This window comes from Diachasma alloeum, unplaced genomic scaffold, assembly GCF_001412515.2.
Source record: "Diachasma alloeum isolate Michigan unplaced genomic scaffold, Dall2.0 Dall_scaffold_00343, whole genome shotgun sequence".
NCBI lineage: Eukaryota > Metazoa > Arthropoda > Insecta > Hymenoptera > Braconidae > Diachasma > Diachasma alloeum.
In genome coordinates this window covers 952,814-1,086,568 of record NW_021680482.1, presented here as the reverse complement: position 1 = coordinate 1,086,568, position 133,755 = coordinate 952,814, and the positions used below count along the sequence as shown (strand labels likewise).

Genomic DNA, 133,755 nt, shown 5'->3' with positions numbered 1-133,755 from the left:
TTAATATAGGCCCATAGAATTACGGGGACCGGCAAGGATTTGGAAAGTCTGAATACAAGTCCTGCTTACACCTAACAAGTGCTGAAATGGGACATAACCAGAGGTAGAAAGGTCTCGGAAGCACTTGGGAAGACGCTTCCCAAGACCTATCCAGTTCTGAACGTAAAGACCTAAGTAGAACTTGTCAGGTCCAATTATTCGACTCGGGAAGGAAATGCTGAGTGGTGAAGTAAGGACGAAGCAACAAGGTCCTGGAACGCTCCAGTAAGTCATTTGATTTTCTAAATTCGGAGGTCGATTTCCCTTTTGATTATTTTCAATAACATGATTAGTGTTTTTTGCAATTAAAATTGCCGTGGTATCCTGTTCTATTTTTGTACGATTTATATGAATATGGGTGTATTAATGCGATAAACATTTTTCCGATCAAATAAATATCAGTAGGAACTTATCAGGTAATGCGTAATAAAGGCTGTGAGTTGAATTATGAGGGGAGTTATTAGATAGAATGGACGTTTAATTCTTTATTTCCTTTTTTTTTCATATAAGTTGGCTTCTGATGGGTTTACAGGCGGCCTTTCTATTATATACGAGTGAAATCCACTCGTTCCTCTCAGATGACTCCGGTTATTTGTTGGGGAGCTAATCGATCATAATACACGTCGGGAAATTTCACTTCAATTGAAGCATGTCTATGGTGCACATCGCATCGGAATCATTAATCAGCAGTCGTGGTGGATGTTTTGGATCACTGCTGGAGGCTGGTATTTCCGGTTTTCGGGGGGCCTTCCGACAGTGGCGACCTCGAGAATCGGGTTATGACGCTCGGTCAAATGTCAGTGCACTTATAGAGTTTTCATGTATTTTATTTTTATGGCCAGAAAATAAATCAAGGAAATGGTAGGTTTAATGTCAAATAAATCTCGCGCTCATTCAATATTTTAGTTTAACAGTTCTCGTCAAAATTTAGTGGTCGGTCGGGAGAGAATATTTTTATTTTTTACGTGTAATTTTTAACTAAAATATGCATCTCTTGTCTCAAGTTCACACATTATCTCAACTTCAAATTCTTATAAAATTATAATTAGCTGATTTTTAATTAGTGAAGCGGTAAAACGGTTTCAGAATAAATTTAGTAGAGAATTTTTCTCATCCCAATTTCAGCCAATAGAATTGCTATTTGACTGCTATTTTATATTGTCAACACGCCATTCAACTGATAATTTTTGAAGCTCTCGTGGTATAACATACGAAAATTCTAGCAAATTCGCCAGACAATTCTATCGGATTTCTATTGAACTTTCTGTTATTTTCTGGCCGATTCTATTGGAACATTCAATAGAAAATATTTTATAGAAAAAGTCAATAGAATTCGATTTTTCTATGTAGCGTATTCTATTGAGATATTTTCTGTAGAATTTACTCCGCTCAAATTTTCAGTTTCTTTCATTCTATTTTTCTTCTCTCTTCATCAAAAAAATCGATAAAGCGATGATTGAAGTGGTGAACGGGATTCGAAAATTTGGAGTTGAGGCCAAGGGCTTTGGAGAGGATCAAGGGAATGATGCGGCGGGATTGAGCGATGATATTGCGCTGTCCTAGAACCAAAATGCCGGGTACACCGAGGATAAGTGGTGTTTTGAAGGTGAAGACGTTCATACAGATAAGGAAATTCTGAGTCATTTTGGATCCAATCGCTTTTTCGGAGAGTTCGAAGGCGGAGGTCGGGCTTCATAGAGGGGAAATAGCTGCTAAATAAATATTAGTATGAATTCATCAATTCTTTAGAGGAACGAAATTGTCTCAAAAATTGTCTGAAACCCAAAAGCTTTGACTTGAATTTTTGGTGTCCTTTATTAAATGAATTCATATACAAATTTCAATATCATGTCTGACGAAATTCATAGTCGTAATATATCAAAAACCACTGGAGCATAACAGATTCCTGTCTTTCCAATGACATAACTCACAACCTTCAATCACGTCAAGTTCTCATATGCATATGGAATGAAAATCTCAATTCGTCAATGGAAAACGATATTCTAAATCTCAGATGATCAATTTGAAGCGTCGGAATGGAGCTCTGCCAAGGTCACTAAGTCACTTGATCCGCGATCGAGGTATTCTATTGAATGAAAACAACAAAGCCCATTCAAACGAATCCAATGAGATACTTTTAATAAATATCACGAGACATGATCAATTATATGATGTCAGCTTTTAGACTGCATTACAAAACATCGAATGTAATCAGATAATCGGCTGGAATTAGTCTTCTTATGCAAGAGTCATTATTTGCCCTGAAAGGGCCAGAGGTACGAGTGTAGAATTAGAAATAAATAATGAACATGAGGTTTTGAATTTCTAGCAGACAATCACGTGCGGGAAATTCAGTAGAAAAACCAGGCGCATTCACGAGAAAAATGTATTGCAGTTTCTGTCTGTTTAAATATTTTTGTTGTATTTCACTGATTTTATTCAGAGATTCGACAATTTAGTCACCCAATTTTTTTTAATACACTATTAAAAATTTTTTGTCTCAAATTTTAATTACCACTGAAATTTCAAGGAATTTCGTCATTGAAAATTCAGGATTCCGTGGACAAATTAACGAGAACTGTAAATTTCAGTTTCATTTTTCCCTGAAAATTAATATAAAATAATAAAATTGCGGTAAATATATTTTTGAATTTTCGCCGTTGTGCTGCTTAAAATTCTGGAATTTGACTGAATTTTTAGTGAAACCTAAAATTTCATGATTTTTTCCCCTAAATCGCATTCAGTGTCACTGTCCTAAAAATTAGTAGACAAGTGTCCATGAAATTTCATTTTTTTTTCTAACAGTGTAAGAAATATTTAATAAAATAAAATGAATATATTTTAATTTTTTTAATACAATTTATTCCATTGAAATGGTGAACAGCAATTCCTCGGCTTGAATTTCATAATTTTTTTGCTGGACCTCTTTACTGAGAGAAAAATAATGGGAAAAAAGAAAGAACTTAGAAAATACATCAATAGATTAAATCTACATAAAACTCCAAATTTATTCATTCATAAGTATTAAATTTTTTTGGTAATTCCGTTGACAACATTTGTCAACGGAATTAACAAAAGGAATAGATAAAATTTCTTAGCGAATGCATTGGGTTTCGCTACTAATTGTTTTCTGTGAACAGCAGGAACGATATACTCATTTGTGGCTCGCAGGTTTATGAATTCACGGTATTTACGTGCATTTCCCAATGATGATAGGAATGCATCGAGCAAATTTCCAATGGTGTGAATGATTATTTTCATACCAGTTGGAAAAAACTGGTATGAAAATTAAATACAGAAAAATTCGATTTTGGCGAAAGTCGACTTTCCCCCCGAAAAAAGCCTAAATATGGCACTTTGGCTGCGGGTGAAAAAAAAATTTTTTTCATTTCTGCATTTCTGGGGTAAGTGAGGGGCGCAGTGACACTAGGCGGGCCAGAAAATACAGAATGTAGGAAATTTTACGGAAGTGTCGCGGAATTTTTCCGGAGCGTTCCGTAATTTTTATCTGAATCTCCTGTAAAAAATGACGATACCTTCACCCGAATTTTCTAAGTCGATTCCGTAATCGGTGAGTGAATTGTGAGTTCCGTAATTTTTACTGAACATTTATCTCCGTGTCCTGGAGATTATTTTCCTTCGATTTGTAAAAATTGCGATGGCTTTCGGCAGAAAATTTGTGCAAAAATTTAAAAAATTAGCAGTATTCTGTTACCCCTCAGAAAAAATTATATATTCTTCCCAGTATACAGTAGACTGTCCCACTCCAAAGCCTTCATTCTTTCGCAATTACCGGAAGACTAAATATGAATTAATAACTCCCTCGAAAAATATGACCATCAAATACTTATTATTTTTCACTTGTTGTGGGCACTTTGTCAATGGAAGCCAAGGCGAGCGTTTAATTGGTATATAAAACGCAAACTCAATAGGTATAACCTAGTTTTTTTCCTATTCCATCCTCACTCCCTGTCTAGTAATACAGATTAAATGACCTTGAATTATAAAAATCGGAAATGTCACATTAATTGCGTGGAAGGTGAAATATATTTATTTTTATAATGAAATACAATTTATTATCGCATATCGCATGAGTCGAGTACTTATTACAATTCCTAATGTCATATTCAATGTACGTTTTCTCGTCGAGCTTCACTCGGACATTCGACGTTATCCTACGCGGATGCCAGACGTGCTGTTCTGCACGCAGAACAGGCGGGCGCTCAATGTAATACACGAAATACACATATATCATTGCGAGCATTAACTGTCAACAAATATAGTAAATTTTTTTTTTGTTTCAAGGAGAGATATTTTTTTTATGTATTCAAACGCATTGTCGGAAGTGGATTTTTGTACACTGATAGAACGGATTAGTTATTAACGAATGGATTTTGGTTGGAGGTTAGGGTCTATTCGGTCTCACCAAATGTTCATTCGTTAATAGTTAACGAATGTATATTTGAGGAGCCTTGTTTGACTTGACTTTCGCCATTCAAGTGGACCATTCGTTAACTACTAACGAATATTCATTTGGTCATATTCAACTCTACCATTCGTTAATAGTTAACGAATCTCGTTTGGAATAAATGAATCATTCTATCAGTGTACAAAGAGAAATGTAGGGTGAAGATTGCTCTGAAGATGTGGGTCAAAATTACTGGACAGAGTGCAATCGCGCGGCAGAATGGAAATACAATGAGAATCGACCGTTTTTGTCGTGAACACAGATTTTTACGATGAGTTTTAAAAGTCGCGGGCGATCGGACTGAGATTTCTCACTCATTGAAGATCGATTATATGTATCTAAAAACGAATGATTAGTGCAAAAAAATCAATTGTTTATTAGTCGTTTGCCCCGCTCACGTTTAAAATATTAAAAATAGTCCAGGGCCTTTAATTTTTGAGCTACAGAGATGTTTTTCTCAAAATTGTTGAAAAAATGTGTGCAATAACAATTACCAATTAGTTTTTTGAAATTCGACTCCTGCACAGCTACTTTCGTTTTTTTTTTTATTTGAAATTTGTGCCATTAGTGTAAAATAGGCAAATAATATCTTTGTAGTATTTAAAATATATTTTTAATTCTTTCAGAAACATTTTTTGGGCTATCACCAAATTTCAGTGACAAAAATCATTAATGATCAGAGTTATTCTAGCTAGTGTTCAGTATCACCAATAACTTGTGATAGATTTTAAATAAATGCATGCCATATCCCCGGAAATCAGTGACATGTTTCCGAAAATTAGTGACATGTTCCTAAAAAATTTTTTTCTCTTCATGAAATTAGAAAAATATTAAACTTTAGCCTCTCCGTTATAGGGAAAAATCACAAGTGTTTGTATTGTAACTTTAAATGTCACTTATTTATACCGAATGGACTGACAAGGAGAGACTACAAATGCTTCATTTGGGCCAAATGAATGGTTTAATTTACACTTAAACTTGATTTTTCTTTGCGTTTTTATTCACATCAATTGAAAAGTTTTTTTTATAAAAATATTAACGAATGTTTATAGTTCCAAATGCAGACTTTATTAGCGAAAAATCGAATCATTATTGAGATGCCGAAGAGACCAAACTTATTAATATGGAATAATTTTTTATTTGGAATATAGATGAATGTTGTTCGCCGTGTTGAATGGAAAAATGCAAGAGAAGTGTTTCATTTCATTCAAATGCATAATTTCTCTGAGTGCAGGCAATTTTTATGCGGTTTTTTCTATATCTCACGAAGAGGAAAATTATAAAGAAGAAGTTTCCTCTTTTTTTTACTCCTTTCTAGATTAAAAACAGCCCAAAAACGTGTTTCGCTACACGTTTACCATTCGCTTCAGAATAATTTTTATTACATTTTCCTGTGAGTGTGTAGACTTCCGTTTTTAGAGGATGCATTGAGTCCACGGCCGCGCCCCATATTTTTATGACGCATCGGAGGACTAAATTAATTTGATTTTCATTGAGGAAATTGATGACAAATCGTCCAAACAACCAATTAAGAGTGCAAGTGCTTTTGATCCTTCGCGCGAGGCTGAAGTTTACTGCATTTTTTCATATTCACCTTCGTCAGAAGATTTTTCCCATTGATGTTAATTTTCTGTTCTTGCGCTAAAGGTTGAAAATAAAAAATACTGGAGGGGAGACATTAATGGAGCTGGCGTTGAATGGATTCTCGGATTTTTTTTACTACCGTGTGAGGGACGAAAATTAAATGTTATGACAGCTGCTTATTTAATGTATGAAAATGTGGAAATTCCGAGCGCATTCTTATTGAATATTTTATTGAATTTGCGCCGATTTTGATTGTCCGTATATTTATTTCAAAAGAGATATCTTCAACAGAACGGAAATCAATAGATTTTTTGGTTCTTCTGCGCGATAAATTATTAGAGTGAATCATCTCACTCCATTGATCCTGGATTTATTTTTACAACAAGAAAGAAAAAGATGTTGTTGCAGCAGTTTTTTGTTCAAGTGACATCAAGTCACACGAAGATGAGTTAACGATAAATCATCTGTCAGCAAGTCAGTAGTACAAGTGCATTTGATCCGCGGTTGGAGGTTGAGGTTTATTCCACTTCTAAATATTCATCCACATTTCAATATTTCTGTGATGAAAAATAATAAACTGCATTTATGTCACGCGACGATAAACGCATTATCTGACGAATGTGACTTTACAATTTGAGCCGAAGGCGAAGAATTCGAACATGAATTTTTAAAATTTGAAACTTTTCAAAAATGATTCAATATAGCATTAAATTTTTTCATTATTTTTCTTTTATTCTATTTTTCTGTTCTTTTCAGATATTACTTTAATCGCCTGATGACATAATGTACTATTATTAATAAATTCCAGTACTAAAATTAAGCGCTTCAAACACGTTATTTCTTTTTTTGCACGATTATATCTGAGGATTGAATTATTGATGGAATTGATGGTACATAATGCGTGAAATCAATTGGATGTAATTTATAATTCATTAGATCACTTAATATTCTATTCAATTTTATTTCAACACCAATACAATTAATTTTTATTTTTCTCGTGCTTATGACGTTGGAGCGAAGCTATGTGAGACGGCAAAAAAAAATTCATTCGTTTATTGTAAAATAATTTTCATAACATTAGAATTAAAAAAATACTGGATGTTGTAAACATTCTTTCACCCGGGAGGAATTGGCCGATTTCAGCGATAGTGTTATATTTTTTTATACCACATTACGTGTGAGGAGTGAATCATGAAATTTTATTGACGAAATCCATGGCAAATCATCTCTGGAGCTACTTACGATTGCCAGTGCATTTAATTCTCGGTGTGAAGTTGAAGTTTATTGCAGGTTTCAGTTCGCCTTTCCATTTCGACACTTCCCTGATGCACTTTTAATTCAGTACGCCGAGAAAAAAATTAATTCAACCAGTCGTGGTTTGGAAAATCACTTTCTTGTCATAAACAACTTCTCAGATTTAGGAAAAGGGCAAAATCTCTTGACGAAAGTTTTGGTTTCTCAGGGTGACACATATTTCACTCTTGAAAAGTTTCGAGGAATGAGTTTCTTGATACAAGTAAAAATGTACTTCACAAAAATATTTTTTTTTCTCAGTGTTGCAAAGTATTTAAGGATATTCAAGCTTCTTTTACAGTTTGGTACAGATCACGCTATAGATTCCGCCATTTTTAATCACCAAATCGGGAAGTTATTGGATCGATCCGTAATGGGCCTAGATGATCTCAGATTTTCTAGAAAATTAGAGAAAATTCTGGGATTTCTTAGAAAATTAGAGAAAATTCAAAGGAATTCTCGGGTTCTCTGAAAAAAATTTTTGGTTCCAATTGAGCAATTCAATTTCAAAGTCTGATTGACTAGCTGTATGGCTCGGCTCCAGCCGGGCAGAGTAAGACAAAATTGAATGCTAAAATTTTTGAGAATTTTTGGAATTAAAAATTCTGCAATTCAATTTTTTCTAATGCTGTCCGTGCGAAGCCGGGCTATACAGCTAGTCAAAATTACGACTCATCATGTGTCTAGAAATAAACGAAAGAACTCTTTTCATTTATAACTTTATAACCCAAAAAACAATCTTATGACATTTCCACCTCAAGCGAGTTCCTCCCAAGATAATTACACAATTAAAAAAAAATCAATTATGAACTCATAACGCTCCAAATACCACTCCACCTCTGGCTTTCCTCCTCGATCCATTTTACCCACAAAAACCCGTAATTGAGTGAATAAAAATGGACACTTTCCTAGCGACTAAATTCCTTTATTATCTCATTTTTTTCCTCCGACAAAAAAGCGGAATTGTTGCCGTAATTTCTGCCCCCTCTGTGAAATCAATCCGTCGAAATATTAATCCTATATTTTTTGAGATAATTGCGACAGTATATAAGAGAGTCTCACGAATAATTTCGACATTTCGCTGGGCGAATGTTCGGCGTCGACCCCGTGGCACACGTTTTATCCAGTTCCGACACGTTCGATCGAGCATACGTATTGGTTTGAATATAAAAAAAATCGGAATACCGCAGTGGTACACGCGAGCGTACACCGAGAGCACTTATACGCCCACAGCCGCACTTTTCACCCCGATGATAATGATTTTTCTCCGGTGATTATTTTTTTACCTTTGCTATTGAGACTGAGAGAGAGAGGGTGAATACGGCCGTTTATGGCATGAGCGAAACGGATCTCTATGGCTATCGGGCGCCGGTATCGCTCACTGAATGACGCTAATGAATTATGGGGGTCTGAAGGTCCCCAACGAAAACATTGATCTCAATAAAGCCATGACAATAGCGCTATAAAAATTCTTGTGTTTTATTGGATAACGTGTGATAAAATTGCACTTCTGCATTTCTGACCCTTGTGACGCATGGGAGTCATCATTAAGAAGGAGATGAGCGATCATCGGAGCTCATATACGGTTAACAATTTTAGTCTGAATTTTCCGTGTCAAACTTCGAAAATTTTTATCGTGTTTCATTTCTACTGAAATTCCAGAAAATCTTGTCATTGAGAAATGAAATATTCCGTTGATTTTCTGGTCGAATCATCTGAAAATCAATAAAATATTTGTTTTTTCGGTGCAATAATTCCGTGAAAATTCGGAAAAGAGGAAAATTCAGGGAAAAATTGAAAATTCGTATCAGTTTGTTTCTGAATATTCATATTCATTATTATGTGCGGAAGATATTTTTTCCAAAAAGATGAAGGATCACAAGATTTCAGTGATTAATTTTTCAATCTGAATTGGCATTTATTAAAATATTCACTTCTTATGGCTTCATTCTTCAAAAAAATCAGTAAAAACCTGAAAGTGAAATAAAAATGAAAATAAGATGATTAAAAACGAAAAAACATTAATGAAGAAAACCTGAAGACCTGATGAGGTCTTCCCTGAAAAACAAAATGCTGGATTCATCGCAAAGGAATTTTTTTTCAATCCATCTATCCATTTTCTTAAATGGCTGACCACTGCGGAGGACAATCTACTGTCGTCTGAAATCAAGGAAAATAGATATTTTCGCATAGAAATTTTACAATTAATTATTGAAATTTTCATGGTGATTTTTCCTGACAAATTAGAATTCATTATGAATGTTGATTGAGACGTCATTTCAAAGATAATTCTATAATTTTGTTTCAATTATTTTTATGATCCATAAATGTCTCCTATGAATTCTTAACGATTTCATTATTCAGATAGGATAGGAATTCCATTTGCACGTTGTTTTTAGTTCTCAACTTACGAATAATGTTTATTTCAGTGGGTTTTTTATTGGAATATTAATTTTTTAATTAATTCTAGGATTGTTATTCTCGTTATTGTGCTACAGATATTTAATCACAAATGAGCAACTGTTGTTGATATTAATTGAAACGTCATTCCAGAAGTTATTCCGCAATGGTTTTTCAATTAGTTTTATGATTCATAAATTTTCCCAGCACTTGAATTTATAATTTTGAGATTGTTTATCTAAAGGAATAATTTTCTGATTTCGATGGAGTGTTCGTTGCTGGTAAAAATGGAGAGATCTCGTGTAGCTATTCTACTCTTGAACAGGGATGGCCAGAGAAAACTACTTCCGTAATATTGGTCGAAATTATCAGAAAGTATTGAAGCAATAAAAATTATTACGAGAATATTATTTATTAAGACTAGGGGGCTACACCCCCTGCTCGCTGCGCTAGCCAATCCCCATATGACGGTCATGATCCTTTTTCTGACCCTCGTGACCCTCATATTGACCCTCATTATACCCCTCGCGACCCTTATTTTACTATGGCGACCCTTAATTTGATCCTTGTGACCCTTATTTGGATCCTCAATCTGACCCTCATTATAACTCTCATGACTCTTGTTTAGACCCTCGTGGCCCTTGTCATCCTAAATTTTGGAGTCTTAATTTTGAGTACCAAATTTTTTTCCCGTGTGCACCAGAAGTCGATTTGGATTTTTATAATGTAGAGAGAAATTAATGAAAAGTGATTTGAAGACGATACGCACATTTATAAAATATTAGAAGATCAAAGAGTTTTCATTTCTGCCAACATTTCTGTTGATATTATTTCTATAGAAATCATGGACTTGAATCTTTCGATTTTTTTCGCTTCAATTTTCGAATGACGGAATGAAAAAAAATAGGTGAAAAGACCTTTTATGCCGAAGGATTTCTAACGCTAATATTTCAGAAGAATAAGTCTGAAGATATATCGCCATATGAAACTCGACTATTTTTTTCAATTAAATGCTTTTACTTAAAAAAATTAATGAAACACCTGGAATTTTTCGATAAAATTGGTGAAAATCAATAGAATTCTATAAGAATTCCTTGGCCAATCGTCTGTGGAATGCTTTAACGATTTCGTTTCTGCCATTTCCATGCAAAAATAAATGGCTTCAATGAGTATTTTTTGCTCGTCCGATTATTCAATCACCATTTCCATAAATAAATCGCGCATTTCCCTCATTGAATGAGCATATGTGAGAAAGTGTATGAATCTGCCCCAGAAGTCCCCACTGGAATGAAATAAATTACATTCACGTGAAATAGAAATGAGTAATATTTTGTTTTTGTTGCACCCAGTGATGAGGTCTATTATGAAATACTGTGTCTAATTCCAATTTCTCCGTGATGCTGATTTACTCGGTTAATCTGTTTCCTTCCTTCTTCTATTTTCTCTTCTGTTTTCGCTCCATTTCAATTATTGTCTCGAAAAAATTTGTATTTTTCAATTTTTTTTTACGTAAGCACTCCAAACGAATAGATTTTTTCTACTAAAGAATAATAATCATAGTACAAAAGTGAGCGAACAGATCATTTACATGAGTGACTCAGTCATTTGCTTTAATTTAAACAAATTTGTTTGACAGGAAAAAATTTGCCTCTCAATGTAGCAACCGAATACCAAAAATAGTCGACTAATCGATCTTTATTGTATCAAACCACAATTACAAAAATCATAACTATAAAAATGTATGAATTGAAAATCTAAAGGATTCTAATTTTTATTTCAAGAATGAGTTTAATACCATCATCGCACCACAGATGGCAACAATTCCTAGAGAATAATTTTGTATAAGTTTTAAACAATTGAAACGTCTTATCTCCGATGGTAGTTTATCATGTGCTGCTTCGGTCTCGGTCTTTCCAGGTAAAACGGATTTCTGTAATCCATCGAGAACAATCCCGCAATTTTCACACAGATGGCGAACAAAAATGTAGAAATCCGAACTGTCCGACTACGAACGCGATTTTCCACTGACCTAGAACCCAAATAACTGGAAAATTATGGGAAAGGTCAAGGAAATTAGCTAGAGGCTGAGACCCAACTTTAGAAATCCAGGGGACTCGTATATTCTAGTCTTTCCTCCTTGGGGAATACGTAGGATCAGAGTAAATCTTCGTAAACCCAACGATGTATTCTGCATGCAATTTTCCGGAATTCGTAAGTATCTTCTTGGCATGCTGCCCAAATTGCGGTTCACGTTTACTCGCAAAAATTAGTTGTCTGCTCGCATAAAAATTGATTCACAAATTAACCACGATATTCTTAAAATTCAGAATATATTCCTCAATGCAACATTATCGATGATTTTTTTTATCGAGTTGGTCTCGGTCTTGCCCCTCAGTTGGTCTCTATACTGCCCCAGTCGACTGTCCAGGCATTGAAGTCTCCGGTTATTACCACGCGAAAGTGCATTCGCATCCTCAGTTAATCTATACAGACAATCGGTGAACTCATCAATAGAGAGGCTGGGTAGCATTGCACTTCATTGCATTTCAAGTGAACCATTCGTTAACTATTAACGAATCTCATTTGAAATAAATGAATTAGTCTATCAGTGTGTAACGCCAAAATTTCTAACACATTAATTCAACGCCAATTTTTACTTTAAACCCACTTTCCCCCGACATTTTCCATTTTTAGTTTCACAAATTCATTTCTCCGCCATTTGCCTGTGAGTCTGCGGTCTATATTGATAATAAATGTTTGCAGTCTGATAAACTTTCCATTTTATCGGCTGTCACCGCAGGAATCGCAAATTGATGTAAATCGTCTCTTGTAGTTCTTTTTTTCTCAGCGAAGAGAATCAGAATTCAGTAAACGTGTTTCTACATCGCTTCTCCCTCACTCACAATCACGTATCTGCGTTGTTTACAGCGACACAACTGGAGCGATAAAGATCGGTGAGATAAATGTCAAATAAGCCGATCGCTCCAGAAGAAAACGTACGCCTCCGACTTGCGGTATTTTTTAGAACTCAACCTTCTGGCTTGAAGATCGCGGGTAGCCTGTTACCGATTATACTTGCAACGAGGGAAATGTTCAGGAAAAATTACGGAATCTCAATTCACAATTCGCTCACCGATTACGGAATCGACTCAGAAAATTTAAGTGACGGTATCGTCATTTTTCACAGGAGATACAGATCAAAATTACGGAACGCTCTGGAAAAATTCCGTGATAGTTCCGTAAAATTTTCTACAACCACATAGTGATGTTGCGAGACACTTTACGAGACAAAACTTCGGAGAGATGATCTCGGTCTCAGTGAACATGAAAATCTTTGCTCTCATCTGGATCTGCAAATAGACAGTATCGACTCCTCTCGTGATGACACCGAGTCTATTTATCTCATCTCGGTCTCAAGTTTTTCGTGTTTTTTAATGTAAAGTCTCGGTTTATTTCCCTCAAGTAAATCCATTCCACTCCATCAAATATTCTCACGTGAAACATATTTTTTCGGAAGAGCTAATTTTTCCTCTCAGTGTAACAGATTAATTATCAGACTGATTAGTCAATAATTAATTTGAATATAATGCTTCTGATTACGAGCGAAAATGTATTCTAACTTTTTGAGAACCATTGATTCAACGGAGAAGACCGAAATTAAATTCATTCTCTTGTCCCATGAAAATGAGACTTATGTTCGAGAAATACGTTCAGTGGTAAGCATAAAGGCTGGAATTGCGCATGCATTAGCTCATTACTGCTCTCTGTACAGCTTTATGCGACAAACGAATGCACGACAGTCCTGGGTAAAGTAGATGTTTCGAAACACACCGACTAGTTTTTGTTCCCGAAAACGGGAAATTCGCTTCGTCGTAGAAAACCTCGCGTGCCATGCATATCCAAACAGACGTTCCTTTCATAAAAATCCTAGTCACCATAAAGTCGTAAAATATTGGATTATGAATTTCGCGGAAAAATGACGGTGATTCCTAGCCTGCTCGCGGCCAGTGATTGCAGTATCTCTGCTCATAAATTTGAATACGTGATTAGAATTCGGAATTTTTGAATTTATGAGTTGCGAGTGAATGACGTCTTTCTTCATTCCGAGGCCCTTCCATGTGTTTTGGGATTAAGTGAAAAGAGTTGTAATGAAGTAAAAAAATTTGGGTCACACACCTTCGACCATCTGCGACGGTGGAACGGTGAAATCGAGTGTCTAAATGTCCTTCTCGGGGATTACCACAAGGACATCGTCCAAGGGCAGAAACTAATAGCAACGTTATAGTTTTTAATTTATACGAATGGTTAATGAAAGCGTGCTATGATGAAATGAATGAAGTTGATGACAATATGGAAATATCATGCATTCTCTTTGCAAACGAATTATTTTTGTTTTACTTCCGGACAAATGACGCATTTGAGACAAATGAAACTCTTCTTTTGAAATTTTTCTATTTTAATAATATTTTTGGTCTCAACTAAGAAACTCGTATATTTATCTTCATGAAAATGTTTTAAGACCTAGCTATTTTCAATAATCAAATTCGTCAATTAAATTGCGAGAGAAAAATTTGAAAAAAATCTTGAATATTCAGCGTAATTCAAATTATATTTTGCACAGAATTATTATTTTTTAAACCTTCGTTGTTTATAAATAAATAATTGAAATTATTTAAACTTTCGGAAAATTATTTTTTTTACGCATGAAATTGATTCCTAGTAAAATTCTGAATACGAATAAATTGGTTACGATTCCAAACAAATGATTTTCATGATGGAAAATTGATTGTTTTTTAATTATTTATAGAAACCGATCACGCGTCATTTTCAAAAATTGCAATTTTTAAATTATTTCATCAATCTTTCCCCAAAAGTAAACCTCCTCATTTTAAATTCAGACTTGCAACATTTAAGGACTAAAGTCATCAAATGGGGCTCAAAGGAAAGCTCTGATGCTTGATCACAGAAGTAGAAATGCATTTCACTGGTGAAAAAATAGCCAAACAACTTGAATATCCTGAATGATGTGAAATGAATAATTAATTCAGTTCGAGAAAATCCTCTACTAGAATAAAAAAAATTTGCTTGTATTCGAAAAATTATTTATTTAATGTGTAAATTCATTTAATTAAATTGAACATTAATGTTCAGCAGCAAAATGTCGTAAATTTTCCGAATTTTTCTGAATTTTGACGAAATAATTGAATTGAAATTCACAGTTTTCATGGCTTCCCTCATTCAAATCATGAATAATCATTTTCATGAAAATTCATAACCGTGCGATTACAAATGTAAATTTACATAAATGAACACAAAGAGACATGAGTTGCCATCAATTATTAAATTATTACAAATCATTAATCTTCATTTCATCTTTATTCTCGATTTTATATGTAGTTGGAAGTAGTTCTTGCAATTTCCACATTATCTGTAATCCACTGGAGATAACCGGAGACTCTCGTGTAGACATCGGGCCAATCGAGACTGCAAGGGATAGCGTACGAGGCGATACCAAGCTGCGCGCCTTCGAAGATCAAGGGCCCGCCAATGTCCTCGAAGCACAGACCCACGGTGCTGTTGAAATAAGTGCAAATGTGTTTTTCCGTAATGTACCCTCGGCGATCCTTTCTGCATTCTTCATTGGAGATTATTGGGAGATTGATCTCATGGAGTTTGTCGCTCAGCATAAGATTGTCCTGGAATTCGAGGAGACAATAAAAGGCCCATTTTGCATTTGTGGTAATAGAATAGACAATACATCTCCTCATTTACTTGTGGGAGCGTCCTTTTCTCCCTTCAGATTTCTAACGTTTTAATTTTCGTATCGACACTCATAAGCGCATGATAAAAATGGATGATGCATTGAGAAAAAACTCAATCAATGGTAATGATAGATGATAAGTGAAAAATTAATGAATAATTTTGAATCTCTGATCAGTTCCTTTGACTTTTCAAAGTGACTGTTTACCGTTGAATCAAATTCAAGATTTTTCCCGGAGAATTCACCCTAATTTTTTTAACAGTGTAACAAATAAAATTATTTCACTTGTATTGTACACGGAGAGAAATTTTTGATAAAAATTGTTCTACCGTTCTATACAAGTGTATCATGAGTCATCGTTTCCACATTTCTATCCCGAAATTTAGTAAAAATTAATATATGATGATCAAATTTTATTCGACGTTAGAAAAATTTTATCCTGACGCATAATGAATTTTACCCTTCCAGTCCAATAATTTTTATGTAATTTTTATTTTTATCAGGATAAAATTTCTCTAACGTAGAATAAAATTTGGTCATCATATATTAATTTTTACTAAATTTCGGGATAGAAATGGGGAAACGATGACTCATGATACACTTTTATAAAACGGTAGGGTAATTTTTATCGTAAATTTCTCTCCGTGTAGCTATATTCGGCGTCGCCATCACGCGATGTCAAAGAAGTTGATAACTAAAAATATTGAGCACAAAGCCAACATTCCGATATGCACATCCCCATCAGGCCTATTCTAATGCAAATGTGCTTCTTGGAACTCTTGGTTGTAAAAATATAAAAACACTCGAGTTACTTTACGTGAAGATGCGAGCGACACAATTCGCCGATTTTCTTTCTTTATTTTTTTTGTCGTTATTTTACATCGCTTCGATCCGGTTAGGGTATGCTGGGATGATCATCAAGACTTTAGATGGTTAGATCTCACCATTCTACCCGGCTGGGTTCTGAACTCGGAACCTTTCGCCGATTTTCTTTCAAAATACACGGAGAGAAATTTTTGATAAAAATTATCCTACCGTTCTATAAAAGTGTATCATGAGTCATCGTTTCCTCATTTTTTATCCCGACATTTAGTAAAAATTATTATATGATGATCAAATTTTATCCTGACGCATAATAAATTTTACCCTTCCAGTCCAATAATTTTTATGTAGATAACAACGAAAATTCTAGAACGGTTGGTAAGTAGTACCCTACCGGTACAGTAATTTTTACTCTGCCGGCATTTTTATTTTTATCAAAATAAAATTTCTCTATCGTAGAATAAAATATAATCATCATATATTAATTTTTACTAAATTCTGGGATAGAAGTGAGGAAAGGATGACTCATGATACACTTTTACAGAACGATAGGATAATTTTTATCAAAAATTTTTCTCCGTGTATGATTCTGTTTCTCCTTATAAGGAAGAAAATCATAACTCTCACCTTGACAGACCAGCCGGCAACTGTGCCCATCGCGCCATATCGCGTGAACTCATTAGTGTACAGTGTCACTGGTTGTACATTGTCATTGAACTGGATTTCCTCAGCAACACGGACAACTGCAATATTGTCGCGATAACGTTTATCGTAATTTTCATGGAAAACTATCCTGTCGATTGTGTATTTATCTCCACCCTTGAAGAAGTCATTTGTACCAACGACGGCCCACGTGACTTTAGGATTTCGTCTGTGGAGAATGATCAACACTGAGGTATTGGCCGGTGAAGGTGCATGCTGAGACTGATTGGAAGTTTCTACAGTTTTTTTTGTAATTACGTTTTGTAATTACGTGTTTGTGAACACGTCGTATTTCAGACGCTAACATAATTATCTCTTCGTTATCGTTTACGAACCAAACACCTCAATTTAGTGGTCACGTGATTGTCCTTCTCTACCCGTGAAAGGATAGAATACACAACTTCGTAAATACCTGAATTGATTAATGAAGTGCCAAACGGAGGTGACTTCAAATTGGCAAACGACATCGCAAACGTATTGCAAATTAATTGATCTAGGGGAAAATATTAGACGACCTCTTTGTGGCGAATTCCATCAACTACGAAGCGATTTTTTATATTTTATTCTCAACTTCCAGTCAGAATGTTCGCGTAATGAACATTTTCTTAAAATTCGTCGCGATGTTTTAAATGTGATTCTTGATCTCTATTATTTATTTATTAAGTGCTTTCTTACTCGCGAATCGCGGGGAGGGGGTGACAATGACATAGGTTCGCACTATTTTCTGCCAACATCTGTTTGTTTTATGTATTCTGTATGTTGGCTGCATTTAGGTTAATACCTAAAGCAATTTTTTGCATGCATTTTTTGTTATTGTTGGGCTAAGCAGGAGAGGCTTGTGTAGATGTAAAACAGTTATTGTAGCACCAATGAAATAAATTCTATTCTATTCTACCCGTAATTTTTAAAAAAGCATTTTTTAAATTATTTAATAAATTTGCCTGAGAAAGTAAACTTTTTAATTTTGTTTCTGATTTGTTTAATGTTTTCTAACGCTTCAATATCGACATTCAAATTCAGACCTGCAAACTTTACATAATAAAATCATTGTATAATAAAATGTCCGGAAACTCATGGTCAAATGGGGCTCAAATGAAAGCTCTGATGTTCAATTACAAAAGTAGAAATGCATTCCACTGCTGAACAAACAGCCAAAATCCGTGGATATCCTTAAATCCCTCTCGACTAGCTTGTCAAAATTTTCATTGCTACGGGTTGAATAAATCATGGAAAATAAGGAATTAATTACAAATATATACTTAGCGAAGCACGAAGCAGAAGTCAAAATCCACTGTTTATTTAGGATAGATCCACTGCAGAAATGATAGTACTCCTCCGTTCGATTGGGGTCCTCACTCTGCCGGAAGGACACGAGGTACGGGTACTTGTGGTCTGGTGCCTCTGTCCCACCGGTCATCCGTCTGACGCGCCCCCCTGCACAGGGAATTGATCAATTGATCGACGATTAATATCAGAGCAGTTGATTCACATTATCTTCGAGATAATACCATGAGCCGGGAGAAGAAGACTCAAGAGCAACGCCAACGGAATCATTCGCGCCATGATTAATGCTGGCTGCTTCGCAGACGCTCCAAGTTTTATACTTCTTTCCTAATCAGTGTTTGTCATTTCGATTGATCAACTACAAGTGGAAGGGGGAACGGGACGAGGCTCGCGTGTTGTCATGCCAGTGATTCTCATCTTTGAGAATAGAAAAAAGAAGTTTCTCAGAGGATCAATGTCACTGGGTTGTGCGGCATGCACGGACAGAAATATTCAGTAAAAATTACGGAATAATTCACGTAATCCGCAATGGGGAAGCGTTTTCCGCACAAAGTACGAAATTGTCACGTAATTTTTCCCGAAGAAGTAAATTTTGAAGGAACTTGCCGACTTATTGTGCCTCCAAAATCAAAAATTCTTGAACGTTCAACAATTTTTAGGAAGCTGGTGAGTTATTTCTACGTTCCGTTCCGTAAAATTTCTCACTCGTTGGGGAAACATTACGGAACGACTTGTTGTCCCCACAGCTGTGAGGCATCAGACGGGTGGTTAATTTTTGCGGAACAAATCGTAGAATTTACGTGGCGATTCGTACAATTTCGGTTCCGACTCACACTTTTTATTGAATTTTACTTCACTCGCAGATTACGTTTCGAAACGTAATTTCTACGTTTCTGTTCTGGTAATTTTTATTAAATTTTTATCACCGTGTGGGGGATTAGTGCGGTGTCATGAACAAATAATGAATTCGCCGAAGAATTCGTCTTGAATGGGATGAAATTTTGAGAGGGGTTCGTGACACATATCGGGGGGATGACCTGCCAGTTTTTTCTTTTTTGGATTGTATAGAGTTTTTTGAAGGCTCCTGGATCCTTTTATGCAAACACACGTGTGAATTCGGGGAGAATAGGACCTCGATGGGCTCAATGGACGTATTGAACTGTGAGGAGAGTGGCAGGGTTCAAAGTAAGCTCTGAGGGAAGTCCTAGTCGCTACCATCCAGGGGTAACAGATAATATTTCCCAAGTTTTTGAACAATTTCCCTGCTAAGGATGTTTATCCAAAATCGCAAGTGCTTAAAAAAATTGATTTGTTTTTTAACTGAGAGATGAAGATATTCCCTCCACTTTGATACAAATTTCAATCCACAAAAATCGTAAATATATATTGCTGTACACTGTTGGAAAATATTGGAATTTCAGGGACAGTTGGATAGTAAATAATGAAATTTTAATTAACAAATTATTTTGCATAATTAAGGATAATGCCCAAGCATTCTTCACGAGCGGGGGGGGGGGGGGGGAATTTGGCTGCACATTGCAGTCGTTCGTTTTTTCTTTTCCCCAAATTGAGGAATACGTAAATAATGGTTGATAAAGCCTAATTTGATTATGTCTTTATGAGAAAAAATCTTTAAAAAAGCACTAATATTTTGATACTAATTAGGTATTAATTTTTTCAAATTCTTCAACACTCAATTTATTTAGGAAATTCAAAAAATGAAAATATTCAAATGTGTAGCGAAAATATCTAAATTCTACTTTAACTATTCATGAAAGTTTTTTTTTAAATATTGTATCCAAGATTACACATAAAATTCAGTTAAATATCCCGTAAAACTCGGAATTTCATTTTTTTCTCTCTAAATTGAATTCAATTCCGTTGTCCTCTAGAATTACTACTGAATATATTAGTCAGACATCACGTCGATGAATCCCAATCGATATAATATCATCAGCCTAAAAATTATCGACTGAAGATTAAACCCAACGGATGACTCAATCATTGATATTTCGAGAAATGTTAAACACGATTTCTATTTGAATTATTGCCAAGTCTTACAAATGCAGTGAGAATGAAGTGGACACGAGTGAAAATAGTGGAGGACCCGCATAACGCGTTATGCAAGCGTTAGAAGGGGTTCCAACAATATTGACAATCAGAAGCGCGGTATGGTTGTCAATGTCGATAGAATCGCACGTTTTACTATCAGCGAAAATATCGGGGAGTAGCGTCGTGTGAATAGAAATAGCAGTTTGTTGACAATGCTTGCTCGTTCGCGTTCAAATGAACTTTCTAGCTGGGAATATCGAGATCATTAATGCAAATACTCCCGGGTTACGAGGAAAGAAAATATTGAAAAAGTTCCGGAAAAATTCCAGCATTATAAAAATTATTTGTTGGTGAGGCAATTATTGTATAGACTGTCAGAAATTTCTTGAAATTTCAATCACAATGTCATCTGATTTTTCAATGTGTGAGTTTGAATTCAATTTCAAGTGAAAACGTTCACTAAATTTCTCATTTTTCTTGAAAATTCAACAAAATTGGGTTTTTCATGTTAAACACTCATTGATTTTTCCATGAAAACTTGATTTCCAAACTCATCGTGAAAATTGAACATCACATACAATCCAATTTTTAATAGATGGGAAATTCAGAGAAGTTATTTTCTGAATTTTCAAAATTTTCAAGGTTTTTCAGTGCCGTATGGATCTGAAAACCGAGAATTACTAGAATATTTAAGAAATTAACTGATTCGTCGATAAAGAATTCTACAGAAATTTCATGTAACTTTATCGTTGTTGAAAATTCCAAGCTTTTTCACTTGAAATTTCAAGAGTAATTTTCTAATGGTGTATGGAATATTTTATATCATCAGGTATAAAAGGTGATGTTTTTTTTATAAAATGATGAGAAATTATAGAAATTATAGTGCAAATGGTCAGACTAGCGTGGAATCTGCCAGAAAATTCGGTGAAACTCTTCAGTTTTTTGTCGAACTACCAAGAGGACTTGCGTTGATACATGCTATCTCAATCGAAATAATTCTGTACAAATTAACGATATCCAAGTATTTTTCAGTTTGGTACAGAGAGCACTACATATTCAGCCAATTTCAGTCATAAAATTTGTCAATTAAATTGCGTGAGGAAAATTTGAAAAAAATTTGAAATTTTTAAACTCTCGGAAACCTTTTTTTTCTATTCGAACTTCTTAATAACGTTATCAATCCACTGTTTATAATTATAAACACGAGTGAAAACATCGGGTAATCCTCCAGCACAAGGTGCTACATAAGACTCTACACCAACAAGAACATTATCAACAATTAATGGAGCCCCGATATCTTCGTGGCAGAAGTCGCCAAGATCCTCGTCATGAACGCAGATGTGTTTTTCCGTAATGTCACGAGACTTGACGCACTCCTCATTCCGGATGATTGGCAGAGAGACGCTCTGAAGATGGCTGTTGATGGACAAATCCGCTTTCTGAAAGCGATCAAAAAAGCAAATTCGAGAGGTTGACAAATAAATCAGATCTCGTCACTACACTGTTAGAAAATTATTCTTGAAATTTCAAGTAAAAAATCTTGAAATTGAAAATGGAACAATTTACATGGAATTTCCATTGATTTTCTTATTGATAAATCAGTGAATGTTCTTGAATATTTAATGAAGTTTGTGATAATCAGGCAACTTTTCCTTTGAATTTTCGAATCTGTTGCTTAATTTTCGCGATAGGTTTGAAGATCCAAATTGTCATTGAAAATTCGATAATCATTCATAACGAAAAATTCAATTTTATTGAATTTCCAAGATGAATCGGGAATTCCATGAGTCATTTAGTCTGAAATTGAATTCAAGTCCAGAATATTGAAAATTCAAATGCATCTGTTACTTAAATTGCAAAAAAAATTTAACAGTGTACTGAAGACGAGGGGGAAATCTCACCACAGTGAACCATCCGACGATTTCTCCTAATCTGTCATAATCGTCGTGTCCATCAGTAGGAAGAGCAACGGAACGAACTTTGTCGTTGAACTCGATATCCCCAGCGACGCGAACTAGTGCGATGTTGTCGTTGTAGGGCTTGTCGTAATCGTCGTGGAACACTGCGAAGACAACGTCGAAAGTTTGACCCTTGTTGGTCACCTCGTCGGTGCCGACAGCTGCGAAGACATAGCCGAGGTCACGACTGCAACGAGGAGACTAAGGATTTAGTGAAATAGAACGGCTTGTGTTTCGGCTTAACATTTAACAATTAACAATTAATAATTGACAATTTTTGTCCGAAATTTCCGGTACACTTGGAAATTTTTATCGAAAAAAAACCCTTTTCCTCCCTTTTTTTTCCTTCTTTTAAATTTATTTTCTAATCACCACTGAAATTTCAAGGAATTTTGTCATTAAAAATTCAGAATTTCGCGGATCAATCAATCTTTTTTTCGCATAAATCACATTTAGTGTCGCTGTCCTGAAACATAATAGTCAACTGTCCATGAAATTTCATTTTTTTTCTAACAATGTGAGGACTTTTTCACTTGAAGTATCTTTTCTAAAAAAAAGGATGGGCAATGTCTTGAATCGAAAATGAAGGTAAGGCGGTTTTCATGAGTATAATCGACTTGCGAAACAAAAGAGAATTGAATACTATTCTACGAAACATAAATAACCGAATTATAATTGTCCAAATCTTTTTTTTTATTTAAAGCATTCAAACTAATGGGTTTACTCTGCTGTATTTATACAAAAATAAGTCGATAATTTTTCATACTTGAATGTATATTGCACTGAGGAAGGCTCTGACATCATATGGAGGGAACATACGTTCCCCCATAAGATCGCGGAGGGGAGGAGGTTCTGTAATTCCTGACGAGTCGAGTTTCATTATTTTTATCGTGTTTACTCACCCTTCGAAACACGATGCAGCCGAGAGAATCCAGTTTTTATGGATAATTGCACCACTGCAGATGTGAACGTACTCGTTTTGCGGGTCCGGACGGACCCATTCTCGGAAAGAGACCTGATAGGGGTGGGTGTTCTTCACAGCATTATTTGTGGGGAGACTTGCGCCTGAAAGAATTGGGAAAAGATCAACGGGATGATATTCAAGGGACAAAATTTTTAATTCTCAGATGATACCCTGAAAATCAATGAACTTAGTGAAACTTAACTGGTGTTCCTGAAACTTAGTGATGCTTTCACCAAAAATCAGTGACAAAATCACTAAATTCTAGAATTTCGCACTCGTTGAATTTTACAGTTGCGAATTTTACTCTATATAATTTGAAATGTTTGTTTCTTCAGAAATTCATGGAAAATTCTAGAAAGTTTAAGAAAGGTCTAGAACGGTACAGAATCCTCCAGACAATTCGCCAATCGTCTCAAAAACTCTCCAATTTTCCGATCCAAACGGCAAAAACGTATTTCGCTGCACGTTTACTGGGAGATTCTTACTGCATTCTTCTCTCCATGTAGAAATTTAGAGCTTTCACGGAAGATTTTTGTATATGCAGACAATTCAGTAGCGAAGTGGTAAAAGGAGATAAGTCAATTTTGACTATTGACCAGTTTTCAATCAATATCTCTGAATCTAAAGGAGATAACAAAATTTTTGTTATAACCTTTTTTGTGGAGCCGATTGAGTGCTACAATAAATGTAAACATGAAAGTTTCGCTATCTCCCTTAGATTCGGAAATATTCCTCAAAAACTCAACTGGGAAATGAGTCGACTTATCTCCGTTTACCACTTCACTACTGAGGTAAAAGCGAGAGACTCTGAGCATACTAACCACTGGCGAAAAGGGCAAGTCCGCTCAAAAGTATCCCAAAGGCAATCATGACTCTTGACATTATAATACTTCTCGCAAAAAATGTATCCTTTTATAGTACAGTGAACCGGATTAGATAACAAGTCAACAACGCTTGTAGCTTGGGACTGATAACGGAGCGGAGGCACAAGATAATTTTTCAATTTTGTAAGGTAATTTTTCGCAACGATTACTCAACGATTACTCGGAGTAATCGTTCATTGATCACGCGTACTTATCATATAATGACGGATATTCGTCGTTACTACTCGTTATTGATTTAGATAATTCTGGTGGACTGAAGTGAACTATTGTTCATGTATTCGAGATCATTCCATGTGCTTATGTGAAGTTCTTGAATGATATGGAGTAATAGTAAATGGAATTTCAAAATTGCAATTTTATTTTTCTGACCTGTCAATAGAGGATACGCCGAGAGGAAAATCGATGAAACATTACCAGGAAAAATGATTGAACAGTGTCGAGTCAAAATTGACTGAACATAAGGTAGAATTTATCTGTCTTATTTTGGATACTTTTTCAGCAGCAGATCAAAAATTACTGTTCGTTTGAGAAAAATTATTTACAAAATGGAAAATTTATCCTTTGCCTCACATTTTGTCATTGATTATCTGAATTATTTGGTCATTTTTTACTAAACTCTTTCGCCGTGTATAAAATGGTTTCACTGAAATATGAATGATTTTTACATGTCTGTAAGTATTATTAATAAAATACTAATTTTAAAATACTAATAAAATACTAATTTGTTTTTTATTAATTACAAATTGCATATTCAGACTGTGACAACATGCAGTTACTCTGACCCAAAAAATTGGAAACATGGATTTGAACGAATACAAAGCTTCCAGTCGGAAGCAGAAAGCAAAACATGAAGCCTGACCCATCGTCCCAACGGCCGTACGCGTGACTCTTCCCTCTAGAAATTTACCGGCAGAAGACTCAACGACAATGACACGATTTCCATACTTTCTTTGAATTAAGATAACGCTGATGACGTCAAAAAATTTAGGTCGCACGTAATCGACGCTGTGTCCACAGAAAGTGGAAATAAATGTCTCCAGCAACTTCGGGATTCCGTCAAGGTTGCGTCGTTCAAGGTCATTAGGTCAGATCCGAAGAGTCCTTACAGTCAATATATTCAACACGTGAAAGTGCAAACAAAAGATCTTCCAGTAGGGGATTATAGCGGAATAAAACACAGTGGATTCTCATATTTTTGTGGTATCAGTATTTATTGAGGGCGGGTCAATGACAGTTCTGCCTGAGGCACTTGAGACGATCATGCTTATGTCAATGACTGAAGAAATTATTGATTGATGAAAGCAGTTCCATCAAATCCTCAACCGACGAAAATAGAGATTCGAAGTTCTCACTCTTCTCTTCACATTTATCTGCGTTACTATGGGCCATTTTGCTCTTATCAGCCGCACCCCATTCAGGCTAATACTACTTGAGAAACCATGGAAAACCCCAGCCGTACAGCTGGCCGATATTTCAGAATCTTGTGAACACGGAGAGAAATTTTTGATAAAAATTATCCTACCGATCTATAAAAGTGTATCATGAGTCATCGTTTCCTCATTTCTATCCCGAAATTTAGTAATAATTGATACACGGAGAGAAATATCCAATGACAATTACGTATCTTTTCCGTAATTCCGGAGCGAAATGTGGTTGTAGGAAATTTTACGGAACTGTCACGGAATTTTTCCAGAGCGTTCCGTAATCGGTGAGCGAATTGTGAGTTCCGTAATTCTTACTGAACATTTCTCTCGGTGTATATGATGATCAAATTTTATTCTACGTTAGAGATATTTTATCCTGACGCATAATAAAGTTTACCTTTCCAGTCCAATAATTTTTATAGATAACAACGAAAATTCTAGAACGGTTGGAAAATTTTACCCTAGCGGTACAGTAATTTTTACTCTACCGGCACGGTAATTTTTATTTTTATCAGGATAAAATTTCTCTAACGTAGAATAAAATTTGATCATCATATATTAATTTTTACTAAATTTCGGGATAGAAATGAGGAAACGATGACTCATGATACACTTTTATTGAACGGTATGATAATTTTTACAAAAAAATTCTCTCCGTGTAGGCGAGGGGTTAAAGGAGAAATATTCATTAATCAAACGCAAAATTCCAGACAAAGTCATTTATTTGGTGATAAAAGGTCTTTTCGGTGTGGTCACTCCAGAAAAAAGATTCTACATTTTTTTCTACGAGTGTTTTGTTTACAGTTTTCTTTCCAGAACAACGTTATTTCCTCCCCTAGACAGAAGATGTAAAATTTCTTTCCTAAAAAATTCAACATCTCAGCCATTCACGGCCACTAAGGCAAGTTCAATTAGTCATTACATTAAAAGTATAAAAAGTAAAAAAAAAACACGGTTGGAGGATTTTCGGTGGTAGAATACACTAAGTAAGGGTTTATTTCCCCTTGCCCTTGTCGATGGGCTCCTGGAATATTTTTGCACAGAGAATAGGATATTTACAAGTCCAGATCGGATTAAATCAGTACAGACATGCAAATCAAATCAATCAGGGAGTACAAGTGCATATTTCTCTTGAACTTCTTCAATCCAGTCGACGTAGTTTGACACTCTGGTGAAGACATCGGGGTAACCAACGGCGCAAGGCGTCACGAAGGAAGCGATACCTACTTGCACGCCATCGGCAACCAGAGGACCGCCAGAGTCACCCTGAAAACAAAATTCAATTAATTCCGGCGTAATTTAATAAAGCAGTATTGATACTGTCACCATTTCTGCATATTCATAAATTATTTGATGAAGGAAATGACTCACGAAACACATTCCTTCGTTCTCCTTATTGAACGTGCAAAGATGTCCTTCAGTAATCTCTCCGTGAATGCTGTTACATAAATCATTGGAAATGATTGTCAATGATATTTCCTGGAGTGCATTGGGTGAGGATGGTCCTGCAGTCTGCAAATAGGAAACAATTCCCGACTTTAACGTCGATTGAAGAGGATGAAATCATAGAAATATCGATTGCGTACACTGTTGTAAATTTTTTGAAATTTTAGGGAAGATATTATTAATCTTATGAAAGTGACATTGAATCGAATTTAGGGAAAAAATGGTTATGAAATTTCAAGTTTTAAGTAGAATTCACGGAAATTCATGAGTTTTCAGTGGAACATGAATATTCAGAAACAAAATAATATGAATTTTCAATTTTTCCCAGTTTTCCAGATTTTTTTGAATTTTCACAGAATAATTGAACTGAAAAATTAAGTATTTTATTGATTTCCAGATCATTTAAACAGAAAATCAATGGAATATGTGATTTTTCAATGACAAGATTTCCTGAAATTTCAGTGGAACTTGAACACGATAAAAATTTCCGGAATTTGGCACGAAAAATTCAGACGAAAAATTTTGACAGTGTACTGGCAGCCCACGAAAAAATAATGTCTTGAAAAATGAATAACAAGTATTTGAATTTAAAACATCAGTTTTCTTCTGTGAAAACTTTCCTTTTCGTCACCCCAAGAATATGGTCTTGAGTAATTGAGCGCAGGGAAAATATTGTTACTAAGTAATTTTTGAAAAAGTTTATCATAAATTAATCAAAGTTCACTACTTCGTGATTCAAATTTGAAAATAATTTTCACTTCTCAATAATAATTAAACAATTAATCCTAAATATCTGATTTTGCAGTTAATCTGATAATCATCATTCTTGCGAAGTTGATTACTAATTTATAAAATATTTGAAAAATTGAAAATCTTGATTGATCTTCAACATAATAGAAATTAAAAAACTGTATAATACCATTACCTGGTTAAGTAAGTAATAAAATAAGATACAATAATTTAATAATTTAGTCTGCAATTGAATTCAAGTTTAGAATATTCAAAATTCAAATGCATCTGTTACTTAAATTTCAAAAAATCTGTAACAGAGATTTGTGTATACATGAAGGAAAAAAAATTCTAGTTTCAAGAATCAAGTTAATAATTTTCAGAAGCTCATGGTTCTGGACATTGTAATGTTCCGTACACCCTTTTTAAAAATTATTGTCAACGAACCGTTGTGTATCCCCATCCAGCGAAAGCAGCTGAGGAACCGACCCTCTCATTGCTCCCCGACGGTAATCCAACAGGTTGCACATGCTCGTTGAACTCAATGGTCCCCTTGATGCGTACCAGCGCAATGTCGTCATGATGGAAATTTTGATACTCCGGGTGGGTAACGGCAAACCAAGCTTTGTAGCTCTCACCAGCGTCGGTCAGATAATTAGTTCCAGTAACGACATATGCCCTTTCCAAATCTCTGAAATGAGGAAGGAAATGCGAGAACTGATTCATCCAATTCCGTAGCGAAGTGGTAAAACGGTTCAAGTCGACTTATCTCTTGGTTGAGTTTTTGGAGAATATCTCCGAATTTAAAGGAGATAATGAAATTTTCATAGTAACCTTTTTTCTAGAGCAAATTGAGTGCTACAAAAAAGGTTTTAACAAAAATTTAGCTATCTCCCTTCGATTCCGTGATATTCACTAAAAATTGGTCAATAGTCAAAATCGACTTAAACCGGTTTACCACTTCGCTACTGAATTACATCAGGCACTCTGTGTACTTACGGCTCCACGCAGTGGGCAGCAGTGAGGATCCAATGTTTATTGAGAATCGCACCACCGCAGAAGTGAAAATCTGGCTGTCCTGATGAGTATCGCCGGCGCAAGGATACAAGATACGGATACTTGTAATCGGGCGCTTCGGAGCCACCAACCACTCGTCCTGATAAGCTGGCGCCTGAATGGAATTTCGGATTTCGATAAAAATTCAATGAAATTCAAAAATTTCAAGCAGCGTTAAGACGAGAATTCCTCCACGTATTTGAGATTTCAATGAAAACATGAATAATTGGTGTCAAATTATACTAAATTTTCAATTAATTGAAAATTCAAGAATATATTTACCGAAATTTTACTGGAATTTTATTGATTTTTCATCATTCAATCATTGATTTTTATTCATTTTCAGTGGATCATTTAATTTTCCACGAAATTCTGAATGTTCAATGAGGAAATTCCGTAAAATTCCAGTGGAACTTGAATATGATGAGAATTTCCAAAAAATTTTTTGTCAATGTTCATACGGACAGAGTATAAAATAGTATTTTTCGTCACTAGGCCGAAGGAAAATTTTCTCGCGAATATGAACTGCAATTATATGAGCTAGCAATTTTTTTTCGGACTTTGTGGATTGAAATGCGTCGATATAACACAAAAAATTGAAAACTTAAATTTACGCAATTCCAAAACTTCCTTTGAGAGGCAAATATTGTTGAATTTCAAATATATATATGCTGCACATACCATTAGCTACCGCGAAACAACCCACCAGAAGACCCAAGACAATCATGGCTGGAGCTGGCAGTCAACCCGAATTATGGTGTAATGATTAGAGAATCAAATCAATACACAATAACGGGTTCTTATACCAACGATCATATCAAATCTAGGTATTCGTGGAGAGATAAATAGACACAATTCTGTAAACATGATTGGAATATGATGTGCTCGGCCCACAATCAAAACATTTAATCACTCATCTTCCAATTGAAGATGAAAATCAGCAGCGGCGTTATCATATCGTGCTGATCGTTAGTGCGTGGCAATATTCGTCTCTATTTTTGTATCATGCATCATAGGTTTTTCCATCCTCGATAACCTCAATATTGGGATATCATCCGTTCGATCGTCTCCAGGCTTGTTCAAACGTGTACGAAAATTTTATTAAGAAAAAATACCGGAAAAATTACTGTGTTAATACATTAGTTAATACATTGTTTAATATATTGTTTGAAAATCATTTCATTGAAATTTATGGTCAGAGTCTTGAAATTTTCTAACAAGTATTATTTTCTCTGCAAAATTCAAGGAATTTTGCCATTGAAAAATGATAATTTCATGAAAAAAATCCATGGAAACTGTACATTAGAGTTCAATTATTTCGAAAAAAATAATGAATACACAGGAAACTTTAGAGAAATTTCTCCTGAATTTCAAGATTTTCTGAATTTTCCTAATTGATCGAATCTCAATGAGGATAGAAATTTAAAGTAGTGGAGACTGATATAATTAGGAAAAACTCAAACAGACAGGATTTTCTGTGCTGTTAGTTGCTGCATTGAATCAATCAATTCTTATAATTCAGAAATTCATTAGCGAAGCGGTAAACCGGGTTAAGTCGATTTGGACTATTGGCCAGTTTTTGACAAATATCTGGGAATCTAAAAGAGACAGAAAATTTTTTGTCATGACCTTTTTTGTAGAGCCAACTGAGAGTTATAAAAAAGGTAATGAGCAAAATTTTGCTATCTCTCTTAGATTCCGAGATATTTGTCAAAAAATGGCCAAAAGTCAAAATCCACTTAACCCGGTTTACCGCTTCGCTACTGAATTCAATCAACGGACATTGACAGAGTACTCAAAACTCACACGTTCTCAACCTTAGGTTTTCTGTCTCTGCGCCGTTTTAATCTACAACATCTATCTCATCTCCAAGTTCGACGTTTCCATCCATCCTGGTCTTACCACGCACGACTTTATCTACTGCTTCGACTCCCCAAACGCATGTGAATAAGGAACAAGATTTTGAATGGAAAAAAAATCAAATCGAGAAATGATAACGGAGAAGTCTGTCGTCGTGTTCTAAATTACACTTAATTTTTCTGATTTCCATTAATTTTCTGTAAATTATTAAACTGAAATGCACAGAAGAGCTACGTGTTCTGTTTCCATCCATCCTGGTCTTACCGCGCACGACTTTATCTACTGCTTCGACTCCCCAAACGCATGTGAATAAAGAACAAGAAGTTGAATGAAAAAAAATCAAATCGAGAAACGACAACGGAGAAGTCTGTTCTCGTGTTCTAAACTACACTAAATTTTTCTGATTTCCATTAATTTTGTGTCAATAATTGAACTGAAATGCACAGGAGAGCTACGTGTTCTGTTATTGCAACTCTCGAATAACCAATTCAGTAGCGAAGTGGTAAACCGGTTTAAGTGGACTTATCTTCCAGATGAGTTTTTGGGGAATATTTCCGAATCTAACGGAGATAGCGGGATTTCCATAATTACATTTGTTACAGCTCTCAATCGGCTCTACAAAAAATGATATAACAAAAATTTTGCCATCTCCCTTAGATTCCGAGATATTTAGCAAAAACTCGTTAATAGTCAAAATTGTCTTATACCGTTTTACCACTTCGCTACTGAATTAAATTGATACGATGTCATTCTCAGATCTCAACCCATCCATTCCATTGTTGTTCCCCTGAGGGACCTTGAGACGTAGGTGGGATCCGTCAGAATCGTGTCCATGATAACACTACGTGCTGAAACAATTGTGGAACAAGTGTATCGACGCGTGAATATTTTTTTAGCAAAAACAAGTATAGACTCACTTAAACACAATTGATCTAAACCATAATACTTTTTTCCACATTTTTTTTCCCGTGAATTTTCTCCCATCCCAGATGCTGTGATTCATGAGCCAGGAAGGACGTGAGTCGTCGAGAATCGCGCACCGCAGGTTTTTTCCGAGATAACTCCAACGCGTTTTCATTAATAACTTCTCTTATTACCCACTTAGGAAAGAGTATTTATTTAATCCTTTATCTTGATTGGTTTAAGATGTTATCGTTCAGTTTATGCATGACTCTGGGATGATATAATATTCGTTTTTATGTAAGAAGAAATCAACCGGATGAGAATCATTACGGAATTCATCTCAATTTTTCTGTTTTTACATAGATTAATTGAACGAAATTGACTCAATTAGAGATTTTTTAAAGAATTAAATAATAAAATGTACATCATTCGTGATGGACGACATACATGATTAATTCGATATATTAATGGAGACAAATGAAACTGACTGATGGATGTTAATCAATTGATTTAGTAGTGGATTGTCTATCTTCGGAAATATGTATTATCTCGGAAATTAGTTAGTGTAAGGAAAAATATCAACGAACATTTTTTTATAACGATTAAAAAAAGTCAATCCACAATTTAAAAAAAAAGAGTCTATAACTTTTTTTCTGTTTGATTTCGAATTGTTGAGAATCATTTTGAAAATTTGAAATAATTAGATTTTAGTTTTTGAGAAAAATTCATAAAATTATTGACAAATTTCAATTTTTGAAGATTGTGCCTCCTTTTAAATAATTTATAATAAATTAACTTTTTAAAAAAAATCACATTGTAAAAAAATTTAACAAATTGCTATTAATTCAGAATTTGATTGAAATTAATTGAATCGAGAACAAAAATTGTGCCCGATTATCCTTTAACTAGGATGATAATTATATAAATTTTTTTAAATTTTGCTCACTGCTTTTAATTAAAATATTTGCGTATTGAAAATCTCTGAATATGTTTGTAAGAAATATTTGTTCTTACAGAGGTTTGTTTTTTCAAAATTAATCTAGAAGAGCGAGGAAAATGTTTCCAAAAGAATCAAGAATATATTTTAAATATTTTGTAGTCATTAAGTCAGAACGAATTAATATTCTCAACTAATACGCTCCCCCGCTATCGGCTAATTTTCAAGAAACAAATTAGCTGTTCATTCTCAATGATTCCTAAGAACACTTACAGTCACCACCATACAAGTGTTACAGCCCATTTCGCATACTTAATTATGAATATTCCACGTTTGAGGTCGGCGCTTTATTTTCCCACGGTGTGAACAACGTCTGTACCTAGGAGGCGGCCACAAATGTTCTACTACTTCATGTTCATAATGTCCAAGTGGTCATGCTATTCGAACAACGTTATCTCATTCAACAGCGCGTACCACTGGTATCATCAACAATGCAGTAATGCATTGGAGCAGACAGTCGTTTGTGCGGGGAATTATGCGACTAATACGCGATTACTTTGGTTGCGTATCAACTGCAACAGTGAGGCTAGCAAATGGATAAAATTACCCAACAGTCAATCGAAAGATCAATCCATTGAATTTCTTTCTATTAATTAACTGTTTAAAAAATCAGTACCGAAGCGATAGACCGGGTTAAGTCGACTTTAACCAGTGGCCAGTTTTTGACGAATATCTCGGAATCTAAAAGAGATAGAAAATTTTTCGTCATAACCTTTTTTATAGAGCCAATTAAGGGTTATAAAAAAGGTCATAAGAAAAATTTGGCTATCTCTCTTAGATTCCAAGATATTCATTAAAAAGTGGCCAAAAGTAAAAAAAACACTCAACCCGGTTTACCGCTTTGCTACTGAAATGACGCGAAAAGAAACAAATATGATGTTATATCGACGTTTCATAATGAAACAACGGTACCTCAATTTTATTTTTAAAACAAGGGTATCGCAAAATTCATTAATTCGTTAAGACTAGAGCATCTCATGGCCCTCGTACCAATCAACAAGCTTTTAACTTGATTGTTTGCAATTATCTGTCAGCGCCTAAAAATACTGTTGGTCTATTCTATAAGCTCTGAAGAGTATTTCCCCCGTAACAAATTGCCTGAACTACTTGGATGAACAAATGGCATAAACCTGACAAAACACTTAGAACACTGAGAGAAAAATATGATTCTTCTGACTATATTCCATCACCATCGAACTATAGTCAAAAAGTCCTCAACAATTTTGCATGGGTTATGGTAACTATGGCCGAATAAGTGATTACTACAATGGAATATAGTCAGTGCAACTATTTTATAGTTCTACTCACGATAGATTTGTCATGGTTACTTTTGAACTTCGGTTAACTGCATTTTGATTTGCAAAAATTACGCTTGTGAAGGTACTATCCACGGAGAGAAATTTTTGATAAAAATTATCCTACCGTTCTATAAAAGTGTATCATCAGTCATCGCTTCCTCATTTCTATCCTGAAATTTAGTAAAAATTAATATATGATGATCAAATTTTATTCTACGTTAGAGAAATTTTATCCTGACGCATAATAAATTTTACCCTTCCAGTCCAATAATTTTTATGTAGATAACAACGAATATTCTAGAACGGTTGGTAAATTTTATCCTACCGGTACAGTAATTTTTACTCTACCGGCACAGTAATTTTTATTTTTATCAGGATAAAATTTCTCTAACGTAGAATAAAATTTGATCATCATATATTAATTTTTACTAAATTTTAGAATAGAAATGAGGAAACGATGACTCATGATGCACTTTTATAGAACGGTAGGATAATTTTTATCAAAAATTTCTCTTCGTGTAATGTTATGTGCCGCATACAAAAAAAATCGTATCGTCCACCAAAACTGCCTCAACTATTTTCTTATTGTAAATCGAACTTCAGATTTTTCTCTCAGTGAACCAATAGTCCCAAATGCATGAAAGTAAAATAGTTCAAAAAATTGATTTTTCATCAAACTCAAGTTCCCTCACGGCACCAGAAGCCCCTAATTACCTCCCCATGACCATTGTTCCACTCCACCTCGACGATTGTCTTCCATATTAGCTGAAAAATCTCTATTTAAGTTTTCATCATCAGTGGTCTTGAACTCAGCTGGGAATTTGATGGAACACGATGTGTTGCAACTCGTGGGACCGTCACTCGTTATCTACCGCCGTTATTAGCATTGTCTCCATTCCCTCTACATCGGGACAATTCCCTGCGTCACCTGTCGTCACCGGCGACGAGTGCTGCAAGCCCCAAGGGATCGATAATTTCCGGTATCGCTGAATCATCGTCCCCAATGGCCAGAATAAACAACTGGAATGGCACGAAAAAATGGGGGAAATGCAGTGAGTTTGCATGTAAGAACTGGCCGCTGGAGTTACGCAAACTCGTGTCAGTTTGCGCCATTACACACGTAAGAAATATACGCAAATCGTTGAGCTGAGGACGCCAAGGTCTTCGGATACTACCGGCCGGTGCAGTCACGTACATAACCCACTGCGGCGTTCCAGATCATCGTGAGAGCCAGCCCGTCCTCAAGGTGGGCGCGCCTTGTTTTGTTCTTTTTTCCAGCGCACAAGACTTTGTCGCTCAGATCCCTCCCCACCTCCACTTTTTAACTGCAGCCACCTCCCGAGGATTGTCAATGTTTGTTGATTTGTTAATGAGGGGATCGGCTGCATTACGATTTCTCACATCATACAGTCGCGAATGCAGCGGTCTTATGAATCATGTGAGAACGGTCAAGGGCAGCTGCAGCTGGGGGCAATTTAATTGATTGAGTTTGCTGGAGATTTACCGAGAAGTCAGTCTTTTGGGGGATTCGGGAGTAATGTTTGCCGGAAATTTTTGTACAATTCTAGGAATTTTTTGTCAAATGACAATTCGACTGGGTTTTCAAGTATTTTTGGGATTAAAAATTCACAATTTGATGGAAGAATTAGTGGAAACTGGAAATTTGTGTTCGATTATTTCACGAAAATTTGATAGAAATAAGAGAAATTCAGAGAATTATTTTTCGTATACTTGGCTTCACGCGAGGAGCTGAAAAAATGGAAGATTGTGAATCCGACAACCGAGATTTTTCTATCATAATCAAAAGTGAAGATTAATTCAAGTACAATGTGCGTTAGTTTGAGCAAAATCTACTGATAATTAGGAATGAGTTCATCTCATTTGCAGGATTTTTCGTTCGCTGAATTCAATCACAACAAAAATTTCACTGGAACTTCTTGTCTGAAACTAATTTCATTGGCAGGATTATATTTTTTCTCTGCATAAAACTATAAGAATTTGTTTTGCCTGTGAAAAAAAATACCTATCCATAATTTTTTTTTAATTCATGGAACGTTTTTTGTCACCGATTTATTTGGTTATAATTTAGCCCTATTCATAGGTTTTACTATAGGCATCCCTATAGTTATAAGTAGTTATACACAACTATAACTATTTCCACAGCTCTAAATATAACTATATCAACACCTTACGCTTGTCTGTTATTAAGGTGTCGATATATGTATGATTATATTTATAAATATCGATAAATGAAAATAATTTCCACTCCAACATTTCTCCAATTTGAAATTGTCCAATGAATTTTGATAATTTCAATAACTGACCCATTACAACCCACACGAAAAAATTTATATCTTGAAAAATATATGAAAAAAATATGTTAAATTGGCCCAATTTATATAAAAAAATTTATAAAATATATGTGTCACATTTTTTTACACATTCTTTATAAATTTGCCAAATATATGGAATTGGCCCATATCATATATTTTTTATATATTTTTTGATGGGGGAACACAAGGCATTTCATGCATTTCTCATGCACTCATGAACAATGAAGCGCATTTCTCCAAACCAGTTAGTCCCAGGTGGTTCAAGTCCATCTCCAAATATTACAATTATGCTGAATTATGGGACGATTATGCTGTATAGGATCTTGAATGAACTCCATTGACAACTAGTAACATTTAGAATTATTACAAAATATTTTACGTAAGAAAATCTCAAATTTGAAAAAATCGAAATATAATGAAGGGTGTTCATTCATGATCATATGTAGCATACTCATCTCATAATTGAACATAATTGTAACATTTGGAGATGGACATGGACCACCTAGGCATGACTCACTTGGAGAAATACGCTCTTAAAAAATCATTCTTCTCCCAAGAAAATGATTCCTTGGCAGAAGTAATTTTTTTTCTCAGTGTACGCAAGATACCCCAGCATAACAAAAAACGTTCTATCCCTCATCGTCCCTCCCCACAAGTCGCTACACTTGATCTCATCGAAACCCACAGAATACAAATTACCCAGTGATTCATCCGATGACTGCGAGATTGAATGAAAGACCTTATAATGCATCACTTCCGGCATAATTAAATCCACGTAATCCTCCGAGTCTCTCACCACCCGAGCGGCGAAAAAAAAAATTGTTGTAAATATGATTCCCCCATGATTCTCTAATTCTCCAACTCCCCGCCGCTCTTTACCTCAAACCTCCGAGCCTCTGAACAATGGTTCCTCTGAGGTATCGTCGACGGGTGGGATGACTCGTGCGACACAGAAGACGTGAGAAAAACTAGCCACGGTGTTGCAAGTGACCTCCTCCCTACTTCTGTCATATTCTCCCTCTTTTCATTTTCACTTATTCTATTCTCTTTTCCTATTATTTTGTTTCGTTTTTTCTCCTGTGTCGTGCACGCCCGATCCACCTCCACTCGTTAACCACTTTTTATGTACTCCTCCTCCCCTTCGTTTTTGTTCCTTCGCGGGCAATAGTAATACTTTAGTAGTCATAGTTTTGCCTCCCCCTCTTTGGCCACCGTGGATGACCTCTTGTGTCGCTCGAACTACCTCGCACGCAGATAAATGTATACGTGCGAGCCCATGTCACTCTTAGTAACGTTACCAACTCAAGAGCTGTCCAGTACTCCAGCAATTGTCCAAGGATATTTTTCGGTGGTCATTTGGGATATTTTGTGGTCTTGTTATTCAGTTTTCGACGATAAAATTCGGGTGTATGGAAGTGTGAGATCGGTTGGAGGTTTTCGTCGATTTATCGGGGCGATATGGAGGTGATACATCGACCGGTACGCGTCGTCGTCGTGGGACAGAGTGCTTGGACATGCGTAAGTCTCGTGGGGTAATTAAACGCGCACTTAATTATTGGGAAGATGGGAAATGCCTTCCTTCGATGATTCTTCGTTCTTTTGATTATTCGACGATTGGCTCAAGCACGAGTCGTCAGGGGTGACAAGGTTGCAGAATATTTTTTGTAGCTGATGAAATTTGCGACGAGAAATGTCTTTCGGCACTTTCTCCTCAGATCAATCATTCCTGGGATAATCATCAACGCATCAACGCTTCCCCAGTTTTTATACAAAAACCTGTTTTTCAGTTTTTAATTTAGGAAAACGTCATATACGTTTTTTTGTAGCTGACCAAATTCTTAATGAATTTAAAAAAATATTCTTCTTTTGACCTCTCATCATCGAGATAATTTGATACTTGAAAGAATTATTTTTTGATGAGGAATCGATCCGGAATTATTTTGGCAGTTCTCGCGCAATAATTAACCGCGCACTTAATTATTGTGAAGATGGGAAATGCATTCCTACAATTTTCTTTTGATCATTTGACGATTATCTCAAGTACGAGTCGTCAGTGGAGGAAATGTCACTAAATATTTTTTGTAGCTGATGAAATTTTCGATGAGAAATGTCTTTTGGCACTTTCTTCTCAGATCAATCATTTCTGGGATAATAAAAAATTCCAACACAACGCTGCCCCAATTTTTATACAAAAACCTGTTTTTCAGTTTTTAATTTCGGAATACGTCATATACCTTTTTTGTAGCTGATCAAATTCTTGATGAATTAAAAAAATTGTTCTTCTTCTGCCCTCTCATCATCGAGATAATTTGATAATTGAAAGAATTATTTTTTGATGAGGAATCGATCCGGAATTATTTTGGCAGTTCTCGCGCAATAATTAACCGCGCATTTAATTATTGTGAAGATGGGAAATGCATTCCGACAATTTTCTTTTGATTATTTGACGATTATCTCAAGCACGAGTCGTTAGGGGAGGAAATGTCAAAAGAAATTTTTTGTAGCTGATTAAATTTTTATAGTAGATTAGAGTGCAAGAGCACCAATTTCGTTTTCGACTCACATTCATTGAAAACGAAGTTTATGCCCGAGTGATCTATAATATTTTATGTTACGCCGGGCGATAAACTCGACTTATTGCTCGGCGTGACATGAATGAATTTTTTAAGAATATTAATTTCTCTGACCACTCATCATTGAAATAATTTAATAATTGAAAAGATTATTCTTCGCATGGGAACGGATTCGCAATTGTTTCGGCATTTCTCAGTGATTTCATCCTGTGAATATTTTCCGTTAATGAGTTCATTTATTTTTTAAATAAAGTATTGTACAATACTTTTATAACATTTTGTTCCGTTCATACAATCAATTTGATGCAAAATGACAGAATAAGTAGATATTTTATACTTGAACCATGAAAGGTATTCTTAATCAAAATTGGATTGAAATTAGTTAATCATTTCTGACAAATAGAGGGGATATTTTTTATAGATCAGTTAATTCCTGTGTTCACCGCAATATTTTGCCTCATTTTATTTCAGATTCGTGGATTTATTTTCTTATTCTCACTGCTGAATCTAGTCTCCTGCCAACTGGATCTCCCTCCCCTCGGGAATGATCGTTTTAATGATAATTACAATAGGAATCAACAGGATTACGACAGAAACCAACAGGATTTCAATAGGAATCCACAGGATTATGATAGGAATCAACAGAATTTCAACAGAAATCCACAGGATTACGATAGAAACCAAGGAGATTTCGGTAGGAGACCTATCGACGCTGACTGGAGACAAATTCTAGCTAAACTGGACTTTCAGGGAGCTGAGAGATGCAGCGCTAATGTCGCTGCCCAGTGGGCATACGAGACCAATGTCAACGAGTACACGCAACTCCAAGCGGTGAGTCCATCATCTTTATGCTGTTTGTCTATCCCTCCCAGAGAGATCAAATTCTATAAAAAATATTTATTGCATTCACGTACCTGTTGGAGACATTTTTTTTGGTGCTGCCCTTGGATGTGTCCGAAATAAACAAAAAAAATCGGAAAGACTCAGCTCTTAACTCAATTTCAAAGCGTTCGAGTTTTTTTTTCATATGAATAACACTGGTTTTGTCTAAAATTATGATTTAATTTTTCTCTTCCTGCTAAAATATATTTTTGAAACATTCTGTAAAAATGAAAAGTGTAAAATGTAAAGTCTTTTGGAAATATTGTAGTTTTAAATATGGGATAAAAACCCACATGAATATCACTGGTTTTCGCTAAAATTATGATTTAATTTTTCTCTTGCTGCTAGAATATATGTTTGAAAAATTCTGTAAAAATGTGAAAATGTAAAGTCTTCTGGAAATATTGTAGTTTTTCAAGAAAAAAAATTTCATCTAACACGTTTTTTAGTGTAGTAATTATTATATGGAAATTGAGGTTTTCATTATTGGAACTTGTTAGTGATCAGCAAAACGTATTATATTTTATCGGAACTGGAATGAAGTGTTATAAACAAATAACTTTAAACGATCAAACTCACCCCAAAACGCACTCGTGTCACCTTGAACACCACGTGACAGTAATTTCCATGGATTTTTACTTACCAAACTCGCCCACATAATGACACACTGATCGTTCCACGTTGATCCTGATAGCACTACCAGTATACCCTATTTTCACAATATTTTGTTCGCCGACTTGTACGTTTATCAGTGAAACATCGGAATAAAAGTTTCGGGGAATGTTTTGGGAGTTTCTTCATGCTGGCACCCATTTCCCCCTGATTATTTCCGGTCTTTTGGTGGCTAAGGCGAACAAGTCTCCGGAATGAAGTGATTTTTTGGTTGAACTAAATGGAAATTATTCAAAAAAATATCTCAAAGCAAAAATTTCACTGAAATTCACCTAAAAATCGTTTATGAATAGCATTTCATGAGCTAAAAAAAATATTCCAAAATTTTTCTTCAAACTCACTAGTTTCGAAAACATTCACAAAACAGTCTATCTAAATTTCTTCAACTCATTCCCTCTTCCAATTAACCAGAAATAATTCTTCAAATTCCCCATTCAATTCAAGCCACTTTTTCATAAAAATGAAAGAGTCCTCGACCCGATCTCAGCATTCACGTTCCCAATTCCCTCATGCTCACCCTCACAATTTTTCCCCATCATCATCATCATCAAACGCTTAACGTGCACCTCAATACGGGAAATGTTCCCAGGTGTTGCCATTGTCTCAAACCCACAAGTCACAACAGTTTAGTATTAAGCCATTGCCCAACAGACGAGCCCAAAGAGCTTTATCTACTCAGCACGAACATTCGTACACACCATCGAATCGCTCACAATGCCCCATCCATGTCCCGGCTTTCCAGAAACTCGCGTGATTGTGATTGTAACAATTATCACCATTACCTCATCAAAAACCCCATCATCGAATCTTTATTCATTCACGAATAAAGAATTCCGGAAATGCCATTATTCCATTCTATTCTGTTCTATTCTCTTTTCTTCTCTTCTCTTCTCTTCTCGTTTGTTCCAAAAGATAAATGAAAAATTCAAAAGAAAGTGAAGCTGAAAGACTGAAAAACCTTCGATGATTGACGCAGAAACCGAACCTCACCCACATTCTCTTATCAGCAGATACCGGGGCATTGTGTAACGTTCACGCTCTTCCTGTTTTGCCTTGATAAAGTTCAATAACTGCACTTTCTCACGATGCAATACCCGAGATAAATACTAAAATTATCCTAATAACCATTTTCCGATCAATCATTAAATAGAAATGAACTTGAAACACTGCTCACTCTAATTACCATAACAAATTGCCCATTCACTCGTTACAAAGGTATTAAATCGCGAGAATGAACTGTTGGAGATAAAAAAGATGTTACTGTACCTCTGGGAAAATGCTCATTGTGGCTCTAATTAATGAGTTAATGGGAAGTTATCATCGTCTGGATTGTATTGATCAAATTTTGTAATTTTTGATTTTTTGATTATTTTGTTTTTCTAAATTTGCAATTTACACAGTTAAAAATTTTCCATTGAATTTTATACGTAATGTCATGGAGAAATCCGTGGGAATTGTGAATTTCAGTGTAATTATTTCGGGAAAGTTGATTAAAAATGAAAAAATTCAAAGGAATTTCTCTTTGAATTCGAGATTCCTCTGAATTTTTAGGGAATTTCTCCAAAAACTCCTGGAATTCCAAGAATTTTAAAGAAATTCCCTGAAAAGTCAAGGAAACGCCGAGTGAAAAAAAATTAAAAAATCCTTGCGTAAATATTCTTATAGAAAAAATTCCAAGAGAATTCTCATATAGAAAAATCGAAATCTATTGACTTTTTCCTATCAAATATCTCCTAGAATCATCAAAAAAAAATAGAATTCCAACGAGAATTCCCCAGAATTTTAACAGAATCCCTACATATGAATAATAATAATAGTAATAACAATAAAATGCAATAATTATAAAACTGAAAAATCAATTATTTGAAATGATAGTAATTCTTTTCAGTAAAATAAACTAATAGTTTTTTTAATAATATAGTTATAATCGTATTTCTAGAGAATTCCAGTAGAATTTTCTAGCGAATTCGCCAAATTTTTCTATTGTATTTTTTCGTACGTGCAGTCGCGACTTTTCAGGTCAAGATATTCGCGTCAGGAAGTCACGCTTGTGTAAGTTTACCGAATGAATATGTTGATTGCAGTTGGAGTCGCAGAGACAGTACGCAGAGTTCCAGAATCATGCGTGGCATCTGCTGTCTAAGTTGGACGCATCGAGCCAGCGGGACCCCTTCCTCAGGAGACGCCTGAGGTACCTGTCGGTGGTGGGTCCGGCAGCCCTTCCTCCTGATCAGTTGGACAGAGTGAGTAATCAACCGCAACACTGCTCCATGTTATTGTTTTCATGGAGGCTTTATCAAGGTCGCAGGTAAATCAGGTCACTGGCTGGAGAATGAATAACGTAACTGAGAAATTCCCGGCAGCCGCAGGAGTCAAGTGTTTTTGTACGGCTGTCTTTGGTGTGCATAGAGAGAAATAGTTGTGCAGCGGAGTGGAACGCATAGGGGACTGATTTACGAAGTTTGAATTGATGGTTGGGGGATTAGTGGTTTAACTTGCAGGTTTAGGAAAAAACGGGTAGAGGCAATTCTTTGGAGAAATTAATTCTAATACACGGAGAGAATATAAAATGAAACGAGTTGTCCGTGGTTAAGTGAAGATATTGTAACTTGATTTGATAGATATTATTATATTATATATTATTATTATTTTGATGTAAAAAAAATTCAATTCAGTCGCGTATTTTTTTAGATACACGGTTAAAAATTTTCGCCTGCATTTTGCGCCAAATCCTGGAAATTTTTATCCTGTTTAATTTTTCACTGAAATTTCAGGAAATATTGGCATTGAAAAATCAAATATTCCAATGATTTTCTGTTCGAATGATCTGAAAATCAATAAAATCCTTGAATTGTCAGTGGAATAATTCCGTGAAAATTCAGAAAAATGAGGAAAATTCAGGGAAAAATGTCATTTTATTTCTGAATATTCATATTCCATTGATAATTCAATGGAGTTGTGAAATTTCCATCTCACTCCCACTGAAAACTCATAAATTTCTTTGATTTCTACCTAAAACTGGAAATTTCATAACCATTTTTTCCCTAAATCCGATTCAATGTTACTCTCATGAGAATTACGATCATATTTTCTATGAAATTTCAAAAAATTTCTAACAGTGTATCGAGGAAATTTTTTTTTCGAGGAATTGCTGTATCTTAAAAACGGCTTTAGCGATTGAGCAGAAATTTTGCTCAGGCCCACTCCCAAGCAACGCCAATTATTCCACAAAATTTCAGATTTTCAGCTCGTTCTTTACTTCTTTCTTTGTGAAGATTTATAAAAAATCCCATTTTCTAAAAACATCATATCTTCACGTTTCACAACGTTCTACATCATTTCCAAGTGAAATTAGAAGATCTTCAAAATGAACGATTACAAAGTTTCCATTCGGAAGCAAAATTACAGTGTGAATTTGATACTCGAGGACCATAACGAAACCCCATCACAATTTGACTTTTCTGTACCGAATTTTTATTCGTGTCTAAATTAAATGTTATGTCGCACATTGTTAGGGACGAATTAAAATTTCACCGAGCGACATTGAAACCAATTTAGAGAGGAAAAAATAATGGAATTTGCAATTTCACTTCAAATTCTCTGAACTTCCTAATTTTTCCACACATTTTCAAATTATTTACAATATAACCAACGCACTCGTTTCTTTTCCACTTATCTTCTCTCCCCACGACTTATCTCACTCACTATTTTCGTTCCTTCATCTCTCTCCTCGCACCTTGATTAGGTCAGACTATCTCGAGACGTGTGAGAATTGAACGTAATAAACAGCAAAGTGTAAACAATAAAATAAAAAAATAAAAAAACAGCAAAGTGCTACCCATATATTTTTTTTAGTACGTGGAGGAAACAAAACCTCCAGTCTGTATTAAGTGCAAAATAAAAGAGTTACGTAATTTATTGCGAGGATCGTTGGGAGTTACTCGAGAGTATGAAATGGGACAGAAGTGGCAGGTGAATAAGGCTTCTCCCCTTCGCGTCCTTGAGGGTTGATTGCAAATGTTAAATATAAACAGAGTTGGCATCTTTTGATGTTTTTCAGTGTTTTCAGATCTTGTTATTTATGAGTATGTTTATGAATACGAGTGATGCACAAAGGTGGGGTTCTGTTGTTAAGTGGTACACGTCCATTCGTTGAAATGAATATGGACGGGTGATTCAATGGGCAAAGGATTCTAGGGATCTCGCTGCGTGTCGCCGTTGCATAATTTTCTGAGAATTATTTTGAGTAATTTATACGTTATATTCAGTTTTAATGGGGTTTTGCCTGTTTTCTTATTGCAGTACAATCGGGTCATTAACGACATGCTGGCGATTTATAACTCAGCTACGATATGCGCTTATAATGATCCGTTCAAGTGTGGACTCAGACTGTATCCAGGTATTTTTAATTTTTTATGAATTTGGGTTAATTATGTGTATAAAGGAAAAAAATAGGAAAAATTATCCTAATTGGGGACCGAAGATGAGTTTTTTTCTTCTATTATTCTAAAAAAGTTATCACTCTGTTAGGGTAAGCTCTAAACAAAAATTGGAGTTGTTTGCAAATATCCCGAGAGTTTTTTGAAAGAAACTTGGAGAGCTTTTTTCGAAAATCATGAAATTGGTTACACAAATGCTGAGAAAAAAGTTTTTATTTTCAGAAACTGAAATTTGCTGACAAATTCCTAATCATTAGAAATGGTTCCTTTAACGTCATTTACATAGGCTTGAAAATGAGGAATTAGTGACCAAATCACTGAATTCCAATTTAAAATAAAATCAATTCATCTTTAATTGTTGGAAGTGATCAAAATAATTGCAATAATTTACTTCAACAAATTGCACGACGTTTCGAACGCTCAAGACGCTCCTCAGGTGCATGTTTCATTTCCTATCAAGAAAACAGAAATTTCATGTGAATTCTAGTATTTCTCATTCGTTGAATTTCACAATCGCAAATCCCTAAAAAATCGGGATAACTTCCTAATTATTAGGAATGGATCCCTGAAAATCAAAACTTTTTTTTCTCCATAAATAGTCTTATGACAATTTCCGCCGAACCCAGTAGTTCCCAACAATTTCACAAATTAATCTCCACCTTCATTTGACCCCCCAAAAAATTGAAGCTGATAATTTTTCAAATTAAACTTAAAAAAAAAAGCAATCGCAAGCGAATATGCAGAGCAGTTTTCTCCAGTAATTTCAACAAATAAATCAATTCAGCTTGTGCCCACCAAAAAGTTGCTCATTAAACTCCCTCTAATTACCTCATCGTCCATAATTAAATTGATTCACATGCGAGCACTGGAGAGCTCCAATGAAATCATCCACTTAAAATTCATTGAACTAGTCGAACGTATCAATTACAAGCGTAATAAACCGATCAATTTATTTATCTCATTTCTGAAAGTTATTTCTATGCATCATGTGCGTATCGTGAAAGCTGCAGGCCCTTTCGATACGCGCATATCCGCGCAATATGCATGAAGTGAAAATTACTCGAGAGTATAATGCTACAATGAGAGAAAAACATCATCAATGGTTGAAATATAATGGAATTTTTTATTCTAAAATGACTGCATGCACGAAAAAATTTAATAAAAAAACCTATCGAATTCGTTGGAAAATTCTATTGAATTTCCATTAAACTTTCTATTAGTTTTTGGCTGATTCTATTGACATGTTCAATAGAAACCATTCAATAGAAGTCAACAGAATTCGATTTTTCTAAGTAACTTATTCTTTTCATATATTTTCTATAGAATTTGCTCGACTCAAATTGTCCAATTTTTTTCCATTCTATTTTTTTTCTTCTCATCAAAAAAATTAAACGAAGAAACTTAGAAAATTTGAGCCCAGGAAATTCTATAGAAAATATCTCAATGGAATAAGTTATATAGAAAAATTGAATTCTATTGACTTTTTCTACTGAATATTTTCTATTGAACAGTCCAATAGAAATTCAATAGAATTTTCTAATGAATTCGATAGGTTTTTCTATTATATTTTTTCGTCCGTGTGACCTTATTTCTACTTTTATAGAAATCTCGAAAATAATGGCGAAGAGCAGGGACTGGGACGAGCTGCAGTGGGTGTGGATGGAGTGGAGGAGGCGAAGTGGAAGACCAATGCGTGATTTATACCAACAGCTGGTTAAATTGAATAACGACGCAGCCAGGTTCAATAGTGAGTCGTCTCATCGATTAATGAATTATTCTGATGAATTTATGGAGAAATGAGAGACACGTAATTTGCAATTAGATTTCACTGACGCCGCTGAGTACTGGATGTTCCCGTACGAGACGATAAACTTTCAGGCGGAAGTTGATGAAGTGTGGAATAGTATAAGACCGCTCTATGAGGAGCTTCATGCATACATTAGGAAGAGGCTGAGGGATTTGTATGGGCCGGAGAAGATTGGGAGACATACCCCACTTCCTGCGCATATCCTTGGTGAGTCGGCGGACTATTTTTTACGGGCTTTCTCGTAGTTGAAACGAATAGTTGGGATTTTCCCTGAGGGAGATACATTTGTCAAATGGTTTTATAACTAGGGAAGACGACCTTGGTTTGGCAAAAGAAAGTTCTCGCGAAAAACTATCGCCTGGATTGGCAGAGGGTCGATCGTTACCTCTCAGATTGTTAATAATTTTTTGTCTGAAATTTCCGGCACTTTTTTTGGAAATTGTTATTGAATTTAATCACAGGAATTTCGATGAATTTCGTCATTGAAAATTCGGAATTTCGGGGAAAATAGAAGAGAACTGTAAATTTCAGTTTCATTTTTCGCTGGAAATGAATGGAAAATCAGAGAATTCCGGTAAATAAATTCTGGAATTTTCAGGATAGTGATACTGAATGCGATTTAGGGAGAAAAAATCATGAAAATATCTCTGATTTAAGAGAAAAAAAATTAAATTGCAGATTCCACTGAAAATTCAATAGAATTTCATATTTTTTAGCAGTCGGAAGACAGGAGTACCTCAACTCACTCGAATTTTCTATCAAAATATAAATATCTAGTACCAAATTACGCTAAGTTGACAATTGACTGAAAATTGAAGAATACATTCACCTGAATTTTCCTGATTTTTATTCATTTTTATGGAATAATTGCAATAAAATTGACAGGTTCCCTTTATTTTTGCATAAAATTTTGAATTTTCAATTATAAAATTACTCGACATTTGGTGATTATGAAAAACATGTGAAAAGATTTTTTCATTGAAAAATACATTAATCGAATAATTAGAAAGAACACCTCATTTGCTTGACTGTACTTCATGATTTTTATATAACAAACATATGCTTAAAAGATGTCATTGATCATTAAATGAAAAAGTTGAATACATAATACTTCTCGGAGAAAATCGATTGGTCAATGTAGATATTTCTAGATTTTTTCCATAACAAATCCTCAGCATACATTTCCCAAGATTGTTGGCTTGAATTTTAAATGCAAGCAGAATAAAACGTAAGTAGAATAACTTACGAAACTGATGCCGAGGAATTTCTGCGGAAACGGTTTCCATAGAATCCATTGTACAGATAAATAAATTCTATTCTAAAAAACATGCAGTAAAATTGCAAAATTGTTCAATAGAATTGCAATAGAAATTCCATAGAATTCCCAACAAATCGAGGAGAATTTTATATTAATTTTTATTTTTTCTTCTCAACGTTGAAAAATTAGTCCGTAAAATTTTTTTAAACTAGAAATGTCAGATCACCACACACAATTTCTTTCGGAACAAGACGTCAATTGTTAATTATAATCTTTCGCAGGAAACGTTTGGGGTCAATCGTGGACAAACCTCCTCGACATAACCACTCCCTACCCCGGCAAATATTACATGGACGTTTCCGAGGAGATGTTGGCGCAGGTAAAAGCCATTCTCTCCAAAGTAAAAACAATAAAACCAATAGCACGATTTTATTATCAATCGCATGATTTCCATACACTCAATTTTATCTGCAGGGCTATACACCCATAGACATGTTCCGGGTTGCCGAAGAATTTTACCTCTCACTCAATCTTAGCGCATTGCCACCAGAGTTCTGGGCCGGAAGTATTATCGCTGATCCAGGGGATCGACCATTAATCTGTCAGGCTTCCGCATGGGATTTCTGTAACCGGATTGATTACAGGTAGACCTTTAACACCTAGACGAACTAATTATCGTTCGGATCACTAAATCAGAGCGGAGAAGGAAAAAGGCTATTTCTCTATGGCAGTCCATTTTAGCGTTCGCAAATTGAAATTGCCCCTGTAAAAGTACGAATATGAATAATTTAATGCAAACAAGGTACGCCTCGGAATGAGCGCCAATTTTTCAACACAGATTTTTGTATTTCCCTCTGATTCACCAACAAATATTGAAACTTTTATCACAATTTTCCAAGAAGTTTCTAAATTTTTTTGTAAATGAATTTCCCAAAGAGTGAAATTTTTGCTGATTTTTTTTTAGTATCAAATCTTTGTAATCTATAACTATTACAGCAAATAGTAAATGCTCCGCTGAAGGCCTTCGGGCGATGGCCTCTTCGTGCGGGAATTTATAACGAATTCCGTTGAATATAAAATAAAATATTGTTGGACACTTTACGCTGAACCCGCTACCATGACACATATTTGCAAAATAATAACGAAAAACAGTCTAATAAATTTTCACTTCATTTCAAAATATCTCTGGAATTATTAAATTTACATTGTTAGAAAAAAAAATAATTTCACGGAATTTCAGATATCACTGAAAATTCAGAGAAAATTCAAATTTTCGAGCAGCAGAATATGAGAATTTCCCAACTTGTTTTAATCTCCAATGAAAACACGAATATTCAGCATAAAATTACGCTGAATTTTCAATTGATTTAAAATTCAAGAATATATCTACCTTAATTTCCCTGATATCTGTTAATGTTCGTGGAATAATTAACTAAAATTTACAGTTTCCTTCGATTTGTCGATAAAATTCGCAGTTTTCAATTACGAAATTCCTTGAAATTGGGCCAGCGCGTGACGCAATACGGCTCAATAAATAAAATAAAAGCAAAATAAACTAAAAAATTCCTTGCAATTGCATTGGAATTACAACGTAACAAAAATTTTCAAGACTACCGTAGATATAACAAACTCTTTGCGACGATCTTCGTAACCAATTCCATACCCCCTAAAGAAGCTCCTCCGACGATTTTCACTTCATTACAGCCTGCCTTTTCCCTCTTTCCAGAATAAAAATGTGCACGAAGGTAACAATGAAGGACTTAATAACAGTTCACCACGAAATGGCGCACATTCAGTACTTCCTCAGATACAGCCACTTGCCCCGTGAATTCCGAGACGGTGCAAATCCAGGTGAGAGTCCAAAAGCCGAATCGAAATAAAAATAGAAACTCTCATTGCATCTTACGTGAGCGACTTGTATTTTTCTCTTACGTGTATGAGTGATTTACCGATCTACAAGAGTTACAACAGTCCGAGCTGGTGGGGCTAGATGCGTCGTAAAGTAGGAAGATAGCCGTTTCTGGATTCAAACAGGAAGATAGCACTAGCTTTTACCAAGTAATAGCGTTGAAAGCAAAACCCAACCAACCAACAACACTCACAATTCCAGTTATACAATATCACTCCTGTTATACCTTCAATTCTCGTGACATCAATTTCTGTCACCGAGATATTTGATTAGTTCAAGTCACTGCGCCATCAAGCTCATGACTTTAATAGACAACAATCTGCCGTAAAACACGAGCACAACGTTTAGAGACACGATAGCCACTGAAATATGTTTATAACATTCGAGTTTATAATTATAGCACTTTCACCGTAGCCACTGGTGATTTTCACAACCGGAAAACTCGGTTGACTCGATGCACACACGTGCAGGGAAGGCTTCCGGCATTTAATAATTTTTTACTCACATTAATTGCGAGAATATAAATGCTCGATGCAAATTTCAATTTGTAATTTATCGAACACGATCTATAACACTCGGTTTTCATTACCTTCCCTCAATTTTCTCGGCTATTTAAATGAATTCTGTTATCATTTGGTTGTTTAGGTTTTCACGAGGCTGTTGGAGAAGCCGTTGCCCTCAGTGTGGGCACACCCAAGCATTTACAGACCCTGGGGTTAGCTATTAAATACATAGACGAGCCAGAGCCAGATATCAATTATCTGTTCTCCTTGGCAATGGAGAAATTACCACTACTGCCGTTCAGCATAGCTGTGGACAGATGGAGGTGGGATGTCTTCAGGGGAACCGTCAGTCGAGAGGAGTACAATTGTCACTGGCACAGACTAATGGAGCTTTACGCTGGGGTTAAACCCCCAGTTCTACGGACAGAAGATGATTTCGATCCTGGAGCGAAGTACCACGTTCCCGCCAATGTCCCCTACATTCGGTGAGTAATCAATGAAATCAATTCTCAAAGTAAACTCCAGGAACAAGAAACACAACGAAACCACAAATTCCTTCTTTGGTTTTTATTAATAAAAATCTCGTAAAAATATACAAAAACATGATAATCACGGTTTGCAGCAAATACCATTGTCTGCAAGATAAATTTCCATTGATTTACCTCAATTATACAAAGAGTAACATCTAATAAGGTACGGCATGATCACAATTGTGATCCTTGAATCGTCTGATTCATCAGAATTAATGAACTCCACCTTGGATTACTCACGTTGAAAATAGAGAAGAACAATTCAGTAATTGAAGTGGTAAAACGGTCACGTGGACTCATCTCTCAGTTGAGTTTTTGAAGAATATCTCCGAATCTAAGGGAGATAACGAAATTTTCCTAATGACCTTTTTTCTAGAGCAAATTAAGCGCTACAAAAGAAGTTTTAACAAAAATTCAGCTATCTCCCTTAGAGTCCGAGATATTCACTGACAAATGGCCAATAGTGAAAATTGACTTGAACCGTTTTACCAATTCGCTACTGAATTATCATAATCTTCATTAGTATCTACCTAAAAATAGCTCAAAAACTTTGCGACGAGCCCCCCTCAGTACCCGTGAGACTCGATTTCTCCTCCGTGCTCGCCTCCGGAGTAGTCGCCGCCGGAGAAGTCGTGGTGCTCAGGCTCGTGCTGTTCTTGATGTTCATGATGATGAACAGGGTAGGGGATGGGTACTTTGACGGGGTAAGGAACAGGTTTGGGGACGTGATAGGGCACGTGTTTGGTGACATGTACGGGGACTGGTCTTTCGACCGGGACCTTGACGGCGTAGGGTACGGGCTTTTCGACGGGTACAGGCACAGCTTTCTCGACGGGGTAGGGCGCAGGTACAGGAACTTTGACGGGGTAGGGAACGGGTTTCTCGACGTGGTAGGGAACAGGCCTGTCAACGTGTACCTTGACGGGGTAGGGAACGGGTTTGTCGACGGGATAGGGCACGTGTTTCTCAACGGGCACGGGATAAGGCTTGACTACGTGAACGGGGTAAGGCCTATCGACATGTACCTTGACTGGATAAGGCACTGGTTTCTCCACTGGATAAGGCTGGGGTACGTGAACAGGTACTTTGACGGCGTACGGCACCTTTTTCTCCACCGGGAATGGCTGGGGCACAGGCACTTTAACTGGATAATGAACTTTTTTCTCTACTGGATAAGGCGCCGGAATGTAAACCTTGTGGGGTACAGGCCTGTCCACTGGCACGTGCACCGGATAAAGCACTTTCTTCTCAACAGGATAAGGCGCTGGTATGTGAACAGGTACCTTGACGTAAACCTTCACCGGTACTGGAATCTTTTTCTCCACTGGATAGGGCTGCGGTACATGCACCTTAACTGGATACGGCACTTCTTTTTCCACGGGATAGTGAACCTTCTTCTCGACTGGGTACGGTACTTTGACGTTCTTCACTATTGTTATTTCCTTGATCTTGGCCTCGTGATGATGATGCTCGAGGCCACCGGAGTGTCCTCCGAAGCTTGACTCACCGCCGTAGCTTGAGTGACCTCCCAAGTCCGAGGAGTCGTGGCTGACAAAGAGGCCCTCGTAGCCACCACCGTAGTCGCCTTCTGAGTGGTAGAGTCCGCGTTTCTCCTGCTTCTTCTCGATCTTGCTGTCGTCCACTGCAGCTTCCGCTGAGGGTGAGGGCTCTGCCTCTTTTTTCGCTTCCTCCTTGCTGGCGGCCAGACCCACCAGCATGGACAACGCCAGGAGCACTTGTATCTGAATAGAATAATTGATGAGTGAATTGTAATGTTAAGGAATTTTGGGAGTTTTGGGACTTTGATTTTAATTTGGAATCTCAACACTCACCGAAATCCTCATTGTCCGCAACTCTGTAATCCGGCGTTCGTCCAGAGATTAACTGGATTGATCCCCCCTTGCTGGAAACCACTTTATATATGCTCCAAACGAACTGCTTTCCCCGCCAACAAATCCTAGCTACACTGTGCCTACTCCCCGTCGAAAGTGAAAGACTATTCTCTCCGTGTGTGCAACAAGGTGTGCTTTACATTACGCCAAAATATCTCAACCACAACGTTACACAGATGAAGATATTCACCCCCACCTTCGTCTGGGGTAGGAATTTATTTCTACCAAATGGTTCCGTTTTGATCAGCTGCGTGGGAGTACCAGAAGACTCCGGAGGATTTCCTACCTGGATTTTGTGAATGTTTCATGGAATCGTTGGATATGCTAAGTATCCGGCGAGATCCGCTGACTCTGTCAAATAAATTGATCGGATTGAAGAGATCGCAGGCAAATTGACAAGACAATTCAGTAGCGAAGTGGTAAAAAAGGTTTAAGTCAACTCATCTCCCAGTTGAGTTTTTGAGGAATATTTCGGAATCTAAGGGAAATAGCGAAATTTTTGTAATTACATTTGTTGTAGCTCTCAATCGGCTCTACAAAAAAGGTTATAATAAAAAGTTTGCTATCTCCCTTAGATTCCGAGATATTCATTGAAAACTGGTCAATAGTCAAAATTGACCTGCACCGTTTTACCACTTCGCTACTGAATTAATGATGAAGGAATTGAAAGGAAGCTTTTTTGTGGCACTAAAATTCTACCCGAGTGAATCACAATAGTGGTGTATATAACGAAACCCAGCGATGCATGGGAGCGAGCAAATACCGGAAGGAGGATGTATACCGATGCCAGCAAAAGGGCAATGATATAAACCACAAGAGGCCGTTACTCCTCGGCAATGGAAGAGTCATAAAAGACTCGAAAATGAATTCGCCGCTAATTTCTCGAGTTCAGGTGAATCTCAGGGGCATTATAAGAGCATTATGCGATTTTTTCTTCCTTTTTTCGAGCCATCGCACAAGATGGACTTCAGTGAAAGTTTAATTTGCAACGAACAGATGACGTGATATATTCCCTTGGCGCTTCATACATCAACTTTCGACTAAATATAATGATATAGCACTTGTGGTGTCACACTTCCGCCTTATCCATTGAGTAACAATGCACCTGGATTACAGGGGATAATGAGAAATATGAGAAAACTTGGTAATGATTGTGTGTCAATATTGTTTGTTAATAATTGTGCATTATTCAGTGGTCAAACTATTCGTGAACGCAGGGGCGTTCTACGCACTGAGCATTTTTTCCTTGACTAGTCAGCAGAAGTTATGACTTCTATTATTTTTAACACCTGAATGTTTTTTAATCGCCTGCGTTCGAGTGAAAGGGAGAGTGCCGGTTACAGTCGTATACTTTTGCTGCATTGCAAGTAATAAACGAGATTTTCCGGCGGATCATTTCTCATCTGTCAAGGTGAATTGGAAAAGAAGGCAGAAAAAAATTGTGAAGAACGCATCATTAAATAAATGAGAGAGAATTCTTTGATAAAAAGTTGTTTAATTGGCAGAAGTCTTTGGACATTTACAAACTTATATTCTTGGAATTTTAATACATAAATTCATAATGAAGCAGTGTTGTTAAAAGGGTCCGCGACGCTGGCGTTTCTCCGCCGCTTGATCAGCTTGAGCCTCTGCTCCGTGATTAACAATCTTGACATGTGGCTGTTGATAGACGAAAGGGGCTGCGTAGTGGTTGGTTGGAGGGGCGTAATAGAACACAGGTTTCGTCTCGACCTGGTAGACCTTCACGGGAGGGATGAGGGGTTTGATGACAGGAATCACTTGGGGCTGTTGCTTCTTCTTGGGATCGGCAGGTTTCTCCGCTTCTTTGGAAGCTCTCGCCTCCGGGTGGACCGGCACGAACTGATAGTAGCTGTGCTGGTAGGGATTCCCGTAGGGATACTGCCGGACGAACCTGGTTGACGTGAAGTCTCCGGATGATCCCAGTCCTGATGAGAACCCTAAGCTGGAAGGTCCTCTTCCGAAACTCGGTCCCAAGCTCCCGAAAGGCAATTTCCCGAGACCTCCGAACCCTGAACCAACGTCATCCTCATCTTTTCCACTGTTGATACTGCTACCACCGCCGAATCCTATGTCGTCATCGGCGCTCTCGCTGCCGCCTTCGAATCCCGGGCTAACGTCATCGAAGTCATCACTCCCTTCGGGACCGTAACTAGGATCGAAATCGTCGGCCTGACGTCTGAACAAGCTGTGCTTTATCTGCTGTACCGCCAATTCGGCGGCCTCTTTTTCCTTCTCAATCCTCAGCATTTCATCCCTCTCCTCAGGCGTTAGGATTGTGTAACTAGGAAGTTGCTGGGTAAAGTCGTACTTCCGAACACTAGAATGAGACGCGCGTATCGTCTCGGTCTCGGTCGATGAATTACCAGTCTCCAGTGCCTTCTCAACAGCCTTCTCAGCTACTCTCTCCGCTGCACGCTCAACCGCCAGCTCTGCTGCTCGTTCAAGTTCCTCCCTCCGGCTAGCGGAACTAGTCAGAGCTACGGTGAGACAGAGAAAGGTAACACCTGCCACCTGCACCACCTAAGTCAATCACGCAGAAGATTTGAGCAGAATTAATTATGCTAACCAGCTACATTGAGGCTGTTTATTTGCTAATAACTCGCTAATCTTGGTAAAGAAGGTGAATTAATCGGGGAGGTGGACGTGGGGGACTTTACTTTTTCGGGCAAAAGTTGAAATTTCACACTTTCCATTTCTAGGGGGATTAATTGATTCGTTCGTAATAATCAGTTGCACAAATTTTTGGAGTTCGCGGAGAAAAGAGATTTCGGGAGCGGACGGATTTCAGTGGTTTTATGTCACAATATTTAAATACATGGTTGGGTTACATAAAAGGATGAGCTGGGACACGGGGTTTGGGGTAATGCAGGGATTTGACATGTATGACAAAATTATGTGGACTTAATCTTACTCTACGGACTTTTCTATTGCAATTCAGGCGTTTTTTATGTGAGATTTTTTAAATTAGCTGTGAATTTTAGTCACTGCATAGTCGGGATTTTTTGGCTTTTCGGGATTTTTTATCAGAACCCTTGTAAAAAATTCAATATCTTTCAGAAACACTCAAATATTTTAGGCGTCGATTTCATTAAAAATTGTTATTTTTCCAAACGAGCATACACAGTAAAAAAATCGGTGTTAATCAACTCTGTATGAGAGTTCAATTCCCCCTCAGCCCAGCCTCAAATTTTTGGGCACGGAGTGGATTTACATTTTTCACACCTACACTGAGAAAAAAAATTGCTTTTGCCAAGTATATTTACTTGCCACAAGTAAATGTATATAAATATTTGCATAAGACATGTCAAAATGAATATACTCAGTGCATTCACGCCGAAAGACGCTGTGGATTTATTTTCACTCCTTTTGGTGTGGACTCAGAGTCGAAATTCACTCCGAATTTTTAACTGTGTAATATATACCAGGGCTGTTGCAGTTTCTGATAGAATGCGAAGAATTGAGTTCTGCACAGTAAAAAACTCGGTGTGTAATGTCTCCAGTGTGAGGGGTCAGCACTTTTTGGGAGTTCAGTTCACCCTCTGTTGTTAGTTAAATTTTGATACGGAGTGGATTTCGATCATTCGCACCGAACTGTGACGATTACTATGTTCATGTTGATAATATAGTCGTCTCAATTTTCACCCCATTCATTATACTTAACTCCGGAATTAATATGCTCCGTACAGTGTGGCCTTTTGACTCCTTCTGTCGCGGACGCAGAGTCGAGATTCACTCAGAATTTTTTACTGTGGTAGGAACGCTCTAGAAATCCACAGAATATTGACTGAATGTTTATAGAAATTTCTAGTCTCCACTGGAAATTATTCTACGAATGTTCACATAGGAATTGATCATGAAGCTGAATCAGTCAAACCAGTAGCGAAGTGGTAAAGTGGTGCAAGTCAATTTTAACTATTGACTGGTTTTCAATGAATATCTCGGAACCTAAGGCAGATAGCTAAATTTTTGTTACAGCCTTTTTCGTAGAGCCAGTTGAGAGCTACGATAAATGTGATTACGACAATTTCGCTATCTCCCTTAGATTCCGAAATATTCCTCAAAAACTCAACTGGGAGATGAGTCGACTTAGACCGTTTTACCATTTCGCTACTGAAATGTTTTTAAGGAATGTACAAACTCTTTCGCACTCAAAAAAAATTTGTACATATGATTATTTGATTCTCCTACACTTAAATATCCCCAAATTGAATTTTCCGCTGACGAATATTCTGTTAGTTTCAGCTTTATGAATTGATTCTTAATCTTCATCAATCTCTCTATCTCACAGGCACTAAAGATTCCTATAAACATCATCCTTCTGCTTACAATTCGATGTCTTGCGAAGTCTTAATTTCTACCAATACTATTTCTACATTAGTCTCTCTAGAAACTATCCAAATTCCATTAGGCTAAGCCGATGGAATTTCCCAAAAGACATGTCTACGAAATTTTTCCATACGTGTTCACTCAACAATAAATACTAAACGAGATGTGCGAATAAATCTAACAGAGTACGAACCATATTTCGGTTTCTCATATTGACGGACAATCTACCCAGTGTCAAAGTGTGTCCTAATCTCACAAGTTCCAACAATAAACTAATGGCTCGACGATCGGGTCCAAGCAATATTTATACCACTTGTACTTTCCCCAAATGCAGTTTTGTAAAATCATATTCGATTCCTTCTATTGTCTCCCTGTCTGCCATTTACCTCTTACCAAGAGGATCGAGCATTGTTTTCACGGGTACCATTATACCCCATTATCGACTTTATAGTTTCAGTAATTTGTCCCAATGCTCTGCCTCCGCGAGTCCACAACATTGAAATTGCATTTATTTCTATTATTCCTTATGCCAGTTTTTCCCTCGATTGATCTTTCCTACACTCTTAAAATCAATTTCTCTCCTTCCCAGAAGTGCACGAATGTTTCATTTCCAATACAATAAACCAAAACTTTCTTCAAATTAGAGAAAATCACTCCAATATGAGAACAATTGCGAAATCCTTAAAGTTAGAAAAATCATCATCTTTAACATTTGGGATATTTTGTTCTCTTGACTAGAGTAAATCGTGCAACCTGATGTAGTGGAAACAAGTGCCACTGGTTGACATAATACCTCGTCATTACCCCGAACGGACCCAGTGAATTGCAGTAAATCACAGTGCCCTAATGATACAACGAAAATAGAGAAAAAAATAATCAACGGGAGGAGGCTCTCTGTCTCGCCCTAGTTGCTATCTGTGATATCTGCACCTCCCTCTTTCACCTCATCACTGTTATCAGCTTTTTCACCAGCCCCCGGATCGTCAGCCATAGCTTCGAAGTAATTTCTCGACATTGCTTTTCCCTTTCCTATGATCGCTTGAGTGACGCCACCAGTTGGACTAGTCTTCTTATCAGCAGTTTGTGCTTTTTTCTTTTGGACTGGAATGGGAACGGGTTTTTCGATTGGTACATGGACCGGCCGTTCCTCTGGAATCTCAACGGGATACGGTATCTTCTTGAATACGGGATAAGGGACTTCCTTTTCCACGGGGTAAGGCTGGGGAACAGGCACCTTAACGGGATACGGTACATGCTTGATCACTTGTACTGGAACTGGTCTGTCAACCTTGACCTCGTACGGTACATATCTTGTTTTGTAAACTGGATAAGGCACGGGTTTGGCCACTGGTACAGCGTAGGGCTTTGATATTGGCACAGCCACGGGCCGATCGACCTTGACCTCCACCGGGTAATGGACCAATTTGTCAACTGGAAATGGTTGAGGCACTGCGATTGGTATCTTCACAGCAACTGGTATGTTACGTTCGACTGGAAATGGCTCCGGTACAGGTACTTTCACTTCGTAATGAATCTTCCGCTCGACTGGAAATGGCTCCGGGATGTAGACTTTGTAGGGGACTCGTCGCTCGATCGGGACTTGAACTGCGTAGGGGATCTCTTTGTAAACCGGAATCGGCTTTGGGATCTTCACGGGGACTTTGATCATGACCTTGACCGGGTGCGGAATCGGCTTCTCGATGGGGTACGGCTCCGGCACCGGGATTTGGACAGGGTAGGGGATCTTTTTCACCACTGGGTAGTGCACTATTTTCTCCACTGGGTAAGGATCCGCTACGTTCCTCACTATTGTTATCGTTTTTTCGTCGTGGGGTGCGGCGGGGATGTGGGGATCTTGCACGTGGGATTCGGCGCTGGTTTCCACGCCTGTGCTGTCTGCCGCGTTGTCCGGGTCTAGGTGAGGCTGGAGGACTGTCAGGTCCATTGTGGCGACCCCTGATTGGTAGCCGGCGTAGTCTTCTTGACGAAGGACACCTGAAGTTCGAGAAGTTTTTAACTCAGATGTTTCGGAGATTTTTTGAGGAATAATTCAGTAGCGAAATGGTCAAACGGTTTAAGTCGATTTTGACTAGTCGTTCATTTTCATTGAATATCTCGCAATCTAAGGCAGATAGCAGAATTTTTGTTATAACCTTTTCGATGGAGGATATTAAGAGCTTCAAAAAAGATGTAGACGAAAATTTCGCTATCTTCCTTAGATTTGGAGATATTCCGCGAAAACTCAGCTATGAGCTAAATCGACTTCGCTACTGAATTTATGAATTTATGAATTCTACGACCGATTTAATCCCGAAATGAATTCAAATTGATGTTTTCAGTGGGAGTGAGATGGCAATTTCACAACTTGATTAAATTTTCAGTGGAACATGAATATTCAGAAACAAAATGACATGAACTGTCAATTTTTCCCTCAATTTTCTGAATTTTCACAGAAAAATTCAACCTAAAAATCAAGTATTTTATTGATTTCCAGATCATTTGAACAAAAAATCAATGGAATATGTAATTGTTCAATGACAAGATTTCCTGAAATTTCAGTGGAACTTGAACGCGATAAAAATTTCCGGAACTTGGCTCGTACAATTCAGACAAAATTTTTTAACAGTGTGGAAGAAGTCCCGCGAGATTTTTTATGTTCAATGTTACCCTTAATTATCCATTCAAGCTCAAAGTTGCCATGTTTTTTTGAAAATTCGCCTTGTACACGGTCCAGGGCCCGGAGTATTCAACTATTTATAATATTTTTGCCGGATATTTTTATTGATTGGGCCTCTAGACACGTCAAAATAAGATGTCAAATTTTTTCTAATTGTCCTGAGGCTTTACCACAATGCAATTTAAAAAATTGTAAAAAATGCCGCGCGACTAACGGAGTATTGTTAAAACAAACTTGAAAAAAAGTTTTCCCATACCAGCATTGGGATCTTCAATATCGTGCGGATCTATCGTCCGATAGCTCTCTAAATACGGTTTCTCCCACGAATATCTGTCCTGAGCTGGCAGTTGATGGCGACAATCGAACTTTACTCTCGGATAGTTGAATTGTCTCGCCATTATCATCGGCAGAAGTGCCCACAATACCCAGGCCACGTGTCTCTGTTGAAAAAAACATACACCGAGTAAACTTTTTTGAGTTTTGATGCAAACTCGTTGGATTTAAATGCACTATTTGTACTATTTATTCTGTCACTAGTGAGGCTCACCACGTGTCCCATGACGATATTGTTAATAAACAAGAGGCTCTTGATTGCTCTTTGTTGGATTGGATGAGACTGACGTTTAATCCATGCGAGTTTTCCTCCTATATAATACGCTTGCTCGTGCAAGTGTGCCATTTCTTTCACATTTAATACGGTTTTAGTGCACACAGGTGCTTAGTAATGGCCATGTGTGCTGAATACTCTTTTTTTCATGGACAACAATAATATCGGGCGGGGAGGGGATTCCACTTTCTTAATTTCGCTCGGGTCCACGACCCCAATCAGTAGAGTTATCATAGCAGAGCGTTGAAAGTGAAGAGATCGCTTTGATGGCTTGGTTTGATTAAAACACGATAGAACATCACGATACTCATAGATATTCATTTATGGTGTTGATTACATTGAAGGTAGAGTTGTGGGAGGCGTGTCGGGTGATTTAATGGAGCGGCCGCGATGATTACAAAGGGATGGAGATTATTTTACTCTCATTGAATAATTATTCGGGTTCAGAGCGACGAAATGGAGACAGTGGGGAATTGTTTTACTCACACGGAGAGAAATTTTTGATAAAAATTGACCTACCGTTCTATAAAAGTGTATCATGAGTCATCGTTTCCCCATTTCTATCCCGAAATTTAGTAAAAATTAATATGTGATGATCGAATTTTATTCTGCGTTAGAGAAATTTTATCCTGACGCATTATAAATTTTACCCTTTCAGACCAATAATTTTTATGTAGATAACAAAGAAAATTCTAGAACGGTTGGGAAATTTTACCACCGTTACAGTAATTTTTACTCTACCGGCACGGTAATTTTTATTTTTATCAGGATAAAATTTCATGTATTAATTTTTGATAAATTTTGGGATAGCAATGAGGAAACGATGACTCATGATACATTTTTATGAAACGGTAGGATAATTTTTATCAAAAATTTCGCTCCGTGCAGAAAATTTAAGTGACGGTATCGTAATTTTTCACAGGAGATTCAAGTAGAAATTACGGAATGCTGTGGAAAAATCACCTGATTGTAGGTAAAAATTCCGGAGAAGATACGTAATTTTTATTTAATATTTCTTTCCGTGTGGAATTCTAGTCGAATTCCAATAGAATCAATCGAATTTCACATCATAAACTACTTCAGTAATCTCAAAAGAAAAATTATCAGAAGGGTCCGTGTACAGAAGACCCATTGGAATTCAATTTCTGAAAGCCGAAAGGAACACAAGAATAGGAAACAAAATCACATGAATAACAAAAATAATAATAATGAAATAATAATAAAAATAATAAAATAATAACAAATAAACCTAATAATAATTAAAAAAATTAAATTACGATGAATGAAAGTACAATGAAAATACATCCCCATTANCCCCCCCCCCCCGAAATTTTCAACAAATTTTGTTAACGATCACAAATTTGACAGTTCCTCTGTAAACGATCCCAATCAAGTATTCCCCAGCACCTCAACATTATCCGAAATTTTTATCAATCGTTGGGAATTCGTGTGAAGACAGTTTCACTTTCAATCCAATTCAATAAAAGTGGTTTCGTTTTATCGAGATTGGGAGATGAGTAGAGAACAAAATTGTTTTGTGGTAATGAAAGAATTTTTCCCAAGCCGTCACGCAATTGTATTTAATGTACGAGTGATTTTTTACGCTGAAAACGCTGGGAGATCCAGGGTATAACAATGGTTTCTGTCACGCCAAGTGTTTGGAGTTGGGGCAGACGCACAATTTTCCGCTGGAGATGGTGGGAGTTTAGAGACATTGACAATCGTGGAATTGGTTTTTGCGTGGAGTTTGTGACGGCGGGTAAAATAGGCGAGGACGGTCGATAAAAACCGATGCAACAGCACTTGATATTCAGAGGAAATAAGAACTACTTGCGAGGGGGGTGGGAGGGAGGGGGGGAGGGAGAGCAGGGAGTTCATTCGTCTTGGAAGGGAGTAGAAATTGTCTAGCTTGACAGACTTCCTTCAATTATGCGGGGTATTGTTGCGTGCGGTTATAAATCAACCTGAAAATACGTCTTTTTGTTATGGGTTTTTTCCTTCGGACGCCTTTTGTAGATCGACGATTGAAATTCAATGGTGGGAGTCTAGTACTTTTGATGAGGAGCTGGCGGATCTTAGGTAATGAAGAGGGAGGGCGATTGATTTATGCCTAATTTCTAATGGCGAAAATTACGTTTACAAAAAAATTTAATGCGAAAACTTTCGCGGAATTTCTATTCGAACTCTATTGGGAATTTTTCACATCGAAATTTCAGCTAATAGAATTGAACTTGTGGATTGTTATTTTATGTGCTCAACACGGTATTTAAGTGATTATTTTTCCCAATCAGAGCACTGTATTTGAGGCTGCACGACAGTTTTATTTCGGATATTTCCTCGTAGTTTTTGAATATTTCGCAGTACCTCTTCATTTTTTCGGGTCATTTCAGATCGAATCTTGTATTTAACAGTCGACGGAAATCGGGTTATTCTATTAACATAATTTGTTTAAATGTACAAACTATTGGGAAAAGGAAATCCTATGAAAATTCCGCCACAAAAATTTTACAAGTTTTTCTGTCTGCATTTTCTGTCTCCGCTAATGAGATCTTGTTCAATCAAAAAAAAATTCAACGATTTCAAAATGGGGACGGTGAACCTGAGGAATTTATATAGAAACAATTCCAATAGTTTAAGTGTTGCAGAAAGAGAAAAATCTATTGATTCACTCAGTGAAATATTTTTTATTGAACGTGATTCTGCATTTTTTAGTCGAATTTGAATATAAATCCCAAATAATTTCGTTGCAAATGCGCTAGGCTTCTCCATTATTTATTTTTAGTGTGTTGGTGAACAAAAAGTGAAGTGTTTCTCGCAATACTTGAGATGAAGTTTCCTTATTTGGGAGGAGATATTGAAGTCGGATTTGATAAAAAAAATATGAAGTGAAATCTGAGAAAATCAGCAGTAATTGAGGAAAGTTGAGTAAATTATGCGAAGTGGGCTTTTCCTCGTCAATTTATTTTATACATTTTTATATAAAATAAAAGAGAAATTGCGCGAAGAATAGTTTTTTTTTCTTTTTTCAATCTCCAAATTAATTTTACACATTTGCATTGACATTGGATCATCTCTTGTGCGAAGTTAAAGGATTAGTTACTGAAAAATATGGATGAAATTAGTGATAAAGTGGTAAAACTTGACATTAATTTCGGACGTGCGAAAATGTCTCGTCAATTTTAGGGGGAAATGAACGATTAAAAAATTACTCGTGGAATTTCTACTGTAAAATCTTAAAATTTTCAATAACTTATTCAATGATATTTCGATTTCGCATTCTAGACTACCATCAAAATGTTTCAAAATTCAAAAAATTCTGGAGGCAATTGTTCCGCACCCCCAGTCTATAGAAAATTCAATTAAACGTAGAGTTCAATTTTCACAATGAATTGAAAAATTCCAACTATCACTGAAATATCCACGATCGCTCATTACAAAAAATTCAATTTTGTTGAGTCCAATAAAAGGACTTGCATAAACAATTTAATCTTAAATTAAATTTGAATTCACACATGGAGAAAATTGAAAAAACTTCAGGAAAAATTACATTACAAAACGTAAAAGTGACGTAAAATGTTGTTTTGGTAACAGTGATTTCTGCGAATCAGTAGCAATGCACCACAATCACGTCAAATCACGTAATTTTTACGTGAAATCTATAAAATTCAGATGTAAACTTTAATGTTCGACCCATTAAATTCTCCCATTCCATTAAATAAATTTCAATTTAATAAATAATTTGACTTGAAATTGAGTAGAAATTCACAGCATTAAAAATTCGAATCCAACTTTTTCCCCAAATTTTGAAAAATGTTAAAATTTGATGTGTCACCCTTTAAATTACCCCCATCACTGAATAACATACCGACTGCGGTACTACCCAGGAGTTCCCCGACTTCCCGCCGTCCTGTCGGACGTCTCTGCCTCCCGGAGGGACTTTCGATTTCAATTCTCGATCCTCCACTCTCTCCCGAACCCACCGCGCCTCATAAGACATTGAAACCTCATTAAAAAATTTCCATATCAACTCCCGACCCTCCCTTCCCAAAAAAACTCAAAAACTGCGACGCAAATTCGCGTCTATTCAGGTCGTGTGAAAGTTATTCGTCCTATTTCACCTCCCCCGGACGCACCGAAATTCCCAACTACTCCGTAATAATCCCTAATAGCGTCGCATTGTTGAAGCCCGCAATGACAAAATATTTTCGTCCCTAGCGCGATGCACAGCGATGCACGGCGGCACAATTTTGCACGCTGCGCTGCCTCGGTCTGTCGAAACCTCCGTTTTCTCGAGTTGTCATAATTCCCCATCAGCCTGAACCCCCCATTCTCCCTCCTTGTTCTCCTCACACGGAAGACATTGATGCGTAAGGATGCGATCCAATCGTCCTGTTGCAACTGAAAAACTCTTACTTTCATATGCCTCCACACACTTTATCGCTCCGCGCGAATGACCGATTGCGCAATTCCAGTCTCTTTTCCGCTGGTCGGCGTGTGTCCGTGCGTAGTTTCACTGAGATACCCACTCATGTGTACCAAATGTAAATATCGATGATCTCCATGAATTAACACGCTCTCTCACTCATTAATTTCATAATTCATGGAAAAATCCAACGGAATGTATCGACTCTTTCTCATTACCGAATAGTGAGAGTGTCTCTTACATTTAATTTATCAATTCTACTTATAATTAATGCAAATTGGACGGATTCATCCACTGGAAGAAGCAATTATACCCACCAAAACTATCCAAGACCTTAATTCAAACGAAGATGTGGAAAATAATTGAACCAATCATTAATTTAAACTTGTTTAATATTTATAGTACAAAAATACATAAATTCTGAATCTAGCGATATAAAATAGAAAGGGTAGAGCGTCTAACGTCATTATTATTAACATTAATAACCGAGCGAAGTCCGGAGACAAGGGTCACCATAACATAAAAAACTTATGATCTAGAGATCAGTGAGTCAACTGATCTCTCGTAACGCCGTTGAGACACCCATCCGACCTGAAAACTTGGCGAGAGCAGAGTAATCCGGGAGACCCCAGAGGCAGAGAGCAATTTTTTCCATTTATACAATTCCAGTCGTCAAATTTTCGATTGGAACACGTCAAATTCTGACGCGTGAAAATTTCATGACGATCTTAAAGCGCCCCGGTCTCCACCTGCACGATGAATATCGTAGTATTCATCGCACCGTATTCGGCGCATTCCAAGCTTCCAGTACTTCTTCTTAAAAAGAATAATACAGTAATTAAATTACAAAATCATCAGGTAATCGTTGTGTGAATGCGCGTTATTCGGACGAATTAGCCACTCGGTTTTGTTGAGACGCACTAGACGGGCTGTTCGCCAGTCCCTAGTGGTGATAGTCGTACGACTCGTAGCTGCCGTGCGCTGGTTCAGCGTATTCGTAGCCACCGTGTCCCTGCTGATCGATGTGATGATGCTCCTGGTGATGCTCAACGTGAACTGGAACGGCCACAGGTACCTTGACAGGATAAGGAACGGGTTTTTCCACAGGATAGGGAACATGTTTCTCCACATGAACGGGGTATGGTCTGTCAACTGGAACCTTGACAGCGTAAGGTACAGGTTTCTCAACGGGATATGGAATGTGTTTTTCAACGGGGTAGGGTGCAGGGACGGGGACCTTGACTGGATACGGTACGTGTTTCTCAACGGGATAGGGAACTGGTCGGTCAACAGGTACTTTGACTGGATATGGTACTGGCCTGTCAACGGGATAAGGCACCTTCTTCTCAACGTGTACTGGATATGGCTTGGGCACCTCAACCGGGTAGGGTCTGTCGACATGCACTTTAACTGGATAAGGCACGAGCTTCTCGACTGGATAGGGCTGGGGCACGTGGACTGGTACTTTAACTGGATACGGCACCTTTTTCTCGACGGGATAGGGCTGTGGCACTGGTACTTTGACAGGATAAGGCACGTGCTTCTCGACTGGGTAGGGCTGTGGCACCAAAACCTTGACAGGGTAGGGACGGTCAACTGGTACGTGAACTGGATAAGGCACCTTCTTCTCCACTGGGTAGGGCTGAGGCACGTGTACTGGCACCTTTACGTAAACCTTAACTGGGTATGGTACGTGCTTCTCCACGGGGTAGGGCTGTGGCACTGGTACTTTGACTGGGTAAGGCACGTGCTTCTCCACGGGATATGGGATGTGCTTCTCCACTGGATACGGTACTGGTACATTCTTCACAACTGTCAAGGTTTTAACGTGATGATCACCGTGATAACCACCTCCGTAACCACCGAAACTTCCCAGGTCGTAGTCGGACGAGTGGAGGCTCTGGCCGTGTCCACCGCCGATGTCGTAGCCACCGATGTCATAACCGTATCCGTAACCGAGACCGAGGATACCGCGTTTTTCTGTCTTCTTGGCTGGCTCCGTCTCCTCGGCTTTAGTTTCCGTCGCTGACTCCTTCTTCTCCGCCTCTTCCGCCAATGCCACTGCTGCCAGCAGGGCAAACACAAACTGAAACACGAATTTTTGGGGTTTAATGGGATTATTTGGGAGAATACACTGAACTTTACTAGTGATGCCGTGGAGACTAGACGAGAATTATTTTTGAAAGATCATCGCGGTCTAAAAAAACATCAAAAGTTTAGGAATCGTTGTGATCTCTGAGTTTCAGTATTTTTTATTTTTCGAAGGTTTGTCTCGATATCTGTCTCGTCTCGTGAACTTAAAAAACCGAAAATCTCATGATCCAGGCAAGATAAATCCTCCCGGAATTGTGACGGGATGCACCGATCCAGTGTCTTTCGAGATTGCGACGATTCCAAAACTTTCGATGTTTTTCCAGACGGTGATGATCTCTTCAAAATAATTCTCGACCAGTCTCGACGGCATCACTAAACTTTACGGGTTTAGGTGTATCACACAACGTGGGACTTTACCAGAATCTTCATTTTTGCTATTCACAATGGTTCCGGGTGCGTCCAGGAGTGAACTGGATGCTGATTGCCAGTCGTTCAGGGCCTTATATACGCGGCACACTTTCGCCTTCCTCCGCGAGGGACCCATGCGCCTTGCCCGGCCCATTGCCTGTGTACCCCCCACGTTTGTTCTTTGTTCACCCGACGATATATGCCTACCAAGTTTGTAAATCCGATACACACGAAACCACTGGTTATTTTTTTTTATTTCCACCAATCCGAGCTATTCGCGTATGTGTAATCCTCCATTCCCAGTGGGTATCCACCACCATCATCGAGCATTCACCTCCCCCTGTGATGTGGACCAAGTGCTCGTCACGATTTTGCAGTTTGGAGGATTATTTCTGCCACTTGGAGGAAATTAAGCTTTGGCCACTAATGGCATCGACAAAATTGTCGTGTATGGGTTTGCGGGATTCAACTTCCGAGGAAACTGAAAGTTCCGCTAGGGGGTGAGGATAATTCGTGGTAACAGGATGGGAAAACTACGGGTTTTTAACGCTGTCGTTGGCGGATTACGTAAAGGACGTTTCTTGAGATCGAGTGAAACTCACCCACTTGTTACCTACTTTGAGCTCGTTATTATTATTGTCACTTTGATTACACGAGGTATGGTTTACGACGTTGTCGCATGTGTTTTTGATGGGAATTCATAGACCATTGGGCGAGTTAATGGGTAATCAAGTGGTTTAGAGGGTTTTCAATGCGAAATGTTGAGGTTTGCTGGAATCCGGAAGTCTAAAGGGGGCTCGGATCTTGATGAGCGTGCACGAAAAAATTCTATGAAAGAATGTAGTGAATTAGGTAGAAAATTGGATTGGGTTTCTATTGAACTTTATGTTAGTTCTTGGCGGATTCTGTTTCAAAATTCCGCAAGTCATCTGCGCGGTTTTTAGTACAAGTGTTCAATGAAGAATATTTTATACAGAAAATTTATGGAATTCGAGTTTTCTATTTCTATAAAGCTTATTGTATTGAGATATTTTCGAATAGAAACATCCAATTCGATTGACTTTTTCTATAAAATATTTTCTATTAAATATTTCACTAGAATCGGCCAAAAATTGATAGAAAGTTTAGTGGAAATTTAATAGAATTACTTAGCGAATTCTCTAGGTTTTTCATCGAATTTTTTCAATGCAGGTGAGAGGAAATGCCACTCGTCAAAAAAATCAATCATGAAAAACTAAAACAGAAATGATTGAACGATATTACTTATTCAGATTCGTTTTCACCGGTTGTAATCAATCCAATTTCACTTTTAGTAATTTCGTCGCCGGCGTTCTTCAGTTCCAACTGTATCGAGGTCTCTGTCAAGCTGGACAACGATTTGTCAACGATCCCCGCAGGCCCCTGCACAAGTGCGACTTCTACAGGAGTCCCGAGGCTGGTGCTGTACTCAGGTAAACACAGAATGAAAAAAATGAATATATTTCATCTGACATTAACCAATTGCCTTGCATTAAACTCATTTCTTCGAGATCTAAATACGCACGATATAAAGGTGGACTCGGTAATGTCCTAGAATGCAGGTGAGAGGAAATTAGAGCTGTTCTAACTAGTTCTGTGTATAATTGTGTCTTGCGTATTTTCTGAAATATGATTTGCGGGGTTCATCACTCGAGAGACTAGTCGAGGTCCCTCGAGACTCGTAAATCTCGGGTATTTGGAGATTCGAAATTTCACACGTTCGGGTTATTCAACATTCATTTCGACTGAAAAATCTACAGCAGGATGCTCTCGGTGCTTGACATTTTAGTATGCGTAAAAATTCACGACTCAAGGGTGTCCACTTTGCTAAATTGACTTTCCCTATGTGACTGGATTTATTTCTACTTGTTTATTATACACCGTGTCGCGGATTTTGTTAATCACTGTGGATTTTTGGAACCACTTAATTGAATAATGATCGACTGCATTCTTTTGATGGTATTAATCCAGTTATGTAATTTATAGGTAATGCCTGATGAATTATTCATCCGTTGCGACGATTTTTTAAATGTATTTTTTTTATTAACGATTGTTCTTAAATTGAGAATATTGTCCCTGAACTTGGTGGGACTGAAGGTTGCCAGTGATGTCGTTGAAAAGAAAGGGAAATTTCAGGCTGAAGTGAAACAAAAGACTAGCTGGGGTGACCCAGCTGTCAAGGAGAAAAAAGGACAGGTCAGGTCAGAGGACAGGTCGCAGAAACATTGCAATTGACTTGCTTCTGTCAAATTTCTGGTGAAAATCGTGTGTCAAGGCTCTGGAATTGTCCATTAATGGAAATTGGAAAAAAGGGAATGGAAATTTCAATGCAATTTTAAGAGAATTGTAATTTTACCTCAATGGAAATACTGCAAAAATTGATGTGATCGAATAAAAAGTTTTCCATCTGGGTATGAGAATATTTGATAGAAAAATGCTTGAAAATCATGAGGACTAAGAAATTTGCTTGAATTTCTATTGAAACTCTGTAATAGTTGGGCTAGAGTTCTATAAAAATTTTGTCACAATTCTATTCGGTTTTTTGCCGATTTCTACTGAAAATTATGCAACTGTCCCTTGCGATTTTTTAATAGATATTGCTAGAGAAAAAATTTACTAGACTTCGATTTGTCTACGTGAATCATTCCCTTGCGATTTACTCTATAGGAATCCCCTGACATTTGTCAGAATTTTTTTCCGCGGAATTTTTTTATTTTTTATCACAAACATCAAGAAAAATTTCAGGAAATTCGTACCCAACAATTCTTATAAACAAAATCGCAATAGAATGAGTAACATAGGAAGAAACAAACATTATTGAGTAGCATTTTCTTCAAAAAATCGTTAGTTTTTGACCAATGAAAATATTCGATAAAAAAATGCAACGATGAAATTTTTTTTGCCGATTTCTACTAAAAATTACGCAACTTTTCCTCTTAATATTTTAATAGATATTCCTAGAAAAAAAATTAGCAGATTTTGATTTTTCTACGTGAACCATTTCCTTGCGATTTATTCTGTAGTAATCCGCTGACATTTATCTGAATTTTTTTTCGCGGAATTTTGTTTTTTTTTCATCACAAAAATCAAGAAAATTCGTGCTCACCAATTCTTATAAACAAAATCTGAATAGAATAAGTAACATCATCAGGAAAATTGACATCCATTATTCTGTAGATTTTTTTTCAAACGATCGTTAGATTTGGGGGGCATTCAAGTATTTCATAAGCGAATTTTTAGATAATTTTGCCCCCCCNTTTTTAAAAAATTTTCCCCCCCCCCCCCCCCCGCGACTTTTAGCACCGTCCGATATCTTCGACGCTTAGATTACTTGAATGACTCATTTCCTATCAAATTTGTCCTCCCCTTCTGCACTTTAGAAATATCTGGAGCACAACAGATGGTTTTTCTCAGATCTCGTCAACTTTTTGCAAAAGGAAAATCGTTAAAATCACATTTCCTCCTCCGCCGTCCTATTGTACTTTCCCAACTTCGAAATATTACAATCATCATTCCACAATTGAGAGTAATTACACATAATTTTTTATTCCTCACTTTCCATCATGCCAAACGTACGAGTTTTTTCTTCCATATACTATGTAACACGTGTAATCTAGCCTCTTATGCAAATTAGTTTCCCATCGGCGAAGGCAATCCGACGTCCTCATAATTTTTTCTCCCTCTCATTATTTTTACTCATTTTTCTCAATTCATGAGTCAACGAAAAAAAAATTGGCAATACTAGACCCCATTCTCCCACGTATATTTTCCCAATTGGTGTATTGCGATAATTTTATACTGTTGTGCTGACTAATTTAATTACCATTGGTTCAATTGCAGGGGCAAACAAACGAGTCTAGGTGAATGATGAATGATTTTTCCCAGTTCATACATTGAACCAGTTGTTTATTACATTCGCGGGTAAAAGAATAGGGTACAAAATAGGGAGGACATGGAGTACTGTCTCATTGCTCAAATGTTGTACTCCACTTCTCAGAGTGTTCTTCTTATAAAAGCAAACACACGAGGCATTAGTCTCCTGGAGCAGATTGCCAGATTGTGATGCAACAATACATGCACAGGCGGCATAAACCGTGGCACTTAGAACGGATCGTTCAGCGTAACCGAGGCTGTGAGGCTTCAAGCCCATAAAACTCGCTCGGGGTGAGGGAATCCACTGTGCTCCAAACTTTATAAATAAAATATGGGGGGATATACCATTCAAATGTTTTGATACATCTGGCTTCACTGGACGTTATGTCAGGTTCCTTCTCTCGTAGTGGGAAAACTACTCTTGATTCATTTTCTCTTTACACTGAGAGAAAAATATAATTGTGACTATATTCCATCACCATCGAATTATAGTCAAAATGTCCTCAACAATTTTTCATGGGTTGCAATTATTTTATAGTTCTACCCACGATAGATTTGTCGTGGTTACTTTTGAACTTTCGTTCGTTTAACTGCATTTTGATTTGCAAAAATTACGCTTGTGAAGTTACTATAATGCCGCATACAAAAAAAAATCGTATCGTTCACCAAAATGCCAAAACTATTTTCTTATTGTAAATCGAACTTCAGATTTTTCTCTCAATGTAATTGGAGAACTAGATGATATTGGAGTTTGCCAGCGGTTTTTTGGACGGATCGGGAAATTTATTCCAGAATGAGACAAAAACTCGGTTTGATTGTGATAGTTCATTTTAAGGAAGTAATTGTTGAAGGATTCTTATGGGAACTGCTGAGCAAAACGGATCGTCTTTTTTATTTAACAGAAGATTTCTCGGGGTTTCGGATAAAACTACTTACGGTCCACTACGTTTTGAAGAATAAGACATTAAATAGATTTTTTGCTTTGTAATTTTTTTATTCACACAAAATGTATTTTCTAGGGAAAAATTGGAGGGACAGGGTAATGAAGGGAAATTATTTTCTGCCAAGTAGATTTACTTGCCACAAGAAAATGTATACAAATATTTGTATTTGAAATGTGTGGATTTTCTTGTAGTTAGTGAATTTACTTGGCAAAAGTATTTTTTTTCCCCAGTGCACCCGAGCCGAAAGGGAGTTCAAGAAATGTTAAAGAAAATGAAAGCTGCATTTGTCTAATTGTCTTTTTGTACATTTTTAACATCAAAGATATAAAAAAAATAGAGAAGTATTATTCTCGCTAGAAGAAAAAATTATAAAAAAAGTTTCCTTAATTAAAAAAAAAATTTAATATGTAATAAAATATTAAAAATGGTAAGCACGTGGGTCCTTTATGTTACCTCTCGTGGTTAGACGTGTATTTTCCGCCTAAATGTAGGTGCAACATTAGATTTTCCTCCCGCGAACCGGAAGGGAAAATTGCGCCACAGGGGGGAAATTGTATATTTTAATACGCGTGCGTAAAACTGTTTTTTGACCAGTGGGAGGGATGCGGCGCTCGCCGAAACCAGTGCTACCCTCCCAAGGGCCAAAGAACCCTTTCTCCATAAGTATCACATCCTATTTTCTATGATAATGAATGGAAAGTGGGATTAAAATTTCGCTGTACACACAAGTGATAAAAACATTTTAACAGAACCAAAAAAGTTCAAGGAATTTTGGAGAAAATGAATACAACATCCGCGTAATCGTCGTGTTGTCCATCTTCAGCATCAAAGAAATGAAAAAAAATCAAAGAAATATTATTTTCTTTAGGAAAAAAATTCTAAAAAATATTATCTCAATTTGTAATACTGCAATAAAAATCTATAAAGAATCAAATCTCAATCATTTAGAGGATGTGAACCTAATTGTTGACATTAACCAGACGTAATGTCTCATGTTTCTAAAGAGGGAAAGGAAGTGGGGAACGGGGTGAAGTGATCAAAGTAAACATAACGCGTTGGCATAACTATCCAATTACCCAGTTGGCACGAAAATTGGCTGTTCTTTTAAATACCAGTGTACGGAGGCCCCTCTTCCTGTAATGGAAGAGGTTGACTCGTAAACTCTCGCCTGGAATTGCAATACTAGATAATAGTTGTGTGTGCTGTACGTGCGATTGGGGTTACGAAAGCATTGTGGAGTGTATTGGTGCATGAAAAACCAGTGTATCAATGTCTCGGACTAACGGTCGTGGTAAACAGTCAGAGCTGGATAAATTGAAAATCCAGTGGTTGGCGCCTGATAAAACATGGAAATGGGTGTATTAGTGCATCACAGAGAGAAAAAAAGTTTATAATTTGCAGGAAAAATGCCTGACTATCGGTACTGTTGATATAAATCAAATTTCTCCTCATTTTGAGGGGATTTTTTTTTATGATCAGACAAAAGAGGAAGGCCACCTTGAATTGAATAAAATAATCTCTTTTTCCTCAGGTTTTAGACTGAAGACATTCACAATCAGTAGAAAACCGAACGCATTCACTAGAAAACTCTATTGGGATTCTAGCGGAATGCTATTTGCTTCTTATTGAAATTTCAGTTAAGTCGTTTTGTGGATTCTATGCGATGTTTTCGGATTTCTAGAGGAAATAACTCAATTTAGCAGTGCAATTTTTCCACAGGTCTTTCATTAAGAAGGATTAAGATAGATTTTTTTTCTTCTGTGAGGCCACATTTTCGATTGTTAAAGAAAGAAGATTTTAAATCACTGAAATTTATAATCTTGTTTCAATATAATTCACAACTCTCATCCTCTCCACCCAATTAATGTTCAATTAATGTTCAATTTATCGTAAAATTGATCCCTTTCGAATGCTCTACATTTACGGTATCTTCCGTGTTTATAAACAGATCTTTCTTACGATTGTCCCCATATTTTTGTTTATAATATTCTCTAGCTATTGAAAAAAGTTTTAACTAGCTGTACTACACAATTTAAGACATAATAAATAACGAAATGCGTCCTTCTAGCACGCGCGGCGCAGGCCAAACGGGGGTTACGGGTCCCCCCGAACTCGACTTTTCGAGTTCTCGAAAAACGAATCCGTAGTAGATTGATCAATTCCGAATGCGAATTTTTTGTAAAATTTTATAGTGCATAGTTTCTGCGACATTGAACTCTAAAAAACGGAATTTTCGTGAAATCATTTCCTATTTGATTCAAACAATTAATTAACAAATAATTTCTCATTTGATTCAAAACTTTATTGTTGACTTCATATTCCTCAACAACATATGAGGATAGAACAACTCAATAACTGATGAGAATGCAATAAATTAAGTCATTTGGAATTTTTTCCTTAATGAAAAATCCTTTAACTTAGGGATATCCAAGTACTTTGACTATTTTTTCTCCAGTGCAATGCTTCTTTTGCAGTCGCCCATCAGAGCTTTCATTTGAGCCTCATTTAACCCTAAGTTTGCGGACATTTTAAAATGACATTATTATTTACACTTTGCAGGTCTCAATTTGAATCTCGATATTGAACCGTTAGAAAACATTTTAAAAACCTGAAAAAAAATTAGAAAGTTTACTTTTGGAGGAGGATTGATCAAATAATTAAAGAATTGCCACTTCTGAAAATTACCAATATTTTCTATAAATAATTTATAAACAATCATTTTGTCACCGTAAAAATCATTTATTCGGAATCGTAACAAATTTATTCATATTCAGAATTTCACCAGAAATCGATTTCATGCCTAATTCCAATTTCAATTATTTATCATTTCAAGCATTATTATTTATTTATGAGCAACTAGTGTTAAAAACAATGATAATTCTGTGCGAAATGTAATTTGAATACCGCTGAATATTCATGATTCGATTTAATTGAATCAAATTTGGCGGTTGAAAATGGCTAAGTCTACAGTGTGGTCTGTACCAAGCTGTAAAATCTACTCGGATATCCTTAAGCGATGCAATGATGAGTGAGTAGACCTCTTGCTCTTACTTCGAAACCATTCATCTTCTAAAGCCAAGTAAAAAAATTCTTATCCCAGTGACAATGCATACAGAAACCATAAGTTCTGAAAACTAGAAACTTTTTTCTCCGTAATTTTGTGTCCTTCAATCTGTACGTCACAGCATTAAACCGTCGATAAAATCTATTGATCAATATTTTTATGAATTGCTGCGGGTTTTCCATTGATATTTACGATTGCGCAATGCGAAGTTGAGTAATTTTTTTCAAATGGGAGCGATACACTTCTTCGTTTGACGAAAAAGATTTTCGATGTTCTTTAGTTGCAAGTCATTTAGGGGCGTGTATAGACGTAAAACACTGGGTCTGTTTACTAACGCAATCCACATGTCTCGACTATTAATGTTATGAAATATCTCGACGCGGACAGGAAAGTCCCGATTTCGCCGTGCAACCCTTCCCCCCTTCGTCGACCGGAAATTATAAGATCGATGAATTACGACAACTCGTGAGTTGTAGGGAGGTATCAACTGCAAGTGTTATACAGCCATTCCAAAATCACTCATGTCCATTCACTGGTTCTCACGGACTTTTGCGATTCACTGGGGTATATGTTGATGGGTTAGTGGTTATGGATTCTCTATGTCTTCCCACATGGGAGAGGACGCCGCGGTTAAGTAATTATCGTGATTCATAACTCATGAGTTATTGATGCTCGGTGAATATGGAGTCGATTTGCTCATTCGAGAGATTTTCTTTTCGATGAATTAGTTGCAGAAAAATTTTGTCGGGATTATGAATTTCGAGATATTAAAATGGTTCATTGATAATTGGTGGCAATTATCTATTGATTCTGCTAAGAACTTTTCACCGTTTTTAATCGAAAAATTATTAATTCATTTGACTTTATTTTCAAATTGAAACATTTTATCTAGAAGACAGCTTTTTTCAATGGAGTGATTAAAAATTATAAATTGAGCTACTGGACCATATTTTTAGTAATTAATAATCAATTATAGTTTGCCAAAAAATTTTATATCGAATTAAGTTAATCAACCTTTATTAGTTTGTAATTGATTATCCTTTGCAATTCAAACATCAAGTTAAATTCATGATGTAGTGCTTAAAATTGATTTTTAAAAACGAATTATTCTACTTTCATATTTTGCCCATGATTCTCGTGCAGCAAATAATTCTTCTTGAATTCCAATGTAGTACAGTTGATCAAAATGATTAAAATTGAGTGATTGGGATATTTCATAGGATCAATAGCTGATAATTCACCAATATTTCCAAAAAAACTACTATAAATCAGTAATTTTCAATTAATAAAAAGCAATTTTTTAATTATTTCATCAATCATCCTCCAAAAGTAAACTTTTCAATTTTTTGTTCGCATTCTTAAAATGTTTTCAAACGGTTCAACTTGTAATCTTTAAATAATAAAATCATTGTAAAGTGTCCAGAAACTTGGGGTCAAATCGGACTCCAATGAAAGCTCTCATATTAGGCCACAAAAGCAGAAACGCATTTCACTGGAGAAAAAATAGCCAAAATACTTGGATAGCCTTAAGGATGTCCAAGTACTTTAGGCATTTTTTCTCCAGTGCTTTTCTACTTTTGTAGTTGACCATTAGAGCTTTCATTTGAGCCCCATTTGACCCTAAGTTTCCGGACATTTTACAACAATTTTATTATTTAAACTTTGCAGGTCTGAAATTGAATCTCGATACTGAACAGTTAAAAAAAATTCTAAATCTAAAAAAAATTAGAAAATTTACTTTTGGAGAAAGATTGATGAAATAATAAAAAAAATGGGCATTTTCCATGCCTTAAACATCAGGTTTTTGAAAAGTTAGACAATTTCAATTATTTATTTATAAATAACGAATGTTTAAAGAGATTAATGATTATGTGAAAAATGTTATTCGAATGTCTCTGAATATTCACAATATAGTTTTTCAAATTTTTCTCACGCCACTTTATTGACAAATTCGATGATTGAAAATGGGTGAATCTACAGTCTGGTCTGTACCAAACTGTAAAAGATACTTGGATATCCTTAAATGCGTCCGGTTCTGCAAGTCCCTATCTACCTATAAAATGACGTAATCGAATGCACTAGACATTTTCATACAAGTGAAATGAGTGCTACAAAGTTGAGCACCTGAGTCGTGAGATCATTCCAGATACCATTTATTCTTGGCGTGTAAAATTACTCTCACCAAGCGATAAAAAGGCGCAAATCCGGTGGATTGAAAAAAAGTCACTTTCAATGGCTGCGGGGAATGATTGAGGCGTTGAAAAGTTGAAGAGGTTCGATTGCATTTGCTACAGGTATCACAGGCTGTAGTGGCACCTGACAGTAGTGGCTCCATAATAAACAACCGTTGGAGGTCTTCTGGCAAAAGGTCAAGTGTACGCCGGGTCATGACGGCAGGGAATGAACGCCCGGGGGCTCCATGCGGTATTCCACGTTACACATGACTCCATACACCATTACTCTTTACGATCATCAGTTAATCGAGCCATATAATCTTCCATCATCTTTTTCATTCAAGTGTGCAAATACTCGTGAAAATGCCAAAGAGACCGGTCAATTTTATACACTGACTGGGGGGCTCCATTTGATAACGTATTTCGTCATAAGAATAATTTTAGTTTTGGGGAAACCAAATAATTTCTGGAGACAGCAAACTTTTGGTTAGAAAAAAAACAAGTATTCTCATTATTGCAACAAATAAAAGGAACTTACATTCTAGGGAAGTTCTATTTCTCCCAATCAAATGTATCTCAAGAAGAGATTAGTATATTTCTAACCTAGGGAGGGAAAATAAAGGATCCTCAGCCGCCAGTGCAATTACCAGCCGAACCGAAGGCGAGGTTGGTAAGCACGCGGCTGAGGGTCCTTTATTTTACTTCCCGTGGTTAGAACGCGATTTTCCGTCTCGGCGTAGGCGCAAAGTCAGAGTTCCGTCCCGCGAAGCGGGAGGGAAATGTACCTTTGCGCCCGCCGGGACGGAAAAGTCATATTCACTATAAAATCATATTTTTTTAAATAACAACCAAGTGATAGTTGATTGAAATAAAAATTTCTTGGTAAAACTATTTTGTCTGTCGGAATAATCTCGGAAATTTCATAATTACAGGAAAATGGCAGAAGACCCTTTTTGGTGAGGAATCACATTTTCTCGGTGGAATAAATTCCACTTGAAGAAGTGAAGAATTTACGCGAAATTCATCACAAATCCTTTGTCATAGGGAATTAAATTCCCCGCAAATCCAGCCCCTCAAAATTTCCCTCCAAATCCCCTAGTTCCCGAGAAAATGACGCTTTAAATTTCAAGTAAAAAATCGTTAAATTTTCAACAACGAATAATTTACATGGAATTTCCATTGATCTTGTTTTTCATAAATCAATCAATTCGCTGGAATATTCAATGAAATTTGATTTCTCAGGTTCATACGACAATGAAAATTACTGAAGATCGTAAAAGTTCCGGCAATTTTTCCTCTGAATGTTCAATCTGTTACTCAATTTTCACGATAGATTTGAAAATTCAAATTGTCCTTAAAAATTCAATGATCACTCCTCATGAAAACCTTAATGTTATTGAATTTCCAAGATGAACCAGGAATTCCATGAGCAATTTAGTTTGAAATTGAGTTCAAGTTCAGAATATTGAGAATTCAATTACGTCTGTTTTCCAAATTTCAAAAAAATTCTAACAGTGCACACAAAATTCTCGCAATCGTTTCCTCCGACCAGTTCCCCCACAATTTTCAATCAACCTTTAGAAAGCCCACCAACTGAACCACCCTCCCTTTCATTTACAGAAGATTGATGGAGAAAGGATCCTCGCGACCGTGGCAGGATATACTCCAGGAGTCTACCGGTGAGGTCCGACTGGACGGAAATGCGGTGCGCGAGTATTTCAGGCCCCTCGAGGAATGGCTGAGAACGGAAAACCTGAGATCCGGTGAAATAGTCGGCTGGTCATACGGTAAGTATTACAAAAAAAATCCCAGTAGCCCACCTAGCATCCACTGTTCCGGTGACTAATCAATTTCCGTCGAAATCCCTTTACTTGCGGGCTGCTCCATAGCCCGAGGGATTTCCCGGAAACGCATGGAAAAATGAGCAGGGGTTCGAGTCTAGGCGATAGGAGACATGTGACCGTTACCTTTCGCGCACGGAGAGAAATATTCAATAAAAATTACGCACCTTTTCCGTAATTCCGGAGCGAAATGTGGTGCGAGGAAATTTTACGGAACTGTCACGGAATTTTTCCAGAGCGTTCTGTAATTTTTACGTGAATCTTCTGTGAAAAATTACGATACCGTCACTTAAATTTTCTGTCATTTGCTGAACATTTCTCTCTGTGCGCCATTAGCACAGATCAGCATCAATCATTAATTTAGTAACATTAGGAGACATTGCACCTTACAATAATTAAGATTTACTCATCTTCACTGAAATTTGAAAAATAATATAATAATTGGTAATTTCATTTTTTTCAATTGACTATTAACTATCAACTAAATAATTGACGATGTGGAATTGTCATCTCACTATTGAGTAAATATTTCTAAATGTAATAAAAGTATTTTTATGTTAGCCAAATAATCAGTTTGGAATACCAAAATCCATTCGTTAACCATAACTAATCCGTTCTATCAGTGTACTTCTGAGTGATAAGAGACAATTACGACCTACAAAATCAGATCCTCGACGAAAAATCGCGCGGAAAATACAGTTTAAAAATTTTTTTTCTCAAAAAACGAAAAAGTTCTTTTCCCAGGGTGAGCCTTCCCTTAAAAATTCCCAAGGAGGCAGTTTAATCCAAACATATTAGCAATCAATCGCCATAGCTGTCACCTAAGGCCTAGCTTCTTATCCGCGAAAACTGCCTCTATTCCATTTGATTCTGGAGACTGTTCTCCGTGGGACTGGGATGCGATTACGAAATTGGTGGAACGAGAGCGAAAGGGGGCCGGAGGTAGCACACCAGCCCAGTATTTTCAAATGAACCAAACGGCTCTCGGAGGAGGAGGAGGAGGAGGAGGAATTAGCGAAAAAAAAGTGCATGAAAAAAGTTGGGAGAAGGCCTGGAGGAGATCCGGAGAAATAGAGGCAGAGAACAGCCTAGAACAGATCAGAAGTCTGAGAATCGTGACACACGTTCGACGTCTGTTCGCTCTCATTTCCATGCCTCGTTGCTCTTTGTTTTGGTCTCACGACACACTTAACTTGCTCTGACTTACACCCACCCCCTTTTGTTGCAGGACACCCACACCGAGATTACGCCGATCCTTTTATTTTCATTATTGATTTTAATTTTTTTTTCGGTATTACGTTGGCTGTTGCTACAATGAGAGCAGGCATGAGTAATCGAGGACTAATTTTCCGTATACACGGTCGTGGGTAATGAGGCAAATGAGTTGGGTGTAGTTTAGCGGTTGAATATTCGTTTTTATCGGTGGGAATTTATCGATGAGGCTCGGGTGGCGAATTTCGGGGGAAGAGATAAAACGCATGGGCGAAGTTTAGTGGAAGACCTGGCGAATTCGATAGAAATTTCGCCAAGAATCGGCCTGGAATTGGATTTTGTATTGAACTACACGGAGAGAATTTTTTGATAAAAACTATCCTACCGTTCTATAAAAGTGTATCATGAGTCATCGTTTCTTCATTTCTATTTCTATTTCAGTTTCTCGTTCGAAATTTACGACGTAATCGTCGAATTCATGAAAAAAAAAGTTATTCAGAGAAAAATTGAAAGTAAAAAATTGATCTCGATAAATTTTTCTCATTTTCTTCTCTCACTTTTTCCAAATATCTCTGAAATCAATAGATTTGTAGGAAAATGTTTGAAGACCTCCTCCAGAAAGCTCGAAATTTTCCATAAAGGGGCTCTCCATAAATTGCCCCAAACCACAGCCTTCCAAAAATACCCACAGCCATAAGTAATCGAAGACTAATTCTCCACGTACATAGCGTTGAATAAGGCAAATAACCCGAGTATAATTTATCGTTCGAGTGTTGCATCACGTAAGTACAGCTACTAATTGAAGGTATTGATTTTACAGACGGTGACTACTGCAAGCGAAGCATTGAGACGGCCGGACTCCAGGTGTATGGAAGTGGTTTCTACTACAATTCAGCCAACTCCTGGGGCACATCGGGCCTCACTGCCATTTTCCCCCTCGTCTCGATTGTATTTCTATTCTGAAACTCGCGTGTCGTGTTTTGAAAGAAACGAGAAAAATTAGGCACTCATTCTTTTCGATGGTTTCTATTCACCCTGTCCTCGATAGCTGTCATTAATTCATGGTCGAGTGATACTACCCATACGAAATAAAATTCCATTTAAGGAATTGAACGATTAATGGGACGTGGGCACGTGCCGCTGTCCCGCTGATCCTGTGTCGTGTTAATGCCTTTGATATCTCCAGTTTCTTTTTTCGAAAAACATCTTTTTCAAACTTTCCCGAAACCTCATATCCGCGAGTGTCTCGACAAAGCAAAGTATGTAGCGATACGCAACGTTTCACATAAAAAACTGGCTCGTCCAGGAGGAGTTACGCAATTGAGGAAGACCGGTAACGTCCTCACTGGGACTCTCGGTTCACTTTTATTTTTTTTTTACGGAACACTTTCCGCGAAACCTCACGACGCGAAACAATGAAGAGGCTATATCCCCCGAGAGTCCGTCTCTCTTTGGATTTTTTACATTTTTTTCAGCTTTCTCCGTTTAATGTTCTCCATTTAAGTCGTGAAAATTTAACGGGGAAATGTGTTAATGGGAGAAAGGTGGTCGAAGCTTTTTGGAAAATTGGCGAGGGGCGAAGTGGCGAGGGGGATGAGTCAGGAAATTGGATGTGGATTGTTTTCGCGTGTCTTTGGGCGAAGAGGGTTTAGAGGAGAATGTTGGGGAGATTTTTCGCAGGAGCTGGAAGCCTTTGGAAAAGGGGATTTGAGTGAATCTGTCTGGAGGTGTTCATGTGGTAGATATTTGGAATGTGAAATTGATTTTCAGGCAATTTTTTTGAGAGTTGAAAAATTGCCCGCGTACTCGTTGACAGATAAATGACGGGGAAGTATTGTGTGGAGCTTGAACAACCTTACGAGTTACACTTTTTAATTAATTTAATTGAACTTTTATATTTTGAAAATATTAGCAAAATAAATTGGAGAAAGTGAATTCTATTTTTAAAAATAAAGATCCCGTTTGCAGATCATATAATTCCCGACGAAGAGTGTCTTCCCATCAATTTATCTTCACTTCGAAAGCATTTGCAAAATAAATTGGAAATAATCAGTTGAATTTTCACTCAAATTGAAAAATTTCAGTCGAATTATTTTTCAAAGGTCTTAAAAACGAATGAGTTTAAGGAAAAAATAAAGACCTCTTTTGTAGCTTCCAATCAATTTGTCTTCACGTCAAAAAGATTTTGAAAATACATAGCTTCAGATAAATAAAATGATCTCTATGAGAAAGGAGTCTTGCTTTTATTTCTCTAAACCTATTCATTTCCAAGATATAATGGACCTATTTCTCTTCATCACGTCATCACCTATTTGATGGTGCACTCACCACAGCTATAATCACTCCCACATTAGGAACATAAAAAAACTCCCGTTTCGTGAGTTTAATTAATTTTCAAGAACATTTGAACGTTCAACACCCAGTGGTATTCCTTTAACATATCAATTTTTTACGAAATTTATATTTTCTAATTCACAAGAAGTAGTAATTCAATTACTTTTATTACCCTGAAATTATCCCACGTAGACCGTTGATAATTAATGTGTAAATTGAAATGTTCAGCGGCGTATCAGACCCAGCTCCTCTCTAAATTGCAGTTTTAAAAGTTTCATAACGTTTTACACGAAATCATTATGTCACTAGAGTACTACCAACTGTCTCTTACGATCACACACAAATGGATCTGTAACATGTAATTTTGCGGATGAGAGGAGAGGCATTGTAATCGTATATTAAAGAAATTTGAATTGTATTGAATTGTACATAGGAAAGAAATGTCAGTAGTGGACGAATACACAGGGAAACTTTTTCAAATATTTATGCAATGGATAAACCATCGGAATTTGAAGGAACAATATTATCATTTCAAAGTATTAAATTACTTGATGTTCTCAATAGTCTTTCACTGAATATAAAACAGCAAAAAATCCAATAATATACGAGGAATGTATATAATTGAGGGTTACTATTCCCTGTGTATTTTTTGTAACACATAAGATTAATATTAAGACTGTTTACTCACTCAATCTCTCCATCTAGTTAATGGAAACAACAGAAATATTGACCTTGTCATTCCTTTCTATTGTCCATACTCACGTATTCCCGAGCAAAACGGATTCTCATGGTGTTTTTTATTGTAATTATTGTACGTTAATAAATTATGTAACAAAAAAACTACCTGCGTTGTCAGAGCTTTTGTTTTTAGTCGTCAATCATTTTTTATTTGAAATAAAACGAAAAAAAATTGTAACGGGACACGGACATGTGGCATGATTCGTTACATATTTTTCCCATTTTATGTAGTTTTTATTATTGAAATGGGAGAGCTGGGATTTAGAGGCACTTGCGCGCCTCCATCATGGGGGTTTCAGTTGTTCATTTTTTCATCTCGCTTCGCTTTTGAACGGATAATATATTTCTTTGCTGATCGATATTTCAGCAAATCTTGGAAGACGAATCGTTTCCAGGCGAACGGCTCAGTGCGTTTCCACCGGTGGAAATCGCATAATTTTTCAATTTTAATTTGCATTTAGTTGAAAATTTAAGTGGAAAATATATAGATTTTCGGGAGATTGACAAACGCGGGTTAATAAAGAAATAATAGAAAACAGGGGAATGGGAGTAGATTATCTGAGGTACGGACAATCCTCGAGGGCAATGGGTGTTCACTGGATTATTTCATGATGAGGGAAAAACTTTTTGCTGAAATATTCGAGATGCTTTTTCTTGCTGGGAATTTATCTGGGTCGCGAATCAGTAAGCAGAGATCAAGCAATAGATGATTAGATTGAATGAATTACGTCTCAATATCGGATGAAAAGCTTTGGGAATAAATCTTCGCGTGAAAAGCTCGGGGCGAGGAGATATATCAGCTTGTATAGTGGGAAATGTTCGCACACTGTTGAGCTTTTTAGATGGAATTTCCTGTACACTTCTTGAAAACTCGTACCACAGTTTTCTTTCTTTATCTCTTAATTGATAATTTAGATTTTCAATTGACTATGAATTAAATAATTGACGGAAATCTCGTCTTACTATTGAGTAAATAATTCGGAATTTGAGTATGTCATTAATGATTAATTTAATAATTGGAAAATTGTTGAGTTAAAAATTGTTACCAATTACAATTGGCTTATTCAAAATTTAACTTCATTTAAAATTTATAATTATGCCGATGTCTGACGCAAACTGATACTTCCTCCTGCGATGAGAATTAACCCCAAATATCAATTACAATAGAGACACAATTCATTTCAATCTTCCCCGACCTGTCCCAAATGATTCTCGAACCGAATAAATCCGCAACAAAAAAGTTTCTCCGTATATCTCTCCCGGAAGTCAAATCAGCCCGGATCGGCATTGGAATAAACAAGTGGGGAAAAAAGAACAAAGGTCGAGTGATGTACGGTCAGTGCGCATCGATTGAAATTCCGGTCTGGATCAAACGAGTAGTAGACGACAGAGAGTAAAGAGGAAGAAAAAAATGGAGGAGGGGAAAGTGGATAAGAGGAATCGTTAAAACTGTTAGCCTTCGACACTGGAATGGGGGGCCTCCCCCAAGAGGAACCAGTGAATCGTGGGAGATCAGTCTCACAGCTGGCCGACGCTCTTAATTATCCCAGCATCACTGAACACGTCATGTGGACCCGAGAAAAGAAAACAAAAGTGTTTAACTATTTTTTTTCATCAATTGAGGAAATGAGGCTATTTTGCATTCAGTGAGAAATTGTTTGAATCTTTCGGTCAGAAAAAGAGTTGCGAAAATATATGTATATTTATTTATTGTTCATTAACAATTCCAAGATTTCTCACAATATTTTTTTCTCGTTATTTTCACAGCGATGTGATGTATGAAGAAAATGAAATTCTATCCGAGTTCTATTAAAGTTGAATTGAAAATGATGCAATAAATATTTATTAGTTTTCAATCGATACTTGGTGGGAAAAAAATCAGTCGATGTTGATTTCTCTAGACATTGTTAGGAAAAAAATGAATTTTCATGAACAATTTATATTTAAATTATCATTTTACTATTTCCATTTTCAGAAGAGCGAGATGGAAGTTGAATTGGAAGGAGAACAATCATGAAATTTAAAATTTTAGTGAAAATTCTATGAAATTCCCAAATTTTTAGCTGACGATAGGGGAGACTTCTCCATTTTACTTGATTGTTAAATCAAAACATGAACATTCAGGACCAAATTACTCTAATTTTTCGTAAATTCTATCCATTTCCGTGAAATAATGAAATAATGAACCATCTCCATATTCGTAAATCCAAATGAAGGAATCACGGTATTTTGAGAAATAACAACAACGTTGATTAAATTGTCAAACGAAGCGACGTTTCGCTGAATTATTTTGGCTTCCTCAAGCTCTGGAAGAGACCAAAAAAACAGAATATGTAGACAAATGTCATCTGAATGTAAATAGTGAAATCCCATAGAAAATTGAAACCACAACAATGAAACAACCTCCATATGTCGAACGCGGATTACGTCAAGGTACATTTCGATTTAGGTTTATGTTATCAGTGCGACGTGATCCCCATCGGACACATAGGGGTGATGTTTTTTTTTTTCACACGGAAAAATATATATTCTGAAAATTGAATATTTTAAACATGGAATTGGCCTGATCTATATATAAAAGTTGAATAAAATATAAATTTATATACGCTTCACATATATTTTATATAAATCCTATATATATTCGAAGAATATATTAAATTGGCCTGTATTTATACATCTTTTATACATTTTCCCATGAGGGTATATATTCTGTTTATTCTTGTCTCCTCCAGAGCCTGAGGAAGCTAAAATTATTTAGCGAAACGTCGCTTTTTTCGATAATTTAATCAACGTTGTTGTTATTTCTCCAAAGACCCTGATCCCTTCAATAGTTTCCACTGTTTTTGTTATCAACTTGCCAATTTATAATTACAAATTTTCTTGAAATTCCGGTGGAACTATACCATCATAAAAATTTCCAAAAAGTGCACATTTCAGCCAAAAATGCTACTGGTTTTTGGCTGATTCGGTTAGAATTTTATCTATAAGAATTTTTACCATGAATGTTCCACGTTTTCTCTCTCCGATTTTATGATAAAAACTAAAAAACGAATTAAAAAAAAACTAGGAAAAGTTGTTTAATTTTTTACTAATACTTGAAGGATTAAGTATTAGTGAAAAATTATACAACTAGAAACAAATCGAATTTCACAGAGAAAGCGCTATGGTTTCCTGTCCATCTACTTCCCGCGTGTCATAATTTGAAATAGAAATGGTTATCAACTACACCTCTCCAAATTGAATCCCACAAAAAAACAAATTAATAAGACCAATCTCCTCCAACACCTTGCAAAAAAAAGATGAATGTACAGATAGGGCAGTCCATCCACCCATTACATAAAGTGAAAGTCGCTCCACATCTCTCAAAAAATCTTGAAAAAACCGAAAAAATGTGAATTATGCAACGAATCCCCTATTTTTGAGACAGGCGTGATGAATTACAAAGACTGTTTATTCCCATAAAATCACGATTTTACGTCACCACCCGGGGAAAGCATCTCGCGTTAATGGGTGAAGGTTGCGAGATAATGGACGAAAGCGAGAGTATGTATGACGCATGATAGATTTCGATTTCAATCTCCGAAGGAAATCAATATCGGCCCCATGGGAATGAGAAAAAAGGATCGATACCGGCGAGGCAAATTACACTAGTTAATAATGATAAAACCAGGATAATCGGTAAGTATGTGCATAGCGAGCGGTTGAAATTATTACCCATTATATTTTGCCTATGGAACAACAGATACCGTGATTCAGCGTCACGCGACTCGGCATTAAACCAGGCGGTAATGGCGTCAAAAAGCATTACGAAATTGTGATACATATTCCACGTAAAAACTTGACATTCGCGTCAGCTTTTTCCCAGCTAGAGAAGTGGCTGAAACAGATATCATCTGTGTGATATCGTCAGTGTAGGAGTTGAAGAGCGTAGAAGAAGTGTCCTTGAGACTCTTGAGATAGCTAAATGAAATTTAATTCATAAAATTAATGAGGGCTTGATGTTTATGGGATTAGTTCCCAAATGTCAACACCTAGAGTTATTTTAAATATTAAGTATCACTATAGGTTATTTCTTATTTCTGTACGCAGATAGAAGACAAAATTATTTTTTACTGGGGGAATATAGTAATTGTTAATATGAGAAATGGAATGCAGGAATGTACCACAATCGAAAATTTAGTATTAGACATAGTAGTTTTAAGAATAAATGGAAAATTCCGGGGTGCTGCACGTATAAAAAAATCGTATAGAATTTCTATGGGATTTTCGTACATGATATTCGGATATTTCTATACGGATATTTTTTATACAAATTATTTCTATACGATTTCCATAGGCTTGATCCTATACGACCCACTGCCACATGTATAGAAACATTTCGTATGGAGTTGCGACATTTCTCTACGTTTTTCTCTGGAGCGTTTAGACATCTTTCGTATGAAAACAAAAATTTATGTAAAAATTTATGTGTAGAAATAATTCGTATAGAAAATTTCTATACGATTTTTTCATACGTGTGATCGAAAAAATACGGCTGACAAAATACCAATATGATGGAGTCAATTGGAAAAATTACTGTCGAACATATTAAAAATTGAGAGTCGGAATAGTAGAAAATGGTAGCATAAAAGTGAAAACCGGAAATTTGGCTAGAGGAAAATTTTTTGTTTGACTTTCTTGATGAAAAGAAAAGAACAATAGAATTTAAAACGCTTGGAAAATTTGAGCCCAAGAAATTCTATAGAAAATATCTCAATGGAATAAATTGTACAGAAAAATCGAATATTGAACATTTCAACAGAATGGGCCAAAAACTAATAGATAAGTTCAATAGAAATCCAACAGAATTGTCTTGCGAATTCGCTGTTTTACTATCAATTTGTTCGTGCGTGTTTGCGTTGAAGTTATTGTTTACACCAAATTTTTAGTGTAGATGTAATGAAATGAGCAAAAACCCAGCAAAGAGTATGTCGACAATTTGTCGACAAATCGCCGATGTCCTGTTAAATTTTAAATGGCACTGGCAAAAATTGTTTTCTGGGAAGATAAGGCCCGATGTGTGCATGACACTCCAGTAGTAGGAAATGGACGACAGGCAAATTACGTATCGGTATTAGATTATTAATATTTCCGAATGAGTATCCACGTTGAATAACCACCGCAGAAGGAAGTATCGGCTTATAGGAAGTGGTTGTAATTTCAATCCTAAAAAATAAAAATAATTATTTTGGTAAAAAGCACGGTGCCGAGGGAATTTTTTCTCTGGTTTTTCGTGGAAATGAGGAAGATAACTTTCCGGAAAAATACTCAGGACTCAATAAAAAATAAGTGAACATAGAACCAACGTCCTTGGCACCCCGCGTTTTAATAATATAGCGGCATAATATCATAGAACATGTTAATTTTGCATTAGTTAATTCATATCCCCCAACAATTCTTAAATTAATAAATTAATCATCAATTAAATACTCAAATTCCGCATTATTTTATCGATCAATAACCGAGTTCGGAAGATTGAGGATTAATTGGCTCACCGAAAAATCCTTCTACGAAATTTACACGTATTCACTGAATAGTCAATTGATAATTCCATTTCTCAATTACTTAGTTCATAGTCAATTGAAAATTTTAATTATCAATTCAGTAGCGAAGTGGTAAAACGGTTCAAGTCGATTTTAACTATTGGCCAGTTTTTAGTGAATATCTCGGAATCTAAGGGAGATAGCTAATTTTTTGTCAAAATCTTTTTTGTAGCACTCAATTTCCTCTAGAAAAAAAGGTTATTACGAAAATTTCATCATCTCCTTTAGATTCGGGGACATTCTTCAAAAACTCAACTGAGAGATAAGTCGACTTAAACCGTTTTACCACTTGGCTACTGAATTATTTTATCATTTTTCGAATTCAGTGAAGATAAGTAGACCTTAATTATTGCATTTATTGCAATTTCAATAGCCATTCTATCGAGTTGTATTGAATTTGTTTATGCAATGGGCCCAAACAGACGTCTCTCAAAATCGTCTTTCTCCCTATACCCCCAGTTAATATCTGCAAACCCAACAGCTCCTCCATTTACCCATAAACCCACACCCTCGGCATTTGAAGCCATTTGGACCTCTTAATTCCCCAGCGAATGAGATGAATGAACGTCACGATCCACGAGTGGGGACAAACACCAGAGTCAGAAAGGGTCGGAGTTCATTGTGCCACAAGTGCATACTAGTGTCCAATCGTGCCCTGGAGGCACGTTTCAAAACCGCATGCGGTTGAAAAACTCAGTGCTGCCCCAAAAGCTCGCAAGCCCACCCAATAAATCTCCAAAACATTAGCCCCAACCCATCACTGACCTAATCCAAGTGCGCGCTAATCCCCCCAACCCCCCATAAAGCGCTCCAGACCCCGTGATAACACGATCAACCTCGGCAGGAATGCAGTCGTCATTATATGGAATAAAAAAGGGCAAAAATGCCTTTCATCACCAATAAAACTGTCACATCCATCAGTCCCACTGTGGCCAAGACACACGTGACGAGATTATCGCAATCACTATAAAAAATACCGTCCGATTCTCTTCCATTTGTGCAGAAATGTCGTCACCAAATTCTTCGTAGAGCCCCAAAAAAAGTCAAACCGGAAAACTCCACCCAATCGCTCCAAATTTCGCTCCTAATTTCTAAACACTCTCTGAATAAAGTGAAGAGTGATCAGTGCAATGGCCTTTTGGGAGTTCGGTGAAATCCTAGTGTGTCAATGCCGGTCTGCATCAATCAAATGAAAATAATTCGTTAAAAAAACGAGTCCCAGTATTTTTTAAATGACTCTGTACTTGGAAATTTGCTTGGATCGCATTGGGCTGAAGATAAACAGGATTCCAGCGGCAATCGCTGGAACGTAGATGTGTTTATTTGACTCGAGATAGACGATACATTCGCCAGCGATGGTTTGTAATACCATAGGCCTTTGTTTCAGGTCGGGGCGTTGAATGCATTCGGTATTATTTAGCGCGGGCTTTGGATCAGATCCTCTCGGATTATTGAGCTGTGAAGTTCACTGGTGATGGTTTAATTGAAAGTGCATTTAACATCAAATTAAAATCCCGGAGAATTGCGGGGAAGGATTGGAGTTTGAGGAGTTGAGGATTATTGTGCGGTTTTCAGTGCCATCGATTGTCTAGGGGGCGATAGAGACTTCCGGTGAGATGGGGCTATCCTGGACGCTTCAGCAGCGCGACCTCGTCCTCGTCCTTGTCCTGGTAATGACGGTGGCTGGCGAGCCATTGACCGGAGCCGTATGCCATCGTGTGGAAAAGTGAGGATTTTTCAGTTTGGGAGCATTACGGATAACAGAATTAGAGATCAGTGATCGGCATCAATCATTATTCCAGAAATATCAAGAGAATTATTTCCCCAAAATAACTGAATTCGTTCGTTTATCATTGGAACTCAGAAAATAATAAATAATTGAGAATTTAAATTTTTTCAGTAACTATTAGGTAAATAATTGGAAATTTTCTAAAAAATATTGGAGATTATCAAATAATCGTCATTCTTCCGAACTCGATTAGTAATTGGTAAAATCATTCGGAATTTAGATATTTAATTGATGATTAATTTAATAATTGAAAATTGTTAAGTTCTATTACTTGATTGAGTATTTATGAAATTAATGGTAATGATAATTTATGATTATGCCTATCTCTGTTAGAGATTAATGTGAAAAATTATGGTTTAGAAATTTTTTGAACATTAGGCAATAGTTGCACTTGGATTCTCAATGTTGAGAGTTTGAATTCAACTGAAGATCTCTCACTCCGGCCGGAAAGTCGGGGTAATTAGGTTTTCTATGTGACATTGTCACTGGCATTTCAATGACATCGAGAATTCTGAAATTTATTGGGGACATTTAACATCACATCCAACTGAATTATCAGTGGATTGAAAATTCAGGAAAATTGTTGCTTGAATTTTCAAATTTGTCAATAATTTTCATTATCGTGTGTCATCGAGTTTCCGGGTAATTGTTTGTAGTTCTCGAAAATCTTTTAATTGGAGACTAATCTGCTAAGGGTAGAGCTCGTTTTAAGGGCTCTTAGGAAGATTGAACAGTTTTGTCTATTGTTGCTAAATTAAATCCGAGTTTCTTCACCCCGGATGCACTCCAGCTGGGTAATTGCTGAGTTTAAACGTGCGTTTGTCTAGACGAGGTGGAGGACAATGGAGGGATCCATTAGAAGATGAATTAGACGGTTGGGATTTCAATTTGTTGAGCTGTTCCACGGATTCAGGATTTATTCAGGGGATTACAGTGCGTCCATTTCACTTTACACACAAGTAAAGTTGTGACAAAGTTGTTTCGGTCGTGTGACAAACAATATTTTCTGTCACAACGGTCGAGCAGCGAGTTTCTTGTCTCGCGCCCGGAATGACAAAAATTAAATTGTACCGTACGGTATTTGGTAAAAGAATATTCCCCCCCTCCCACATAAAAATGATTACGCAATCCTGAGCAGTTGTTCATATTCATACAATCATTTTTGCGAACCTAAATGGTAAATTTGACAATTTCAACATAAATCACTCTTACGTTGAATAAATGTTCCCGAGTCAGCGAAGAAAAATTCACTATTCGTCTCGGAATTTTTTAAATGGATTCTACTCCACAATTACTTGAATTGTTTGGTCATCTTTCTCCTACTTTCTCCGTGAATAAATTTCCTTCACTGCATTTTTCTTCTTCTCCCATAAAAAAAATCAAAACAACAACTTGGAGAAACGAAACAATTTACACTGTTCAAAATTTTCGTCTGAAATTTCCGGTACGCTTTTTGGAAATTTCTGTCGAAGATAATTACCATTAAAATTTTAATTTCGTCATTTAAAATTCCGAATTTTGTGGAAAAAGCGATGAGAACCATCAATTTCCGTTACTTTTTTCCCTGAAAATGAATAGAAAACCAGAAAATTTCTGGTAAATATATTCTTGAGTTTTCAGAACAGTGACACTGAATGCGATTTAGGGGGAAAAAAATCATGGAATTTCAGATTTCACTGAAAATTCAAAGTAATTACGCACTGAATATTCATATTAGATTGTAAATTCACATAAATTAAGTTAGTCTCGTCTTTATGCAGCTTAAAATCCTGAAATTTTACTGAATTTTCAGTGAAACCAGAAATTTCATGTTTTTTATCCCCTAAATAACATTCAGTATCGCTGTCATTTTTTTCTAACAGTATAAGCGGAGGAATTTTAATAGAAACCATCTAAAAAATTAATTCGTACAAGAATATGAAGAATACAGTTAAAATTGCAACGTAACATTCCCCGGATTTTTCAAACCGTGAATGCAAAAAAAACTTTCAAAACGCAGGAAGCATTTGCGACACATCCACGTATTAAAAACAAGGTAGAAAAAAAAACTCGAGACTTTCAAACGCCAAAGAGCGTCGAATTGAAAAGAGGCTCAAGGGTACTCCAGTGTCTTTCAACCTCACGCGCCAACTGGCACTCGGATATTTGATCTATCACGATTAAACTGCAATATGCCAGAGGCATCATTGAATCTCAACTCCAGGGGAGCAAAAAGTCACAGGAGTCAAATGAACTCACTCGAAAAACTTCAAATGTATTTTACAAACGTGTTATCGTGCCGCGATCTTGAATTGCGCAATGTTATTCAAAGAATATTACCAGTCCAATTAATGACACTTGTGGACTTTCTAAAGTCTTATTCAACTTCTTCAGTTCAACAAGTGCACGTGAATCATTCAAACAACTAAATGGAAATACTATTCAAATCAAACGTGACGTCACTGTTGCCCTCTGTTTTTATCTCGAATCAGTGGTTTCGGGGGCTAATCAACTATTTTTTTTGTAATTGATGGAAGTTTAAAAATAAGTATCTTTTAATATCTTTATCTAAAATTATTGAATAGACGGGATAATTTCACGAGAAAGTTCGAGTTATGAAACATATTTGCGATTTCATATGAAATTAAGAAGAATTTTACGAGAAGACGTTTTTTGTTGAGAACTTTACGATTAGAGTCAGAATTAGGAGCAATTTATCATTTCCGTCTTCTTTCCGTCCTTATATCATATCTGAGATAAGAAAATCCCCTAAGGGAAATTCCAAATATAATTTAACTATTACAAATAAATCTTGTGAATTATTTACATTATTATAACTTTGTTTTTGTTTAATTTTCCATTGCAGATTAGTTCTCATTCGTTATTTAGTTCACGTATTTGTTTCATTTAATTTTTTTTTAAATTTAATTATTTACTTTTTTTTTCAGTATATTATTTGTATAAACAAAGAAGCAGGGTAATTTGCAAAAATAGTCTGAAAAATATTTGCATATTATTTCATGAATACTTTTGGATTGAAGATATTTACAAAAATTCATCACAAAACCTTTTTGTCAATACAATGGTCTTCAAGCAAGCTTTTTTTAAATTCTTCTCTATTCAATAGTTTTAGAATATTTTGTAGAATACAAAAAAATTCGGTAGAATCTATTTACATCCATAAGTTTTCACAAAATCATTCATGAATTTCAGTTGTATAATCCAGCAAAAATGTGCGTTGTTAGCTAGGAATTTTGTCCTGCTTATTAGAATAAAAAAATCGTCCTTGTAATTTATATTATGTAAAAAAAAGTAAGTTGTTATGGGTATGTCCCCATTCGATGCAGCTCATTATTAGTTATTATAATTGTTTCTTCTCTGCACTATTATTTTTTGTGTTTACACTTTCTCCTCTCCGTACGGGCAGTAACTCACGGTGTGGTTAATAAATTTATTCTTATTTATTCTTCATCTTATCTGCATTTATAGACGATTTTCTAAATATCTCTGAGAAGAAAGCGTGCAGATAAATTATTTTATAAACATTTTGCAGGATATTTTATGCTTTACGAAAAGTGGCTGCAATTTTTTTCTTCAATTTGAATATATTATTTTTCATTGGAGTATATAATAAACTTGATTCAAGTATATTATATACTGAATTTATATCACCTTCATGAATTTGATTTTCAGCTACACAACGACAGTGAGGGAGTCGTACCAAGAGCCGGTGCAGGTCCAGATAACCTCCTGGTGCTTCTCAGTGCCCCCGAGGTGCTCGAGAACCCGGACCGAATGGAGAACCCGTTACACAACAAAAGCAAGTATTGTTACGTGTCCCCCTTCGAATTCTATTTCAATTATCTATCATAGCCAGCCCCCTCGGTATTAACTATATCCGCCTCAGGAGGCGGATAATTCATACCAGTCGGTGCCTTTTCAGAATGAAAATACCTCATATAGAGGAAAATTTATCAACGTATATTTTACCCCTAAATTACAAGATTGCTATCACATCATTATTATTGTTTCATTTGAGGGTTCATTTGTTGTCTGTGATTATTAGACAGCCGAAACGAAAAACTACTATCCCTTCTTTCGCGTAAAACAAAGATTTTTCGGGAGCAAAATACGTATGGGAGTATCGAATAACGAAGGAGTAGTGCTAGAAATTACATTTCTTGCGTGTGTACAGAGAATTAAATTTTTTTTGAACTACCAAATCTATTTTTGCGACAAAAAATTTTCGTTCCCCCGCACTCTCTCCATGTTTGGCACAAAAAAATCTTTGTCTGATAATTTTCAAAAAACTATTTTCTTGGCACAAGTAAGATTACCCCTAAATTACAAGATTGCTATCACATCATTATTATTGTTTCATTTGAGGGTTCATTTGTTGTCTGTGATTATTAGACAGCCGAAACGAAAAACTACTATCCCTTCTTTCGCGTAAAACAAAGATTTTTCGGGAGCAAAATACGTATGGGAGTATCGAATAACGAAGGAGTAGTGCTAGAAATTACATTTCTTGCGTGTGTACAGAGAATGAAATTTTTTTTGAACTACCAAATCTATTTTTGCGACAAAAAATTTTCGTTCCCCCGCACTCTCTCCATGTTTGGCACAAAAAAATCCTTGTTTGATAATTTTCAAAAAACTATTTTCTTGGCACAAGTAAGATATGTTTGAGAACTTTGTCGTTTTTCTCTCAGTGTACTCATTAAATCGCAGCGCCACTCTGGCATGAAATAATTCCGAAATTATTAATGAGTTGGCCTAGGCGGTTATCAGTACTGTTATTGGAGGTGATGAAGTTAAAAGTCAAATAGAGAATTTTGTTTGATGAGCCCAACTATTCGTCTTCCCGGGAAAATATTCGTCATTCCCGTTGGAGATCTAATCGAAGGCATCTCCCTGAACTTCCCTGCAACTCTAATTAATAAACCGCCTCAACCATTTTGATAATCGTGTCGTGTGCCAGCAATATTTACCTGAGTAGTTGCTTTCTTCATCCGAGCATTTACAGAGCCCAAAACAATAAGAATAAATGAAAAGCCGTAAAATTACACTGATTATCCTTTGTGACGCTCATTACAGTGAAAGTGAGGGTTCGAACGTTTGCCTATTCCCCTGCTAATTAAATAATCCCGAGATGATGGCATGAGATTAGCACACATTCATAGTTACGTTGGTCTTATATTCCCAATTGAATCGTTAGCCGCGAGCAAATTTTTTCCCCCATTACCTACCCTAAACGTCAATAATTAAGCAAAATGGGCAGTCAATTATCAGCGGATAGGGACTTTTTGCATCTCAGGTGCTCTTAATTTACATACCGCGGTGATTTCATTGATTAAAACACATATGTAACATGTTGACTGAAAGAGAAATGGAGAGTAAGGCGAAAGGCAGTACTGGACACCACTTTCGGTGGGGAACTTCTTCTTTTATGCGATCGAAGTGACTGATTACGAATAATGTTACGTCTTGTGTCTCCAATGTGGCAAAAAATGGGGTTCATTAGCTGCTCGATGCAGAAGATAGAATTACGTATGAACGGCTGGGGTTTTTGTTACGGTTGAGCTGGGATCATTAGCTTTTCATTTGTTTTTGCTATTAGGAGGAGGTGAGACAGAGAGATGTGTCGGAGTGCTGCGAGGGATATGCGCGGCAGAAACTGGTGGTCAATGGGTCTCATGTCGAAAAGTGCGTGGCCACTTTGGATTGCAAACCGGGGTTTATTGGGAAGCATTGTGACATTGGTGAGTTGAAAATAAGGGTTCAGTGGAGGAGGTCAGAACATGGCGGCACGGCTTTTCAACTAGGCGACATTTCAACTACGACATTTGAACTGAAATTTTAAACCATAACATAACAACTAGTTTTTGTGAAATTACAGTATTTTCAGGAATTAGCCGAAATTTTTTTAATTTTCATTTTTTTATTCTTTGCTTTTCAGCAGACAACGTAATGCAGCGCAATTTAATCACTTAACTAATACATTCATGATTAATATCGTACAAAGATTCAATTTGCAATAAATTATTATTAATAGTTGATTCGATAATTTTTTTTTGCTGTTTTCCGAGTGACTGAATTGATTAAATTGTATTTCGTGTGGATTATCCCTTTTGAAATTCTTCGAGGATTGATACAATATCATTTTGTGAAGACTATCCCCCCTCAAATTTCTCACCGGATAATGTAGATATGTGTATGAAGTCGTAAACAAGCTAATATTTTGTTTGAATTGCTGACATTTTAGAGATTTAGAGAATCCAGTCTTTTCAACTAGGCGACATTGCAAACGATGAACGAATTTTCAACGACGAAATTTTCTTTGCAATTTTTAGAATCATTAAAAAAAATGAAATTCCCAATACGAATCCGATGAAATTTCCCGGCAAATGCAATAACAAATTCTATTAATTGTTTCTGTTCTTTTTTAGTTTAAAAATGCTCCGCTAGGCGAATATTTAACGAATCTCCCCGAAAAATATGGAAAGTAGCCCGGAAATCATGCAATCGAGGGATAAAAATTTCGCAATTACTTTCTCAAATTCCTCGACTTCATTGAGTAATAAACTCGACGGAAAACAATCCCGTCCTCGCCGTAAACATCATCACCTTAAGGATCCCAGTGATGACACCATAGGCCCCACCCCTCGACTCAATGATAATTAATGAGAATGATCGAGGCGTGAAAGTGCATTCACGCATGAAATCGTTCGGCGCGTTCCGAGCGCACGATGCGACGCACGAACACTGCTCTGTATCAAAGTTCCATACATGTGACCTCGGTGAAATTGCCAATTCACTTGTACGTCCATTTTCGACCATTAAATTAATATAAGAGAGTTGTTCTCCGCAACATCTCCCTGACGTCAGGAAGTTTATCATTACAACTTGTTTTGACACTGCTCTGTGATTCTTTCTCTAGTGGTGGAAACGACGCAGAGAAATTTCTAATGTCTTTTTTTCGATGAGAAAGAAGGATTATTGATTGAAAAAAAATAGAGGACTTGTATGCGTTAACTGTTACATGAAATATCTAATGTTTCGACTATAGTAATTATTTCTGGCTGAATTTTAAAGTGAAAACTCCCACATTTTAAGATACAAGAAGCGACAAAATTATTTTGATTGAGATGTGTCTTTCTTGAAACAAGAATTATACACTTGAACCCATTTCAAATAAATCAGATCTTACAGCGAATATCAATTATTCCTATTGAACATTTCAACAGAATCGGCCAAAAGAATAGAACATTCAACAGAAATCCAATAGAATTGTCTAACGAATTCGCTAGGTTTTTCCAACACATGAAAACGTTTACTAACAGTAAGACCCATATGATGTTGATATAAATCGTTGACTTCTTCGCCACTGAGCCATCATTTCTCGTATTTTACAGAGTGTCCAGAAGGTACTTGGGGTATTTTATGCAGGCATGTATGCAAATGTGGTACGAGCAAGGCCTGTAATAGGATCACTGGACGCTGTGAGTGCCCAGAAGGCTGGAAGGGGTCGAAGTAAGCTCATTCAAAGTCTTTCAGGTCTCCCCAGTTTTTCAGTCTCCCCAATAACACAGATGTTACAAAAGTTGAGAGTACGTCTAAAAAATTTTATCAAAAAAACCCGGTTAAAGTGAATTTTTGCCTAATGCATTAAAGCGTTATCATTGCTCTATTTTTGTGTTTTTTTACATTATGTTTCTAGAGTTTTAAAAAAAAAATTTCAAGTTGTTTTGACGAAGTTTCTGACGAGAGTTTTCTCAACGAAGCGTTTTCAACAGAATTTTTTTAAACATGGACACGTTATGACATTGTTCGGACATAACGAGACCAATTAATATGCACCCAATTAAATTGACAAGAAATGTTGCGTCATTAATTTCCCAAAGTAAATACCAAAATGCATCTTCCCCTCAAACTCATTTAATTGGAAAGACTGGCCCACTCGAACTCCATTAATTAAATTTCAGTTCTCATTTTCACTCATTAAAATTAATGTAAAAATCGTGAAAATATTCCCAGCTGTACCGAGCCCTGTGAGACTGGAAAATACGGGTTAAACTGTTCCCTGGATTGTCCCTGCGGGCATCTGAACGGAAACTGTCATCATGTGACAGGAAACTGTCTCGATTCAGTATCGATCACACCAGAGATGAGCAATTGGACACAGCCTGGGCTCGAGGCATCCACCACGGCTCCTCCGCCCCCCACAACTGCAACTGCATCATCAATGATGAAAAACACTCGAGTTGATGATTTTCCTGATTCAACAACAATGAAACCCCGTGAATAATACTTTCTCAAATGCTAATGCAATATCAAACTGCGTTTGCATTCATAATTCAATCCCCTTTTTTTGTTTATACTCAAAGATAACAGTGAAACGAGCAACAGCCGCAACGAAATTGCCCTGGATTCCACGGTTGAGACAACGATAATTACTGAATACCATGAGGTGCATTTACCAGAGACGGAGGAGTCTACAGTAAGGCCAATTGTTGCTGTTGTACATGTTGGTAAAGCACCTTCGAATAGAGAAAAAATCGTTGTTGCGCCGAACATGGGCCCAGGTATATCTATTTGAATTGAACAACTTTTATTTGAATTTAATGGAAAATTGAGAGAATTAAAAAGGATTCTACTGTCAACGTAATGTCTACATTCGAAAAAAGCAGCATTTGAATTCGCCAGTTTTTGAATATTTCAAAAGTTTCGGTACACTTTTTGGAAATTTCTATTGAATTTAATTACCGCTGAAATGTCAAGGAATTTCGTCAGTGAAAATTCAGGATTTCGTGGAGAAATCAGAGAGAACTGTCAATTTCAATTCCTTTTTTCCCTGAAAAAAAAATAGGAAACCAGAAAAATCATTATTATAAGATGTCAATTCGAAAAAAACAGCATTTGAATCCGCCGGTTTTTGAATATTTCAAAAGTTTCGGTACACTTTTTTGAAATTTCTATTGAATTTAATTACCGCTGAAATGTCAAGGAATTTCGTCAGTGAAAATTCAGGATTTCGTGGAGAAATCAGAGAGAACTGTCAATTTCATCTTCTTTTTTCCCTGAAAAAAAAAATAGGAAACCAGAAAAATCATTATTATAAGATGTCAATTCGAAAAAACAGCATTTGAATCCGCCAGTTTTTGAATATTCCATACGTTTCGGTAGACTATTTGGAAATTTCTATTGAATTTAATTATCACTGAAATGTCAAGGAATTTCGTCATTGAAAATTCAGAATTTCGTGGAAAAATCAAAGAGAACTGTCAATTTCAGTTCCTTTTTTCCCTGAAAATAAATAGAAAACCAGAAAATTCCGGTAAATATATTCTGAAATTTTCAGGACAGTGACACTGATCGCGATTTAAGGGGGGAAAAATCATGAAATTTCAGATTTCACTGTAAATCCAATATAATTTGGCTCTTTTAAAAATGTTTTAAATATTACGGCCTTAATTACATAATTTTTAATAGAAACGGACGCGCAAAATAGATCGAATTTTCCCCGAAATTTCAACAGAATTATCAGAGAGTCCAATAAAAATCCCTTTTTCATTACTTTCCTATAATTCTTTCAAGCCGATCTATTATAATTCATGTCTAACAATATCGACAGCATTTCAAATTAGAAAACCACTCAGTAACTCGAATCAAGCCACCGAACAGCATCCCAAATCGATAAATTTGCTTTTAGATCACATATCGGGTCACACAGTTCCGCTAACCCTGGACGTAGCTGTTGCCGTAGTTATCGGTTCAATAATATCCCTGGGTTTAACAACCCTGGCAGTACTGGCAATCCTCCACGTACGTACAAAACTATTCGAGACTATTCGTCTCTCGATTTACGACGCCGAAAAGCCGGACCCAACGTCAGCAACACTTCCACGTGAAAAAGGAAGCACTGGAATCACAACCATAAATCGTAGTGGGACACTAACTCCATGTGACTATGGTATAAACTGTATAGTTTTTTTATTTCATTGATTTTTTAATTTATTGATTTCCGAAAGTATTATCCCCTTTTATAACTCCCGTAGACTAAAATATAGGCTGTGACATTGGAATTAAACAGTTTCGTAAGTAATTATTGAGAAAATGTTAATAAGACAATTAACTAGATCAGTTTCACTTTTTTATATCACGAAAAATATAATATATAATTTTCCAAATGGAGGATTTATCTTCTCATCGAAATTACTATTTTTTTATTGTTCTGTCGTCATCTATCGACTTCGGTCAATCGATAGTGACGGTGTGAAGTGACTCTGAACGAAAAAAGATTGCCCGAATGATTGGTAGATTACACGCATCCGGTAATGAGCCCCCAGTTGTCTTCCATGGGACCAATAACACAATCCATTTCTCAATTGAGGCGTCCCAAGGGAATAAAACTGATGGATTTCGAAAGTACGCGCTTTTCGCGTGCGTCATACACGATGAACTGACATTTTTTGTAGAGATTGTGGGGAGATTGGCATTAATTTTTTGTGTATGTTTGGTTATTCATTTCTTGCAGAGACACCCAGGTGTATTGTTCCCCAGGGATCGAGGACACTGCCAAGGCCGAGCAGTGTGATGACAAGGGAGTCGACTTATTCTAATCAATATCCGAATATTCAACTTTTTAACAGTCTCAGAGGTGAGTGGAAATTGGGAAAAATTGATTAATTCTTATTTAAATATAGTCTTCATCAATGAATGGAAAATCAATGATTGTTTAACATGAACACACGTATGAAACAATTCAATAGAAAATTTTGCGAATTTGCTAAAAAATTCTATTGGAATTCTATAGGAATTCTATGGGGTTTCAATAGGATTTCTATTGGAATTGTATTGAAAAATTCTATTTGTTTTTTATGCTGATTCTATTGGATATTCGATGAGAAAAAATCAATACATTTCGAATTTCTGTTTAAATTTTTCTCTTGAGATATTTTCTTTAAGAATGCTTCGGCATCAATTTTCCAAATTTTTTCCACTCGGATTCTCCAATGCAAAACAAAACAAATTCCAGCGGAACAAACTTAGAAATTTTGTGCCTGATAATTTTAGTAGAAAAAATTTAAGAGAAAAATTCAAACAGAAATTCGAAATCTATTGACTTTTTCTTATTGAATATCCAATAGAATCAACGGAAAAAACAAATAGAATTTTTCAATAGAATTCCAATAGAATTTTCTGGCGAATTCGTTACGTTTTCTACTGAATTTTTTCATGCGTGCGTCGACCTCGCCGCGCGTCATTTGTCTTTAATTACAATAGACCGTCGAACCAGAAAAATTAAAAATAAATTGACTCAATGGAAGTCTAAAAAATTACACTAGTTTTTAGAACAACATATTTTCCAAAATTCCTAAAGAAAACAAATTATTTTGGACAGATGAATTATTTTTTCCCACGTTAAATGAAATCGCCCAAGCCGCAACGTTGCCGGAGGCTCGTTAAACGCGCCCGGGCAGTGTAGAGTGAATTCGGCAACGCTGAATCCTAAATGACGCAGCGGGGAATCACCGCGGAGGTGACCAAGTCGCCGGGTCGCGTTTGTTGACCGCACTAGGGTTAAAGAAAAAAAAATCAAAGGCCTTGGGTATCCAAATGCAAAGAATGTCCCACTAAATTCTCCCCAATTGCAATTCCTCACGCATATCGTCAGTCTTCTCCTAATTACCCTGGCGTCCCTATTCTCCTCACGAAAGCTCCTCCATTACGATCATTATCCTCCCGAACCACGGAAATGTCACTTAATCCCCAGCCGCCCATCCCTCTCGTCATTCTCCACCCAAGAATAAAAAAAGACCTTCGGAATAGAACAACGAAATGGAGCCGGAAGTAACGTATCAGTAGCTTCCTGCAGATTTACATGAACGTTGAGATTGCTATCAGTATATTGGAAAGTTTTGAAATGAGGAAAAGGTGGCCGCCTTCTCCGGGATCTTGGAAGCCTGCCATTGCGCACTGGCATAGATTTTAACCACTTATCGCATAGGAGGAAACAATTTAGATCTGGGCTTTATATCACGATGATTAGGTCGGTATTCAGTGGATGCTTTGGATTACAGAACTCATGGAGGCACATTACGATCGTCCACCGGCGGCCAACACCTTTCGACAAGCCCCCGGCGATGCCGAAGCTGAACATCTCTATGACGAGATCCCTCTGCAGTCTATCAATTTTGGGGAGAATAAACACGATTTACTGAAGTGAAATGAAACCAAAAAAGGAAAGGAATCATCATTCACGCCAAATATATTTTCATTCTGTCTGATTTAGTTGGGGTATGAAAAAAATTGATGGAAAAACGTCGCGCCTTTTCTGAAGAATTCTATTGAAATTCTGTTGGACTTCTACTGAAATTTTAATTTACATTTTTTTGCAGAAAAAATTAATACGTACGGGGTTTCATGAACGTAATTTATAAATACGACGTAATTTATAAATTACGTTCATGAAACCGTCATTTACGGTGATTTTAAGCGCAACTTACGAATGCGAAATTGTCAATTGCGTTTATGTAATCGTAATTGACAGCAATATCGAGCGTTACTTCCACTTCAACTTCAAGCGTAAAATACGTTTCAGAAAGCGTAAAAGACGACTTCTCAAACGTAATTTACGTTTAGGTTTTTTAATGCCTTTCGTGATGGGAAACTGAAAAAATCCAGCGGAGAAAACTTAGAATATTTATACCGATGAATTCCTGCAGAAAGTCTCAAGAGAATAGAATGGAACTTGAACAGATGTCTTGCAGAATTTCTGGGAAAAATCTCTGAATTTTCATGAGATTTTCATAAGGTTCGACGTAAACGATCTCTTGTGATGATTTTTTCTGAATCTGTTTCTTGCGAAGATATGCACAAATTCAGAAAATGACTGTTAAGCTCATCTCCCTCTAACTCCCAATTCAACTCAACTATTTTTACACTTGACAAGTGATTTTTGTACAATAATAAATGATAATAAATAAACATATTTTTAAAGGCGTCATTGACCTCATTTGCTCCTACACACTGTCATCCTCTGAGTGGTGAGATTGAGTCATCGAGTGACATGGGTGATAAACACACTGAGAGAAAAACAAACACGTCAAACAAGTCTTGTTTGGGCCAACAAAATGACATTTCTTGCGTGTACAGAGAATGCAATTTTTTTTTAACTAAAAAATCTATTTTTGCGACAAAAATTTTTCATTCTGGCGCACTCTCTGCATGTTTGGCACAAAAAAATTCTTTTTTGATCATTTTCAAAAAACTATTTTCTTGGTACAAGTAAGACTTATTTGAGAACTTTGTCGTTTTTCTCTCAGTGTATAGTAGGTTGTTCTACGCATTCGCTAGGAGATTCTGCCCAATTTATATTCGAATTTTATTGACAATTCTATTGACAATTGGAATTGACATTCGCACGATAATTACCGACCACAGCCGACCCTAAACAAACCAGCCATGAGTCTCCAACACATCATTGATCCCAATAGCTCCTACGCATTACCTCATCCCTGAAATGGTAATAGTATGATATCGCCTGGAGGTCAAACAATATTTTCGTGTTTGAATCTCGGTCAGTCGAAACCGTAAATTCCCACTGATAATCGAACGTCTCTATTCCGCTAATTCTAATCAGCTGACCCGCTGTGACACATCAAAGTTTATGTAATCAAGAAGCAGATGAAAACAAGTATTCAGTGAGTAAGAGACATTCAACAAGGAAACATGGTCTTCAAGCAGCTTCATATTCTCGTCTTTCTGCTGGTGGGCGTATTCTTCGCCTCTGCACAGCACGTCAAGGGAGGTCGTTATCAGCAGACTTCAAACGAGACAGGATACTGCTACAAAAGGATTCCGTGAGTGAATATATTCCAATGGATTCATTCAGACACTCCGAACCTCTCAAACAATTCATCCCCCATTGTTCCAACATCAAAAGCTTCCTAAAAATAATAGTAGCATTTCGAACTACTCAGAGACGAATGGATAATGAAAATTGTCCTGAAGATATGGACAAAAATTACTAAACTGCGGAAATGTCGCGAGAATTGCTCTTTGGTCCCGTGAATTTTAAGGGTCAGGTAAATTTTCACCTCCTGGAGAGGGAAAAATTGCGTTCCAGGCACTTTTCCGCACAAGTTAAATGCAGCCGCAGTGTCAAAAAAATCTTTAAGTGACGCATCGTGTTCCCGGATTTTTCACTTTTATAAAACTGAAAAATCAATTCAGTAGCGAAGTGGTCAAACGGTTCAAGTCAATTTAGTCTTTAGTTGAGTTTTCCAGAAATATTTCCGAATTTAAGGCAGATAGCGAAATTTTTATAATAACCTTTTTTGTAGAGCAAATTGAGTGCTACTAAAAAGGTTATGAGAAAAATTTTGCTATCTCTCTCAGATTTCGAGATATTCATTGAAAAATGGCCAATAGTCAAAATCGAATTAAACCGTTTGACCACTTCGCTACTGAATTACTTTAAATAATAATAAAAAATAAATTAATGAAAATAAATAAATAAATAATGATAAAACATAAATAAAATAATAATTCTTTTCAATAAAATATAGTAGTTTTTTTTATTTGTTTGTTTTTTTTGGGTTTTTTCTGTTTGTTGGGCTTCGAAAGAACAATTACACGGATTGATAAGCTCGCAATTTTCAACGCCCACTATCAAAAATATTACATAAACTGGATGGACAGCTCCAGTCACAGATACGAATAGTATTTCCTCTTCGCTATTACGATAAACAGTGACGTAATAATCAATATTAGTCAAGTCACTTTAGAAAATATCCGCTTCATATAAATGTCACATTGAATGAATCCACGAATACAATTTGGGGGTTGCGTCCCTCTGTGACTGTGCGATCGATATCCACTTCGTATAAATTAAAAAGTTCATCCCCCACCTGTCAAAAACATGAAATTACCGTCGCGTAACTTCCCTACGAATTTGGAGGAATTCTTGTCAACCAGCTGAACAATTTATTCCTCTAATGCAGAGTTATCATTCATCAGTTTTATTCAACTTGAATGACTTATTGGACCCAAAGGCGTTCATTATTCAATCTTAATAAATTTGTTTTCTCAGTCACATGTAAAAATTTTTAAATGAACTTTGCGGTACACTTTTTGAAAATTAAGCGATAAAATGCATTTCGGTGGAACTAAAATGCCATCGCACTGAATTCCAGTAAGATTTCCCCTCAATAAAATCCAAAAGCCCTTGCTTAGTGAATACTCATCATTTATCTGCATCGGTGAATGAATCGGGTCATGAGGCGCTCGCAGCACGAGATGATATCATGCCTCAGAGTGTCTGACCTCGACCTTTCACGCTGCAACGCAGGAAAAACCCAGCATCGATACTCATAAAAAAAAACTGAAAGGAAAATTCTCGGAAAAAATTGTAGTCAGATTGCGCTTGAGGGACAGTATTCTCTTTTCAGGTATCACCAGGCACTATCTCAATACAACGACACTGAAAGCTATAAACCAGCCGGATATGGGCAGCCTGCCAGGCCCGTAAGAACCCAGTTTTTTTTTCACAATTTATACAATTTTATTTCTCTACTCCCTCCATTCATGTTTTCGTAAATGTCAATGTTATCTCTTCCAGCACTGGAATGATACATTCAGCAATGATTACGTGACAGTGCTGGATTGCTGCGAGGGCTATCGGAAAAATCCAGCCACCGGTCGCTGTGAATCGAGCTCCACCAGCTGCGTGGGCGGATGTTTTGGTGGTTCTTGTGTCAACGGCGTTTGTACCTGTAACGCCGGATGGTTTCCCTCCGAGGGGGTCTGCAAACCTTTCTGCAGAAATCCTTGCCCGGCAAATGCTTACTGCTTCGCCCCCGAGTATTGCGAGTGCAAACTTGGATGGGAGAAATCGCCCAATGGCGAGTGCAAACCTATTTGTCCTGGTGGGTGTGTCAATGGTGACTGCGTTGCACCGAAGGTCTGCCAGTGCAGGCCTGGCTATATTTTGAATGAACAGCTGCAGAGGTGTGACGCCGTTTGCGAAGGAGGATGTCCGCATGGAGAGTGCACAGCTCCCGGAGTTTGTTCTTGTCATCCGGGGTTTGTAGATCAATATTTATGGATTGCAATTATTTTGGCCTTGAGTTTTGAGTCTTGTAACGTTTGTAACATCCCTAGAAATTTTACCTCAACAGCAGCAGAATTTTTCGTAGGCAGAACTAGAATTTTTGGAAAGAACTTCTCTCCGTGTGAGAAATTTTATTAAACTAAAAGAACGTCTTCAAGAATTCCATCAGAATTCTCCTGGAATCCTATTAAATTTCTATTAAAATTCTCTCAGAAATTTTCACAATAATTTTACAACGATTTTCCTTTGACATATTCTCTTGAGATTCTTTTTACAGAAATACTTGGTCATAAATTGTGTTTTTCCTGTGAGTCAAACTTTCCTGTTTCTAATTACAAAATCCTAGGAAAAAAAAGGATAATTCAGGCTCAAGATTTTTTTATTAAATACAGTGCAACGGAATAAATTCTAAGGAAAAATCAGAATCTATTGACTTTCGTTATCAAAGGACGAACCATTGAATTTTGATGGATTTCAATAACGAATGCATTGGGTCCACTTTACGTACGTCAAACGGAAAACGAACACTTTACGCCCGCCAAACCGCCCCGAGTAGTGAACTTATCAGGCAGATGTTGCAAAATCCGCGGAAAGAACCGCCTCATTATTTAAAATCCCATTTCCAGATGGTTCAATCCGCCTGGGGACCGTGAGACCTGCAAAGCGGACTGTCGCCCGCTGGGTTGTCACAATGGCGAATGTGTCTCGCCAGGAGTGTGCGTATGCAACATAGGTTACATCAAGAATCTAGCCAACATCTGTTCACCCGACATGTCCCAGTGCCCGAGAGGATGTCCAGCGAACGCAGGTTGCGTCGCCCCCAACCTTTGCGTCTGCAATCCCGGTTTGACGATGGATCGCGAGAACAACAGATGCGTCCCGGGGATAAGTTATCCGACTGGTCATCAACCTGGCTCAGGCGATTACAATCAGCCTGGGGTGTACCAACCTCGTCCAGGAAATTACAACCAGTCTGGAAGCTATCAACCGCGTCCAGGGGATTACAGCCAACCTGGGGGTTATCAGCCACATCCAGGGGATTATAATCAACCTGGAGGTTATCAGCCACGTCCAGGAGATTATAACCAGCCGGGAGGCTATCAACCTGGAAGTAATCGCCCTGGAGGTTATCAACCTCGTCCGGGAGACTACAACCAACCTGGAGGAAACTTTGGAGAAGCCAACTGCGAGCGTCCCTGCGTCAACGGGGTCTGCATGGGCTACAACATCTGCAGCTGCAACAATGGCTACGAGCAGGATCCCCTTGACCCGTCTAGGACACACTGCTTACCATCCTGCCCTGGCGGCTGTCCCAATGGCTCGTGCTCAGCGCCAAACCGCTGCATCTGTAATCCCGGATTTGTCAAAGATAGGAGTGTCAAGGGGAGCCAGAGGTGCATCCCCAAACAGGATTATTAATGCAAAACTCAATCAACCGTTGATTGTTGAAAAAGTATGATGATTGTTCTGGGGAAAGTCTGCCCTGTTGAATAAATAAAGTGGATTTGATGGTGAGGTTCTTTTAGAGTTATTGAAGCAGCTTGGAGAATTTGAATTGTGCAATAGTTGCGAGGTGTTTATCTCGGGGATGGAAATCTGTGAAGGTTTCTTCTTATGTCAAAGAACTAGCAAAACTGCTGAGTAGCGGAGGGAGAGCAACACGCATGAAGAGAATCAATAGAAAAGAGAACGGGTTCGGGAGAAAATCGAAAAATTGAGCTTTCAAAATTCTTTTGGCGCTCTAGCAGAACTCTGCTGGAATTTTAGTGAGAGTCGCGCAATTCTTTCGGGGTCTTCCAATGTTTGATGGAAATAAGTTATGATGAGTTGGTTTTTGTAGAATTGAAATGAAGAGTCTTAAGAGACAAATCTGAATAGTTTCTCAGTTACATAGATCGGCATCAATCATTACTTTTAGTAATATTATGAGATGCTGCACCTTATGGTAATTTAGTTTTATTTATCGTAATTGAAATTTGAAAATTAATATAGTAATTGGTAATTTGATTTCTCAATTAGTGGTTGATAAAATAATTCGGAATTTGCAAATTTAAATTGACCGTTATTTTTAAAAATCAAAAAATTAGTGAGTTATATTAACAATTGACACATTTCAAGTTTGACTGTAATTCAAAATTTCGATTATGCCGACGTCAGCTCAGTTAAGTATCTGTCATATATTGCGCAGAAAGGTTACCAAGTTCTCAATAAAATTTTGATTTATGGATCACTAGACAGGATTATTGAATCAAATTTAAATCAATCATCGAGTGCACAGATTGAACAAGAATGACGTAATCTGGATTTGGAAGGAAATTCCGTCCTGTCAAATGAATCAAATCATTATGATAATGAGATATTTTTAGATTTATTGAGGGGAGCTTAAAGAATTTGTATCGTGTGGAAACATTTATCTGTCGATTTCTCTATGGATTGACGCTAAGTAGCCTAGATGTCTCATGGCACATGACTACCTTATGATTTGGAAATATTTGGGTTAGGAAAGGCTCCGAAACTCTCGGACGAAAGTTTTGTAAAGGGAATTGTGCAATTTTTCCGTGGAATTTTTCAATAGATTTTGCATACAAACTCGGAATAAATTTTATAGATCTCAATCTTTCTATAAAATCCTTGGGCATTAATTCAGCAAGTTTTCTGTTATTCGATTTTTTGATTATATACTTATCTCAATGAAAGATCTTCTGGTGATGACTTGACGAAGCCAACATTTCCTCGACGAAAATTATAACACGAGCTGGTGCTAAATCGTCTCATCTCTCTGATGACACTGCTGTCTCAGTGATGAACAAGCGTGAGAATGCTTATCCAATATTTGAACTAGCAACTGTCCGCCTCTCTAACAAAGCAAAGTGGCTGGAGGGTACATGCACGAACCCCTAGATTTTTTTTTAAAACCTTGGCAGTAACAAAAAATTCATAATGCCCATTTCATCGTCATCGCCAGTTTATTCTTTCAACCGCGAGATTCATTTCCATTCAATCACCATGAATAACTCATCGGAAAAAAATACCTTCAGAAATTATTCGTTTGAACTAAATAAACGTTTCTTCGCTCATATAAATACGTCCCTCAGTTATAAAAATAAAAAAAGGACCAAAAGAGTCCATTCTGCCCCCCCCTCTCTCACGTAAAATGAATAGAAAAAAAACTCAAATGCCGAATGCTATTACTTTTAAAGGTGCACCGAGAGAAAAAGGAACAATTTCTCAATCGAACAATTTTCTTTTCAAAAGAAAAATTACCAAAAAAATAATTATTTAGTTTGAATTTTAATGTTCCGAACATGAATAATTGCTCCGCTTTCAACATAGTGTTTGGCTCAAGAGGCGGATCATTCATACAAGACGATGCCTTTTCAAGATAAAAATCTCTTTTATAGAGGGAAGTTTATCAAAAAATATTTTATCCCTAAATTACAAGACACTTCATTATTATTATTTAATTTAAGAATTCGTTTTTTCTCTGTGATTATTGAATAGCCGAAACGACGAAATGGTATCCCTCGTTTCATATAAAACGAGCATTTGCTGGGAGCAAAATGCGTAAGGGAGCATCGAATAACGAAGAAGTAGTACATTTCGAAACGAGTGAGACAGAATTTCCACGAGTGTAAAGTTGGCGATCCGAAGCGAACACCAGAGCTGCCAACGTTACGTTCAGCGAGTGGCCGAACTGTGTCTTTTTCGTTTACAAGTAAACAACTAAACAAAAAGGCCATAGGTGAACGTAGCAGCAGTGCCAAAAATTACATTTCTTGCAATAAATTTTTTTTGAAAAGACTAAATCTACTCTCGCCATAAAAAATTGTAATCTCGGCGCACGCTTCGCATGTTTGGCACGAAAGAATCCTTCTATACTCATTAAAAAAAAAATTTTTTGAAACCATTTGAATAAACGATGATTAAAAAAATCCTTTTTTAATCATTTTAAGAAAAGGGATTTTTTCGACACAAGTAAGACTTGTCGATACTGATAGAATGATTCATTTATTCCAAACGAGATTCGTTAACTATTAACGAATGGTAGAGTTGAATATGACCAAATGTATATTCGTTAATAGTTAACGCATGGTTCACTTGAATGGCGAAAGTCAAGTCAAACAAGGCTCCTCAAATATACATTCGTTAACTATTAACGAATGAACATTTGGTGGGACCGAATAGACCCTAACCTCCAACCAAAATCCATTCGTTAACAATAACTAATCCGTTCTATCAGTGTAAGACCTCTGCTGTTTCTCCCCCCCGCCCCTGTGATTTATCCTTATGCACTCCTTCTCGAAAGCCTCTCCCTCACATCCCGCCATTCTCCCCCAATCCTGGCCACATCTTAAATTAAGACACATCCCCGCCGAATACATATTAACGTAGAACCAATGGACCGTGAGTCTCAACATCCCCAAGACCCCCGAACGAGGCCCGAAGCTCCCCCCCCCCTCCCCGCCCCCCAAACCACCAAATCTCCATCTCCACTTCTTTTCTCTTTCACACGGAAACATCGATCTGCCACGCTTTCCCGTAATGTAGGTCGAGGGGAATGGGGATGATGGAGTGGGTAAAGGGTAGATGCGCACCAGTGACGGGGTGGATGGACTTTGGCACTGGCATTTTGGGGTCGGCTCGCTCGGTGGCGCTGCAACGCGGCACACGCGCTGTAGCCAACTCCTCTCGTGGGAATCCCCTTAGTATGTGTGCGCCTCCCGACACGGTGGCGTTACAAAGCCCTCGTCTCCCTCGTTGTTATTACCCCTGAATTGGATAAATGTGCAGTGGGTGAAGGTGGGTTTATGTTTGTGTTGGGCCACGGCGACGCTGGGGTAACTGATGGGGAGCCGGTACAGCGGAGTGGGAAAGAGATGTCGATGCGCCACGGATGCTCGGTTACGGGGGTAGACTCGCGCCGCGGGGGCGATGAGCGCACTTCCGTTTGCCCTTAGATTGTCCTGCTGTTGTTGGTGCTGGTTGACATTTATTGTTATACTATTGAAATCAAGTTGCGTTGAGACAAGTGATATTGTTGGTAGTGATAATACGAGGCTATTCTGGGAACTTTGGAGTTATGAAGATTTGGATGTTGGGAGGGATGAGGCATCGCGGAGCCGTACCTCACGGAGGGCTCAGGGTGTATACGATGAGGAGGGCGATGGGGATTTATCGTACGACGGAGAGGAGGACTATATCGAGGGAAATTCGACAGGTAATTAGAGCTCTAATGCGTCAAATTTCGTCATTTTAATTTGATCGGGGGTATCGGTTTCACATGAGTACTTCGAGTAATTGTGAAGGTGTGGTTTTTAGGGTGGCGATTAGCTGATAATTGGTTGGAGGGGGTTTGAAAAATTCCGGGGATATTTTACTATCGCGTGACGTGATGTATTTTGTCCACTGTTTCACGTGCCACACTCCAGTGCACGATCATGTCGACATACGTCGGATGTGAATGACCTGATTGTCTTGTGTTCTTAGTGGGTAATCGTGCTTGTTTAGATAATGTGGAGTGCCCGGAGGAACCTCTCTCACAAAATTATGTCAGGTTATTTAAGGCTTATTCGATTCGGATTACATTCTGGAGAAAGTGGTGTTAGGAGGCGATTTAGATTTCTAATAACACTTGGTTTTGACGGGTCTCGTAATAACTCTCGCTTTGTCGTACATCTGAGACTGAATTTTTACCATTCGGAGGTCCACGGTGGGTGCTATCGTTAGGTAGAACTCTGGTAGGAACTTTCTTTTTTATTGATTCAGGGATTTCGTGGGCTAGTGGGGTAAGTGCACTTGTCAAAATCCTTTTAGGATGTGCGAGTTTTTACATAATTTTCAGGTCGTGAATTACGGGCCATTGGGACTATCGGGATGTCATGTGCGCCGTCATCTTGTCGTAATGACGTACTATCCCCTTGAAGTGTCCTGCATGCAACTGGACCAGCACATGCTCTATCTGCACATCTTTTCAAGTACCTTCGCATGCTTCACCCTCAATTTGAGGATAATGGAGCCCATAGGAAGATGTTAAATTAAATTTTCTATATTTATTGCGCTAAATTTCCGGTTTAATTAAAAATTTTGGAGGACTTTCGAGGCTTTTCTTCTAATTAGTCGGCGAGTTTTTATCGGTTTAATAAATTCAATAGTTCTGGTGAATTTAGGACGCGGGTTTTTTCAGCGTATCGTATTATTAAAGTCAACAATGCGGCGTTAATGGTCTCTGGCTCGCGTGTATTGATTATAATTGCCAGCCACCGTGTTGTTGATATCCAACGTAAACATCATCAGGACTTTCTGCATATGTTAACGAGAATTATTCCACTCAATCAAACCTTGAATATTGAATTTTCATAGTGGGCGATGTCAATTATACGAATGCTTTTGTTGGAGTAATTAAGGGAATGGGCACAAGGCTGATTTGATTGATTGGGTTGCAGAAAAAGGGCGATTCCTGGGTTCACTGTGCGACGACACATGCAGCCCGAATCTACAGCATGTTGTTTGCGACGCAGTCAGCGGTAAATGTGAGTGCGAAAAGAATTATCCGGTGCAGCTTGGACCGACAAAAGGCTGTGCTAAACGTGAGTTTCAATGGAATATGAACAATGAGAACATTTTCTGGAATTCGGGAATGTTTTTCTCGTTTGAAAGCTTGAGAATTTTCAGACGAAGAACATTTTGACAAAATTCTTTTCAGCGAATGAGAAGGTTTTCGTCTGTGCCTCGGAAAATGCAAGGGGCAAAACCGCGTGCGCAAAATCCCAGTTATATGCTTTGTGATGATAAATAGGGTTCGACGCAGTGGGGAAAGTGGTTTTTGTGGTTACCCTCGGGAGAGTGGCGCTGCACACCTCCCACGGGGCATATGCGGAGAGAAAAATTCAATAAAAATTACCAAAAAAAAAAAACGGAAAAATTACGTTTTTAAATATATTCCGCGGGCGGAGTAAAATTCAATAAAAAGTGTGAGTCGGAACTGAAATTCTACGAATCGCCACGCAAATTCTACGATTTGTTCCGTAAAAATTAAACCCTCGTCTGATGACTCACTGCGGTGGGGACAACAAGTCGTTCCGTAATTTTTCCCCAACGATTGAGAAATTTTACGGAACGGAACGTAGAAATAACTCACCAGCTTCATAAAAATTGTTGAACGTTCAAGAATTTTTTATTTTGGAGGCACAATAAGTCGGCAAATTGCTGTAAGATTTTAATTCTTCGGGAAAAATTACGTGACAATTTCGTGCTTTGTTCGGTGATGAACCTGAAAATTCACTGAACGTTTCAGATTTCTTCTCTTCCATTCCTATAAAAATTGCCGGAAAACGATTCCTCACTGCGGATTACGTGAATTGTTCCGTCATTTTTACTGAATATTTCTCTCCGTGTAATAGTATATTTCGTCATGTCTGCACGGACAGTACAATTTTCCTGAGATTTGTCCAAGTACTGAAAATCGAGATTGTTCCACGATTACTTTACTTGTTCGATAATTTTTCTCCGTGCACGTTGACACGACTCCTGTATTTTGCCTCCCTAGATTAGAACTATACTATTTCGCAATGTTTAGATGAGGTTTAAAGTTGATTGAATTCTTTATTCAGCTAAAAAACTCGGAGAACAATGTTTCTATCGAGCAAGCTGTACATTCGTCGACCAGCACGCAACGTGCACGCAGGTACAACACAATGCCATATGCGAATGCGATACGGGATATCACCGTGTCGTTCTCTCAAGACCAACAAAGAAAACATTCTGTGCAGAAGGTACATCCAATTCACTGATAAATCATTAAGTACGCATAACCGATTCAAATTCAGTGGCGAAGTGGTAAAACGGTACAAGTCAATTTTGACTATTGACCAGTTTTCAATGAATATCTCGGAATCTAAGGGACATAGCAAAATTGTTATTATAACCTTTTTTGTAGCGCCGATTGAGAGCTACAACAAATGTAATTATAAAAATTTCGCTATCTCCCTTAGATTCGGAAATATTCCTCAAAAACTCAACTGGGAGATAAGTCGACTTAAACCCTTTTACCACTTCGCTACTGAATTAATTAATTAAAATTTGGCACTACCGAAAAATTGTGTTATTAAAAATTCGATTGAGGGAATTCAATGATGATTTGTGAATCAATTGGAAATTATGATGGGAATCCTTGGAACTCATGTGAATCTTGAGAAATATTGCATGGCATTTCCAATTTATTCAAAACTGAATTGTTGAAGGATGTTTACCCCAAAATTCTCCTATATATACTATCCTATAGATATTTTTTTTTTAAATATATTAATTTTTTTACAGTTAAAAAAATTAAAGTGTAAAAAAAAATATATACATGTTGTATATATAGTATAAAACAATATTATATAATATATACATATATACTATTGTATACATATTTTTTATACAGACCTACATATTTTTTTCAGAAAAAAAAAGAAACAAATCAGAAATAAATTTCTCCTTTTTTACAATTACTGTAAACAAAAGATTACAGTACATAAAAAAATAAACCTAGACATCATATTACGTTACGTGATAGTCGGAATAGAGGCATCAAAAATCATTACACAGGATTTTTTAAAAGTGGATAACAAGGTGATTGATGCTGGATCATGCGTTTCAGATCTCGTGCTGATAAAGACTGACCTCGCTACTCTTCTTGGTGTAGCGTCGGGTATAGCGGTGCTCACGGGACTGATTTGCTTCGTATTAAAGTTATTCAGCAGAGCTAGATACTCAGAACCCAGGCATTATGCCAATGCCCATCATACTCCACCGATGTTATTCAGTAATGATGCAGGTCAGTCCCTTCTCTCATTGATTTTATCATCAATTGCGTTTAACGAGAAATATTGATTTAAGAGACATAAATCAGAATCAAGGCTCTCTAATTTTAGAATCGACATTGTGGCATTGGAAACAAGTTTACTGAGTTAATTTTATTCTTCTATGAGTTATAGACATCTCTTCGGTGAATAGTTTAACCTAGTGGTAAAAGGGAGCAAGATCAAATTTGGAATGAATTTGCATGTCAATGGGGAAACGTTTTTCAGAGGAATCAGTTGAGAGTTGGGAGAATTTCAACTCTAATCCAGTAATTGTTGGAATGTTTGAACAATTAGTTACCTGAAATTCTTGCGCGTAGGAAAAAATTTAGTAGAAAACCTAGCGAATTCGCTAGAAAATTTTATTGGAATTCTATAGGAATTCTATTGAAAAATTCTCTTTGATTTTTGCGCTGATTCTATTGGATATTCGGTAAGAAAAACTCAATAGATTTCGAACTTCTGTTTGAATTTTTCTCTTCCGATTTTTTGTATAAGAATGTTTGGGCGTCAATTTTCCAAGTTTTTTCCACTCGGATTCTGCAATGCAAAACAAAACAAAATCCAGCCAAAAAAACTTGGAAAATTTGAGCCCAATAATTCTAATAGAAAAAGTCTAAGAGAAAAATTCAAACAGAAATTCGAAATCTATTGAATTTTGCTTATTAAATGTCCAATAAAATCAGCGCACAAAGCAAATATAATTTTTCAATAGAATTCCAATAGAATTATCTAGCGAATTCGTTAGGTTTTCTAACGAAAACCTGGTCTTGTTCTCTTTCTCTTTTCTTCGATGCGAATCTTTAAAAGGGAGCAATTTAGGACGATTTACCAGAGAACTTTCTTCATAAGGAATTTTATGAACTGCAGAAGATATTCTCCCCGGTTTTCCCTAAATCGATTCACTTCGGAGATATTTGCAGAGTAATCAATATCTCATTTTCAAACTTTCCTCTTTCTCCTTGAAATTAATTGTCAAATATTTCGAAAAAGTTTGATAGAAATTGATTAAAAGACGGGTTTCAGCAAATGTTCATCAGAATCTTTGATTATCTCTGAACCTCCTGATTTAAAAAATAAACTGTAAAAGTATTAGCGCAAGAAGTGAAGCATTTGCTTTCGATGAATAAAATATGAAAACCGTTGACAATTTCAATTAACCTTGGAATTATTTTCCCCTGAGTGCAGCCAATGTTGAGTATTCAATTGAGCTTGAGCCCCCGAGTGAAACCAGCAATTACGATTCACTCCATGAACGCAAGTAAAAAATTCAATGGCAAAAATTCAAGAGCAGACACGTCCCTCCGATTTCCACCGAGCCCATCGCCACATTTGCCCTAATGGATCCTCCTCCATTCATTCATTCAGGTATACCATTGACGCTCTCAGGAAGGCCCTCGTCGCGCTCAAGCCAGCGCAGTGGCGACGGCCCATTGAGCTGCGGAGCATTCACGAGGAGACCGAGCAGCGGTGGCAGCCGTGGACCACTCGTTCCAGCATCGCGTGCAGGTGCGGCACGTGCCGCCGCCATCTTGCTTATTTCGTGTCACCTACAGGCAGCGGCCAAAGGGAAAAAGCACCGACGTACCCTTAGCGACGTTGCCGAGGGATCCAACGGCCTCGGTAGACGACAAAAAAAATTGCAACAATTGCGGAGATAAACGCAATGACAAAATTATCGATGTTCCTCCCTCCATTTTTTGTTTTCTCAGAGACGAAATTTTTCCCAAATTGAGAATATTATACTCCCCACGGCGGGCGCAATGAGACAGCGGATGCAAAGGGAGAAAAATTCAATAAAAATTACCAGAAAAAAAACGTAAAAATTACGTTTCGAAACGTAATCCGCGAGCGAAGTAAAATTCAATAAAAAGTGTGAGTCCGAACTGAAATTGTACGAATCGCCACGTAAATTCTACGATTTCTTCCGTAAAAATTAACCACTCGTCTGATGACTCACCGCTGTGGGGACAACAAGTCGTTCCGTAATTTTTCCCCTACGATTGAGAAATTTTACGGAACGGAAAGCAGAAATAACTCACCAGCTTCATAAAAATTGTTAAACGTTCAAGAATTTTTGATTTTGGAGGCACAATAAGTCGGCAAGTTTCTGTAAGATTTTACTTCTTCGAAAAAAATTACGTGACAATTTCGTACTTTGTTGAGTGATGAACCTAAGAATTCACTGAACGTTTCAGATTTCTTCTCTTCCATTCCTATAATAATTGCCGGAAAACGATTCCCCATTGCGATTGTTCCGTCCGTTTACTGAATATTTCTCTCCATGTGCGTACGCCGAGGCGAAGCCTTCAATAAAATATTCAGTGTAACGTTTTTTTAAGCCAATCTATTGGGCCTATCGCATCTTTCGATTTTTCATAAATGATGATAGTATACATTAAAGATATTACGATAATACTTTATTATATTATATTCTATACTACACTATATTATCGTACATTGTATAATGTATTATACATAGTATATATAATACAGTATAGTATTATCGTAATATCTTTAATGTATGCTATCATCATTTATAAAAAACCTAATGACACAATACGCCGAATTGATTGGCGTAAAAAAAGTCACACTGGATGTATCATACACATAAAAAAAATAGAATTCATGTCTGAAACTTTTCCTTCGGAAACTTTGATATTAACTTCAGAAATCTAATATAAAATTATTCACTACAATTGACATACATTAAGGCCCATGACGGAGGGCATACGCGCGCGGTGCGCGCGGTCTAATCTAGTTAAATTTAAAAAATTCATCACAATATTCCCCTCAACTAATGAATATTGCGCCCAATTCAAGAACCAATTTTGTTGTTCATCTCCATGTTCATAAATTTTCAATTAAGGATCAATCGAAAATTTGGAGGAATAATAGAACATCGTTCGTTAATTTGTCATAGATGCGACCTTTCGCTGAATATTTTAGCTTCTTCCGGCTCTGGAAGGAAATGACAAACCGAATAATTTTTTAAATTTGACATCTATGACAAATTAACGAACGTTGTTATATTATTTCTCCAAATTTTTTCTTGATCCCTAATTGACAATTCAAGAACATTACTTCCAATGAGATAAAAAATGATTTTCCAATCTTAAATCATCGTCAAGTTTTCAAAGAAGAAAAATTGTTCTTCACGAAGAGAAATATTCTTCACGCAAAGGCCAATATTCTCAATTTGAGGATGATAATCTCTCTCTGTGTGCTCGTGGAAAAGCTCAGGTTTCTCTCCCCCAACCTATTTTGTTCTGTTGGGTGCTTGCTGGACAACCCATATTCTCCTTCTGTGTAAATCAACAAAATTTGTTGTGCCGTTCTGTGCTGTTTGTCGTTGTACTGAATCCACTACCTCTCATAATTCAAAAACTCAAACAATGTACGTTGAAACAATATTCAAAACACACTTTCTCAACCCTCGATACTCTGTTTCTCCAACATATTAGTCTACAACTTCTATCACATCTCAAAGTTCGATGTTGCCATTCTCCTCGAGTCTGGTCTTACCTCGCACGACTTCATCTACTGTTTCTACTTCTGAAACTCAGGTGAATAAGGAACAAAACTTTGAATGAAAAAAAATCAAATGAAATCGATGAGAAACGAAAGCGGGGGAGTCTGTCGTCATGAGACAGATCCTACTGCTGTATTCTGTTCTATTCGCCAGTCTAAAATCACTAAAATCAGCAACACACCGGTAAAAACGAGGTACAGACCCGCACCCACGTTCAAACGAGTCAGCAAGATGGCAGCGGCCGGTTACAGTTTAACAACAATAACAATAAAGCTGCTTGTGTAAGCGAAAAAAGTTTAAGTTGGTAAGAAGCCTCGATAAATCGTCCACTCATAGCTAACTCGCTGCACTCTGGGGTAAATGCATGCTTGATCATCTATCTGATGTGAAACACATTCTCTCTCAATTCATTCTCTTGAAATTGATCGTGATCGTGGGATGAGATGACTCGAATTTCGCTGACAAATTATTTTGGGAATATCTTGGAAACTGAGGGGTTCAGCAGAATTCATCACAATACATTTTTGTGGAGAGGCTCAAGAGCTGCTAAAGAGTTTCTTCATCGATTCTCTTGAACCGCTTAATTCTCGAGGTATTCACATAGTTTTAAAAACGTCAAGTGTGGAAGTCGACTGTTATCACTTGGAGAGATTCAAGCGGATTCTTTGGAATTACATTTATTCGAAAAGCAAAATGCATTTGGGGTTTTACGAAAGACGTAAAATCATAATTGTCAAGTGTTCACGCATGCAAAAAATTAACAGAAAACCTAGGGAATTAGCTAGAAAATTCTATTGGAATTCTGGAATTCTGGAATGCTACTGCATATTTGTAAGGAAAAAATATTTTTCAAATTTCTGTCCGAATTTTTCTCTTGAGACTTTTTCTAATAGAATTATGGATTTGGTTTTGTTTTGCATTACAGAATCCGAATGGAAAAAACTTATAAAATTGATATCCAAGCATTCTTATAGGGAAAATCCGAATAGAAAAATTCAAACAGAAATTCGAAATCTATTGACTTTTTCTTATCGAATATCCAATAGAATCAGCGCAAAAAAATAGGATTTCTCAATAGAATTCCAATAGAATTTTCTAGCGAATTCGCTAGGTTTCCAATCGAATTTTTTCATACGTCTGATTTCTGAAACTTCGTAGTATTTAACGAAAAATATACCGTGAAGAATATCCTAAGCGACAGTTAACAGAGAATTTGAAGCTCCTGTCAATGCATTCTTAAATTTTCTATCAAAGACGTCAATTCTCGCGAGCCCTCTTCAATTAAAAAAATGAATTCTCGATAAATTAATTCGTTTCTCAACAACAGAAATTACCGCAGACCCGCTCGTATCTCTCACACGTCACGATACTTGATATTCCCAGCACGTGATATACATGTTATCCTCGATGTCACCGGGGTGGGGTGTGCATTGAGAGCCGTTACAGAACCGGAAGACATAGCTTACCTGAGTCACTCTTGCAACAGCTGAAAAATAACAAAAAGTGATGTGAGAGAAAATGATAAAATGTGCGTGGGCGCAGCCGCATGACTGCGAAATGATGTTGGGGTTTGGTATATTTCAATTTTCTTTCTCTCTCTCTCTCTCTTTTATCTGTGCGGCACGCGCGTGCATACTGTATGCGGCACACCGCGCCTTTCTCGCATTACACTGACAGATCACTTTCTCCTCGGGCAGGTTCGCGACGTCCGAGTCTGGCGTCGATACACAGTTCGACTTCATCGGCGAGGAGTTACAGCGCCAGGAGGCTCGAGAAGGAGAGGAATGACAAGGAGCAGAGGCTGGCGCTGCAGGAATTGAGATTAGCTAGACAGAGGGAGCAGGAGGCGCAGATGCAACAGTTGCAGACGCAACCGACGCCCAGTCCAAGGACACCTCACTCGACGGATGAATTATTGCCGGCGGTTGAGGAGAGTAGAGAGGTAGTTTGATGGTGGAATTGAATGACTATTGTGTAACGAATTATGAACGTCGGGATTGAATTGATGAATCGAGAAAAACTGACTTCAGACTGAAATTTCGCATTTTGGCTCCTAGTTGAAAAAGAAAAGTTTTATTTCGACATTTCTGGCGCCTCCGAGGGTTTCATTGGCATTAGAGGGGCCAATAAATACAGAATCAAAATTCACTAGGCGGAAAAATTCGATTTTGGCAAAAGTCGACTTTCCCCCGGGAAAAATCCAAGATCTGACACTTTGGCCCCCGGTGAAAAAATTTTTTTTTCAGTTTTGACTTTTCCCACATACTTTTGAGAGTTCTGAATAGCTCGTCGCTTAAATAGTTAGAATCAACGTTCACCCGGCTAAAAAAATCGATTTTGGCGAAAGTCGACTTTCCCCCTGGAAAAACCGAAAATCTGACCCTTTGGCTCCGGGTGAAAAAATTTTTTTTTCAGTTTTCACTTTTTCCACATACTTTTGAGAGTTCTGAATAGCCCGTCGCTTAAATAGTTGGAATCAACGTTTACCCGGCTAAAAAATTCGATTTTGCCGAAAGTCGACTTTCCCCTTGAAAAAATCCAAGAAATGACACTTTGGCCCCAGGTGAAATTTTTTTTTTATTTCGACATTTCTCGCGTCTCCGAGGGTTTCATTGACTAGGCCTGAATTGAGCCTCGCGAATGGGCCCTTCAATTACCCTCATTTTAGGTTGGAGTAGACGATGAAATCAAGCCTGTCCCAGGCCTGAGTCATTGAGCGTCGCCAAATCTAGGCTCGTTCAGACTTGTTTCCATCGTCAGCCTATATAATTCCTACCTGGGAAGTTTTTCCACTCGAAATTGCAGTGAAGCTAGTAATCTTTGTCTTCTCAATTCGGATATCCATTTTACTCCGCTACAGTTTGACAGTTTCAGTCTCCATTTTAATACCAAAAAAATTTTTTCAAGGAGATATTGACGGTGGTCGCATCAGAAATGCCGTCAGTATCACGAATAATACCTCAAAAATCATCAGCGAATAATCACAGATCATCGATCCCCGTGTCCCTAGCGTCGACATCATTGACAGTGCACCGTTCGATGAATGCAACTGAGACGGCCTTCACAGCTCCCGCGTGCACATCCGCCTTAAAAAATAATACATCCGCCAATTGTTCCAGTGTAGTGGACATATTCGAGTCATAACCCACGAGTGTAATTCACGCTGGCCCGCAACGTCTTACAATTAGACCGACCATCGCTCAACAAGTGCAATCAGTCCCGTTTTACTCGGAGAAAATACCTATTTCACGCAGAATATCAAGTTGACCACTAAAATTGCAGCCCAGGTGTACAACTGCATCATCCTGATGATTTACTATTGACTAAAGCGCATTGTGTTTGACATACATCAATATAGAAACAACTGTTTGTACAAAACCACAAAAAATCGGGGGATAATAAATTCATTTCCAAGTCGCATCAATCTACTAATGGGCTTTAAACTATTGATTTTCCAACATATCCATTTACGAAGATCCAACGTGTCTCGTGCAGAATTATTTATAAATTGATTAGTCACGTGTTACTATAAAATTTTAAAAATATGATGTCGAGTTTAAATGGGATGTTGCACTGAATATCAATATGAAATGTGATCCTCAAAATTTAATTCGACAAAATGCGTAAAATAGAAAAAAAATAGCTCTTCAGCTCATTGATTTTCCGAGAAATAGTTTCATGTTCAAATTTCACTGCTTGACGAATGGAAAATCTTAGTCTATATAATTTGAGATTTTCGTCTCTAGAAAAGTCCAGAATGGTACAGAATCCTCTAGAAAATTCGCGAATGGTCTGGGAACTTCGATTTTCCGATCCAGAATATTCCAGAAGACTCTGGAAGGTTCTAAAAAGTGATGGAAAAACTCCAGATCCACACAATATTTTAGAATATTCTAGAATTTTCTAGTATTTATTGTCCACATGTCGACTTCAATGAAAAAAATTAAAATGAACCGCCATAAGGAAAAATCTTAAGAGAAAAATTCAAACAGAAATTCGAAATCCATTGACTTTTCCTTATCGAATGTCCTATAAAACCAGCGCAAAAAACAAAATTTTTCAATAGAATTCCCATAGAAATCCTGTAGAAACCCCGTAGAATTCTTATAGAACTCCAATAGAATTTTCTAGCGAATTCGCTAGATTTTCTATCGAATTTTTTCGTACGCGTATATCAAAAAAAAAATTGGCACCACACATGACAAAATTTCATAGAAGAACCTAGCGAATCCGCAGAAAATTCTATGCTCAGCGTGTGGTTCTCTGCGTGTTGTTTAATAAAAAATGATCGATAGGAACCCCTTGGCATAATTTTTATCATTTTTTCACTCAGTTTCCTGGTCTCGCAGTAAACAAATCAAACAAAAAAACAGAAAATTCGGGCTGAAGAATTTCTATACCATATATCTCAATAAAATAAGTTCTGTAGAAAAGACAGATTCTATTCCGTGTTTCTACGAAATATTTTCTGACGAACATCTCTACTAGGCAAAAAACGCGCAGAAGACTATGAAATTTTTCACTAGAATCGGCGTTCACATTCATTCGAATATAAAAAACAATTCAATACGATCTAAATCAAAATGTTAAAAGCCAGTCGATAACTTTGATGATCTCACTCCACCCTAATATTCAGTGGAATGACCCAAATACTTGTTAAAACGATTGAAATATTATTTATATGAATATTTTACCAAAAACTGTAATTGATAAAATATTACCTTGATATGTACAACATTTACTGTAGCTAGGGAGCTTTTTTGACGGTATGTGAATGAAATTACCGACGATACCAAACTCATTCCCCCGAATAATTTTCAATTCCAGCCCTTCGAGGCTGGAAACCCCAATGAATTGAGTGTACGATGTAATATTAACAATTATATATTGGCTTTCCTAATTGTAATCAGTAATGTAGGCTGGCCGCCTTAATCCAGACAAACGATATTAGTTAAGTATAAAATTGACGATAAAAGTATAGAGGATGTTATTTGTATTGAGTATATGATGTAATCCTGGAGATAATAAGAATTCACATGATACGATACAATGAAATTGTCGAGATGAATGATTATTCATTTTGTACGTGAATTGATGAAAACCCTGGGAATATCCGTTACAAAAAACTGCCGGAGGAATTTTAACGAGAACCAGAAACATTGAATCTAGTGTTAGTGCATTATTGTATTAATTTCGATAAAAGTGTTGAAATAATCACAACAAAATCTCAATTTATTACGAATAACATTGGCTGATGGGCATGTGTTGACGTGCAAATTAAGGAAATTACTTCGAGCTTTTAAGATCTTTCAACGCGATAGAATATGTTTGCTTATTGCCCGTCACGCAATCGTAAATTGTTCATCGGCTTTCCCTGTGTTTCTCTCTACCTCGGGATTTTTTCAGAAGAATTAGCGAATTAAATTGACTCGTTTAGTTGAGATTCAGATGCAACAATTAAAACCCCGTTTGTATTTCCAGTCAGTTGAATTCACTTTTAGTGCATGATGCATATTAAATCATGGAGTATACGCCGTGAAATTATACCGCGCATGTCGTGATAGTTTTTGACACAAACGCCTTCATTATCACGCTTGAGATGCTATCAAAGGAAATGCTGAGTACTAGCAATTAATTTAGGTGTTTTTTTAATGAGGAAAATATGAATTTGAGGGGTCACGTAGCCGCATTCATCTAGTATTTTTTGTTTGAGAGGCAGGTGTAGTTCGGTTGAAAACTTGAAATTGAAATTTTCGCCGAGAGCGATTTGCATTTTCATTATTTATTAATTAATCAGCATGACGTCGATCGAGGATTTGGTGTCAGTGGAGTTCGAAACTGGGGATAAACCGGAATCATTCGAGAAAGTGATTCGTCCCTCGACATTTTTCTCCTGGATTTTGGGTGTTGGCATTGCGAGACCTCTGAAATCATGGAAAATCGCAACGTTTTTTCTGCGTTTCGTTAATTTTGCGATATGCTCGTCAATCGTGGCGTACGGTGCCATCGACTTCTTCTTCTTCGGTAGTGTATTCAAGAGTGACACTTTCAAGATAATGTACTACATGAACAAAGTAGCTTGTTACATATCCTCGTACTATTACGTATTCCACGGTCTTGTGCAATACAAAAAGTGGCCAATTTTGATGGAGAGAATCGCAGCTATCGACAAAAAAATGAGGCATTGTGGACTGGAGTGCAACAATAGATCCATCAGATGTTTTCAGATTTTCACACTGATTATGACGTGTCTCCTCGGCCCCATCTCCCTCGTTTCCCATGCACTCTATTACCTGTACACTCAGCCGGAAGAGATTTTTGCTTCCGATCTGCTGTTGTATCATACTATCAGCCAGTCTCTCTGCATAAATTTTGAGTTCGATTTGATTGTCATGGGAATTTATGCGAGATTCAGGGAGATTAATCGGGGGATTCGGCGCAGTGGCGAACAGATCACTGCCGGCAGGATCATTATGGAGATTCGGAAAGCGCGAGAGGTTCATCATGGTAAAGACCCTCACGGAAAATATATATATGCGAATAATTATTTATGGGATGTATGCTCGATATATTTTTAATATATTTTTGGCTAAAAATGCTGTATGTAAAATATATGTTGAATATATTCGTGCACGTATATGCGCATGTAATTGATATATATGTCGCATATATTTGTTTTCCGTGCGCGGAGATCGTTTTATCAATTGGTGGAACGCAATTTTGATTGAGAAGCATTTGGGAGAGAGATATTGAGAAGGTATCAGTGGTTTTTAAAGCTTCGAAGTTTTCTCGCACAATTTAATTAGAAAAGTTGAGCCAATTTTTTTAAACATTTTTCGCGCGCAAGATTTGTAACACGGGGGGACCAACATTTGTGACACTCTAAAATCTCACGGTTGCATTTCGCGTGCTAAATGGAAAAAGATTGTGACCATTTCGAAATTTTTAGTTCAACGAAGTAGAAAAAGATCGTATAAACCTAATCTAGAGAACATGAAATCTGCACGATTTGGGCTCTCTAGAATCATTTTAATCCAACTTTTGAGGAAGAAAATTTGTTCGGCGCATGCGACCTTTGTCCACAAATTTTTGTCCAATAGAAATTAGAAATTAAGAGAAAACAGTGAAAAGATTTTTTTCTCATTTTTCCACGGTAGTGATATTTTTTTAGGGAGAGGGGGCATTTTGTTCATGAAATCGCGTCCGGGGGAGGGGAAATTTCCCAGAATCTTTCAAATACCCAACATAGAGAAGTAATTTATTAACGTACAAATTGGGAAATCACATTTTAGGCGAATGTGATGTTTACAGTTAAAAATTCTGCGTTAAAATGCAGAACTACACGATCAGAGGGAATGAGTTCTCTGAAATTAAGTTCCACTTGAAAACTATTCATTTTCCCTCCCAAGATTGCAAGTATTTTAATTAAGCAGATGCTCAATCATATCATTGTCTGTTTGCAATGCAGAACCCAGAAGCATTTAAACACACCCCTCAAGCATTCTATTAAATAATAAATTGCAGCTCTTTGTGCTCTTGTGAGATACATCAACAGCATCCACGGCATGCATCTTCTCCTGAGCTCTCTCAATTCATTCACAATGGTCGTAGCAACACTTTTCCGAATATATATGGGTGTTGTCGAGGGAATAGACAAATTTATGATGATAAACAACGTCATCTGGTTGACTTACACAGCGCAATTTGCATTGACTTGCTTTATCTGCACTTGGGCGCGCAGAGAGTCATCAAGAACAGGGATTATAATCCACGACATTGTTCTGAGGTGACAGTAAATTTTTTACGATTTCTAGCTGTATAAATCACTATTTAAAAGTACATGGAACAAGCATATGGTACGCCGTACACCTGCAAAATAGAATAAAACTCAATAGAAAATCCAGCTCACACTGTTGAAAAAAATTGAAATTTCATGGACAGTCAATCAGTAATGTTTAGGAGAGTGACTACCATTCAAAACGATTTAGGGGGAAAAATCATGAAATTTCAGGTTTCTCTGAAAATTCAGCGAAATTCCAAATTTTTGAACAGCATTGGGATGAGAATTCCACAATCCATTTGAATTTGAATGAAATCATGAATATTTAGTGCCAAATTACTATCAATTAATTCAACAAAATAACCAATTGAATGCCACTGTTTTTCGCTAATTTTGACGTAAATTTCTGAAATCTCAGCAAATAAAATAAAACATTAGAAAATAACGCACGTGACTTTAAAGATTTGCCAATGTTGATTGCGAATCTGCCTGAAAAATTTCTCGAGCACACCGATTCCGAGGAAAAAAATGTTGAAGGTTAAAAAATTATCCAAAAATTAATGGATATAATGAGTCAGGGGAAAAACTTGAAAAAAATCAATGTAAATGTAGATGTAAACTTATTTGTAAAATTTATTCTATTGTAATTTATTTTATAAAAATTCTTAGCCATGATATTTTTTCTTGGATTTCACAATAGGAAAAAAAATACAGCAGGAAAAGTTAGCAAAATTTATGCTCAAGAATTCCTGTAGAAAAAAACTCAAGACAATGAGCGATACGAAAAAATAAAAATTTATCAACTTTTTTCTATGAAATATCAGTGAAAAAATCTCGAATTGTCATATGTTTTTTTTTGTATGAGACTTTCATGAAGTGAATTGACCCCAGGAGGCTACCCAAAGGGCCAAGACCCTGCGACCTATACTCAATCGACATTACCAGAGCCCCTGAAGACCCAGAGCTCAGCCTCCGCAATGAAATCAATGATTTCTCAGCACAACTGGACCACAGCATCATCGCATTCACTGCATGCGAATTTTTCATCATGGACAATAATCTCTTGACTAACGTAAACATTTTTTACACAATTATTTATATTTATTTACACATTTCAATGAAGACCAAATGATTTATGTTCATGTACTTGATATTTTCAGTTTGTTGGAGTTATCACAACTTATTTGATCATTCTGGTGCAGTTTTACGCGCCTGAGGGCGTCTGTGGTGGAATGAGCACGACACCCTCGGTGGAGTTGTAGATGAAGGATGTTTCTTTGGCAAAGTTTGATGCACACGTTCACAAAAAATATTTGTCAATTAAAAAATTCAATCACTCTAGTAATGTGCGTTCTCATTGAGCATAAAGATTTCTGTCACCCACGAACAAATTTCATAGAAAAATATAACGAATTCGCTAAAAAATTCTGTTGGATTTCTGTTGAACTTTTATTGAAAATTTTATTAGTTTTGCGAAGAAAATGCTCAATAGAAACTATTTTATTAAAAAGAAACAGTAAAATTTTATCTTTCTCTGCAACTTTCTCTATTTAGCAATTTTCTAAACAAATTTCTCAACATCAATTTTCCTAGTTTTTTTTATACCATTTTTAAATGAAAACAGAAACTCTTTTCATAAGAAATCAAATAAAGAACACTAGAATAAGTTGTTTAAAAAATAGGAATCTATTGATTCTTTCTATAGAATAGTTAACATTAAACGTTTTGATTGAAAAAAAAACGCACAGATGAGGTGCGAAAATGTTCAATAAAATTGTTCAAGAACTAGCAATAGAATCCAATAGAATTTTCTAGCGAATTTACTAGGTTTTCCTACGGAATTTTATCGTGCCTGGTCATTCTCTCCTGGGAATTAATGAGGAAGCTACGCATTAGCAAAGTAGCTCTGGTAGAACATTCCCATAGCGTTCGTCGCGAAAATAGTGAAACAACTCCACCACGTCGCCAGCCCGAGGAGTCCCCTGAACACTTCCGTTGTGAATATTTTACGGAGGGAGCTCAATGCCAAGTGCAGTTCCTCAACGGTTTGGGTGACTGTTTTCTCAGTGTCTGAGAGGTCTAGTGGGGGCTGGGGTGATTGGTCGTTTATTGAGCATTCCTCTGGGGGGCTGTCAGTCAACACTGCGTTCCAGGTATAGCCACCGAGGGTTTTGTACATCAGAGAGAAGAATAAACACATCATTAGGGGGGCTAGGAATTGGAGAGTCACCACACACAGGTAGTAGAACACTGCAGCTATCTGGAAGGAAAATAATTGGAGATGGCGGTTAGATTTTGAGGGTGAGATGTGACATTTTGATTTTGATTTCTGGTAAGAATGGAGTTATCTTCGTATTGAGTCAGTCTGAGAAAAAAAATGCTAAGAGAGAAGTTTGTTCAGCTGGAAAAAAATTAAAATAAATACAGGGATGGAATTTTAATAAATTTCATTCTGCTTTAGACATTTTTTAGAAAATCCATCCCTCTAGAGACTAATGTTTAATAGCCATCTAAACTAAAAATGTAATGTGGAAAAAAACGTCATTTATTAACAATATTTGAAATTTGAAAGAGTGTCTGATGATTCTAGATAGAATTTTCTAGAAATCGAAATACTCATTTCTATATTCAAGGAAATTTATAATATTCTTTGTTTCAATACAAAATTTTTCTTCAAATTAATGACTCATTTTCTAAATAGTTATCATCTTAGAAAATGTTCAGTAAAATTATTCCCCCCTCAGCATTTTATCATAATCCTTTGAAAAAAAATCAAGAGACCATTTTTGTAAAAAATTTCCTCAGCTACAAGAAAACCCTTTGAATTTTTTTGAATGAACAAAATTCTTATAAGAAATGAAATGAGAGTTAATGAGTGTTGAACAAAATTTCCTAATGTACCTTTTTCTGCAACTCAACATTTGTTATTCTACCAGCTTCTTTCTTCTGATTCTCTAATCTCTGTTCAGCGAGATTGAGATACGACTGTAGGTACAATGGCATCAGTGATATTCTGAGAACAACTACTAGGATAATTGCAATGAGTCTCGCACTGTCAAAAGCTTCCGACGTCATCCTGGAAGAATCGAACCATCAATCAATGAATTCAACTAAACCCTTGGCCAATACACAAATGAAAAATCTGCGATTTCAGTTGAAAAACAGGTCTTACAGTGGCTTATCCATTCCCGAGAATATTCTCACACTGAAGTAATCCCTGCTAATTGGTTTAATCCACAAACAAACCAGGAACAGGGGCGAGACGAAGCTAATATTCGCTAGTAATTTCAGAATTTTCCTGTCCTTATAATACCTGAAGCAAAAACCCATGAGTTGATCCGTGAAAACTAGTAACAAGGCCATTAATGAAGTGATAATTACTTCATGGTGTCCCAGTGCATCTTGGACATTCTCAGGCCAGGAAAGGTGAAGAGAGATCCAAGCAATCCACACCAGATGGCTAGGAAGAATTTTAAAACTATTTGGGAGGCTGGTCCGGCCGATGAGAGCCCTTGATTTCCCAGGAAAATAGAGGCACTGTGGTTGAAACTGACGTACGCCTTGTCCAGACCAATTTCTAGTTTATTCTCGTCGACAATCAGAATCATCATGGCTATAAGGAGGTAGACAAATCCTGTGACTATGCAGGTGGATCTCTCACCTACACTCTCGTCACCTTTGAAATACTGGATCCATAATGTTAGTAACATCTTGCTAGACTCTTAATTAAGGAAATTCTGTGTTTGATTTCGATTGCTATAAATAAAGAAGTCAATCCCAACGTGTACTCCAATTGGCATTCAATTTTACATAACCCCGGAGTCTCCAAAAATTATAAGTGGCCAATCGAAACAACGCTGAAGACAACTGAATATTTTCAGAGTTTTTTAATAATATTGGAAAATAAGCCAATAGGGAGGAAATTGCGAATTAATAATTTACTGTAGGGGAGGTTGGGGTAAAATGGACACTTTTGACTTTTTTAAAAATATTAATGACGGGTTGAAATGTTGATGAAATTCAATCTTTTTTTTTTCAATATAGAGAACAATTCTTTCCCTTTGTGATGAGCCTAAACTGAGCTCTATTGATACCTTTGTCTCTGAGTTATGAATAATTTTAAAAAAGTCGAAAGTGTCCATTTTACCCTACCCTCCCCTATGTCATGACTGTTAGGTCGGCATTTGTCACAGTGAATATTTTCTCTAGATTATAATTACCGTAACAAATTGGTGTTAAAAAAATTCAACTATCTCTCTTGGATTTGAAGATATTTTTTAAAAATTAAGTCGAAGCATGATTGATTACTTTCGTTTTGCCCCTTCAGTGCTGAATTTAATTTCTAATTTGTCTAATGCGTATTATTGGTCTCCAAAAGGATACAATGCGAATCCAATAACTAGTGAACACCACACCATGCTGAGATTGATCTCATCAGTAATTGGATAGAAATAATTATAAACCTGCAACACAAAGAAGGACATAACGACTCAGTCTTCAAAATAAAATTAAAAATATGAAGTGGTTTACCTCAGTCAACGTATAAGTAATAGCAGCGTACACCGAAAAATCCAATAACCACTGAAACTCAGAATAATACTTCAAGTGCACTACATCGAGTTGTGACACTTTGGCAGTCTCGAGTGTGAGATCGAGATTGCGAGGAATGTGAAATGTCTCAGGTGTTTTACCATTCTCCATGTGTCTTCCCTTCCTGGGCTTTTCTTTGGGGATGCCAGCTAGGCTTTTCAGCTGCTGATCTGTTGGATACAAAAACCTCGAGAGCCTAAAATGAGAAGAAAGTGATGATAATTCAATCCTCACAATTTAATTATAACAGGAAGAGAGATAAAATGATTCTTTTGTGATCGCGAATAACCCGAGAGAGTGAAATTTTGTTATTTTTATTTTAACGGTATTTTTTAAGCTTTAAAATCAGTGGCGAAGGGGCGATTTAGACCTCAGCCGAGTTTTTGAGGAATATCTCCCAATTTAAGGGAAGAAATTTTTGTAATTACCTTATTTGTAGTCCTCAATTTAATCTACAAAAAAGGTTTTAACAAAAAATTTTCTATCTCCCTTAGATTCCGAGATATTCATTGAAAACTGGTCAGTAGTTAAAATCGACTTGAGTCGTTCTACCCCTTCGCTACTGAAATGAACCAGAGTCCATTCAAATCGTTCAATTGGTCGTGAGATATTGATCATCAAGATCAAGAAGATTCATTTAACCCCTCTCACCCCAATTTGAAATTTTTATGCCTTACCCTGTAGAACATAATATCCACCGTCCAAACGAAAAATGTGGACTCAATTTCTGTATGAGGCTCACCATCACTAATGTGATGACTAGTTGAGCCCCCAGAAGGGCCTGGAAATAACAAAAAAAAACTAAAAATTGATGTCCTCTAACTTAAAAAAATTGTAAACAATTAAATTACTCGTTTCAGACGAATCCTAAAATTTTTTAATTCATGAATTTTGAGAATTCAACTCAGTCAATCATTACTCACCATTGTATTCAGCAGGTTCAAAGCACTTTCAATAACCAAAATGGAACGACTATTCTATTTAGAAACCTCGGTGTTGAACAAACCCACTGGTGGGGACTAGATTTTGTCAAATATTCCCCACGTATACATGAAGATATGAATAGATTTGGAGCTAAACTGCCTGACGTTTTCCCTACCACCAGGGTTATCCTAACCTAAATTCACTTATACCTCGGGAGCACTAAACCCCAGCCCGTCAGATTCACGTAAAAACGAAGTTCATCATTTCTCTGGAATATTTTGAAAGTGGTAAAAAAATAAATGAACAAAAACGGGTAAAACGAGTCAATTTTCACTTTTACGTTCTGCTTTCCGGAGCGGACGTACACATTATGCACAGAATTTTTCAGGCTTCATTTCCATTGGCGATGAAACCCAGAAATAGAACGAAAATTAAAATTTTTAATAATCAATAGTCTCAATTCCTTAATTAAACATAAAAAACGAACTCAACTTAATTTTTTATTCCTAAAAATGGGAGTTATTTTCTTCGCTAATTACCTTCACGAGCGGGAGATTCAAAATGACCCGGAGGCATTGTGGAAACGCTTCAGAGATGTCTCTCCCCATTCAAAAAAAAGTGAGATGAATGATCGGGATTCAATCGAGGGAGATCCGATCAATTAGCCCCTCAAGTATAGATATTCCGAATTTTTATTTTTTTCCTCATTGAAGGAGTTTTGAAGAAAATTGCGGGCTAATAAAAAACATTTGATAATTAGTACTTTTTTTAAAATAAATTTTTGGAAAAACACCTCTGAAAAAAAAGGCGTTATCCCCTCTATTTCATTATTTCCAAAATTTTTTATCACCAATCGATAGCAAATTGTTTGAATATTTTTGCGAGTTAAGGAAAAATCGTCAATGCAATCCTATTATTGTGTAAATTAACAATTCCAATTACAACTGAAAACCAGAGTTGATGACAAGAGCTTGTAACAAAGATGTTAGACAAGATATGAGTATTTTTTTTTGGCTCAAATGAAAGAGCGGCTCGAAAAATGGCGTGCAGAAGTCTTTAAAGATGACAAATGTCTCTAAAGATGATGTCTGTTTTCAATTGAAAAGCGCGATTGTGACAACATTGTCCAGTGGGGTCTAGGAG

General features: G+C 36.8%; 12 protein-coding genes across 14 annotated transcripts; 5 read left to right on the top strand and 7 right to left on the bottom strand.

Annotated features, from left to right (window-relative positions):
- Positions 1-14,869: 14,869 nt before the first annotated feature.
- Positions 14,870-18,659, bottom strand: LOC107040757 (chymotrypsin-1). Its single transcript, XM_015260976.1, has 4 exons — positions 18,578-18,659; positions 18,329-18,503; positions 16,995-17,238; positions 14,870-15,480 (listed from the first exon to the last, which is right to left on the bottom strand). The coding sequence occupies exons 1-4, from the start codon at positions 18,630-18,632 to the stop codon at positions 15,172-15,174; spliced, it is 783 nt and encodes a 260-aa protein (XP_015116462.1). The 5' UTR covers positions 18,633-18,659; the 3' UTR covers positions 14,870-15,171.
- A 2,897-nt stretch (positions 18,660-21,556) lies between these two features.
- Positions 21,557-24,209, bottom strand: LOC114841342 (chymotrypsin-1-like). The gene is made up of 4 exons (XM_029126288.1): positions 24,149-24,209; positions 23,266-23,428; positions 22,307-22,550; positions 21,557-21,844 (listed from the first exon to the last, which is right to left on the bottom strand). Exons 1-4 carry the CDS (start codon positions 24,207-24,209, stop codon positions 21,557-21,559), a joined length of 756 nt encoding a protein of 251 aa, XP_028982121.1.
- Positions 24,210-26,532: 2,323 nt separating this feature from the next.
- LOC107040755 (chymotrypsin-1) lies at positions 26,533-29,000 on the bottom strand (the record flags this gene model as incomplete). Its single annotated transcript, XM_015260974.1, has 4 exons — positions 26,533-26,901; positions 27,007-27,147; positions 28,258-28,501; positions 28,810-29,000. Coding segments are annotated over 4 exons (741 nt in total), but the record flags the coding sequence as incomplete, so codon positions are not given.
- Positions 29,001-37,561: 8,561 nt separating this feature from the next.
- On the top strand, positions 37,562-83,156 carry LOC107040810 (angiotensin-converting enzyme). Its single transcript, XM_015261062.1, has 13 exons — positions 37,562-37,775; positions 39,302-39,661; positions 42,469-42,627; positions 44,687-44,783; positions 46,427-46,570; positions 46,646-46,837; positions 48,170-48,267; positions 48,363-48,532; positions 49,615-49,739; positions 50,443-50,785; positions 68,592-68,729; positions 78,972-79,138; positions 81,225-83,156. Exons 1-13 carry the CDS (start codon positions 37,716-37,718, stop codon positions 81,365-81,367), a joined length of 2,196 nt encoding a protein of 731 aa, XP_015116548.1. The 5' UTR covers positions 37,562-37,715; the 3' UTR covers positions 81,368-83,156.
- Positions 51,397-52,674, bottom strand: LOC107040812 (proline-rich protein 4). The gene is made up of 2 exons (XM_015261065.1): positions 52,657-52,674; positions 51,397-52,572 (listed from the first exon to the last, which is right to left on the bottom strand). Exons 1-2 carry the CDS (start codon positions 52,672-52,674, stop codon positions 51,397-51,399), a joined length of 1,194 nt encoding a protein of 397 aa, XP_015116551.1.
- Positions 57,974-60,305, bottom strand: LOC107040811 (tetra-peptide repeat homeobox protein 1-like). Its single transcript, XM_015261063.1, has 3 exons — positions 60,294-60,305; positions 60,003-60,186; positions 57,974-59,064 (listed from the first exon to the last, which is right to left on the bottom strand). Exons 1-3 carry the CDS (start codon positions 60,303-60,305, stop codon positions 57,974-57,976), a joined length of 1,287 nt encoding a protein of 428 aa, XP_015116549.1.
- Positions 65,151-67,361, bottom strand: LOC107040813 (proline-rich protein 4). The gene is made up of 2 exons (XM_015261066.2): positions 67,288-67,361; positions 65,151-66,862 (listed from the first exon to the last, which is right to left on the bottom strand). Exons 1-2 carry the CDS (start codon positions 67,297-67,299, stop codon positions 65,720-65,722), a joined length of 1,155 nt encoding a protein of 384 aa, XP_015116552.1. The 5' UTR covers positions 67,300-67,361; the 3' UTR covers positions 65,151-65,719.
- Positions 83,157-90,101: 6,945 nt separating the features above from the next.
- LOC107040768 lies at positions 90,102-103,783 on the top strand. The gene is made up of 9 exons (XM_015260988.1): positions 90,102-90,784; positions 94,520-94,646; positions 96,447-96,588; positions 98,242-98,359; positions 98,864-99,126; positions 99,214-99,411; positions 100,539-100,799; positions 101,364-101,486; positions 102,910-103,783. The coding sequence occupies exons 1-9, from the start codon at positions 90,675-90,677 to the stop codon at positions 103,053-103,055; spliced, it is 1,488 nt and encodes a 495-aa protein (XP_015116474.1). The 5' UTR covers positions 90,102-90,674; the 3' UTR covers positions 103,056-103,783.
- A 734-nt stretch (positions 103,784-104,517) lies between these two features.
- Positions 104,518-108,458, top strand: LOC107040827 (tenascin-X). The gene is made up of 4 exons (XM_015261088.2): positions 104,518-104,691; positions 106,282-106,357; positions 106,452-106,915; positions 107,570-108,458. The coding sequence occupies exons 1-4, from the start codon at positions 104,561-104,563 to the stop codon at positions 108,360-108,362; spliced, it is 1,464 nt and encodes a 487-aa protein (XP_015116574.1). The 5' UTR covers positions 104,518-104,560; the 3' UTR covers positions 108,363-108,458.
- Positions 108,459-111,670: 3,212 nt separating this feature from the next.
- On the top strand, positions 111,671-122,746 carry LOC107040826. 3 transcript variants are annotated; one of them, XM_015261087.1, is made up of 7 exons: positions 111,671-112,161; positions 113,387-113,530; positions 114,554-114,715; positions 115,585-115,761; positions 117,155-117,295; positions 121,016-121,260; positions 122,226-122,746. In XM_015261087.1, exons 1-7 carry the CDS (start codon positions 111,876-111,878, stop codon positions 122,460-122,462), a joined length of 1,392 nt encoding a protein of 463 aa, XP_015116573.1. In that variant the 5' UTR covers positions 111,671-111,875; the 3' UTR covers positions 122,463-122,746. The 3 variants fall into 3 exon arrangements, with proteins under 3 accessions (XP_015116573.1, XP_015116572.1, XP_015116570.1); XM_015261086.1 differs by having other exon boundaries at positions 117,155-117,409; positions 122,229-122,746; XM_015261084.1 differs by having other exon boundaries at positions 117,155-117,409.
- A 2,370-nt stretch (positions 122,747-125,116) lies between these two features.
- On the top strand, positions 125,117-128,561 carry LOC107040760. The gene is made up of 4 exons (XM_015260979.2): positions 125,117-125,825; positions 126,843-127,104; positions 127,990-128,170; positions 128,259-128,561. Exons 1-4 carry the CDS (start codon positions 125,117-125,119, stop codon positions 128,358-128,360), a joined length of 1,254 nt encoding a protein of 417 aa, XP_015116465.2. The 3' UTR covers positions 128,361-128,561.
- Positions 127,944-133,280, bottom strand: LOC107040759 (transmembrane protein 161B). Its single transcript, XM_015260978.2, has 9 exons — positions 133,152-133,280; positions 132,612-132,880; positions 132,366-132,469; positions 131,629-131,884; positions 131,482-131,561; positions 130,480-130,812; positions 130,271-130,411; positions 130,000-130,174; positions 127,944-129,358 (listed from the first exon to the last, which is right to left on the bottom strand). The coding sequence occupies exons 2-9, from the start codon at positions 132,612-132,614 to the stop codon at positions 128,984-128,986; spliced, it is 1,467 nt and encodes a 488-aa protein (XP_015116464.1). The 5' UTR covers positions 132,615-132,880; positions 133,152-133,280; the 3' UTR covers positions 127,944-128,983.
- Between the last annotated feature and the right edge of the window lie 475 nt (positions 133,281-133,755).

Coding starts and splice junctions, on each gene's coding strand:
- LOC107040757 (XM_015260976.1), bottom strand. CDS start 18,632: ATGGCGCGAATGATTCCGTTGGCGTTGCTCTTGAGTCTTCTTCTCCCG. Junction 18,504..18,577: donor TCTTCTTCTCCCGGCTCATG/GTATTATCTCGA, acceptor TTCCCTGTGCAG/GGGGGCGCGTCAGACGGATG. Junction 15,481..16,994: donor TTGCCGGCTGGTCTGTCAAG/GTGAGAGTTATG, acceptor CTCGAATTCCAG/GACAATCTTATGCTGAGCGA.
- LOC114841342 (XM_029126288.1), bottom strand. CDS start 24,209: ATGTCAAGAGTCATGATTGCCTTTGGGATACTTTTGAGCGGACTTGCC. Junction 23,429..24,148: donor ACTTGCCCTTTTCGCCAGTG/GTTAGTATGCTC, acceptor CAATTCTTTCAG/GCGCAAGTCTCCCCACAAAT. Junction 21,845..22,306: donor TCGTCGGATGGTTCACTGTG/GTGAGATTTCCC, acceptor GATCGCTTTCAG/AAAGCGGATTTGTCCATCAA.
- LOC107040810 (XM_015261062.1), top strand. CDS start 37,716: ATGGAGGTGATACATCGACCGGTACGCGTCGTCGTCGTGGGACAGAGT. Junction 42,628..44,686: donor CTCCTGATCAGTTGGACAGA/GTGAGTAATCAA, acceptor TTCTTATTGCAG/TACAATCGGGTCATTAACGA. Junction 48,268..48,362: donor CCGAGGAGATGTTGGCGCAG/GTAAAAGCCATT, acceptor TTTTATCTGCAG/GGCTATACACCCATAGACAT.
- LOC107040811 (XM_015261063.1), bottom strand. Junction 59,065..60,002: donor TATTGAAGATCCCAATGCTG/GTATGGGAAAAC, acceptor CTCGAACTTCAG/GTGTCCTTCGTCAAGAAGAC.
- LOC107040768 (XM_015260988.1), top strand. CDS start 90,675: ATGGGGCTATCCTGGACGCTTCAGCAGCGCGACCTCGTCCTCGTCCTT. Junction 99,127..99,213: donor TTCAACAACAATGAAACCCC/GTGAATAATACT, acceptor TTATACTCAAAG/ATAACAGTGAAACGAGCAAC. Junction 99,412..100,538: donor TGCGCCGAACATGGGCCCAG/GTATATCTATTT, acceptor ATTTGCTTTTAG/ATCACATATCGGGTCACACA.
- LOC107040827 (XM_015261088.2), top strand. CDS start 104,561: ATGGTCTTCAAGCAGCTTCATATTCTCGTCTTTCTGCTGGTGGGCGTA. Junction 104,692..106,281: donor TACTGCTACAAAAGGATTCC/GTGAGTGAATAT, acceptor TTCTCTTTTCAG/GTATCACCAGGCACTATCTC. Junction 106,358..106,451: donor ATGGGCAGCCTGCCAGGCCC/GTAAGAACCCAG, acceptor TATCTCTTCCAG/CACTGGAATGATACATTCAG.
- LOC107040826 (XM_015261084.1), top strand. CDS start 111,876: ATGAGCGCACTTCCGTTTGCCCTTAGATTGTCCTGCTGTTGTTGGTGC. Junction 112,162..113,386: donor TATCGAGGGAAATTCGACAG/GTAATTAGAGCT, acceptor ATTGGGTTGCAG/AAAAAGGGCGATTCCTGGGT. Junction 117,410..121,015: donor CGAGGGATCCAACGGCCTCG/GTAGACGACAAA, acceptor CTCCTCGGGCAG/GTTCGCGACGTCCGAGTCTG.
- LOC107040760 (XM_015260979.2), top strand. CDS start 125,117: ATGACGTCGATCGAGGATTTGGTGTCAGTGGAGTTCGAAACTGGGGAT. Junction 127,105..127,989: donor ATCCACGACATTGTTCTGAG/GTGACAGTAAAT, acceptor AATTGACCCCAG/GAGGCTACCCAAAGGGCCAA. Junction 128,171..128,258: donor ACAATAATCTCTTGACTAAC/GTAAACATTTTT, acceptor TGATATTTTCAG/TTTGTTGGAGTTATCACAAC.
- LOC107040759 (XM_015260978.2), bottom strand. Junction 131,885..132,365: donor TGGATATTATGTTCTACAGG/GTAAGGCATAAA, acceptor TTCTCATTTTAG/GCTCTCGAGGTTTTTGTATC. Junction 131,562..131,628: donor TTACTTATACGTTGACTGAG/GTAAACCACTTC, acceptor TTTGTGTTGCAG/GTTTATAATTATTTCTATCC.